Here is a 143,451-nt window from a genome sequence, read left to right on the forward strand (position 1 = left end):
CATCTTTTTTTTTTTTTTAAGATTTATTTATTTTAGAGAGGGCATGAGTGGGGGGGGGGCGGGCGGCAGAGGGAGAGGGACAGGGAGAATCCTCAGGTAGACTGCCCTCTGAGTCCGATGCAGGGCTCCATCCCAGGACCCTGAGATCATCACCTAAGCTTAAATGAGGAGTCCTCTGCTTAACCGACTGAGCCACCCAGGCGCCCCAAGGTTGCCCTTGCGTCCTAAGGAAACATGACTGTACGTACAGTGTGTGGTAATGAGGCTTGTGCTCCTTGAACTCATGACCGTGAGATCAAGGCCTGAGCTGAAATCAAGAGTTGGTCGCTTAAGGGACTGAGCCACCCAGGCACCCCTATTTATTCTTTATTTTTAATTTTTTAAAAGATTTTATTGGGGGGGAGGGGGCCGAGGGAGAAACAGACTCCCCACTGAGCAGGGAGCCCGATTCGGGACTCATCCCAGGACCCTGAGATCATGACTCGGGCAGATGGCAGACGCCCAACACCCTGAGCCACCCAGGCGCCCCGGGGCGGAGATTTCAACATTACAGTGAAGTAGAGGTAACTGTTGGCCACTCCACGGTAGGCTGCTCAGGTGTCAATCTCAGATTGTCTAGGCCCCTGGAGCTCTTGTTCTTGTTTGCCGTAAAAGATAAAGTTCACGTTCCTGTGACGAAAGGGTGGGGTTCAGAGGACATCTTGCTGGTGACACTTTTACAAACCTCGTTGACGCTATGGGGCACAGTTTCAATCCTGCAAAAACAACTCAAGGGTGTGCGTTAGGTCAGTCTTTCCGTTTGAAACAGCGCTGGGAGTTGTACCATTGACTTGTCCCTGTCGCGGTTAGGCCATTTCCTGGCAGGTAGAGACCGTCCACTTTTGCGTTCCTTCTGTTCCCTTAAAACCCTTAACTACTGAAGTTTTTGCATTTCTTTGTATTAACACCTCCTAGGAAGTACGGCCAGAGGTGTGCTAGGGCAAGTAGAGCTGGTAAGGCACAGATCCCAGAAAATAGCTACGGGCCTAAAATAACTTCTCTTCACCTGGAAACTGTGTTCTCGTCTTTTGCTGGGGACCCGTAACTGTCTGCTTACGATGCCGTGTTCTTTTACTTAGAGATTTGAAAATGTTCTTTTCTTTTTTTTTTTTTTTTAAAGATTTTATTTATTTATTTGACAGAGACAGAGACAGCCAGCGAGAGAGGGAACACAGGCAGGGGGAGTGGGAGAGGAAGAAGCAGGCTCATAGCGGAGGAGCCTGACGTGGGGCTCGATCCCACAACGCCGGGATCACGCCATGAGCCGAAGGCAGACGCCCAACCGCTGTGCCACCCAGGCGCCCCTGAAAATGTTCTTTGTATGGTTTACACTTTTGTAATTGCTAGTGTTTAAAGAAATTCTAGGACGTCTGGGTGGCTCAGTTGGTTAAGCGTCTGCCTTCAGCTCAGGGCCTGATTCCAGGGTCCTGGGATCCAGCCCCTCGGCGCTCCTTGCTCGGCGGGAAACCCGCTTCTTCCTGCCTGCCGCTCCCCCTGCTTGTGCCTTCTCTCTCTCTTTCTCTGACAAATAAAATTTAAGAAAAAATAAATTCAATCTTAGAATAGTTTCCAATGTACAAATGTTCTGGGTAAAAAAAAAACTAGTAAATAGTATATCATGGTATATACGTTTCTCTGTTTATTTTAAATAAATCTGTTAGCTAAGGAAACTTGCTGCCCGTACATCCTGGGCCCCTCCCACACGGTTACTCCAGGCCCCTTCAGATACACAGTGTGGATCATTTGTTGAACTTTGTTAGTGGTCTCCTTATATAAAAACAAGCCATTGCAAATGCACATTTTTCTTATCTGTGTTTGTCCTTGTAATGAACAGTTGGACTCACATTTCTTGTTGTTTGCTGACAGCTGAAGCCTGCCCCCGTCTCTGAACTGTGCCCCCAACCTGGAAGCTCCCCCCTCTGGCACTGACTTCAGATTCGAATCACCCAGACCCCTGCCAGGGTGCCGAACTTTTGCTCTGCCCCACCCCCAACCACAGCGAAACCCAGAGCAGGTGGGTACCTTTGCTTGCGTTCCAGCCATTTCAGAGCTGGTTGAGAGGCCCACCCTCCCCAGAGCTCTGTATTATGTAAGTCCCAGGCTTCCCCCATCCTCTCAAGGTGTGTGTGTGTGCCACATGGGTGCATTCTTCAGGTGGGAACCACACGTCTGCAGGTGACTACAATAACTGGCTCCTGGAGCGGTAGGTCCTGACATGACCGCCACCCTGGGTCTGCTTCTCTTGCTCTGACTTGCTCGCCTGCTCTGTGGTCTAAGGGCGGCCTGCACTGTCGTGCGCTGGGGAGTTTGGTGCTGTGACCTGTGCTGCCCGTGTCACAAGGGTGACCTACCCAAGCCTCAGTTCTGAGTTCAGCCTACCAGAGTCAGCCATTAGGAGAATCCCTAGGCCTGTGGGAGCAGGAGTGTGACTGGGAGTAGGACTGGGGCTCTCCTCAGAGTGTTCCTGGGTCGATGTCTTTGCTTGTTGGCCCCACACACCTGAGGGTGGGGTGGCAGAGGGGACTCTATCCTGTGCAAGGGGAGGGGGGCTGGGTGGTCACTCCTGAAATACCCGTCATTGAGTTAGAGAAAGAGAAGAGAGGGTGAACGGCAGCCAGTAGCTGGTGGGCTGAGTCCACACCCCTAACCCCAGGGACCCTTCAGTCCCTCTGCTGCCACCCCTGCCTCTACTGCAGCAAAGATCCGGAGCTTCAAGTTTAGGGGACAACACTCATGGTCCCCCTGTGGCTCAGCAAACCCTATAAAGCCACCAGTTGTCACGCAGGAGGCTCCTAACCCTGCCAGCGCTGCTTTGAGGCCTCTGGAGGAGCAAACGTGTAATCCCAGAGTGGAGAGTATGTCCAGGGATGGAAAAAAAGAAAACTGGAGAGGAAGCAAAAGAAAAAAGTGTTGAAACCAAAGTCCAAAATCTGGCCAATTGGAAATCCAGCCTGCACTGGAAGAATGTACACAATGAGAAGGATAAAAGTACACTGGTGGCCTTTGGGCCTCTACAACACGGGCTCTGGATTAATCTTGCCATCTGCTGTCATATGTTAATTTAGGAATCTTCATGCAAATAATCAATACTGACGTTCAACTTGCAGTTATACCTGGGGACGCTACTAAGTTTTAGCAAGATACCCCGATATATCTCTGAGGAGTTCCTGAATGTAAAACAGGAGACAAAAGGGTATGCCGTGCCTTAATCATCAGAAAACTATTGTCTCAACTGCCCGTGGTCATAACCCCGCGTCCGGAAATACCGTACACCAAGCAAAGAACGTCTGAACCAACGAGCCGTGAATTAAATATAAATGAAGTCTTTGGCACTTCCCGATTTTCTTGAAAATAATGGGACTCTCTGGACTTTATCGCACCCCTACCCCCACCGCCCAGCAAAATTACTTAATAAGATTGAAAACTATTTTATCGCACCTGTAAAGAAGTGGTTGGTGCCTGAGCCGAAGTCGTCATGTTCTTAAACCCAGAAAAAATGGGTGACACCTCAGAGGGGATTGTCGCAATTGTGAGGTTGTGGTCACACAAACGACCCCTGTTCCCAGGCCCCGGGATTGCTGAAATGACCACACCCCATAGCCTGCCCTCACGGATTTGGCGGGGCCTGCTGTGTTCCGTGCCTGTCTCGGCAGCACTGGCCTCACAATGCAGTTGCCTTCACCTCGAGCTGCGCACCTCTGAGCTGCGGCCACCTTTCCCTGGGAGCAGAGGTACGAGTGACATTCCATTAAGGACCTCCTCCCCCGAGGACGTTTGGTTGTCATGCCTACAGGATGTACAAAGATGGGAAAAAAGGAGCTGGCGAAAAGCAGACGGGCCATCAGTGTGCAGTGTAAGAGGCCCTGCCACCGCGGCCAAGTTCCTGCTATGATTTGGTAAACAGGGGGCAGCTGTACCACCGCCTTCGGGGTGCCGTGAAGAAGCAGTACACACGCATCTTTTAGGTTCTTCGGACATTTGGGAGGTAACCTATTCCTTGTTTATAAATTTTACTTGAGGGGCGCCTGGGTGGGTCAGTCGATTAAGTGTCGGCCTTTGGCTCAGGTCATGCTCCCGGGGTCCTGGGAATCGAGCTCTGCGGAGGGCTCGTTGCCCAGCGGGGGGCCTGCTTCTCTCTCTCCCTCTACCTGCCGCACCCCCTGCTTGTGCTCTCTTTCTCTCTCTCTCTGTCAAATAAATTAATAAAATCTTAAATAAATTTTACTTGAGCCTCTTTATGCTGTTATATGCAAATTAGCCCACTTTGAATGAGCCCTCCGCCCCCCCCCCTCGCAACTGCAGAAGGCTCTAGACTGTTTAAACTGCCATACTCCTGTTAGTGCCCTCAGGTTCTCCTTCACCAGAGAGGCTCCAGTGACCTCCCATGGCTCTGGAGTTACGCATGTGGCTTTAAGTTGTCTGTAGGCTTCTGATGCAAGAACCTGCCGTTTTCGGCCCACACTACATGCCATTAGCGCTGCAGTTTCCACCAGGTACCGGGCTTTCCTGACAAGAGAGGTTCTCCCAGGCCCTGAGCATGTGACCCTCCATCCAGTTATCCATTATACATTAGGTCCTGGAAACAGCAACCCATGAGCTCAGCACGGCTACTGAGACCTCCTTGAGACACAGTGGAACCAAACCTGAGCCTTCTGGCATACCCCGCCACGGGAGGGGATGGCCTCCCCTCTCCTCGGTGCCCTGCTAGGTGCCGTTGTGCTGGAAGAGGTCGCCCCTGTCCCAGACCCGTTGGCTCCTCGGGGGAGCTCCTTGGGTTTAACTGAGTGAACTGCAGTGGGGAGTTTATCTTTTTGGATGACATCACCACATCCGTACAGGATGGAGCTCAGTGAGATTTGCTGCTTTTTATCACTTAATTGGGACATCCTTGATAAAGAATGGGGTCCAAACATAACCCAAACGTCCCAAAGTAACAAACATCAGTCGGTGATATTGTTTTAAAACTTCTTTGATAAATTAGAAAAGTGGTAAGAAAAATGATCAGTTAATTAAACTATGACTAACAAAATTTTTTGAAGTTCCCTTCTGAGTTTCTATTCTCTTAATGATAATGGTCATGGAAACAGAATATTGCATTACAAAAATTGCTTCCAGTTCTTCAATTGCCTTACAAATAGTAAAATACTATACTTCTATTCTTGTGACAGCTTCCCCTTTTTTCCCTAACTTTATTATGACATAAGTGACAAATAAAATTTGCATATATTTAAGGTGTACAATGTGATGATACACACATACACTGTGAAATGATTACCACAATCAAGCTAATTAACATATCTATGTTTCCGTTAAAAAAAAAAAAGACAAATAATGGCTGAAGATGTCCCAAATCTTGGCAGAGATGTGGCCACCGTGGTAAATGAAGTCAGATGTCGCCAGACAGGTTCAACCCCAACCAAAGAAGACGCCATGGATGCATTATAATCAAATCATCAAAAATCAAGACAGAATTTCGAAAGTAGCAAGAGGAAAGTGACTCATCACATACAAAGGAATCCCAGTTAGACTATCAGTGTATTACTCAGTAGAAACCCTCCTTACAAGCCAGAACAGAATTGGGTGCTATATTCAAAGTGCTGAAAGAAAGAAACAACCAAGAATGCTTTTCCTAGTAAAGCTGTCCTTCAGAAATGAAGGGAAGATAAAGACTTTCCCAGACAAACAATCGTTGAGGGAGTTTTATCATCAGTAGACCTGCCTTAGGAGAAATGCTATAGGGAATTTTTCAAGTTTAAATGAATGGATGCTAATTAGCAACATGAAAAAAATGTGGAAGTATGAAACTAACTGGACAAACTTTTTGTTTTGTTTAAGGATTTGATTTTTTTTTTAATATTTTATTTATTTATTTATTTGACAGAGATAGACAGCCAGCGAGAGAGGGAACACAAGCAGGGGGAGTGGGAGAGGAAGAAGCAGGCTCATAGTGGAGGAGCCTGATGTGGGGCTCGATCCCATAACGCCAGGATCACGCCCTGAGCCGAAGGCAGACGCTTAACAACTGAGCCACCCAGGCGCCCCAAGGATTTGATTTTTAAAAAGATTTATGTATGGGTGGGGGAGAGAGAGAATGTCCAGGGGAGGGGCAGAGGGAGAGGGAGAGAGCAAGACTCACAGACTCCCTGATGAGCACAGAGCCTGAAGTGGGGCTCCATCTCATGACCCTGAGATCATGACCTGAGCCGAAATCGAGTCAGATGCTCAACTGACTGAGCCACCCAGGTGCCCCTTAAAGATTTGATTTTTAAGTAATCTCTACACCCAACATGGGGTGAGAACTTACAGCCCTGAGATCAAAAGTTGCATGTTCCACTGACTGAGTCAGCCAGGCACCCCTATTTTTTGTTTGTTTGTTTTTTAAGTAGGTTCCATGACCAGGTGGAGCCCAATGTGGGGCTTGAACTCACAACCCTGAGATCAAGATCTGAACCGAGATCAGGAGTTGGACACTTAACTGACTGAGCCACCCAGGCGCCCCCCCTGTTTTTGTTTCTAAGATAAACCAAATTGACAACCTTTGGCTAGACTGAGAAAAAAATATTGAAGATTCAGATGACTGAAATCAGAAATGCAAGAGGAGAAACTAACGGACATCACAGAAATACAAAGGATGATCAGAAACTATAATGCAAACCAATTGAGTAATCTAAAATAATTGGCTAAATTCCTCAAAACATACAACCTATCAAGACTGAATCATGAAGAACCAGAAAATCTTAGCAGACCAATAATGAGTAAGGAAATTGAATCACCAATAAAGTCCCAACAGAGAAAAGCCCAGGACTAAATGGCTTCATTGGTGAATCCTACCAAACATTTAAAGAGGAATTAATACCAATCCTTCCTAAACTCTTGCAAAAACTGAAGTGGAAGGAACAACACTTCTTTTTTTTTTTTTTTTTAAGATTTTCTTTATTTATTAGAGAGAGAGCAGAGCGAGAGTGAGAGAGCACAAGCAGGGGCAGAGGGAGAAGCAGATTCCCCACTGAGCGGGGAGCCCGACGTGGGGCTCAATCCCAGGACTCTGGGATCCTGACCTGGGCCGAAGACAGACGCTTAACCACCGAGCCACCCAGGCGCCCCAGGAACAACACTTCTAAACTCATTTTACCAGGCCAGCACTACCCTGATACCAAAGCTGGACAAATCCATGAGATACACCACATTAACTGAATGGAGGAAGACAGTGATCCTCTTAATAGAGCAGAAGAAGCCTTTGACAAAACTCAACACCCTTTCATGTTAAAATTTCCCCACAAATTTAGTATTGAAGAAACTTCTATAGATTCTGCTTTAAGTGAATTCCTGCAGTATTCTTTCTGTGTCTGACTTATTTCACTCAGCATACCGTCCTCCAGATTCAACAAGGAGATGTCAGGATCTCCTTGCTCTGTAAGGCTGTTCCTTTGTATATGTACACACCCCATTTTCTTTCACCAGTCCTCTGGCAACACGTAGGTTGTCCCCATAGCCTGACTATGATGTGCAGTACTGCAGTGAACACGGGCATACGGCGTCTTTTCAAAAATAGCAAGTGTTGGTGAGATGTGGAGAAAACGGAACCCTCGTGCACGGGTGGTGGGAATGTAAATGGGTGCAGCCATGTCGAAAATTGGAGGTTTCTCAAAAAATTACAAATAGAGCTACCATACAATCCAGGAATTTCATTTCTGGGTATTTACCCAAAGAAAGTGAAAATGCTAGTTTGGAAAGGTATGTGCACCCTACGTTCATTGCATTATTTGCAGTAGTGAAGATATGGAAGTAAACTAAGTATCCACTGATAGATGAATAAAGGAGACGTGACAGATAAAAAATGGAAGTCTCGTTCCCACCAGTCACCATACAAAATTATTACAATATCATTGACTATGTTCCCAATGCTTTGCTTTACATCCCTGTGACTTAATGTATTTTATAACTGGAATTTTGTAAACCTCTTAATCCCCTTTACTGATTCCATCAGTCATCCTACCCTCTTCCCTTGTGGCAACCACCAGTTTGTCCTCTGTATATATATTTCTGTTTTGTTTTCTTTGTTTTGTTTTTTAGGTTCCACATACACATGAAATCATGTGGTATTTGTCTTTGTCTGACTTATTTCACTTAGTATAATACCTTTTAGGTTTACCCATGTTGTCACACGTGGCAAGATTTTATTCTTTTTTTCTGGGTAAGTAATATTCCTTTTTGTCTTTCTGATACTAGCCATTCTGAGATATGTGAGGTGATATCTCATTGTGGTTTTGATTTGTGTTTCCCTGATGATTAGTGATGCTAAGTATCTGTTTGGGCGTCTGTTGGCCATATGTGTGTCTTCTTTGGTCAAATGTCTCTTCAGATTCTTTGCCCATTTTTATATTTTTTATTTTTTAAAATATTTGTTTGTGAGAGAGACAGCACAAGCAGGGGGAGCAGCAGCCAGAGGGAGAAGCAGGCTCCCCGCTGAGCAAGGAGCCCAGTACGGGACTGGATCCCAGGCAGATGCTTTACTGACTGAGCCACCCAGGTGTCCCCCTTTGCCCATTTTTAAATCAGATTTTTTTGGTGTTGAGCTGCATGAGTTTTTCATTTTGTTTAGATTTTATTATTTATTTGAGTGACAGAGGGAGCACGAGAGACAGCACATGAGCAGGGGCAGAGGGAGAGGGAGAAGCAGGCTCTCCTGCTGAGCAGGGAGCTCAACGCAAAGTTCAATCCCAGGACCCTGGGATCATGACCTGAGCTGAAGGCAGATGCTTAACTGACCGAGCCACCCAGGAACCCCAAGTTGTAAAAGTTCTTTATATATTTTAGATATTAACTACTTCTTTGATATATCATTTGCAAATATTTTCTCTCATTCAGTAGTTTGCCTTTTCATGCCTTTGATGGTTCCCTTTGTTGTAAAAATCTTTTTACTTTCATGTAGTCCTACTTGTTGACTTTTGCTTTTGGTGCCCTTGCCTGAGGAGACATCCAAAAAGATACTGCTGAGCCCAATGTCCAAGATTTACAGCTCATGTTTTTTTTAGGAGTTTTAGTTTCAGGTCTTACCATTTAGGTCTTTAATGTATTTTGGGTTTATTATTGTATGTGGTGTAAGAAAGTGGTCTGGTTTCATTCTTTTGCATGTTGCTGTCCAGTTTTCCCACCACCATTTATTGTCTTTTCCTCATTATATATTCTTGCCTCCTTTGTCATAGATTAATTGACTAAGTATGGGTTTATTTCTGGCCTGTATTCTGTTCCATTGATCTCTCTGTCTTCATGCTAGTGCTATACTGTTTTGATTACTCTAGCTCCATGGTAGAATTTGAAATCTGGGAGCATGATACCTCCAGCTTTGTTAATTCTCAAGATTTCCTTGGCTATTCAGAGTCTTTTGTGGTTCCATAAAATTTTAGGATTATTTGTTCTAGTTCTGTGAAAAATGCCAAAAATGCTATTGGTATTTTGATAGAAATTGCACTTATTCTGTAGATTGCATTGGGTAGTATTGACATTTTAATAATATGAATTCTTCCAATTCATGAGCATGGTATAGTATTCCATTTATTTGTGTCAGCTTATGCTTCTTTCATCAGTTTCTTATAGTTTTTAGAGTACAGGTCTTTCACCTTCTTGGTTAAAATTATTCTTAGGTCTTTTTATTTCTTCAGATACAATAGCAAATGGAATTGTTAATTTCTTTTTTTGATAGTTATTGTATAGAAATGCAACAGATTGTATATTAATTTTATATCCTGCAACTTCACTGAATTCATTTATTAGCTCAATAGTTTCTTGGTGGAATCTTTAGGATTTTCTATATATCGTATCATGTCATCAGCAAATAGTGATAGGTTTACTTCTTCCTTACCAATTTGGATGTCATTTTTTAATTTGTTTATTATCTATCTTTTTTCCTATTTATTTATTTTTAGAGATGGGGGAGGGGCTGAAAGAGAGAGAGAGAAAGAAGCTTAAGCAGGCTCCATGTCCAGCATGGAGCCCAATGTGAAGCTTGATCTCTCTTCTGGCCTGCTAAGTTTCTGCTGAAAAATCAGCTTGTGGTCTTATGGGTGTTCCCTTATATGTAACAAGTTGCTTTTCTCTTGCTGCCTTTAAGATTTTCTTTCTCTTTAATTTTTGACATATTATTATGTGTCTTTGGGTGGACTTCATTGGGCTCATGTTGTTTAGTGCTTTCTGTGCTTCATAGACCTGAATGTCTGTTTTCTTCCCCAGGATAGGGAACTTTTCATCCATTATTTTTTTTCAAATATGTTTAATGTCCCTTTCCCTTTCTTCCCCTTCTGGGACCTCCATAATGTGAATGTTAGCATGGTTGATGTTGTCTGAGAGGCCCCTCAAACTATCCTCATTTCTATTATTCTTTTTCCCTTTTGCTGTTCAGTTTGGATGATTTTCACTACCCTGTCTCCCACAATGCTGATCTGTTTTTTTGCATCCTTTAATCTGCTGTCAATTCCCTCTAGTGTATTTTTCCTTTCTTACTTGTATTCTTCAGCTCTGATTGGTTCATTTTTAATATTTTCTCTTTGTTGAAGATCTCACTGTGTTTGCCCATTCTTCTTCTGAGTCTGGTGAGCATATGACCATGACTTTGAACTCTTTATCAGGTAGATTGTCTCCATTTATTTATTTTCCCGAGGTTTTGTCTTGTTCTTTTAGAACTTATTCTTCTGTCTCCTTATTTTCCTGTTTCTCTGTGTTTGTTTCTATATATTGGGTAGATCAGCTATGTCTCATGGTGTTGAAGGAGTAGTCTTATGTAGAAGGCATTTTTGGGGCCCAGAAGTACAGTTCCCTTAGTCACCAGAACCAGGCACTCCAGTGGTGTTACCTGTGTGGGCTGCCTATGCCCTCTCTTGTGCATGGGCCATGACGGCTGCAGGCATGCTTGTGGGAAGGCCCTGCTGTGATTGTTGTGGGCACACTGGTGGGTGGGGCCTCCCGCCCTCACCAGTATAAGAGGTGTTTGGAGGGGGGACCAGTGCTGGCCAGGCTACCTGCTCTGTGTGGTGGTGGGGATGGGGGCAGGAGCTACGAGGGGTGTGCTGATCCTGGCCAAGGCCACCTGCTACATGTGATGGTGCAGTAGCTGCTTTTGGGGGGCTTTGGTCCTAAGATGTGTCAGGGTGGCACCTGCTGGGGTGGACAAGTTCAGCAGGGTGGGTCTGCAGGGGAACACCAGGGTGAGGTGAACAGTGCTAGCAAGGTCCATGTAGAGTGTCAGAACTGGCACCTGCTAGCATTGGTCAGCTAGTCTGGTTCCCAGCAGTGCCTCCCTTCTTGGGGAACTTCCTGCCCCTTTGGCACAGTCTCTAAAAGCTGTCAGTAAATCTCTTTTACATATGGCCCAGGTACTTTTCAAACTGCTGTCTCTGCGCTGAGTCTCTGGGTGACTTTGTGCACTGGTCCTTTAAGAGCAGAGTCTCAGTTTCCTATAGCCCACCAGCTCTCCTGGAGTTAAGCCCCACTGATTTTCAAAGCCCCTGGAGTTAAGTCCTGCTGATTTTCAAAGCCAGACATTATGGAGGCTCCTATTCCTAGTGCCCGTCGCCAGAGCTGAGGGTGCCTGATGTGGGGCTTGAATCCTTTCCTCCTCAAGGTGGATATTTGTGCCTGTGATAATTTTCCCAGTTGTGGGTCCCTCACACCAGGGGGCTGCATCTCAGCCCCTTCTACCTATCCTGATGTGGCTTTTTCTTTATAGCTTTAACTTGGAAGTGCTGTTGTGCTAGTGTGCAGGTTGTTCTCGGAGCATATACACCTGCTCTCTGTGTGGTTGCAGTCTTGGCATGTTTATGGAGGAGGCGAACACGGGATCCTCCTCCACCATCTTGATTGGGATCCAGCCATTATTTCTTTAAGCTTTCTACCCCTCTCTCCCTCCCAGGACTTCCATATTGCATATGATACTTCTCTTGATGGTGACCCATCAGTCTTATAAGCTCTCTTCATTCCTTTTCATTCTTTTTCTTTTTATTCCTCTAACTCGGTAATTTCAAATGGTCTGTCTAGAGTCTCACAGATTCTTTCTTCTGCTTGACCAAGTTAGCTCTCACAGTTATCTATTGCATACTTATATCAGCCACTGTATTCTTCAGCTCCAGAATTTGTTTGGTTCTTTATGATTTTTATCTATCTGTTGAACTTATTTTTCTCTCATATTGTTTTCCCAATTTCATTAAGTTGACTGTGCTGTCATGAAGCTCATTGATCTTCCTTAATTATTATGAGCTCTCTGACAATTTGTCAATCTCCGTTTCTGTGGGATTGGTCACTGAAAAATTATTGTATTCCTTTGTGGTATCATTTTTCCTTGTTGTTTTGTGTTTCTTGAAGTCTTGTGTTGCTGTCTTTGCATTTGAGGAAATGGTCAGCACTCATAGTATTTACTGACTGACTTTGGGAGAGAAAGGCCTTCACCAGTCAGCCCAACTAGATATTCTAAGGCTGTCTCAAACTTTTTCTATGGACACACCCACATCATGCCTCTTTTGCGTCTTTGGGGGAAATTCTTGAGGCTATATGCCTTCTCTTGCTCTTTCAAAGCCAAGTTGGGTGCTGAGAGCTTCTCATTTGTTTTCCCTAAGGTTGTCCCCTGAAATACTCAAGTGTCTGTGCCTTCTCCCAATTCCACCAAGTCAGACTGGTTGAAGGTACATGCTTGGAAGATATCTGCTTGTGCTCATCGTCTTGGTATGCAGGGAGCTGGACCCAGGGTGGGGGCTGAGGCATGTGGCGCAGCAGGCACACCCATACGCCAGCTGGAAATGTCCCCGGCAGCTCGTATGTGAGCCTCCTGATGGTGTTTGTAGCAGACAGTAAGGTCTGCATTCCTTTAAAAAATTTCCAAGTCTTGGATGGTATGAGTCCTACAGATTTGCCGGTATCAGCCTTCCAGCCACTTATCCATCCTGATCCCCTACATATTCTTTTTTTAAAAAATATTTTTATTTATTTGAGAGAGAGAGAACGAGCACACAAGCAGAGGAAGAGGGAGAAACAAACTCCCCACTGAGCAGGGAGCCCGACGCAGGGCTTGATTCCAGGACCCTGGGATCATGACCTGAGCTGAAGGCTGACGCTTAACTGACTGAGCCACCCCAGGCACCCCTTGCCTACATATTCTTCGAGAAGAAAGCAGTGGCTCTCTCGTGCAGTGTCCTATACCACCGAAGCCAGTGCTCACTTTGCTCTCTCTTTCCCTATGGAAGGGATCCCAGGCCAAACTGAGGGGGTCTCGACCATGAGGTGGGCTGCTTTGAGGGAGGGGTGATGCAGGTAAAGTGAAACTGTTCTTCTTACTATCTGCAGTCTGTTTGCTGTCAGTTTATTTGCTCCAGTGGTGTGCTGGAAATTCCCTGGACTTTGCAAAAGGATTTCTCATCCTTGGGTGGCTGTCAAAGCTGGTACACTGTGAGGAGATTTTAGTAGAAAAGTCTTATTCCATCTTCTTTGTGACATCATTCTTTTATTGACCCATATTTAATTTAGAACTGTGTTATTTAACCTCGAAGTATTTGGGGGTTTTCCAACTATCTACTATTGATTTCTAGATTTCTATTGTGCTTGCAAGCATATTTTGTATGATTTCTTTCCTTTAAAATTTTTAAGCTGTGTTTTATATCCCAGAATATGGTCTATTTTGGTGGATGTTTCATGTGAACTTGAGAAGAATCTATATTCTGCTGTGTTTGAATGAAGTGTTGCATGGGTTTCAATTATATCCCCTTGTTTGATGGCACTATTTAATTCAGCTGTGTTCTTCCTGATTTTCTTCTTGCTGGAACTCTTAATTACTGGTGGATTATGTTAAAGTCTGCAGCTATGAGTGGATTCATCTATTTCTCCTTCAGTTCTTTTTTATTTTATTTTTTAAAAGATTTTATTTATTTGACACAGAAAGAGAGAGAGCACAAGCAGGGGGAGCAGCAGGCGGAGGGAGAGGGAGAAGCAGGCTCCCCACTGAGCAGGGAGCCCGATTCAGGGCTTGATGAGGGGCTTGATCCCAGGACCCTGCGATCGTGATCTGAGCCGAAGGCACACACTCAACCAGCTGAGCCACCCAGGTGTCCCTCTCTTTCAATGCTTTATTTCACAAAACTCTCTTCCTGTGTACATAGCTTCTGAAAATAAGTCCAACTTAATTCTTATCTTTGTTTCTGTATAATTAAGGTTTTCTTCCCCCTAGCTTCTTTCAAGATTTTCTCTTTGGTTTTTTCAAGTTTGAGTATGTATTTCAAGGTGCACATTTTTAGGGTTTTTGTTGTTGTTGTTGTTGTTGTTCTTTTTTGTTTTGTTTTGTTTTTTTATCTTCTTTGGTGACCTCTGAGTTTCCTAGATCTGTAGTTTGGTGTCTATTATTAATCTGGGGACAGTCTCATCCATTATTGCTTCACTTGTTTGCTCCTTCTTCATGTATTCTCATTATGTGTAGATCTTCTGTAATTTTCCCAACGTTCTTGGATTTCTGTTCTATATTCTTTTTATTTCAGTGTCAAGGACCCTATTGACATCTTCTTGAGCTCACTGAGTCCTCATACATTTCTGCTGTATTGATGAGCCCCCCCAGGGGAATTCATTTCTAGTCTGTTCTTTTGGGTTTTTTTTATTTCTTGTATTTTCCTTTTGATTCCTAGAGTTTCTGCCTCTTCTTACATTAGTTATCTACTCTTGCATTTTATCCACTATTTCCATAGATCACAAGCATATTAATCACGGTTGCTTTACATTTATGGTCTGATAATTGTAACATATTGCTACATCTGAACCAAGTTCTTTTGCTTGTCCTATTTCCTGAAAATGTATTTCTTAAGTCAGTATGCCTTTTAACTTTTTGTTGAATGCTGGGCATGATGGGATTGTGAAAACGGAACTGGGGTAAATAGGCCTTCAGTGTGTTGGGGCGCCTGGGTAGCGCAGTCGTTAAAGCATCTGCCTTCGGCTCAGGGCGTGATCCCGGCGTACCGGGATCGAGTCCCACATCGGGCTCCTCCGTTATGAGCCTGCTTCTTCCTCTCCCACTCCCCCTGCTGTGTTCCCTCTCTCGCTGGCTGTCTCTCTGTCACATAAATAAATAAAATCTTTAAAAAAAAAAAATAAAAAAAATAGGCCTTTAGTGTGAGGGTTCATGTTTATCTGAGTCGGGTTTAGGCTGTGTTTACTATCTGTTGTGGCTGTCGGAGGCTAAAATATTCTCAGATGTCCTTGCTTTTGTCACCCATGATGTCTTTAGGGTTTATGGAGGCTTCTTAAATAAGTTCTGAAATGTATAGTTCTTTCGGTTTATTCCAAATAGGAGTCTTCCTGATGTAGTGGAATGTTGTGGGTAGAGAGTGAGTGTTCTGTATCATATGATCTGGTTTTAGTATTTTAATGAGCATGTGTCCTTGTGCTGTGACCTTCTTTGGTATAATAGGAAAGATATTTGGCCTTTTCCATGGTTCCCAGCCAAGACTTCCTGAAGCTCTTGGACTTTCTGAGTGATAAGGGTGACAGGAGTTTCTTATGTTCTAATGAGGCAATTGTTTGCTGGCACCTAGATAGCTTCAGGATGGGAGTTTGTCTCCAGGAAGACCAAACTTGGACTGGAGGCTTAGAACTTTTAGCCCAGCTTCCAACCTCCGGGGAGTGGGGAGGAAGGATTTGGAGATGGGGTTATTTGCCAATTGCCAATGATTTAGTCATTCATGCCTGTGTAAAGAAATTCCATAAAATCCCCTAAACCTCAGGATTCAGAGAGATTCTAAGACATCGATGTGCTGGAAGTGTGTTGTGTCTGGAGAAGGCACGGAAGTTCCCTACCTCCTGCACATACTTTGCCCTGTACGCCCCTTCCATTTAGCGGTTTCTGACCTGTGTCTTTTATAATAAATCAATAATAATAAGAGCATTTTATTAGTTCTAATAGTGCTTCTGTCAAACTAACAAACACGATCCAGGGAACCTTTGAATTTGTAGTTGGCCATGCAGAAATGTGTGTAGCCACCCCTCCCCCCATTTGTGGCAGGCATCCGACGTGGGGGCAGTTTTGTGGGATTGGGCCCTTAAACTGTGGAATATGATGGTAACTATTTCATATTGGAATTAAATAGAATCATTGGGACGCCTCAGAGGCTCAGTTGGTTAAGCATCTGCCTTCGGCTTGAATCATGATCCCAGGGTCCTGGGATGGAGCCCCTCATCGGGCTCCTTGCTCAGCAGGGAGCTTCTCCCTCTGCCTGCTGCTCCCCCTTGCTTGTGCTCGTGCACGTGTTCTCTCTGACAAATAAAATCTTAAAAAAAGAAAACAAAAAAAGAATTAAATAGAATTGTAGGCCACTCTCACCCTTAGTGTTGGAGAGCTGGAGAACCGGTGTTGGGAAACACACATGTATTTGCTCTCAGGAGTAAGAAAAAAACAAAAACAAAAAACCTTTCAACCTTGCAAGTATTTCTAAGTCCCGCCCCCTCAACTTAGGTCAGGTAGGAAAGCTAAATGGGTCTTAGGTTGGCTATTTCATCCCCCCACCTCCCCACCCCCACCGTGTCAGGTAGGTTCTGGTGAAATCCCAGTTAGGCTCTTGAAAAGCAGATTATATTAAGGACAGGCCTTGTTAAAGAGAATGATATGGGCACATGTCAAAATGGCTATATTTCTGTCTTTCTTTCCAATTCTGCACACAGCCATTTGTCCAGTGATTAATGCTTTCATAGTTCGGTGGTGTTGATTTTAAGTTTGTTAGCTTTTTTCCTAGTGAGGATAGGAATGTCACCTCTAAGTTCCTTACATGCCAGATGACAAACCAGAGGTCTCTATTTTTTAATGTTTGTTGGGTGACAGCTTTAAAAGCCTCATTCCTCCTCCTTCTCCTTGTGCCCTGCATCTGAACAATGTGACAAGAAAGCCTGGCTGCTCACTGCTTTGGTGCCGGCAAGAGATTCAGTTCCGGGAAGCCCCTGCCCTTGCGCCCAAACTCACTGTAGACAACCCCTGAACTTCAACCTAGGCCGGGCTCCTTTCCTTGCTCTTTCTTTTCTTTTTCTTTCTTTAAAGATTTTATCTATTTATTTATTTTGGGGGGAGGGGCAGAGGGAGAAGGAGAGTCTTTTTTTTTTTTTTAAGATTTTATTTATTCATTTGACAGACAGCCAGCGAGAGAGGGAACACAAGGAGGGGGAGTGGGAGAGGAAGAAGCAGGCTCCTAGCAGAGGAGCCTGATGTGGGGCTCGATCCCAGAATGCCGGAATCACGCCCTGAGCCGAAGGCAGACGCTTAACCACTGAGCCACCCAGGCGCCCCGAGAAGGAGAGTCTTAAGCAAACTCTATGTTGAGCGCAGAACCCCACTCAGGGCTCGATCTTATGACTCTGAGCTGAAACCAAGAGTCAGTTGTTTAACCGACTGTGCCACCCAGGTGCCCCCTTTCCTTCCTCTTTCAAGGTATTTCCCACCTGCTTGGGAGGACTGCCCTCCCCGGAAAACTCCCATTATCAAAGTAATTAACCTTTTTGTTTTTTCCTGGAAGGGATATGTTGTCAACCAAACCTAGAGTGGGGACCCACCTGACTCTGCAGGTGACCATAACAGTTATAGAAGGGGTAACATGGTATATATATTGCAATACACTTTGCTTAATTATTCTATTAATAAATACTCCAGATCTTTACATATCAATACATGCCACCCTTTGTTTAAGAAAAAGAATAGTAGGTATGATGATAAGTATATGCAAGCAATTCTTTCTAAAAAGACAGTTGGATTTTAACCAATTTGGCCACCAAAACCATGAGTGAAAACTCGGATTGCCAAATTACAGAACCTATACAAATTATGTTCTTTTCAAACAGAATTTCTTAAGATTTTTATCATTAAATATATTGAGGAAAGAATTACAAGATGTTTTGGGGTAGGATTTGCTAATAATAATATAAACATCCTTGAAGTCATCATCAAGATTCCTAACTGTGGGCAGTAGTGAGAGTCTCCTCATGTTCCCTTGCGTGGCTCACCTCTGTCCTGCCCCATAGATGACCACTGTCCTGATGCTTTGTTTATCCTTGACACCTTTACCAGCTATTATCTTCCCCTAAGCAGTGTTCTTTCAGTTTTCCTCCTTCAACCTTTGAACAGGTAAGTATGAACGGAATTATACAGAAAGGTTTTCAGGTGGTTTTTCGCCTTAGTGTGTGTCTCATGTGCGAGCACCTGAGGCTTCGGGCCTGGTCTAGGACTGTGGGGTTCAAGGCTCCCACCCAGCTAACTGGCCTAACGCTTTGAGATTCTTCAAATATAAATGAGGGCGGGGGACGTGGTGGGCAGACGACTCCTTGCTGGAAGATGGTCAAGGATCAAAATGGAACCAGACCTATGGTGAGGTCACTTCTGTCCGTGTTTGTGAAGAAGGGTCACGGCTCCGTGAGTGGCCTGGCGGCCTTACGGTTCAAAGCAGTGTCTTCGGAGAGAACAGGTTGCAGCCCACTGCCCAAGCAAGGTCGGCTCAAAGACGTGACCTCCGGCCCGCTGTCACTCAGGCGGGCAGGGGTGGGGCCTTGCGAACGGTCCAATCAGGAGAGTCGCCGGAACCGTACGTGCGGGCGGCGCTGTGGACGGCGGGGACTGTGTGCCGTCGCTGCTGTCCGTCCGAGGCTCGCATCACCTCTCGCTGTCCTGAAAGGCTTCGGGAGCTTCCGCCACATCCTCTGTGGCCGTGACCTCCGCTGGCCGCGGCAATCGTATGGTGGTCGACCCCGTACCCCAGAAAGCCAGCAATGGTGAGTGTGCGGGGTCGGGAGTCGGGCAAGGGGGCCGGTGGGACCGACTGGAACCGGCCGTGGCGGGACCTGGCCTCCCCGCGGTGAACTCCGGAGTCTGGGGATCCGAGGCCGCCGGTGGCGCGGCACGCGGCGCGGGGCCGGGCTGGCTGCCGGGACCCCCGCGTCCTTTCCCGTCACTGCGCGGCCGCGTCTCCCTTAGACTGGGCGATGACCACGGGGAGGGTCATCAAAGGACAGTCATGCCTCGGTCTCCCGGGTTCGTGTGCGGGAGGTGCTGTGGTCTGTGGGGTCCCCAACCTTCTCTCCCGGGGGGACCCGGTTTCCCCTCACTTTTCCAGACGTTTGGGGAGTAGGATCTCAAAGCCACGACCTTGTGCTCCCAGCCTAGCTCTTTATAGGACTGGCAATAAATGCCTAAATTTCCAGATCTTCCCCTGCATTTGGAAACGCCATCTTTCCTCTCCAGTTCATAGCATCATTATTAACTATTTGTTCTCCATGATGCGTTTCAAATACGCAGTATTTTATCATTTATCCACAGAGCCATGAAGGGCTCTTTTTAAAGACTTTTTTTCGCGGGTATTTTACCTGAGAAGAAAGCAGAGAATAACCACCTGGAACTGTTTTATAAAATCCTTGTGCTACTCGCCCCAGGATCTTTCCTGGACACTGACGTCCTATGGGAAGTCCTTTGAGTGGAGGTTCTTTAAAACTTTCCTGGGTTATCTGTCCTCTCAGCACTGTCCCTCCTTGCATTTGTCACTCTGAAAAGATTTATTCACTTGAGACTTAGCTGGGGAGACAGTATAAAGTATTTCTAAAAAAGTGAATTTCAGAAAAAAAAATTACTTTCCATTTGTTAAAATTTGTTCCCTTTTTTCTTCTAAGTGGGTATAGTAATGTTCTGAGGTATTTTCTTCCTTTCAGGTGATTTTAAAGGGCCTATCAGGGCCTAGACATGTAACATTAAGTATTGCAACACAGTTGTTTACAAATCAGTTTCTTTTCTTGGGAATAATTGACATCTTCATTTTTTGACAGTAGAAAGTTGGTTTTCTTGTTGAACTAGTAAAATTCCTTAAAAATTTCTTTCCTCCTTTACACATAAACATTGGGTGTCTGTGATTTTGCGGGATTCTTGAACCACTGGGTTTATGTCATTTAAATGATCAGTGGTGGTCCAGAGCACTGTGACTGGGGAGCAGAAGCCTGAGGCCAATGACTCCACGCTAAGGGCAGCTTTGAGCTGGCAAAGGCAAAGGGAGTTTTCTTAGGCCTCAATGTTTTTGCATGTTTGGGTTTTGCGTCTATGATAATGGTGCACTCACGGTGTAATTTGGGTATTGAGAAACTCTGTGAAAGTCTGGAGTTCTGTCTCCTGGACAAAATGTTTATGAATTTAGGAGTTCATTTGGGTCACAACCTTAAACTGAATCTGCCTGAGAGTTTCCTCATTTGTAATATTGGAAACCCTGGGGGAGGGAGTTCTGTAAGCTGCCAGGAGAGTGTCCCTGCCCTCCCCCCTTCACCGGGGGCTGACCCACTGTGGAGACGCTGTCTCGACTGGGAATGTCTAGAGCCCAGCTTGGAAGTGTGTTTAATTTCTGAATGTGGGTTTTCCTTCTCAACTCAGAGTAAGCAGGCTGCTTCTCTGAGCTGATTTGAATGTTTGCATTTCTTTGCTTGGCATTCTTTTTTATCTATTGAATAATATTCCAGTCCTTTCAGTCTAGTTTCCCTTAGTAGTTTGCAGTTTTATTTCCTGTCTGAATGGGTAAGGTTTTTTATTTCTTGGGCTTTGAAAATGTAGGTTGATTGAGAAAAATGTGTGAGGCAAGAAAATCTTGAAACCAAACAATTTTTATTCCTTTTAGGCAACAATCTCAACCTGTGAGATGGGCATACTGACGTTCTCAGGCACATTTTTCACTTTTATTTTTATTATTTTTTAATATAAAGATTTTATTTTTAAGAAATCTCTACACCCAGGGCGCCTGGGTGGCACAGCGGTTAAGCGTCTGCCTTCCGCTCAGGGCGTGATCCCGGTGTTATGGGATCGAGCCCCACATCAGGCTCTTCCGCTAGGAGCCTGCTTCTTCCTCTCCCACTCCCCCTGCTTGTGTTCCCTCTCTCGCTGGCTGTCTCTGTCTCTGTCTCTGTCGAATAAATAAATAAAATCTTTAAAAAAAAAAAAAAAACTCTACACCCAACGTGGCACTCGAACTTACAACCCCAAGATCAAGAGTCACATGTTCTACTGACTGAGCCCACTGGGCACCCCTCATTTTTCATATATGTGCATGTCTCCAGGGAACTTTGACATTTAAAAGGCTATATACTATTTTTTAAGGCAAATGAATTTCTGTTTGTTTTAATTGATGTCAGAAAACTGCCCAAGCTTATGTAAATCTTTAAAAATCCTAGTAGGTTTCAGGGTTTAAGTGCAACTCCCTAATGCAGCGCAACATGCTAGTCATTCCTGACAATATCCTTAGTGTGAAATATAGTGGAGGGACACACTATGATATCCCTTGTCCTTTTAGAGAATTGAAATTTTTCATTTTTTATGGGTTGCAGTTTCATACCCGTTAGTGCTTAAAGAAATAAATCTTAGAATGATTTCCTATGTAGAAAAGTTTAAATTAATTTAAAATTACATTTAAAGTAGCAAAAGTTGAAAGCACTATTAAGTAGTAAAATATACTATATATAAGTTTGTTTCTTTTATATTAATTGCATGCTAAGGATTATAGTTCATAAGAAACTAGTGGGCTTCAGAAAAAAATTTTAAAATATGAAATGAGAGTTCAGGTTTTTGTTAGAGCATTTCATGTTTACAGAAAAATTAATCACAAAGTACAGAGTTCCCACTTGACCCCTCTGTATCCACAGTTTGCAATATTTTTTATATCTCCTGTTACTGTGGTATATTTGTTACAATTGATGGACCAGTAGTCATGCATTAAAGTCTACTGTTTATATGAACATAGACGTTTTGTGTTATGTACAATCAGTGGGTTTTGGCAAAACTATAATGCCACGTGTCCATCATTTCTTTCTTTCTTTCTTTCTTTCTTTCTTTCTTTCTTTCTTTCTTTCTTTCTTTCTTTCTTTCTTTCTTTCTTTTTAAGATTTATTTGTTTATTTTGGAGAGACAGAGAGTGTGCCTGTGCGAGGGGAGGAGGGGTAAGGGGGAGGGAGAGAGAATCTCAAGCTGACTCCGTGCTGAGCGTGGAGCACGATGCGGGGCTCCATCCCAGGACCTTAAGATCACGACCTGCACCGAAACTAAGAGTTGGATGCTTAACCAACTGCTCCACCCAGGCACCCCTGTGTCCGTCATTTCTATATCCTATAGAATAGTCTCTCCTTTTCCTAAAAATATCTTGTGCTCCACCGGTTTATTTATTTAATCAGCCTTCCCTCCAACACCCCGATCTTTCACCAAAAGATCTTTTTACTGGCTCATAGTTTTGTCTCTTCCAGAATGTCATATACCTGAAAACAGTGTATTTAGCCTTGTCAGAGTGTCTTCTTTCACGTAACATAAAGTTTCCTCCTTGTCTTCTGTTGGCTTTATCCTTTTTTTTTTTTTATCACTAAGCAAGATTTATCATATGCATATACCACAGGTGGTTTATTCGTTCTGCTATTGAAGGATATCTTGCTAAACTCCTGGCAGTTATGAGTAAAACATCCATAAACAGTCATTTGCATGTTTCTGTGTGAGTACAAAGTTTCAGTTCATTTGGGTAAATAAATACCGAGGAGTATGATCACCAGATCCTCTGGTAAGAGTATGTTTAGTTTGATAAGAAACTGCCTGTCGGGGCGCCTGGGTGGCACAGCGGTTAAAGCGTCTGCCTTCCGCTCAGGGCGTGATCCCGGCGTTCCGGGATCGAGCCCCACATCAGGCTCCTCCGCTATGAGCCTGCTTCTTCCTCTCCCACTCCCCCTGCTTGTGTTCCCTCTCTCGCTGGCTGTCTCTATCTCTGTCAAATAAATAAATAAAATCTTAAAAAAAAAAAGAAAAAAAGAAACTGCCTGTCTTCCAAAGTAGCATAGCATTTTCCATTCCTACCAGCAGTGAGTGAGGATTCCTGTCGGTTTACATCTTCACCGGTATCTGGTGTTCTGAGTGTTCTGAATTGTATACATTGTAATAAGTGGCTAGTGATATCCATTTATGTTCTGTTGATCATTCCCTAATGATATTTGAAGTTAAACTTCTTTTCATATGCTTATGTGCAATCTGTATTATCTTTGGTGATGTGTATTCAGATCATTTGCCCATTTTTAATTGGATAGTTTGTCTTAGTTTTAAGAATTCTTTGGCCATTTTGGGTGTCCTTTATCAGATAACTGTTCTACAAAGATTTTCTCCCTATGACTCATTTTCTTTTCTTTTAAGATTTATTTATTTGAGATAGAGCAAGAGTGAGAGTGCACAAGCAGGGGGAGCAGCAGAGGAAGAGGGAGAAGCAGGCTCCCCACTGAGCAGGGAGCCCAACACAGAGCTCGATCCCAGGACCCTGGATCATGACCTGAGCCGAAGGCAGATGCTTAACTGACTGAGCCACCCAGGCGCCCTGTGACTATTCATTTTCTTACCACTCTCTTTTGCAGAACAGGGTTTTTATTTTATAAAATGAAGCTTCTCATTTTTTTCCATGGATCTTGCTTTTGGTGTTGTTATCTTAAAATTCATCAATTAACCCAGGATCATCTCCTGTGTTATCTTTTAGGAGTTTTTAAACTTTAGATTTACGATATATTTTTGGTTGTTTTGGGAAAGGTGTAAGGTTAGTGTCTAAATTCATTTTTTGTTTTTTTGGTTTATCTTTTGCATGTGGATATCCACTCTTCCTAGCACTGTTTGTTTAAAAGACTTTTTCTCAGGGCGCCTGGGTGGCTCAGTCAGTTAAGTGTCTGACTCAGGTCAAGTGTTCTGCTCAGGTCATGGTCTCGGGGTCATGGGATTGATCCCCATGTCGGGCTCCACACTCAGTACAGAGTCTGCTTCAGATTCTCTCTCTCCTTCTGCCCCTACCCGTGCTCATGCATGAGGTCTTCTCTCAAATAAAATCTTTTAAAAAAGACTTTTTCTCTCTGAATTGCCTTTTTGTCCTTTGTCAAAGATCAGCTGACTACATTTGTGTGGGTCTGTAGGAAAGCAGTTGACTTCTGCATCCTTCAAACTTGCTATGCTCTGTTATTTTCAGAGTGATCGCTGAAATTGTTGGGGACTCTATCAGATATTCTACATGGAAAACCATGTGCTGTGTGACTCACAGGTCTATTCTTTGCTTCCCAGTCTCTATAACTTCTATTTCCTTTTGTTGCCTTACTGCATTAGCTAGGTCTTCCAGGACAATGAGGAATAGGAGTGATGAGAGGAGACTTCTTACCGTGTTCTTTATCTTACCGGAAAAGCAACTAGTCTCTCACCATTAGTATGATGTTAACTACAAGTTTCATGTAGATGTTCTTTTTCAAGAACGGAACTCCTCCCCTCTGTTCCTAGTGTGTTATCATAAGTGTGTGTTGGCTTTTAGCAAATGTTTTTTCATTTTCACCTCCTTTATTCCTGAGATTAGTAATCTCTGTCTTCCTTCTTTTCTCACTTAGATTGACTAGACATTTAACAATTCCATTAATCATTTCAAAGAACTAGCTTTTGGTTTTCTCGATATTGTCTCTTAATTTCCTGTAATTTTTAATGTCTTTTATAAGTTTTACCATTTTATTTTCTCTATTTTTATTGAGATATAATTGACATGTAACATTAGTTTCACGTGTACAACATAATGGCTTGGTATTTGTATATATTGTGAAATATTTCCACAATAATTCTAGTTAACATCCTTCGTTGCACATAGTTATAGTTTCTTAGCATAGAAATTTTAAGATCTACTCTCTTAGCAACTTTCAGATATTCAGTACTACAGTACTATGAGCTGTTGTCACCATGTTGTTTGCTACATCCCCATGACTTACTCATTTTATAACTGAAAGTTTGTACCTTTTGACCTCCCTTCACCCATTTTCCCCACCATTCACCTCTGGCAACCACCAGTTTGCTTTCTCTATGAGTTTGTATTTTCGTTTTAATTTTGGGGGGATTTACTTAGCATGTGCGCACGCATGGTGAGGAGGGTCCGGGGGGGAGAGTGTCTCAAGCAGACTCTGCTTAAGCGCGGAGCCTGAGGTGGGTCTTGATCTCACGACCCCGAGATCATGACCGGAGCCGAAACCGAGAGTGGGATGCTTAACCGACTGTGCCACTGGGCACCCCTGTGTTTTTGTTTTTAGATTCCACATATAAGTGAGATTATACAGTATTTGTCTTCCTCTCTGACTTATTACACTTAGCGTAATGTTCTCAAAGTCTGTGTGTGGATGGTAAGATTTTGGGGTGCCTCGGTGGCTCAGTCAGTTGAGCCTCTGACTCTGGATTTTGGCTTGGGTCGTGAGATCGAGCCCCATGTAGGCCTCCACACCTGCGGACCCTGCTGAAGATTCTTTGTCTCCCTCTGCCCCTTCCTACCCTCTTACTCAAAAAAAAAAAAAATTATTCTTTTTTATAGCTGAATAATATTCTATTAATATTAATCAGTTTGTCCATTGGTGAACACTTGTTTCCATATCTTGGCCGTTGTAAATAATCAGTGAATTAGGTGCATGTATTTTTTTTGAGTTGGTTTTTTTCCAGTAAATACCCAGAAGTGGTATTGTTGGATCACATGGTCATGGTATTAATTTTTTGAGGACTCTCCATACTGTGTCCGTAGTGGCTGCACCAGTTTACATTCCCAGTAACAGTGCACAAAGGTTCCCTACATCCTCATCAACACTTGTGATCTGTCTTTTTGATACCGGCCATTTTGACGGGTGTGAGGTGATATCTCGTTGTGGTTTTGATTTGCGTTTCCCTGATGACGAATGATGTTGAGCACCTTTTCATATACCTGTTGGGCATCCGTATGTGTTCTGTGGATAAATGTCTATTTAGATCCTCTTCCCCATTTTTTAATTGGATTCTTTTTTTGGTGTTGAGTTTTATAAGTTCTTTATGTATTTTGGATATAACCCCTAGGATATAACCAGAGATATGATTTGTAAATATTTTCTGCCATTGAATAGGTTGCCTTTTTATTGATGATTTCTTTTGCTGTACAGAAGCTTTTTAGTTTGATATAGACCCACTTGTTGATTTTTGCTTTTGTTGCCAGATCTAAAAAGTCATCTTTAAGATTGATGTCAAGGAGCTTACCACCTGTTTTCTTCTAGGAATTTTATGGAGTCATGTCTTACACTCAAGTCTTGAATACATTTTGAATTGATTTTTGTATATGGTGTGAGAAATGGTCCAGTTTTCCCAGCGCTATTTATTGAAGAGACTGTCCTTTCTCCCATCGTATATGTTTGTTTCCTTTGTTGTATATTAATTGACCATGAGGTGTGAGTTTATTTCTGTATTCTCTGCTCTATTCCATTGATCTGTATGTCTGTTTTTAGGCCAGTGCCTTACTGTTTTGATTACTGTGACTTGGTAACATAGTTTGAAATAAGAGAGTGTTATGCCTCCAGATTTGTTCTTAAGATTGCTTTGGCTATTCAGGGTCTTTGTGGTTCCATGCAAATTATACGATTGTTCTATTTCTGTGGAAACGCCATTGAAATTTAATAGGGATTGCATTGAATCTGTAAATTGCTTTAGATAGTATGGATATTTTAACAGTAGTACTTCTTTCAATCCATTGAGCATGGACTATCTTTGCGTTTATTTTGTGTCACCTATTTCTTTAATCAATGTCTTACCGTTTTCAGTATTTGGCCTTTCACCTTTTTAAGTTTATTCCTGTTTTGTTCTTTTTGATGCAATTGTAAGTGGACTATTTTTACTATTATTTATTTATTTAAAAATTTTTATTTATTTATTTGTTAGAGTGAGCAAGCACAAGCAGGGGGAATGACAGGCAGAGCGAGAAGCAGGCTCCCTGCTGAGCAAGGAGCCCAATATGGGACTCGATCCCAGGACCCTGAGATCATGACCTGAGCTGAAGGCAGATGCTTAACCTACTGAGTCACCCAGGTGTCCCCTGGACTATTGTTAAATTTTATTAAGTTTTTTATCTTAATTCCAGTATAGTTAACATACCTTTAATTTTTTTATTAAGGTAAGGTGGACTGTTTTCTTAATTTCTCTTTCTGATGGTTCCTTATTAGTGTAGAGAAATGTAACCAAACGGTTTTTTGGTGGAGTCTTCAGAGTTTTCTATATACAAACAGTTCCCAACTTAATGATGGTTCGACTCAAGATTTTTTGACTTTTTGATGGTGCGAAAGCAATACACATTCAATAGAAACCATGCTCTGAATTTTGATTTTTCCATTCTCAGTGTGCAGTACAGGACTGTCTTGTGGTGCTAGGCGGCAGTAGCAGCCAACGGTAGCGGCCAATCAGTACACAGATATGAGGGTAAATGATTGTTAGTTAAAACCCTTCTGTACCTATACAACTGTTTTTTTTTTTTTTTACTTTCAGTATGCTATTCAGTAAACTACATGAGATATTCAGTACTTTGTTAAAAATAGGCCTTGTGGGGTGCCTGGGTGGCTCAGTCAGTTAAGTGTCCGATTCTTTATTTCAGCTCAGGTCATGATCTCCAGGTCATGGTATTGAGCCCTGTGTAGGGCTCCTCGCTCAGCAGGGAATCTGCTGGAGATTCTCTCCCTCCCTCCCCCTCTGTCCTTTCCCCCAAATAAATAAATAGATTTTTAAAAATAGGCTTTGTGTTAGATGATTATACCCAACTGTAGGCTAATGTGAGTGTTCTGAGTACAATTAGGGTAGGATAGGCTAAGCTTAGATGTTCAGGAAGTTAGGTATAAAAAAGACTTTATTTATTCATTTGGGAGAAAGAGCATGAGCTGGGGAGGGCGGGCAGGCAGAGGGAGCACACTCCCCACTGATCTGGGAGCCCAATGCGGGGCTTGATCACAGGACTCTGAGCTCATGACCTGAGCTGAGCCACCTGGGTAGCCCTACATTTTCAATTTAGAGATAGTCCCAATTTACGATACATCAGTACACAACACAGTCAGAAGTTGAGGAAGATGTCGAATATCATGTCATCTACAAACAGACCATTTTACCTCATTTTTTCTAATCTGGGTGCCATTTTTCTTTTTCTTGCCTAATTGCCCTGGCTAGAACTTCCAATTTTATGTAGTGGGCATCCTTCTCTTGCTCCTGATCTTAGCAGAAAAACTTATAGCTTTTCAGCATTGAGTATGAGGTTATCTGTGGGCCATATGTGGCCTTTATTATGTTGAGGTACTTTCTCTGTATACCCACTTTGTTGAGAGTTTTTATCACAAATGGATGTTGAATTTTGCCGTATGTCTTCTGCATCAGTTGAGATAATCATGATTTTTAATCTTCATTTTGTGAATATGGTTTATCACATTGATTTGTAGATGCTGAGCCATCTACAGTGCATCATGGAATAAGTCCCACTTGGTCATGGTATATGGCCTTTTTAGTGTGTTGTTGGACTCACTTCGCTAGTATTTTGTTGAGGACTTTTCTAGCTTATGTTTATATTGGACTGTAATGTCCTGTGGCATCTTTGTCTGGTTTTGGTATCAAGGTAACACTGGCCTCATAAAATTAGTTTGGAAATGTTCCCTCCTGTTTTTTAGTAAGAGTTTGAGAAGGATTTAGTATTACTTTTTCTTTGAATGTTTGGTAGAGCTTACCAGTGAAGCCATCTGGTCCTGGACTTTCGTTTGTTGGGATGTTTTTGATTACTGGTTGACTCTTTTTACTAGTAATCAGTCTGTTCAGATTTTCAGCTTATTCATAATTCAGTCTTTATATGTATTTTGTTTCTGAGAGTTTGTGTCTTCTAGGTTGTCCAATTTTTTTTGGTGTATACTTGTTCGTAGCAGTCTCTTATGACCCTTTGTATTTCTTGTGTATATTGTAATGTCTCCTCCTTCATTTCTGATTTTATATATTTGAGTCTCTTTTTTTCTTGGTGACTCTAACTAAAGGTCTATTCATTTTATTTGTCTTATCAAAAAACCAACTCCTAGTTTCACTGATTTTTTTCTGTTATCTTTATAATTGGTATTTTGTTTATTTCCACTGTAATCTTTGTTATTTCTTTCCTTCTTCTAACTTTGGTCTTCATTTTTTCTTTTTTTCCTAATTCCTTGAGGTATAAAGTTGGGTTTGAGATCTTTCTTGATGTTAGCATTTATTGCTATGAACTTCCTTCTTGGAACTGCTTTTGCTGTATCTCATAAGTTTTGGTATGAAGTATTACCATTTTCATTTGTGTCAGGATATTTTTTTACTTCTCAGTTGATTTTTTTCACCTGTTGGTTGTTTAGTAGCATGTTATTTAATCTGCATATATTTGTGAGTTGTACAGTTTTGTCCTTGCAGTTGATTTCTAGGCCTACCATTGTGGTTGGAAAAGATGCTTGATACGACTTAAATCTTCTTAAGTTTATTAAGACTTGTTTTGTGGCCTAAGATATGATCTGTTGTGGAGAATGTTCTAGGTGCACTTAAGAATGTGTATGCTGTGTATTCTGTTGCTTTTAGATGGAATGTCTGTTAAGTCCATCTGGTTTAATGTGTCATTTTAATTCAGTGTTTCCTTATTGATTTTTTTTGTCTGGATCATACATCTATTGGTGAAAATAGGATATTAAAGTCCCCCACTGTTACCGTATTGCTATTTCTCCCTTTAAGTCTGTTAATATTTGCTTTATATATTTCGGTGTTCCTATTTTGAGTGTATAAACATTGACAAATATTATATCCTCTTAATGGGATTCACCCCTTTATCTTTATATAATGACCTCCTTTGTCTTTTATTACAGTCTTTGTTTTAAAGCCTATTTTGTGTCATACAAAATAGCTAGTTTTATTTTGGTTTTCATTTGCATGGAATATCTTTTTCCATCCTGTCATTTTCAGTCTGTATGTTACTTTCAATCTGTATGTCTTTGCACCTGAGGTCTTTTGTAAGCAGTATAGGTTTTTATTTTATTTTAAAGATTTTATTTGAGAGAGTGTGCACACCCACGTGCACACACACAAGCAGGGGAGGAGGAGAAGCAGGTGCCCCACTGAGTCAGGAGCCAGATGTGGGGCTCAATCCCAGGACTCTGGGATCATGACCCGAGCCAAAGGCAGCTGTTCAACTGACTGAGCCACCCAGGCGCCCCAGCAGTATAGATTTTTAAAAGTCCATTCAGCCACTCTGTGTCTTTTGATTGGAGAATTTAGTCCATTAATATTTTAAAGTAATTATTAGGTATGTACTAATTGCCATTTTGTTCACTGTTTTTTGGCTGTTTTGTAATTTGTTCTTTCCTGGGTCTCTTGTGATTTGAGGATTTTCTGTAGGACTAGGTTTATTTTTTTAAAGATTTTATTTATTTGACAGACAGCAAGAGAGGGAACACAAGCAGGGGGAGTGGGAGAGGGAGAAGCAGGCTTCCCGCTGAGCAGGGAGCCCAATGTAGGGCTCGATCCTAGGACCCTGGGATGATGGCCTGAGCCGAAGGCAGATGCTTAATGACTGAGCCTCCCAGGCGCCCCTGTAGGACTATGTTTAGATTCTTCTCTCTTCTATGTGTCTACTATAGGTCTTTGCGATTGCCATGAGGTTAATAGAATAGCTTATATTTATAACAATCTATTTTAAGTTGAGAACAATTTAAGTTTGAGTGCATTCTGAAACTACATTTTTATTCCATTTTGTTTTTGATATCACAATTTACATCTTTGTGTATCAGTTAACAAGTTAGTGTATTTTCATACTTTTGTCTTTTAACCTCAACTTTTTTTTTTTTTTTTAAGATTTTATTTATTTATTTGACAGAGATAGAGACAGCCAGCGACAGAGGGAACACAAGCAGGGGGAGTGGGAGAGGAAGAAGCAGGCTCACAGCGGAAGAGCCCGACGTGGGGCTCGATCCCACAACGCCGGGATCATGCCCTGAGCCGAAGGCAGACGCTTAACCGCTGTGCCACCCAGGCGTCCCTTAACCTCAACTTTCATGATTAACCCACCATCTTTACATTGGTCTGAATTTTACTATATATTTACCTTTAACAGTGTAATTTGTACTTTCATATTTTCCTGTTACTAATTAGCATCCTTTCATTTCAATTTAAATAAGTATGGCTTACAAGGCCAGTCTTCTGGTGATGAACTCCTTTAGCTTTTGCTTCGTTGGAAAACTCTTTTTCTCCAATTCTGAAAGACAGCTTTACTGAGTTGAGTTTTCTTGGTTAGCAGTTTTTCTCATTTTAAAAAGATTTTATTATTTGTCAGAGAGAGGGAGAAGCAGGCTCCCTACTGAGCAAGGAACCCAATATGGGGCTCGATCCCAGAACCCTGGGATCATGACCTGAGCCAAAGGCAGATGCTTAACCAACTGAGCCACCCAGGCGTCCCTAGCAGTCCCCTCCTCAAGCATTTTGAATATATCACACCACTCCTTTCTAGCCTGCAAAGCTTTTACTGAAAAATCTGATGGTCTTACGGGAGTTCCCTTGTACATAACAAGTGTTTGTTGTTGTTTTCCTCTCTTGCTGGTTTTAAGAGCCTCTCCTTGTCTTTAGCTTTGACACTAATTATAATGCTTCTTGGTGTGAGTCTCATTGTGTTCATTTTTTTGGGAACTCTCTGGGATTCCTGGACCTTGGTGTCTGTTTCCTTCTCCAGGCTAGGGAAGTTTTCAGCCATTATTAATGTTCAGTTTTTTTGCTCCTTTCCTCCGTGGGAGTCCGATAATGCAGATGTTGGTCGGCTTGATGGAATCCCATAAGTCCCTTAAGCTGTCTTCACTATTTTTCATTCTTTTTTCTTTCTGCTGTTTTGATTGGGTAAGTTCTGCCCTGTCTTCATTTTTCAGTTCAGTTATTCTTCAGCTCTAGGGCTTCTGTTTGGTACTTTGTTTTCTGTTTGTTGAAATTCTCACTTTTTTCATCCATTCTTCTTTCCTGAGGGAGGTGAGCATTTTTATCACTGTTGTTTTGAACTCTTTATCAGATAAATCACCTTTTTTTTTCATTAAGGTCTCTTTCTAAGGTTTTTATCTTTTGCTGCTTTGGTTTCCGTGACACTTTGTTAGGTTTTATGTGTTAGATAAAGCAGCTGCCTCTCCCGGGCTTGAAGGAATGACCTCATGGAAGAGAGACGTTTGTTGTCTCTCAAACCTTGGTGATTGTCCAAGAAGGCTATTTTTAGTTGCCCCCAGTAGTTGAGGGGGTGCCAAGACCTATCAGTGCCCCAAGAGGAGGATCCCAGTCAGCACCTAGATTCAGGCTGGTTAGAAGGCAGACCCTCAGGCAGCAGCTTTTAAAGTTTGCAGCATGACCTCTCAGGTGAAGACCGGGTGACGGCCGTGTCTGCCTCCTCCTCTGCCCTGAGCCCTGGGAAGTAACCAGTTCCGAATGGTTTCTGTCTTTGGTGCCGTCCCATTGAATACAAGCCCTGCCGGCCGCCAAAGGCAGGATATTAAGGGACTCCAGGGCACTGTATACAAGCTCTTATGTTGGAGATTCGTACAGCATGGGGGGCTTGAGGCAGGCCCGAGGGAGCATGTGAAGATGGTGCCCACTTGTTAGGAGATGGAGGGGACACGGTGGAGTATCCCTCAAACTGAGAAGGCACTTCGAGACCAAAAACAAAACAGGCCACTTCAGACCATTCACAGTTTTATTCGGGGAACCTTACCGAGGGGAGAGTGGGCAGAAGGTGGTCCACGGTAGCCACATAGTTATTCTCCAGAAGTCCAGGCCTCAGTCCACAGATTTTATAGAGGAAGGGGACACAGAAGGACACTGTCGTAAGATCAGAGGGTTGCACGTACCTCAGCGTGCATGCACCTGATTGACAGCTAACGTCTAATTGGATCTTGTGGCACCACCTGTGTGCCGGAAGGGGAAAGACTGTGTTATCTCTGACAGACCGATGGAAGGCTGGAATAAGCCTCCCCTCTTGCCAGCCTTGGTGGGCATTCCTAACGTGGGTATATTAATCTCCAAGGGGCCAGGAACACAGAGCCCCAAGAGAAGTCATTGAGCAAACATGAGCAAGATTGGAGGGCCAGAGTGGCTGTCAGTGTTGTCAGCACTCCTATACCCCTGTCTTCGCCAGTCTCTGGAGAGGATGTAGTTCGGGTGCTAGGTATGTATATGTAATTAGCAGCTTACCCCCCAGGGGTGCCTGGGTGGCTCAGTCTTTAAGTGTCTGCCTTGGGCTCAGGGCGTGATCCCAGCATTCTGGGATCGAGCCTGGCATCAGGCTCCTCTGCTGGGAGCCTGCTTCTTCCTCTCCCACTCCCCCTGCTTGTGTTCCCTCTCTCGCTGGCTGTCTCTCTCTGTCAAATAAACAAATAAAATCTTAAAAAAAAAAAAAAAAAGCAGCAGCAGCTTACCCCTCAGAACACAGCTATGCAGATAAACTAATAGGCCTCCTTCACAGAGACCGGGTGCCTCGGTCTGTTGCCTTTGCTGTGCCCTGGGAATGGTGGTAGCCAGTTAAGAACTCTTTTTCCATTTGTTAGTCTTGTGGGACCCATGGGCGTAAGCCCCACTGACCACCGGAGCCAAGCAATCTAGAGGGCTTTCCTGGGCAGCAGAAATGTTCTGCAAAAGTCAGAGTGTCAGGCAAGGCGTATGCTTCTGGGAAATACTGGAGAGCTGGAGGCACAGGGAGAGCACAAAAATTGCCTGTTTGTGGATAGCATTGCAGTAAGCACTTAGAGGACCGTTAAATTAGATGCCTGCCTTTCAAGCTGACACTTTGATTAGCAAGCAAGCTTTTTTTTTTTTTTTTTTTGGAGCGGGAGGTGCAGAAAGAATCATAAGCAGGCTCCAGGCCCACCACGGTGCCCAGTGCAGGACTCAGTCTCACGACTTGAGCCGCCGTCAGGAGTCAGACGCTTAACCAGATGAGCCACCCCGGCGCCCGTCAAGCGAGCCTCTTCAGCAGAAAGTCTGGGTGCTTCTCAGTCAGCTGCCTCTGTGCTGGGTCCTGGGCCGGCTCGGTCTGCACGTGTGAGCCTTTTAATCACTGTTTCAGTCTGCTGTAGCTGCCTGGTCCCATGGATGCAGGCTCCCCTGGCTTTCAAAGGTAGGTGTTTGCAGGCTCATCTTCAAGTTCAGGTCTTAAAAGTTGGGGGTACCCGATGTGGGGTTCAGAACCTTCACTCCTCAGGGAGAAGCTTGGGATTTTGAGTTCCCTCCTGATTGTGGGGTTGCTGCACCAGCGGTAGGTTTATGGCAAGACTGCGTCTCCGCCTTTCCAACCTGCCTTCACGTGGGTTGTCCTCGTTCATCGGTGTGCAGGAGTTGCTTAGCTAGTGTTTGGGGTTTGGGTTTTTCCCAGGAAATTATTCCATATGTAGATTCAGTGTGTCTGTGGGAGAAAGTAAGTTCAGGATCGTTCTATGTCACCATCTTGAACTGGATTATTTTATTCTGCTTAAGGTTTAATTGGTGGTTCTTTATTGTTTCCTCGAGTAGTTGCTTACATTATTGTCGACCTTTTCTTTCCCCCCCCTTTGGTTGGTTTGTTCAATGGTATAAATTTCCTCCTAGGCTCTTAAATTGCTACACCAGACAACTTTTAATAAATTCTATTTCGTATTGTTCAAAATAATAATAATGATTTCCTTAGACTTTTTTGATTCCAATATTTACAAGTTTTTTATCTCCGTGTCTTTGGGGTTTTCCAACTACTTTCCTGTTCCTGATTTCTAGATTAATGCTGCTGTTTCCTGAGAACATATTTTGTAGGATTTCTTTTGTTCTAAATTTAAGGTGTTGTATATCCCAGAAGGTGGTTTGTCTTGGTGAATGTTGCTTATGAATTTGAGAAGAATGTGTCTTTGCTGTTGATGATATAGTCCATGGATTTCAGTTAAACCTGTTGCTCATTGGTGCTCTTCAGTGTAACTAATCCTTCCCGATTTTCTTCCCGCTGGAATTCAGGTTACTGATGTGGGGGTGTGGATGCGTCCAGCTTTATGAGTTTTGCCCAACGTATTTTGCTCTTCTGTCGTTAATGCACATACACAGAAAGGATTGTTATATTTTCTTAGAAATTTGACCCCTTTATCATTACATGATTCCCTCTTTATCTGAAATTTCCTGCTTGAAGTAGGCTTTGTCTGAAATTAATATGCTCTGCCTGCTTTCTTTTGATTACTGTTGGCATGCCATACTTTCTCCATCCTTTTAAGTTTGTGTATTTATATTTAGTTCTTTTTAATGTGCTGTTGTAGGGTTTAGACCATTGGTGTTTAAAGTGGTTATTGATAATGTCGATTAATATCTACCATGCTTTTTACTCTTTCTTTGTTGTCCTTGTTTGTCTTCCGCCATTTTTTGGCCTTCTTTGGCTTTAATTGAGCATTTTATCTCTTCTCAGCCTATCAATTATGTTTCTTGACTTTGTTTTCTTGAGTTTACCTCATGTCAGAGTATTCCTAATTTCTCCCTGTCCCTTGTAACAGTGTCATTCATTTCACTTAACCAAAAGCTATTACTGATACAAAAGTGACATCTGTCAGATTTGTTAGTAAAAGAAGAGGTATTTTACCTTCATTAGTTTCTTTCCTAATGCTCTTTCTTATTTCCCTCCCGATGAATTTCTTTTCATGTTCTTGAAAAACAGGTGTATTCATGTCAAATTCCTCAGTTTTTGCCCCAGAAAGTCTTTATTTCTTCCTCATTTTTGAAGAATAATTTTAACACAGAATTGTAGGCTGGTGGTTTTTTTACTTTCAGCACTTTAAGTGTTTCACTCCAGTCTTTTCTTGCTGAAATGGTTTTGGAAAGAAGTCCAATTTAATTCTTACCTTTGTTTCAGTGTAACTGAGGTTTGTTTTCCCTCCGTCTGGGTTCTTTCACTATATTCTCTTTGTTTTTTATTTTTCTCCAGTTTGAATAGGATGTGCTTGAATTTGCATTTTTGGTTGTCTGGGGTTTTTTTTTTTTTTTTTCCTTTCCTGTTTTGTGTTCTCTTAGCTTCTTGGATCTGCAGTTTGCGAATTCGAATGGTAAGAAGATGCAGTGATGATTGCTTCATTTACTTTTTCTGTTCCTTTCTGCCTTTCTTTTCCATCAATTATTTCCATTGTGTGTATTTTACCCTTGTCATTATCCGAGAGTTCTTGGATACTGTGTTCTTTTTTTCTGTTTGCTTAGGTTCCAGTGAAACAGATTCTTCTGAGGACAGGCCTTGTTAAGAATAGAATATTCTGGGCATATTTCAAAATAGCTTCTTTTCTGTCTCCCAATTTTGAAGACAGTGGTTTGCCCTGTGTCCTCAATTCTCTGATGGATCTAAGAAGCGTTGTTTCATTTTTTTGCTTTTTCCTTGTGAGGGAGAGACTGCTTCTAAGTTCATTATATGACCAAAACGCCAAAAACCCAAAAAAAACCAAAGACCCACGTCTCTGACTCTGATTTTTGATGTTTGACTGCTCACAGCTTTTTTTTTTTTTAATGATTTTTTATTATGTTAGTCACCATACAGTACATCCCCGGTTTCCAATGTAAGGCTCGATGATTCATTAGTTGCGTATAACACCCAGTGCACCATGCAATACGTGCCCTCCTTACTACCCATCACCAGCCTATCCCATTCCCCCACCCCCCTCCCCTCTGAGGCCCTCAGTTTGTTTCTCATAGTCCATAGTCTCTCATGTTTCATTCCCCCTTCTGATTACCCCCCCTTTCTTTATCCCTTTCTTCCCCTACTGATCATCCTAGTTATGTTCCATAGATGAGAGAAATCATATGATAGTTGTCTTTCTCTGCTTGACTTATTTCACTTAGCATTATCTCCTCCAGTGCCGTCCATGTTGCAGCAAATGTTGAGAATTCGTTCTTTCTGATAGCTGAGTAATATTCCATTGTATATATGGACCACAACTTCTTAATCCAGTCATCTGTTGAAGGGCATCTCGGCTCCTTCCACAATTTAGCTATTGTGGACATTGCTGCTATGAACATTGGGTGCATATGGCCCTTCTCTTCACTACGTCTGTATCTTTGGGGTAAACACCCAGTAGTGCAATGGCTGGATCATAGGGTAGCTCAATTTTTAACTTTTTAAGGGACCTCCACACTGTTTTCCAGAGTGGCTGTACCAACTTGCATTCCCACCAACAATGTAGGAGGGATCCACTTTCTCCACATCCTCTCCAACAATTGTTGTTTCTTGCCTTGTCTTATTTTTGCCATTCTAACTGGCGTAAGGTGGTATCTCAGTGTGGTTTTGATTTGAATTTCCTTGATGGCTAATGATTTTGAACATTTTTTCATGTGTCTGTTAGCCATTTGTATGTCTTCATTGGAAAAGTGTCTGTTCATATCTTCTGCCCATTTTTTTGATTTGTTTGTTTCTCGTGTACTGAGTTTGTGAAGTTCTTTGTAGATCTTGGATACCAGTCCTTTATCTGTAGTGTCATTTGCAAATATATTCTCCCATTCCGTTGGCTGCCTCTTAGTTTTTCTGACTGTTTCCTGGGCTGTGACTGCTCACAGCTTTGAAGCTCATCCCTCCTTCCTCCTCCTTGGTCCACTTCTAGCCAAGGCAGCAAGAAAGCCCAGTGCTTCCTGCGTTGGCCGTGGCAAGAGGTTCAGTTCATACAATACAAGCATCTGCCCTTGTGTGTGAACCTTTAGTCCACTCACAACGTCAGAAAAAAGAAAAGTCTGCATGCTTTTCCCTGCTCTCTCAAGCCATTTCACGCCTGCTTGAGAGGCCTGCCTTCCTCCCAGAGACCTCAGTTACGGAATGAACTCTTTTACACCCTCTTGGCAGTACGTGGTGTCATCCGGTACTCGGGTGTTGGCCGTTGTGCTTCTGTGCACCAGATCGCCGCTCATAAATGAGAGAAAATGAGACGGCTCCCTCTAGAGTGGCTGGTCAGGAAACTTCCTCCTGAAATTGGAGAATGGAGATTTTATGTTCTTTTGGAGGAAAGCACTGCTGAATCCTTTACGTATTTAATAATCATGAACAGACTCACCATCAGACCATTGCGGATGTCCGTGAACTCCCTCGCAATCTGCAGTTCTTAACCTATTCGTCAAGCATGGGCCAGAGTGCACTGGTACAGTTTGACCAAAGAGAGTTCTTCTAGCACCTTTTCACCTCTGTATGTGTCCTGAAAAATGAGAAGCAGCCCTGAGGCTCACGTGTATAGGGTTTTTGTGGAGATGTCTGAGCCCTCACTTCTGAGTAACTTCCTGGCTCGGGACACAGAGAATGGAAAAACTGAGTGCATTAAGTATTACCCAAGTGAAAAATACTACCTCACAAGAATATTTTCATTTATCCAGCTACATCTGGCTACTTCTAATGGCCTGGAGTACCTCAGGCCGATAAGGCAAGCTGATCCTTGTTACAAGTTGCATTTCCACAGGCCTCCTGGACTCTCATGTTTGGTGATGGGACTAGAAGAACAAGCTTCCAGTTCTTCATGTGTTTTATTCATTAAAACCTCATGCAGATTTGACCCCGTACATCATGGAGTGCTGAGTTAAATGGTAGGTAAGAAGGAAGGAGATGAGAGCCTTTTTCTCAAAAGGAATTAGTGTGCTTAAAATAATACTTGTTTCATGTGTATAGCATTTCTCTCATTTCTCCAAGGTGCTCTAGAGCCTGCCACTAGAGAACAGTAACATTTAAAGTGATCACAGTAAAGATGAATAAATAATTTGCATGTGTTGTTCATGATGCTGTTAAATTTATGAGGAAGTGTGAACAGAAAGTTTCTCATGACCAAGACATAAAATAAACGTTTGGAGACCAGAGAATCATACATAATCTTCCTATAAATTGAGTATAAACCCCCAGTGCTGTCAGAATCATGTACGCTGCTGTAAATGTATTTGGGATGTTTTAGGACTCAGTGACATTTGAGGATGTGGCTGTGAACTTCAGCCTGGAAGAGTGGGCTTTACTGGATTCTTCACAGAAGAAACTTTACAGAGATGTGATGCGGGAAACCTTCAGAAACCTGGCCTCGATAGGTAAAGACATTCTTACTGAACTTTGGCCATTAGAGAACAGGTATTTCTTGCCCATCGGTCTTGTTCCGACATGTGGGAAACGACTACATTAGAGTAAGCTACACCTATCATAGACCTAAAATCTAGTGATTTTTCTGTAATTTCTGATAATGTGGAGTTATTTTTCTCCATCTGCATTTTAGAGAAAAAATGGAAAGATCATGACACCGAAGATAGGTACTACACCCAGGGGAGAAAACTAAGGTGAGTCACACAATATAGCAGTGTCCCACATGAGAATCCAACTATATCATGAATTTTTAAAAACCAAATTATTCAGGGGCTCCTGGATGGCTCAGTCAGTTAAACATCTACTTTTGGCCTGGGTCATGATCCCAGGGTCCTGGGATCGAGTCCCACTTTGGGCTCCTTGCTCAGCAGGGGCCTGCTTCTCCCTCTCCCTCTGCTTTCCACTCCCCCTACTTGTTCTCTCCCCCCCCCCACCCAATGGGTAAATAAAATCTTGAAATAAACCCAAATTATTCAAATTTATCCTTAAATTTTTTTCATTTAAAATATTTACTTAAACGTGACATGGGTGTTCAGTGTTTACAAAACTGTCCACTTGGAAATAGCATAAGGAAACCCCATGTGTTAATAATCTTTGTTTACATAATAGCTGTGGTCAAGTCCTATGTACGGAACATTCTTTTCAAGCAATTCAGAAAGGGCGGGAAATCATTTTGCTCTAAATTATAAAAATGTAATTCCAATACACTAATATTATGAATTACTAAGAAATCACTAATAATATACTTCTCATTTTTTACAGAATTCATATGGTAGAAAAACCTTGTGAAAGCAAAGAGGTTCATCAGTGTGGAGAAACCAGCAGCCAGACTCCAGATCTTAATCTAAACAAGAAAACGCCTTCTGGAGTAAAGCCACCTGAAGGTCATCAGTGTGGAGAAGCCATCACCCCAACTCCAGATCTTGATCTGAACAAGAAAAGTCCTTCTGGAGTAAAACCACCTGAAGGTCATCAGTGTGGAGAAGCCATCACCCCGACTCCAGATCTTAATCTGAATCAGAAAACGCCCTCTGGAGTAAAACCATGTGAGTGTAGTGTGTGTGGAAAAGTCTTTGTGCGTCATTCATCCCTTAATAGGCACATCAGATCTCACACCGGACATAAGCCATATGAGTATCACGAATATGAAGAGAAGCCATATAAGTGTAAGGAATGTGGGAAAGCCTTCAGTTACCGCAAATCTGTTCACAGACATGAAAGGACTCACACTGGAGAAAAACCCTATGAATGTCAGGAATGTGGGAAAGCTTTCACATGGCTCACAACTTTTCGAAGACACATGATAACTCACACAGGAGACGGACCTTACAAATGTCAGGAGTGTGGGAAAGCTTTCAGTTGTTCTACTTCATTGCGAACCCACGAACGAACTCACACTGGAGAGAAACCCTATCAGTGTAAACAGTGTGGTAAATCCCTCAGGTCCCCACTGGGTTTGCGAATACATGAAAGAAATCACACTGGAGAGAAACCCTATGAATGTAAGCAATGTGGTAAAGCCCTCAGTTGTCCCAGTTCCTTTCGAAGACATGAAAGGACTCACACTGCAGAGAAACAGTATGAATGTAAACAATGTGAGAAAACCTTCAGTTCTCCTCTAGGTTTGCGAATACATGAAAGAATCCACACAGGAGAGAAACCTTATGAATGTAAGGAATGTGGGAAAGCCTTCATTTCTCTGTCAAGCATTCGAACACACATGATAACACACACTGGAGATGGACCTTATAAATGTAAGCAATGTGGGAAAGCCTTCATTTGTCCCAGTTCCTTTCGCTCTCATGAAAGGACTCACACTGGAGAGAAACCCTATGAATGTAAACAGTGTGGTAAAACCTTCAGTTGGCCCAGTTCCTTTCGAATACATGAAAGAACTCACACTGGAGAGAAACCTTACGAATGTAAGGAATGTGGCAAGACCTTCATTTATCGCACAACCTTTCAGGGACACATGAAGCACACTGGAGAGAAACCCTATAAATGTAAAGAATGTGGGAAAGCCTTCATTTCTCCCTCAAGCGTCCGAACACACATGATAATGCACACTGGAGACGGACCTTACAAATGTAAGGAATGTGGGAAAGCCTTCAATTTTCCCAGTTCATTTCGAATACACGAAAGAACTCACACAGGAGAGAAGCCTTATGAATGTAAACAGTGTGGTAGAGCCTTTAGCTGTTACACGTCCTTTCGAACACATGAAAAAACGCACACTGGAGAAAAACCCTATGAGTGTAAGGAATGTGGAAAAGCCTTCATTTATCGCACTACCTTTCGAGGACACGTGAGAATGCACACTGGAGAGAAACCGTACAAATGTAAAGAATGTGGGAAAGCCTTCAGTCGTCCCAACTCATTTCGAAGGCATGAAAGGTCTCATACTGAATAGAAACCTCTTGAATGTAAGCAGTGTGGGAAAAACATCAACTGACCTTCATCCTTACATGTGAAAACCCCCACTGGAAAGTAATCCAACAAATATAAGAAAGTCTAATATAAGTTAATCCGTGTAAAATGTTCCAGAAAACTGTAACATGAAAGAATTGCTATGAAAGTTATAAATATATCATCAGTGCCTCATTCTTAAAGTGGGTCTCTGGACTGTGGATATTTACTACTTTCAAAAATGAACATTGAGATGAGAGAATTCTGTACGTACTCTTATTACTGTTGTTTAAAAATTAATAGATATTTGTTTTCTCCTTAAATCAGTTAACATTTTTCTCTTTCCATTTTGTAGTTTGATCCATGGGTGAAGTGGTTTCTGAATGTGCAAATAGGTTTAATTTTTATGTAACGTCTTAATCGAATTATTGATAAATGACATTTTGGTATTTGTTGGGATTTTCCTACTGGCCTCCTGCGTGTCAGCTACTGGATATCCATTACCCATCATATATACCATTTTTCTTAGGAGAAAAGCAGTCCTTGCTTCAGCCAAAAGAGCCTTAATTCCGTTTTCCTTGCTAATAAAAAAGATGGCATAAATTTGTAAACATGCAGTTTATTATGAAGTATAGTCTGATCAATTATTTCCATCCTTTGGCCTTTGCCACTCCTTCTGGCTGAGATTTGAATCATCAACTTTGCATTAAGACAGAACCATGATTGGATAATAAAATGTAGAATTGGAGATGGCGCTCCTAAATTGTGTTTTGTCACCTGGGTAATGTTGTGGCATTTTCGAGATTCTGTTTCCTTTGTGATTCTATCCCTGTAGCCTCCCTTGCGTGAGACTTGGGAGGCAGGAGTACAGCAGGCATTAGGTTTCAGAGCCACTGTACAGACAGACAGAAGCCATATAGGAGCTTTGAGGATACCTGCTTGCAGCCTGTTTTCCTGATCCCTTGCCCTGCCAGTCAGGAGTGTCCTAAAACCACAATTAACTGCTCGACTTCCATTTCTCAGAGGTGCAGGTTTCCACATACACCTTCACAAGTTCCACATCAAAGATCCATCACAGTTTGGATTTTCCTGCCAGCCCCCACGTGCCCACCAGCCAATTAACTTGAACTTTCATGGTTGGGAGTGTTCTCTGTTGCTCACTTTGCTCTCCTCTATACTATTCACTTAAGATCTAATTTTAGTAAACACCTTGTCTTGGTAACACTGCCAGTGACCGTGTATTCCTGATTCCACTGTGATAGCTACAGTGACGCAGTCCACAAGAGCCACCCTGGACTTTGTTCCTCTGCTGCGCTGTGTAGCAACTGCTCTGACCCTGTCCTTTCCTGTGAGAACTGGCACCTTCCTCATACCAGGCAGATGATGGCTGTTTCCCTTTGCTCACAGCTGTGCATAATTCCTCAGTATGTTTTCAAGTATGTTTGTATGTGATTAAAAGCAATGCATCTGTCAAACAAGATCTTCTGTAGTCATTTCTTCAAACATCTTATTAACTGGGGCACCTGGGTGGCTAATTTGATTAAGCGTCTGCCTTTGGCTTAGGTCATGATCCCAGGTCCTGGGATCAAGCCTGTGTTGGGCTCTCTGCTCAGTGGGGAGTCTGCTTCCCTCCTCCCTCTGCCCCTCTCCCCCATTTGTGCTCGCTCTCAAAATCTGAAAACATTTTATTAACAGTTTTAATACAATTTGTATGCTAACAGATACTGAGTCTGTCATTTCCTGAGAGCAGATACTAAAATAGCCCATTGTAATTATGAATTTTCAGATCAACTTTGTAACTTTGTCAAGTTAAGCCTACGTTCTCAGTATTGCCTTGTGTATACACGTTGAGGTACTGCTCATTCTTTTGTAGGTGCAGTCTTTGTCCTCTGTGTAGGGCTACTTGCTATGATCAGACCGTGTTAGATATGCAGCGACATTACTCACTCAGGTGTGCCACTGATGAAACCAAAATGCAAGGACTAAGACATTCTAGACGTTGATGTGATCAACTAACTCATTTCTCAAAAAAAGAAAGAAAAAACACACTGGGCTCTTGAAAAAGGCATTCATTGGGGCTTGCCTCTTGTAAGCCCAGGCTGCAGCCCTCATGGAAGCCAGAACGGTGTACTCAGACAAACCTGCTGTCTTCTGAATGGGTCTCCTGCTGTTCAAGGCATTAGACTCAACCCTCAGTTTTTAGGGCCCATAACTTTGTTGTCATCACATTTGCTGGCAGGTTATGAGAAGAGGCCTTTCCACATCTGACATTTATGTCAAAATGGTCGTTTTCACAGGCCCTTATTTATTGTAATCGTGCCCAACAGCCAACACTCTTTTATCCCACCCCTGGACCTTCCTCCCAACATCACCTGCACTCTGTACCCTGCATGTCAGTACTTCATTTGGGGCTCCCTCTTTCAGAACCACCTCAGGGCCAACTCAACACAAATGGGATATTTCCTACCAACTACATGCATGCACTCATTGTCATGGGAGTCACTGGCACTGTCCTGGGCACATATGATGTCATTCAACAAACTCACATCACTGAGCCCAATCAAAAAATGTCCCAAACTCTCTAAGCACAGGTAGCAGACAGCTAATGTTTGAGAGGTTTTCTAAGGAGGAAAACTGGCAACTGTGGTCGCTGATGACTACCTGGCTTTAGACTGTTTATGGCCAGGCAGGGAGAGTTCCGTTCCCTTAAAGGGACTGCTTGCTGCATGTAGACAACACTGGCAAAGTGTCATCAATAACTCAACAAATGAGACAATGGATGAAAAGAACCAATAACATTACTAAAGTCATTGAACAGAGCTCTGGAAGCCTACTGACCTGATACTCCTGGATCTCTCCCAAAACCTTGGGATGACTAGATTCCGATGCTTTTTTCAAGTTTTCCTCATCTTGATTCTAACATGTTGCTTGTGCTTTTCATGTGACTTTAAAAATTCATATTCAGGGGCACCTGGGTGGCTCAGTCGGTTAAACATCTGCCTTCGGCTCGGGTCATGATCCTGGTGTCCTGGGATCAAGCCCCGTGTTGGACTCCCTGTTTAGTGGGGAGTCTGCTTCTCTCCCTCTGATCCTCCTCCTCACTCGTGCTCTCTCTCTCTGGCATGCTCTCTCTCTCTCTCTCTAATAAAATCTTTAAAATTCAATTCATATTCAAATTCAAATTTGTGTAAATACAATGTGGCATAATTCAGTCAACAATCATCAAAGAACGAACTTTAGTAAAGACACTGACTCCTTTTTTTGATGTTTGACTACTGGCTTTAGATACCCACTCACCCTGCCTGGCCCACAATGGACAATAAACTAAGAGGGTTCACACATGCCCCTTTTCTTTTTGTGCTTATGTTAGGAGGGTCAAACTTTGAAAACCCACAGCCTCAACTCCTTGATACGTTAAAGGCTCTACCTGCTTTCTCCCTCTTGATCCAGCCACCTGAACCCACTTGCACTTGCCCTACTTCTTAAAGTCCCTCTGAGTAATGAACTGGGAATGGAAGCCACTCGATCCAGTGACCTATAGGAACACAAACTATAAGAGATGAGTTGCTCGAGAATGGACTACCTTGAGAATTAAGTAGTTTGGGGAACACAGTCTTGAGGTACTCCCCGCAATTCACAAATTCTCCCTGCAGAAGCCAAACCAGGTTCTCACTTTGAGATCAGAAAAAATAGCCTCACGCAGAAAACAGAAGGAAATGTTTTGATATGTACACAATGCAATCTGTTCTCTGTAACTTGGGCCATCCTCCAAAGAAAACCAATTTGCCAAAGCTTTATCTGATTGGGGAAAGAGCAATTGCACAACTCCAGCCTTCTTCACCTTTCCTCTTTGACAAAAGGGGCAGAATAAAGGCCAAGAGCCTTTTCTGATTTTCATAGTCAAGGGATTCTATGCCATCAAAACATCACAGGTTTAATCATAACATAATAGAACGTGTTCCCTCCCAAAAACCAACGCATCATATCGGCAGGGTACCAATGTAAGAACTGGTTACAAAAGCTGCAGGACACAGACTCTACCTAAGATTGAGTTGCTCGGGAGCCAAACACACTGAGGAGAAAAATACAAGGACACTGAAGCATACTGAAGTCCCTGATACCTACAGCCACAATAAACATTAAACTCCAATTCAAGAACACATAAAACCTCCCAACTAAAGGCCTATTTTCCTCAAATCCTATTAACTGATACACCGTGTCTGGCTTTCAACCAAAAACTGGAAGGCATACTGAAAGGGAAGAGAAAACTTTAAGAGACAAAGCAATTATCAAAAGAAGACTCAGGTACAGGAGAGACTTTAAACAACTGGGCTATGAATTGTAAATAACTGTTAGTTTCACACAAAGCCAGCTTCAGAACAAGGAAGATTATCTGGGAGAAAGAGGGGCATTACATACTAGTAAATGTGCCAATTCCCCAGGAAAACATAATAAACCTTAATATTATGTGCCAAGCAACAGATTGTCAAAATAACTGATCCAAAATGTACAGAACTGCAAGGTAAGATAGACAAGTCCACGATTATAATTGAAGACTTCGACATCCCTCATCAGATCTAGCAGGTAGAAAATTGGCAAATGAATTGTTGAAGGCAGCAGTACCATCAATCAACTGGTCTTAGATGATATTTATAGATGACTTCATCCAACAACAGGATAGACATTCATCTCAAGACATTCATCTCAAGATAACATGGAACAAGTATCAAATACACTACATTCTAGGCCATAAAACACACCTGTAAAAAAGTAAAGACTAGAAACCCTACAAAGTATGCTCTCAGACCACAGTGGATTTATTTTTTTTTTTTTTTTTTTTAAATGATTTTTTATTATATTATGTTAGTCACCATACAGTACATCCCCAGTTTCCGATGTAAGGCTCGATGATTCATTAGTTGTGTATAACACCCAGTGCACCATGCAATACGTGCCCTCCTTACTACCCATCACCGGTCTATCCCATTCCCCCACCCCCCTCCCCTCTGAAGTCCTCAGTTTGTTTCTCATAGTCCATAGTCTCTCATGTTTCATTCCCCCTTCTGATTACCCCCCCTTTCTTTATCCCTTTCTTCCCCTACCGATCATCCTAGTTCTTATGTTCCATAGATGAGAGAAATCATATGATAGTTGTCTTTCTCTGCTTGACTTATTTCACTTAGCATTATCTCCTCCAGTGCTGTCCATGTTGTAGCAAATGTTGAGAACTCGTTCTTTCTGATAGCTGAGTAATATTCCATTGTATATATGGACCACAACTTCTTAATCCAGTCATCTGTTGAAGGGCATCTCGGCTCCTTCCACAATTTAGCTATTGTGGACATTGCTGCTATGAACATTGGGGTGCATATGGCCCTTCTCTTCACTACGTCTGTATCTTTGGGGTAAATACCCAGTAGTGCAATGGCTGGATCATAGGGTAGCTCAATTTTTAACTTTTTAAGGGACCTCCACACGGTTTTCCAGAGTGGCTGTACCAACTTGCATTCCCACCAACAATGTAGGAGGGATCCCCTTTCTCCACATCCTCTCCAACAATTGTTGTTTCTTGCCTTGTCTATTTTTGCCATTCTAACTGGCGTAAGAGACCACAGTGGATTTAAACTAGAAGTCAGTAGCAGAATGATAGTTGGAAAACCACCAAATATGGAAGACTGAACCCCACACTTCTTTTTTTTTTTTTTAAAGATTTTATTTATTTATTCGACAGAGATAGAGACAGCCAGAGAGAGAGGGAACACAAGCAGGGGGGGTGGGAGAGGAAGAAGCAGGCTCATAGCGGAAGAGCCTGATGTGGGACTCGATCCCGGAATGCCAGGATCACGCCCTGAGCCAAAGGCAGATGCTTAACTGCTGTGCCACCCAGGCGCCCCTGAACCCCACACTTCTAAATAACACATGCATCAAAGGAATGTCGAGAGAAATTTTAAAATATTTCAGCTGGGGCACCTCGCTGGCTCAGTCAGAACAGCATGTGACTCCTGATCTTGGGGTCGTGAGTTCAAGCCCCATGTTGGGTGTAGAGATTACTTGAAAACAAAAACAAAACAAAACAACGTTAAAAAATATTTCAGCTAGGGACACCTGGGTGGCTCAGTTAAGTGTCTGCCTTTGGCTCAGGTCATGATCCTAGGGCCCTGGGATTGAGTCCCACATCAGGCTCTCTGCTCAGCAGGGGGTCTGCTTCTCCCTCTCCATCTGCCCCTCCCCCCTGCTTGTGCGCACGCACAGGCTCTCTCCAATAAAAATATTTTCAGGAGTGCAGATGGCAGAGGAGTAGGAGTCCCCTTTTTCAGCCGGTCCCCTGAGTCGAGTTGGATAGGTACCAGACCATCCTGAACACCCACATAATCAGCCTGAGACGCAGGAAGATGCATCTGGATCTCTACAACTGAACATCTCCAGCGCTGAGTATTGAGGTACGAAGCGGGGAGCCGTGAAACCTCGCATAGATATCAGAAGATAAACGGAAGGGGGAGGGAGCCGCCGCGTTTGGGCACCGGGAAGTGGTAGCCACCTGCACGGGGGAGTGGGCAGACTCGCGGACCGGCACCCGCTAGAGAGCAGATTGAGACCATGAGCCAGGGAACGTGTGCCTCCAGACTGAAACGGAGCTCCGGTGCGCTCACTGGAACCAGACTGAGACCGGGAGCTCCGGGAGTGCGCGGGGGCGGCTGGCAGTGTTAGAAAGACAAAGGACAGAGACGCGCCAGCCCTGGAAGTGAGGGCTGGGACGCCGGCTGTGGGGCGCACATCCTGGACGCTGCAGGGTTGAGCAGCACCAACAGAAACAGAGTTAAAGTGCCAGAACATCAGTGGAGAGCAGTCCGTGATCCCTCTGTTCTGAGACAGAGGCTGAGATTTGGCCACTGCTGCTCTGACTCTCAGAAGAGGCACAGCAAACCGCCAGGGAAAGCCGCCAGAGAACAAAAGCCTGAAAAGACCGGCTCACAGTGTGCCCATCCCCATTCCCCCTCGCAGGGGACACGGAGACTCTACCCAAACTGGGTTGCCTGAGTATCGGCGCAGCAGGCCCCTCCCCCAGAAGGCAGGCTGAAAAATCAAGAAGCCCACATCCCTAAGGACCCTATAAAACAAGCGCACACTGCCTCAGTCCCAGTCAATAATTTGGGCTCTGCACAACCCTGCAACCTCTCCTCATCAGAATGAGGAGAAGGAGAAATCCCCCCCAGCAAAGAAAAGACAATGAGTCTGTGGCCTCTGCCACAGAACTGATAGATATGGATATAACCAAATTATCAGAAATGGAGTTCAGAGTAACAATGGTCAAGATGATGTGTAGACTTGAAAAAAATATTAACAAAAATATTAACGAGACTATAGAATCTCTAAGGGCGGAAATGAGAGCGAATCTGGCAGAAACTAAAAATGCTATGAATCAAATGCAGTCAAAACTAGATGCTCTGACGGCCAGGGTGAATGAGGCAGAAGAACGAATCAGCGAATTGGAGGATGGGTTAGTAGAAGAGAAAGTAAAAACGGAAACTTGGCTCAAAAAAATCCAATCTCAAGAATGTAGGTTACGGGAGATTACTGACTCAATGAAACGTTCCAATGTCAGAATCATCAGCATCCCCGAGGTGGGGTGGAGAAAGAGAGAGGTCTAGAAGAGATATTTGAACAAATTGTAGCTGAAAACTTTCCTAATCTAGCAAAGGAAACAAGTATTCGTGTCCAAGAGGCAGAGAGGACCCCTCCCAACTTCAACCACGACAAACCTACGCCACGTCACGTCATAGTGCAATTCTCAAATATTAGATCCAAGGATACAGTATTGAAAGCGGCCAGGGCAAAGAAATTTCTCACGTACCAAGGCAAAAGTATCAGGATTACGTCAGACCTGTCTACACAGACCTGGAATGAGAGAAAGGGTTGGGGGGGGGGGGCATTTTTAAAGCTCTTTCAGAGAAAAACATGCAGCCAGGGATCCTTTATCCAGCAAGGCTGTCATTCAGAATTGATGGAGAGATAAGGACCTTCCAGAATCGCCAGTCACTGACCAATTTCGTAACCACGAAACCAGCCCTACAGGGAGATATTAAGGGGGGTTCTAGAAAAGTAAAAAGGCCCCAATAGTGATACAAAACAGAAAGTTACAATCTATAGAAACAAAGACTTTACAGGCAACATGACATCATTAAAATCATCTCTCTCAATAATCACTCTAAATGTGAAAGGCCTAAATGCTCCCATAAAACACCACAGGGTTGCAGACTGGATAAAAAGACATGACCCATCCATTTGCTGTCTACGAGAGACTCATTTTGAACCTGAAGATACATCCAGACTGAAAGTAAAGGGATGGAAAACCATTTTTCATGCCAATGGACCTCAAAGGAAAGCTGGGGTAGCAATTCTCATATCAGACAGATTGGATTTTAAACTAAAGACTGTAGTTAGAGATACAGAAGGACACTATATTATTCTTAAAGGATGTATCCAACAAGTGGATATGACAATTATAAATATCTATGCCCCCAACAGGGGAGCAGCAAGATACATAAGCCAACTCTTAACCAGAAAAAAGAGACATATAGATAAAAATATGTTAATAGTGGGGACTTCAACACTCCACTATCAGCAATAGACAGATCACCTAAGCAGAAAATCGACAAAGAAACAAGAGCTTTGATTGCCATACTAGACCATATGGACCTCATAGATATATATAGAACACTACACCCCAGAACAAAAGAATACTCATTCTATTCGAATGCCCATGGAACATTCTCAAGAATAGACCATGTTCTGGGTCACAAAACAGGTCTCAACCGATACCAAAAGACTGAAATTATTCCCTGCATATTCTCAGACCACAATGCTTTGAAATTGGAACTCAATCACAAGGAAAAATTTGGAAGAAACTCAGACACTTGGAAACTAAGAACCATCCTGCTCAAGAATGATTCGATAAACCAGGAAATCAAAAATCAATTTAAACAATTTATGGAGACCAACGAGAATGAAAACACAACAGTCCAAAACCTATGGGATACTGCAAAGGCAGTCCTAAGGGGGAAATACATAGCCATCCAAGCCTCACTCAAAAGAATAGAAAAATCTAAAATGCAGTTTTTATATTCTCAACTCAAGAAGCTGGAACAGCAACAGAGGGACAGGCCTAATCCACTCACGAGGAAGCAGTTGACCAAGATGAGAGCAGAAATCAATGAATTAGAAACCAGAAACACAGTAGAGCAAATCAACAGGACTAGAAGCTGGTTCTTTGAGAGAATCAATAAAATTGACAGACCACTGGCAAGACTTATCCAAGAGAAAAGAGAAAGGACCCAGATTATTAAAATTATGAATGAAAAAGGAGAGGTCATGACCAACACCAATGAAATTGGAAGGATTATTAGAAACTATTATCAACAGCTATATGCCAAAAAATTAAGCAATCTGGAAGAGATGGAGGCCTTCCTGGAAACCTATAAACTACCAAGACTGAAACAGGAAGAAATTGATTTCTTAAACAGGCCAATTAATTATGAAGAGATTGAGTCAGTGATAAACAACCTTCCAAATAACGAAACTCCAGGCCCGGATGGTTTTCCTGGGGAATTCTACCAAACATTCAAAAGAAGAAATAATTCCTATTCTCCTAAAGCTATTTCAAAAAATAGAAACAGAAGGAAAGCTACCAAACTCATTCTATGAGGCCAATATTACCTTGATCCCCAAACCAGGCAAAGACCCCATCAAAAAGGAGAATTACAGACCGATTTCCCTAATGAATATGGACGCCAAAATTCTCAACAAGATCCTTGCTAATAGAATCCAACAGTACATTAAAAGGATTATCCATCATGACCAAGTGGGATTCATACCTGGGATGCAAGCGTGGTTCAACATTCGCAAATCGATCAGCGTGATACATCATATCAACAAGAAAAGACTCAGGAACCATATGATCCTCTCAATTGATGCAGAAAAAGCATTTGACAAAATACAGCATCCTTTCCTGATTAAAACCCTTCAGAGTATAGGAATAGAGGGTACATTTCTCAATCTCATAAAAGTCACCTATGAAAAGCCTACAGCAAATATTATTCTCAATGGGGAAAAGCTGGAAGCCTTTCCCTTAAGATCAGGAACTCGACAAGGATGCCCACTCTCGCCACTATTATTCAACATAGTACTAGAAGTCCTTGCAACAGCAATCAGACAACAAAAAGGGATCAAAGGTATCCAAATCGGCAGAGAAGAAGTCAAAATGTCTCTCTTCGCAGATGACATGATACTCTATATGGAAAACCCAAAAGAATCCACTCCCAAACTATTAGAAGTTATAGAGCAATTCAGTAATGTGGCGGGATACAAAATCAATACTCAGAAATCAGTTGCATTTCTATACACGAATAACGAGGCTGAAGAAAGAGAAATTAGGGAATCCATCCCATTTACAATAGCACCAAAAACCATACGTTACCTTGGAATTAACTTAACCAGAGACGTAAAGGACCTATATTCTAGAAACTATAAATCACTCTTGAAAGACATTGAGGAAGACATAAAAAGATGGAAAAATATTCCATGCTCATGGATCGGAAGAATTAACATAGTTAAAATGTCCATGCTACCCAGAGCAATCTACACTTTCAATGCTATCCCGATCAAAATACCAATGACATTTTTCAAAGAACTGGAACAAAGAGTCCTTAAATTTGTATGGAAACAGAAAAGGCCCCGAATCTCCAAGGAACTTCTGAAAAGGAAAAACAAAGCTGGGGGCATCACAATGCCACATTTCGAGCTGTACTACAAAGCTGTGATCACAAAGACAGCATGGTACTGGCACAAAAACAGACACAAAGACCAATGGAACAGAATAGAAAACCCAGAAATGGACCCTTGGCTCTTTGGGCAACTAATATTTGATAAAGCAGGAAAAAACATCCAGTGGAAAAAAGACAGTCTCTTCAATAAATGGTGCTGGGAAAATTGGACAGCTACATGCAAAAGAATGAAACTTGACCACTCTCTCACACCATACACAAAAATAAACTCCAAATGGATGAAAGACCTCGATGTGAGACAGGAATCCATCAAAATTCTAGAGGAGAACATAGGCAGCAACCTCTATGACATCGGCCAAAGCAAACTTTTTCATGACATATCTCCAAAGGCAAGAGAAACAAAAGATAAAATGAACTTATGGGACTTCATCAAGATAAAAAGCTTCTGCACAGCCAAGGAAACAGTCAAAAAAACTAAGAGGAAGCCCACGGAATGGGAGAATATATTTGCAAATGACACTACAGATAAAGGACTGGTATCCAAGATCTACAGAGAACTTCTCAAAATCAATACATGAGAAACAAATAAATCAAAAAATGGGCAGAAGATATGAACACACACTTTTCCAATGAAGACATACAAATGGCTAACAGACACATGAAAAAATGTTCAAAATCATTATCCATCAGGGAAATTAAAATCAAAACCACACTGAGATACCACCTTACGCCAGTTAGAATGGCAAAAATAGACAAGGCAAGAAACAACAATTGTTGGAGAGGATGTGGAGAAAGGGGATCCCTCCTACATTGTTGGTGGGAATGCAAGTTGGTACAGCCACTCTGGAAAACAGTGTGGAGGTCCCTTAAAAAGTTAAAAATTGAGCTACCCTATGATCCAGCCATTGCACTACTGGGTGTTTACCCCAAAGATACAGATGTAGTGAAGAGAAGGGCCATATGCACCCCAATGTTCATAGCAGCAATGTCCACAATAGCTAAATCGTAGAAGGAACCGAGATGCCCTTCAACAGATGACTGGATTAAGAAGTTGTGGTCCATATATACAATGGAATATTACTCAGCTATCAGAAAGAGCGAATTCTCAACATTTGCTGCAACATGGATGGCACTGGAGGAGATAATGCTAAGTGAAATAAGTCAAGCAGAGAAAGACAACTATCATATGATTTCTCTCATCTATGGAACATAAGAACTAGGAAGATCGGTAGGGGAAGAAAGGGATAAAGAAAGGGGGGGGTAATCAGAAGGGGGAATGAAACATGAGAGACTATGGACTATGAGAAACAAACTGAGGGCCTCAGAGGGGAGGGGGGTAGGGGAATGGGATAGACCGGTGATGGGTAGTAAGGAGGGCACGTATTGCATGGTGCACTGGGTGTTATACGCAACTAATGAATCATCGAGCTTTACATCAGAAACCGGGGATGTACTGTATGGTGACTAACATAATAAAATAAAAAATCATTAATTAAAAAAAAAGAATAGAAAAATCTAAAATGCAGTTTTTATAGTCTCACCTCAAGAAGCTGGAACAGCAACAGAAGAACAGGCCTAATCCATGCACGAGAAAGCAGGTGATCAAGATTAGAGCAGAGATCAATGAATCAGAAAGCAGGAGCACAGTAGAGCACATCAACAGAACTAGAAGCTGGTTCTTTGAAAGAATAAATAAAATAGATAAGCCACTCGTAAGACTTATCCAAAAGAATAGAGAAAGGACCCAAATTAATAAAATTATGAATGAAAAGGGAGAGGTCACAACACCAATGAAATAGGAAGGATCATTAGAAACTTTTATCAACACCTTTATGCCAATAAATTAAGCAACCTGGAAGAGATGGATGCCTTCCTGGAAACCTATAAACTACCAAGATTGAAACAGGAAGAAATTGATTTTTTAAACAGACCAATTAATTATGAAGAGATTGAAGCAGTGATTAAAAACCTTCTGAAAAACAAAACTCCAGGGCCTGATGGATTCCCCCGGGAATTCTACCAAACATTCAAAGAAGAAATAATACCTATTCTCCTGAAGCTGTTCCAAAAAATAGAAACAGAAGGAAAGCTACCAAACTCCTTCTATGAGGCCAATATTACCTTGATCCCCAAACCAGGCAAAGACCCCATCAAAAAGGAGAATTACAGACCAATTTCCCTGATGAATATGGACACCAAAATTCTCAACAAGATCCTAGCTAATAGGATCCAACAGTACATTAAAAGGATTATCCATCAAGACTAAGTGGGATTCATCCCTGGGATGCAAGGGTGGTTCAACATTCGCAAATCTATCAATGTCTTAGATTTTATCCAGAAGGATAAAGCCAAAAATCATATGATTCTCTCAATAGATGCAGAAAACGCATTTGACAAAATTACAGCATCCTTTCCTGATTAAAACCCTTCAGAGTGTAGGGATAGAGGGTACATTCCTCAATCTCATAAAAGCCATCTATGAAAAGCCTACAGCAAATATCATTCTCAATGGGGAAAGGCTGGAAGCCTTTCCCTTAAGATCAGGAACTCGACAAGGATGCCCACTCTCACCATTATTATTCAACATACTACTAGAAGTCCTTGCAACAGCAATCAGACAACAAAAAGGGATAAGAGGTATTGAAATCGGCAAAGAAGAAGTCAAACTGTCTCTCTTCGCAGATGACATGATACTCTACATGGAAAACCCAAAAAAGTCCACCCCCAAACTACTAGAAGTTATAGAGCAATTTAGTAATGTGGCGGGATACAAAATCAATACTCAGAAATCAGTTACATTTCTACACACAACCAATGAGACTGAAGAAAGAGAAATTAGGGAATCCATTCCATTTACAATAGCACCAAAAATCATACGTTATCTCGGAATTAACTTAACCATAGACGTAAAGGACCCATATTCTAGAAACTACAAATCACTCTTGAAAGACATTGAAGAAGACACACAAAGATGTAAAAACATTCCATGCTCATGGATCGGAAGAATTAACATAGTTAAAATGTCCATGCTACCCAGAGTAATCTACACTTTCAGTGCTATCCCGATCAAAATACCAATGACATTTTTCAAAGAACTGGAACAAACAGCCCTTAAATTTCTGTGGAACCAGAAAAGGCCTCGAATCACCAAGGAATTGTTGAAAAGGAAAAACAGCTGGGGGCATCACACTGCCAGATTTCAAGCTGTACTACAAAGCTGTGATCACAAAGACAGCATGGTACTGGCACAAAAACAGACACATAGACCAATGGAACAGAATAGAGAACCCAGAAATGGGCCCTCAGCTCTTTGGGCAACTAATCTTTGACAAAGCAGGAAAAAACATCCAGTGGAAAAAAGACAGTCTCTTCAATAAATGGTGCTGGGGAAATTGGACAGCTACATGCAAAAGAATGAAACTTGACCACTCTCTCACACCATACACAAAAATAAACTCCAAATGGATGAAAGACCTCAATGTGAGACAGGAATCCATCAAAATCCTAGAGGAGAACACAGGCTGTAACCTGTTTGACATAGGCCACAGCAACTTTTTTCATGACATATCTCCAAAGGCAAGAGAAACCAAAGAAAAAATGAACTTGTGGGACTTCATCCAGATAAAAAGCTTCTGCACAGCCAAGGAAACAGTCAAACTACGAGGCATCCTATGGAATGGGAGAAGATATTTGCAAATGACACTACAAAGACTGGTATCCAAGATCTACAAAGAACTTCTCAAAACCAATACATGAGAAACAAATAAACAAATCATAAAATGGGAAGATATGAACAGACACTTTTCCAATGAAGGCATACAAATGGCTAACAGACAGATGAAAAAATGTTCAAAATCATTATCCATCAGGGAAATTAAAATCAAAACCACACTGAGATACCACCTTACGCCAGTTAGCATGGCAAAAATTGACGAGGCAGGAAACAACAATTGTTGGAGAGGATGTGGAGAAAGGGGATCCCTCTTACAATGTTGGTGGGAATGCAAGTTGGTACAGCCACTCTGGAAAACAGTGTGGAGATCCCTTAAAAAGTTAAAAATTGAGCTACTCTATGATCCAGCCATTGCACTACTGGGTATTTACCCCAAAGATACAGACGTAGTGAAGAGAAGGGCCATATGCACCCCAATGTTCATAGCAGCATTGTTCACAATAGCTAAATCGTGAAGGAGCGGAGATGCCCTTCGACAGATGACTGGATTAAGAAGATGTGGTCCATATATACAATGGAATATTACTCAGCCATCAAAAAGAACGATTTCTCAACATTTGCTGCAACATAGACAGGACTGGAGGAGATAATGATAAGCAAAATAAGTCAAGCAGAGAAAAACAATTATCATATGGTTTCACTCATTTATGGAACATAAGAAGTAGGAAGATCAGTAGGGGAAGAAAGGGATAAAGAAAGGGGGTAATCAGAAGGGGGAATGAAGCATGAGAGACTATGGACTCTGGGAAACAAACTGAGGGCTTCAGAGGGGAGGGAGGTGGGGGAATGGGATAGGCTGGTGATGGGTAGTAAGGAGGGCACGTATTGCATGGTGCACTGGGTGTTATACGCAACTAATGAATCATGGAACTTTACATCAAAAACCAGGGATGTACTGTATGGTGTCTAACATAAAAAAATATTAAAAATTTTTTCAAAAATTAGGGGCACCTGGGTGGCAGAGCGGTTGAGCGTCTGCCTTCGGCTCAGGGCGTGATCCCAGCAATCTGGGATCGAGCCCCACATCAGGCTCTTCCGCTATGAGCCTGCTTCTTCCTCTCCCACTCCCCCTGCTTGTGTTCCCTCTCTTGCTGGTTGTCTCTGTCTCTGTTGAATAAATAAATAAAATTTAAAAAAAATGCATCATGTTGCTAAGTTTAAAAAAAATTTTTTTTCAAAAATTAAATATTTCAGCTAATGGAAAACAAATATATCTTATCAAAATGTGTGGGATGCAATAATTTAAGCACTGCTTACGGAGAAATTGATATTCAAATGCATACATTAGAAACAGAAAATATAATCTTCCACTTTTGGAAACTAGAGAAAAAGGAGTCAGAAGAAATGAATGATTAAAACACAAACCAGTGAACGTGAAAACAGGAAATTAATAGACAAAAAAAAAATCAATAAAAACAAAGATGTTTATTTTTAAAAAATCAATGAAATTATCAAGCTCTCACCAGGGTAACCAAGAAAAAGGTGACAAATTGTTAATATCATAAATGAAAGAGGCCATCACAACTGATTTCATGGGAATTAAAGGGATAACAGAGGAATACTAACAACACCATGCCCACATATTTGATAACCTAGATCAACTGGACCAATTTCTTGAAAGACACAATCTACCAAAAACCACACACACACACACACACACACACACACACACACACACACACAGGTCTAAATAGACCTGTAGCTATTAAAGTAATTGAATCAATAATTAATTACTCCCCCCCCCAAAAAAAGCACCAGGCGCAGATGAATTCACTGGTGAATTCTAAACATTTAAGGAAGAAACATACCAATTCTTTTCATTCTTTTCCACAAACTAGAAATGGAGCACTCCCTAAGTCATCCTATACGACCACGATTACTTTAATACCAAAACCAAAGACATTCTAAGAAAGGAGAAATTCAGATTAACATTCTCATGAACATAAATGCAAAAATAATAATTTATTAGCAAATTGAATCTAACAATGTATAAGTACCATATACCCTGACCAAATGCAGCTTATTCCAGGTAGGCACTAGTATCAACATTTGAAAATCAACTAAAGTAATTCATCACAGCAAAAGGCTAAAGGAGAAAAGAATCATAGGATTATATCAATAGAGACAGAAAAAGCATTTGACAAATCCAGCATCCACTGCTGATTAAAAAAATATATTGATATTCTAGAAATAGAGTGGAAATTCCTCAACTTGACAATGAACATATCATACTATATCATAGACAATAAAAGGAAATATACCCCTTCTCCCTTTCCCTTGTGTATTTTCCTCCATTTCTAACATCTTGCTTTAGTGTGGTGCATTTGTTCTAATTGATGAACCAATATCAGTATATTATTATTAACTAAAGTCTACAGTTTACATTACAGCTAATTTTTTTGTGTTGCATATGTCTTTGAGTTTTCACAAATGCATGATGCCATATATATATATATATATATATATATATATATATATATATATATATATATATACAATCACCACATTTTCTAGATACCATTCACTATCCCCCAAATTTCTGCTTCACCTACTCACCTACCAATCCCCCATCCCTGTTTTTCAAATCCTTGGTATCCACTGCTTCCATAGTTTTGCCTTTTCCAGAATATCATATAATTGGAATTAAACAGAATATGGCCTTTGGGGATGGGATTTTTTTCCCCACTTAATGTGTATTTAATGCTCCCCATGTCTTTTCTTGATAGCTCATTTCATTTTACCACTGAAGAAAATTCCATTATTTGTATGTACCACAATTTGTTTCTCCATTCACCATTTGAGGGGCCTCCCAGATGCTTCTAGTTTTCGGTATATGTGAATAAAGCTTCTGTGCACGTGTGTGTGTGCACGTTTTTGGGTCAACATAAGTTTTCAACTCATTTGGGCACAACTTCTGGATCATATGGTAAGACAAGAAACTGTCAGACTGCCCTCCAAAGTGGGCCTCTCAGACCCAAAATGTATGGTTAAAAATAGATATAATTAGGGGCACCTGGGTGGCTCAATCGGTTGAGAGTCTGACTCCTGGTTTGGCTTGGGTCATGATCTCAGGGTCCTGGAACTGGGCCCTGTTCTCAGCATGGAGTCTGCTTGAGATTCTTTCCCTCTCCCTCCCCCACAGTGCCCTCCCCTGCTCACTCATATGTTCTCTCTCTCTAAAAAATAAATAACTAAAATCTTTCTTAAAAAACAGATGTAATTATTAACTGGCAAAATACCTATGTTGGTTTCCTAACACGTTTGTTGAGGCACGTTCTGGTGAGAAAGGCTAAATGCATGCTTCTTGATCTGTTCCCCAGCCAAGATAGTAACCCAGAAGTAACCTCATCCAGGAATTTTAGAGGTAAATTCTATAAAACAACTCCCTGAAAGATATAGGGGTGGTTTTTTTTTACCACCTTCTTTTTTTAATTCACATGTTTGCTTGTTAACAAAACTATGGAAAGAGTTTAGAATATCACACACTTAAATAGTTTGAGACATTAATAATATGGTATCATTACTGGGGCAATCAAAGAAGGCCCATGGCATCTGGTATGCAGCTTCTGCTCTTAGCTCATCTCTGCCAGTAGAATTCATCAGAATCCATTTGCCTTTACTTGGCAGTCACAACAATATACATTTACTGTCTTGCCTTAGGGCTAGGTCATGAGTCTTTATGTCAGAGTACAGACACATGCATATCAGATGTTGGGGTATAAATGCTATGAAAGTGTATGGGTCATTCACATTTGTGCATTTTCTACAGTTTCATTGAGAACAGGATGAAATATCACCTGCAGTATGGGAGACATGTTGCTGCTCTTTGTACTGCCCTCCAACAGGCTGGTATCAAGGTCAATGGGAATGTTGAAATTATGGAGACCACAGATACATCTGAGCCTGCCACTCAGAATTATTTACTGGGAGACAAATAAGAATGCCAGTTTTAAGAACGAAAATCTAACCAAGTTGAAATCAAAAAGGCTATTAATGATATGCAATAAAAAATGGAGGCTCTAAGTGCTAGGGTAAATGAGGCAGGAGAGAATTTGTGATATAGTAGACCAAATGACGGAGAATAAAGAAGCTGAGAAAGAGAGAGATAAACAACTACTGGATCACGAGGGGAGAATTCAAGGGATAAGGTATACCATAAAGCAGAACAATATTCGAATAATTGGGATGCCAGAAGAAGAGGAAAGAGAGAGGGGCAGAAGGTATATTGGAGCAAATTATAGTGGAGAACTTCCCTAATCTGGGGAAGGAAACAGGCATCCAAATCCAGGAGGCATATAGAACCCCCCTCAAAATCAATAAAAATGTGTCAACGCCCAGACATGTAATAATGAAACTTACAAATCTCAGAGACAAAGAGAAAATCCCAAAAGAAGCTCGGGACAAGAGGTCTGTAACCTACAGGATAGAAACATTAGATTGGCAGCAGACCTATCCACAGAGACCTGGCAGTCCAGAAAGGCCTGGCATGATATATTCAGGGTGCTAAACAAGAAGAATATGCAGTCGAGAATCCTTTATCCAGCTAGGATGTCATTCAAAATGGGAGTGATAAAAAGCTTCCAGGACAAACAGAAACTAGAAGAATTTGTGATCACCAAACCAGCCCTAGAAGAAATATTAAAAGGGGTCCTCTAAGCAAAGAAAGAGCCCAAAAGTAACACAGACCAGAAAGGAACAGAGACAATATACAGTAACAGTCACTTTAAAGGCAATACAATGGCACTAAATTCATATCTTTCAATAGTTACTCAATGTAAATGAGCTAAATGCCCCAATCAAAAGATACAGGGTAGCAGACTGGATAAAAAAGCAAGACCCATAGACACACTGCAAGAGACTCATTTTAGACCCAATGACACGTCCAGATTGAAAGTGAAGGGGTGGCATTTATCATGCTAATGAACATCAAAAGAAAGCTGGGGTGGCAATCCTTATATCAGATAAATTAGATTTTAAGCCAGGGGCGCCTGGGTGGCACAGCGGTTAAGCGCCTGCCTTCGGCTCAGGGCGTGATCCCGGCGTTCTGGGATCGAGCCCCACATCAGGCTCCTCTGCTGGGAGCCTGCTTCTTCCTCTCCCACTCCCCCCGCTTGTGTTCCCTCTCTCGCTGGCTGTCTCTCTCTCTGTCAAATAAATAAATAAAATCTTTAAAAAAAAAAAGATTTTAAGCCAAAGACTGTAATAAGAGATGAGGAAGGACACTATATCATAATTAAAGGGTCTATCCAACAAGAAGATCTAACAATTGTAAATATTTATGCCTCTAATATGGGAGCAGCTAATTAATAACAAAAATCAAAGAAACACAATAATAATAATACAATAATAGTAGGGAACTTTAACACCCCCCCTCACTGCAATGGACAGATCACCTAAGCTGAAGATCAACAAGGAAAGAAGTCCTTTGAATGACACACTGAACCAGATGTACTTCACAGATATACCCAGAACATTCCATCCCAAAGCAACAGAATACACATTCTTCTCGAGTGCACATGGGACATTCTCCAGAATAGGTCACATCCTGGGTCACAAATCATGTCTCAACTGGTACCAAAATATTGGGATCATTCCCTGCATATTTTCAGACCACAATGCTTTGAAACTGGAACTCAATCACAAGAGGAAAGTTGGAACGCACTCACATACCTGGAGGCTAAAGAGCATCCTACTAAAGAATGAATGGGTCAATCAGGAAATTAAAGAAGAATTTTAAAAATTCATAGAAACAAATGAAAGTGAAAACACAACTGTTCAAAATCTTTGGGATGCAGCAAAGGCGGTCCTAAGAGGGAAGTATATAGCACTACAAGCCTTTCTCAAGAAAGAAGAAAGTTCTCAAATACACAACCAAACCCTACACCTAAAAGAGCTGGAGAAAGAACAGCAAATAAAGCCTAAACCCCAGCAGGAGAAGAGAAATAATAAAGGTTAGAGCAGAAGTCAATGAAATAGAAACCAAAAGAACAGAACAGATCGATGAAACTAGGAGCTGGTTCTTTGAAAGAATTAATAAGACTGATAAACCCCTGGCCAGTCTTATCAAAAAGAAAAGAGAAAGGACCCAAATAAATAAAATCATGAGTGAAAGAGATATCACAACCAACACCAAAGAAATACAAACATTTTAAGAACATATTATGAGCAACCATATGCTAACAAATTAAGCAATCTGGAAGAAATGGATGCATTCCCAGAGACATAAACTACCAAACCGAACCAAGAAGAAATAGAAAACCTGAACAGACCAATAACCAGCAAGGAAATTGAAGCAGTCATCAAAAATCTCCCAACAAACAAGAGCCCAGGGCCAGATGGCTTCCCAGGAGAATTCTACCAAAGATTTAAAGAAGAATTAATACCTATTCTTCTGAAGCTGTTTCAAAAATTTTTTTTTCAAAAAATTTAAATGGAAGGAAAACTTCCAAACTTTTCTATGAGGCCAGCATTACCTTGATCCCAAAACCAGACAGAGACCCCACCAGAAAGGAGAATTACAGACCAATATCCCTGATGAACAAGGATACAAAAATTCTCAACAAAATACTAGCCAGGAGGATCCAACAGTACATTAAAAGGATTATTCACCATGACCAAGTGGAATTTATTCCTGGGCTGCAAGGTTGGTTAAACATCCACAAATCAATCAATGTGATACACTACATTAATAAAAGACAGGAGCCATATGATCCTTTCAATAGATGCAGAAAAAGCATTTGACAAAGTACAGCATCCTTCTTGATTAAAACTCTTCACAGTGTAAGGATAGAGAGTACATATCTTAATATCATAAAATCCACCGTGAAAAACCCACAGCAAATATCATTCTCAATGGGGAAAAACTGAAAGCTTTTCCCCTAAGGTCAGGAACACAGCAGGGATGTCCACTATCACCACTGCTATTCAACATAGTACTAGAAGTCCTAACCTCAGCAATCAGACAACAAAAAGAAATAAAAGGCATCCGAATTGGCAAAGAAGTCAAGCTCTCACTCTTTGCAGATGACATGATACTCTATGTGGTAAACCCAAAAGACTTCACCCCAAAATTGCTAGAACTCATACAGGAATTCAGCAAAATGGCAGGATATAAAATCAATGCACATAAATCAGTTGCATTCCTATGCACTAACAATGAGACAGAAAAAAGAGAAATTAAGGAGTTGATCCCATTTACAATCACACCCAAAACTATAAGATACCTAGGAATAAACCTAACCAAAGAAGTAAAGAATCTATACTCAGAAAGCTACAAAACACTCACGAAACAAATTGAGGAAAACACAAAGAAATGCAAAAACTTTCCATGTTCATGGATTAGAAGAACAAATATTGTTAAAATGTCTATGCTACCTACAGCAATCTACACATTCAATGCAATCCCTAGCAAAATACCATCAACTGTTTTTCACGGAACTGGAACAAATAATCCTAAAATTTGTATGGAACTAGAAAAGACCCTGAATAGCTAAAGGAATGCTGAAAAAGAAAACCAAAGCTGGTGGCATCACAATTCCAGACTTCAGGCTCTACTACAAAGCTGTAATCATCAAGACAGTATGATATTGGCACAAAAACAGACACATAGATGAACGGAACAGAATAGAAAACCCAAGAATGGACCCTCAACTCTATGGTCAACAAATCTTCGACAAAGCAGGAAAGAATATCCAATGGAAAAAAGTCTCTTCCACAAATGGTGTTGGGAAAATCAGACAGCCACATGCAGAAGAATGAAACTGGACCATTTCCTTACACCATACACAAAAATAGACTCAAAATAGGTGAAAGACCTAAATGTGAGACAGGAATCCATCAAAATCCTGGAGGAGAACACAGGCAGCAACCTCTGTGACCTCGGCCACAGCAACTTCTTGCTAGCCACGTCTCCAAAGGCAAGGAAAACAAAGGCAAAAATGAACTATTAGGACTTCATTAAGATAAAAGCTTTTGCACCACAAAGGAAACAGTCGACAAAACCAAAAGACATCCGACAGCATGGGAGAAGATATTTGCAAATGATATATCAGATAAAGGGCTAGTAGATAAAGAACTTATCTAACTCAACACCCAAAGAACAAATAATCAAGTCAAGAAATGGGCAGAAGACATGAACAGACATTTCTCCAAAGAAGACATAGAAATGGCCAAAAGACACATGAAAAAATGCTCAATATCACTGGGCATCAGGGAAAAACAAATCAAAACCATAATGAGATACCACCTCACACCAGTCAACATGGCTAAAATTAACAAGTCAGGAAACAACAAATGTTGGCAAGGATGCAGAGAAAGGGGAACCCTCTTACATGGTTGGGGGGAATGCAAACTGGTGCAGCCACTCTGGAAAACAGTGTGGAGGTTCCTCAAGATGCTAAAAATAGAGCTACCCCTATGACCCAGCAATTGCACTAGTAGGTATTTATCCAAATGATACAAACATAGTGACCTGAAGGGACACATACACCCCAATGTTTAGAGCAGTAAAGTCAACAATAGCCAAAATATGGAAAGAGCCCTAATGTCCATCATCTGATGAATGAGCAAAGATGTGGGGTGTGTGTGTGTGTGTATACACACACATATATAACAGAATATTACTCAGCCATCAGAAAGAATGAAATCTTGCCATTTGCAATGACATGGACGGAACTAGAGTATATTATGCTAAGTGAAATAAGTCAGACAAGGCAAATACCATATGATTTCACTCATATGTGGAATTTAAGAAACAAAGCAATGAACCCAGGGGAAGAGAAGGGAAAATAAGATAAAAACAGAGACAGGGCAAACATAAGAGATTCTTAATTATAGAGAACACACTGAGGGTTGCTGGAGAGGAAGAGGGTGGGGGGATTGTGTAATTGGGTAATGGGCATTAAGAGACGGCACTTGCTGTAATGAGCACTGGGTTTTATATGCAAGGGATGAATCACTAAATTCTACCCCTGAAATTAATAGTACACTATATGTTAACTAATTTGAATTTAAATAAAAAATAATAAACCAATAAATAAAATAAGAAGGAAGAAGGAAGAAGAAAGAAAGAATGAAAGAAAGAAAAGAAGGAAAAGAAGAAAGAAGCAGAATTATTTACCACAATCAAGTGGGATTTATTCCTGGGTTGCAAGGGTGGTTCAATATTTGCAAATCAATCAATGTGATACACCACATTAATAAAAGAACCATATGATCATTTCAATAGATGCAGAAAAAGCATTTGACAAAGTATAACATCCATTCATGATAAAATCCTCAACAAAATAGGTTTAGAGGGAACATACCTCAACATAATAAAAGCCATATACAAAAAAAACCCACAGCTAATATTATCCTCAGTGAGGAACAACTGAGAGCTTTTCCTCTACAATCAGGAACAAGACGGGGATGTCCACTCTACCACTGTCATTTAGGGTAGTACTGGAAGTCCTAGCCACAGCAATCAGACAACAAAAGGAAATAAAAGGCATCCAAATTGGCAAGGAAGAAGTAAAACGTTCACTATTTGAGATGACATGATATGCTATATATAAAACTTGAAAGACTTCACCAAAAAAACCCTGCTAGAACTGATGAACAAATTCAGTAAAGTTGCAAAACACAAAATCAACATACAGAAATCTGTTCTATACACCAATAATGAAGCAGTAGAAAGAGAAATCAAGGAATCAATCCCATTTAGTTGCACCAAAAACAGTAAGATACCTAGAATAAACCTAACCAAAGAGGTAAAAGATCTGTACTCTGAAAACTATAAAACACTGATGAAAGAAATTGAAGAGGACACCAAAAAAAAAATGGAAAGACATTCCATGTTTATGAATTGGAAGAACAAATATTGTTAAAATGTCTATACTACCCAAAGCAATCTACACATTCAATGCAATCCCTATCAAAATATCACCAGCATTTTTCACAAAACTGGAACAATCCTAAAATTTGTATGGAACCAGAAAAGACCCAGAATAGCCAAAGCAACCTTGAAAAAAGCAAAGCTGGAGGCATCACAAGTCCAGACTTCAAGTTATGTTACAAAGCTGTAGTGATCAAAACAGTATGGTACTGGCACAAAAATAGACACATCGATCAGCAAAACAGAAGAGAGAAAACCCAGAAATGGATCCACAACTATAGGGTCAATTAATCTTTGACAAAACAGGAAAGATTATCCAATGGGAAAAAGACAGTCTCTTCAACAAATGATGTTGGGACAACTGAAGAGGAACACGCAAAAGAATGAAACTGGACCACTTTCTTACACCATACACAAAAATAAATTCATATGGATGAAAAACCTAAATGTGAGACCTGAAACCATAAAAATCCTAGAAAACACAGGCAGTAACCTCTTTGACATCAGCCATAGCAACTTCTTTATAGATGTTTCCTGAGGCAAGGGAAACAAAAGCAAAAATAAACTATTGGGACTTCATCAAAATAAAAAGTCTTCTGCACAAGGAAGGAAACAAGTCAGATTTCCTTTTAGAAATCATGCAAGCGAGAAGAGAGTGAGGGGAAATCTTTAAGTGTGAAAATAAAAGGCAGCTACCTACAGTTCTGTGTCAGAATTATCCTTCAAAAGTGAGGGAGACTTCGGAGATAAAAATTAAGAGAATGTGTCACCTCACCATAACACCTGCTTTGCAAGAAGTGTTCATAAAAGAAATTCATCACAAAGAAGGAAAATGGTCAGGAAAGTAGAGCATTAGAGAATGAATAAATGAAGGGAAAAGAAAATCATTTGTTTTCCTATTAATTGATCCCGCAAATAACAGTATGTTGAAAATAACAATAGCAACAAGGTATTCAGTAATTATGCCTTATGGATAAATGCAATGAATGAAAGATACAAGGTACCAGGAGGAAGGAATTGGGAGCTCTGTCCTGAGGAACTTATAGGGCCAGTGAAGTACTATAGTACTACTGGAAAGACTGCAGAGGTTAATTATGACTACATACCACAAATTCAATAGTAACCATTTAAAAAGTTTTTTAAGTGTAACTGATATGTGAAAAGAGGAGAAAAAATGGAATCACATAAAATGCTCAATTAAAGACAGAAGGCGGAGGGGTCTCTGGGTGGCTCAGTCAGTTAAGCTTCTGCCTTCGGCTCAGGTCATGATCCTGGGGATCTGGGATTGAGCCCCGTGTTGGGCTCCCTGCTCAGCAGGGGGACAGCTTCTCCCTCTCCTCCCTGATTGTGCTGTCTCTCGTTATCTCTGTCACTATCTCTCTCTCAAATAAATAAATAATCTCCAACAACAACAAAAAAGGCCAGAAGGCAGAGAAAAGATGTAAGACAAAAGAGAAACAAAGGGGCGCCTGGGTGGCTCAGTTGGTTAAGCGTCTGCCTTCAGCCTGGAGCCCCAGGATTGAGTCCAGCACCGGGCTCCCTGCTCAGTGGGAGCAGTTTTGTTGTTTGCATGTAAACCTCCCTCTGCCCTTTACCCTGTTTGTGCTCTCTCTCACACGCGCGCGCTCTCTCTCAATAAATAAAATCTTTAAAATAAATAAATAAACTTAAAAAATATGTTTTTAAAAAGACAATGAACAAACTCAAATAAAAAATGGTAATAATGGTGGTAAATATTAATCCAACTATATCGATAATCATTTTAAACATCAATGGTCTAAATATAAGAACTGAAAAACAGTTACTGTCCTATCAGATAAAAAAATAACACCTAATTATTTGTCTGTAAGAAAGTCACTTTAACAACAAGATAGATTAAAAATAACAGGATGGGGGCACCTGGGTGGCACAGCGGTTAAGCGTCTGCCTTCGTCTCAGGGCGTGATCCCGGTGTTATGGGATCGAGCCCCACGTCAGGCTCCTCCGCTATGAGCCTGCTTCTTCCTCTCCCACTCCCCCTGCTTGTGTTCCCTCTCTCGCTGGCTATCTCTATCTCTGTTGAATAAATAAATAAAATCTTTAAAAAATATAACAGGATGAAGATAAACATACCATATTAACATTAATCAAAAGAAAGCAGACGTAGGTAAGTTTCAGACAAAGGAGACTTCAGAGGAAGGAAAACTCACAGGGACAAAAATGGGTGTTACATAATGGTAAAGGGGTCAAGTCTCAAAAAAGACACAGCAATCTTTTGTATATATAACAACAAAGTGACAAAATATATTAGGCAAAAATTGACAGAACTGCAAAGAAAAGTAAATGAATCCACTGGAGAGTTGAACAGCCTTCTAATAGGAAGTAGGCAGAAAATCAGGACAGGCAGAGTTGAACTGAACAGCACCATCAGTCAACTGGATTTAACTAAAATTTATTTAATTCCATCCAACAACAGCAAAATAAACATTCTTCTAAGCTCACTTGGAACACTCACCAAGATCACATTCTGAGACATAAAACACACCTTAAAAATTTGAAAGACTAGAAATCAGATAAAGTATGCCCTCAGACCACAATTAATCTAGAAATCAATAACAGATAGTTGGAAACCAGCACCCCATACTTGTAGAACAATATACTACTAAATTACACATGGATAAAAGAAATCTCAAAACAAATATTGTATTAAACTAAAAGAAAATGAAAATAAAACATCAAAATCTGAGGGATGCAGCAAAATAGTATCTACAGGGAGATGTTTTGCATTGAATGCGGACACTAAAAAAGAAGAGCTATAAGCAAAAAACCTAAGCACTTGCTTTAGGAAACTAGAAAAACAAACCCAAAGTAGCAGAAGAGAAATAACAAAAATTAAAGATGAAATTGTGGACAATAAAGTATAATCAAGAAAATGAAAGGCTGGTTCTTTCAAAAAAAAACAATAGAAGGGGCACCTGGGTGGCTTAATTTGTTAAACATCCGCCTTCCGCTCAGGTCATGATCCCAGGGTCCTGGGATCGAGTCCCTGCATCAGGCTCACTGCTCAGTGGGGAGTCTGCTTCTCCCTCTCTCTCTCCCTCTCAAATAAATAAATAAAATCCTCTTTTTAAAAAGCAATAGAAGGGACGCCTGGGTGGCTCAGTCAGTTGAGCATCTGTCTTTAGCTCAGGTCATGATCCCAGGGTTCTGGGATCAAGTCCTGATTCAGGCTCCTTGCTTGGCAGGGAGGCTGGTTCCTCCTCTGCCTGCTGCTCCCCCTTCTTGTGCTCTTTCTCTCTCTGTCAAATAAATAAAATCTGAAAGAAAAAAAAAGAAAAGAAAACCCGACAGCCATTTATGACAACAAACTAGGAATAGAGGGAAACTTCTCTTCTTGAAAATGAACATCTATAACAAACCTACAGCTAACATCATATTTAATGGTAAGAAACCTCACTCCCACCCCACAAGAAGGTCAGGAACAAAACAAAAATATCCTTTCACCACTTCTATTCAACACTGTACTGGAAATCCTAGCTAATGCAATAAGACAAGAAAAGGTATACAGATTGGGAAGGAAGGATATAAAACTGTTTTTGTTGCATATACCATGTATGCAGAAAATCTCAAACCACAATAACAAAGAAAATTTCTGGAACAAATACGAAGATACGGAGCAAGTTTGAAGGATAAAAGGTTAATAATGTCAATTGCTTTCCTACAGATCCATACAAATGGAGTCAACTGATCTTGACACAGGAACAATGGCAATTCAATGGAGAAAACATGGTCTTTTCAGCAAATAGTACAGGAACACTGGACATGCATACAAAAACAAAATCTCTGGGGCACCTGGGTGGCTCAGTCGTTAGGTGTCTGCCTTTGGCCCAGGGCGTGATCCCAGGGTCCTGGGATCAAGCCCCACATCAGGCTCCCTGCTCTGCTGGGAGCCTGCTTCTTCCTCTCCTCTGCCCCTGCTTGTGTTCCCTCTCTTGCTGGCTTTGTCTATGTCAAATAAATAAATAAAATCTTTTTAAAAAAATCTAGACATAGGCCTTACATGTTTCAAAAAATTAATTCAGAATGGATAATAGATCTAAATGTGAAATACAAACCTACAAAATGTCAAAAAGCTAAAATAGGAGAAAATCTAAATGACCTTGGGTTTGGTGATGAATTTTTATTTACGACATCAAAAGCAAGATCCATAAAAGAGAAAAATAGTAAGTCTAACTTCACTGAAATTAAAAACTCCTGCTCTGTGGGGAGCCTGAGTGGCACAGTCAGTTAAGCATTGAACTGTTGGGTTTCAGCTCAGGTCGTGATCTCCAGGTGGTGAGATCGAGCCCCACTCGGAGTCTGCTTAAGACTCCCTCCCTCATGGGGCACCTGGGTGGCACAGCGGTTAAGCGTCTGCCTTCGGCTCAGGGTGTGCTCCTGCCGTTGTGGGATCGAGCCCTGCGTCAGGCTCCTCCGCTATGAGCCTGCTTCTTCCTCTCCCACTCCCCCTGCTTGTGTTCCCTCTCTCGAATGAATAAATGGAAAATCTTTAGGAAAAAAAAAAAGACTCCCTCCCTCAAGGCACTTGGGTGACTCAGTCGATTAAGCATCTGACTCTTGATTTTGGCTCAGGTCACGATCTCAGGATGGTGAGATCAAGCCCTGCATCGGGCTTCTCCCTCAGCAGAGAGTCTGCTTGGGATTCTCTCTCCATCTCCTTCTGTCCCTAGCCCCCACCCCAAAATAAATCTTTAAAAAAATAAGCAAATGGATAAACAATTAGTGGAGAAAATATCTATATAAGGAACTATTATTCAGTTATAAAAATAAATGAGGCATCAAGCTATGAAGACAAAAAGGACCTTAAAACCATACTGCTCAGTGAAAGAAGCCAATTTGACAAGGCTACATACGTAGGATTCCAAGTATATGACATTTTGGAAAAGACAAAACTATAGGATCATGAAAAGATCTTTGGTTACCAGGGATTTGACGGCGGGAGGGATGGGTGAAATAGGTGAAGGGGATTAAGAGGTACGGACTTCCAGTTGTAAAAATAAATAAGTCACAGGAATGTAATGTGCAGCATAGGGAATATTACCAATAATATTGTAATAACTTTGTATGGTGACAGTAACTTGACTTACTGTGGTGACCATTTCATAATGTATACAAGTATCGAATTACTATGACGTACACCTGAAACTAATACTGTTGTATGTCAACTACACTTCAATTTTGAAAAAGAAGAAAAGAAAGTGACAGAAGGCTCAAGGAATGATCAGCTCGGGGTGGGTGATACTGGGGGTGCAGGGGCAAAAGCACTAGAGGGGACAAGGATATGCCAGCAAGGAGTCTTAAGTTTGACTTTCTTATCTTACAGGGTTTTTTAACATTCACATGCATTATTTGAAATTAAGAGTGATTCAGGGGCGCCTGGGTGGCGCAGTCGTTAAGCGTCTGCCTTCGGCTCAGGGCGTGATCCCAGCGTTCTGGAATCGAGCCCCACATCAGGCTCCTCCGCTAGGAGCCTGCTTCTTCCTCTCCCACGCCCCCTGCTTGTGCTCCCTCTCTCGCTGGCTGTCTCTCTGTCAAATTAATAAATAAAATCTTTAAAAAAAAAAAAAGAGTGATTCATTACATATTTTACTGTTTAATAGCCTGCATGTTTAGTTCTTTTACTTTTGCTATAAAATTCATTTAACTTCGGGGCACCGGGGTGGCTCAGTTGGTTGAGCATCTGACTATCGGTTTGGGCTCAGGTCATGATCTCAGGGTTATGAGATCAAGCCCCGTGTTGTGCTCCGTGCTAGGCGTGAGGCCTGGTGAAGATTCTCTCTCTCCCACTCTCTGCCCCTCCTCCTTCCTCCCCTCCACCCCCGACCCCACCCCCTGCCACTCAAGCTCTCTAAAACTAAATAAAATTCATTTAACTTCATAGGAAACCATTCTAAGATTTAATCTTTTAAACATTAATGGTTATAAAAGCCATAAAAGCCGTAAGAAAAATTTCAAAGCTCTTCCTAATTCAAATAACGAGAATCAGCATAGTTTGTACTTACATATCCAACTTACATATCAGCTGGGAATTTTAGTGAGTATCAGCATATTACAATGCAGTAGGGGCTTGGGCCTAATCCCATATGTGTAGTAGGATTTTCAAAGATTTACATAGGTTTTGAGTTTTCCTTACATCAATTAAAATAGGAATTAATTTGCCTTAAGAATAGTATAGCCTTGGGAATGCCTGGGTGGCTCAGTATGTTAAGCATCTGCCTTCAGCTCAGGTCATGGTCCCGGGGTCAAGCCCCGCACGGGGCTCCCTGCTCAGCGAGGAGCCTGCTTCTCCCTCTGCTGCCGCTCCCCCTGCTTGTGTGTCTGTGTGTGTGTGTGTGTGTGTGTGTACCCGTGCTCGCTCTGACAAATAAAATCTAAAAAATAAAAATAAAAAAAGAATAGTATAGCCTTTTAAATGTCAAAATTCTCAGGGACATGCACATGGAAAAACTGATTTAAAAACTGAAAACGCCATGAGCATGGAGTGATATGTGGAGATGTGAATCACTGTCTTGCACACCTGAAGCTAACATAACACTGTATGTTAACTGGGATTAAAATACAAACTTAAAAATAAATACCTCCATAATGAAAAAATGTTTTTAATTTTTTTAAAATTGAAAATGCATCTGAGAACTTAAATTCACCCATCTCACCTCTTGAGGTTCTCTCTCCTAAAAGGTACAAATACACTGGCTCCATAATGTTCTTGCTTAACTCACACCGTATTTCTCAATCAACTCACATCTTCAAATCCCAAGAATTCAAACATCTTACATACACAGGAAATAAAATTACAAAATGCCAAGGGAAAATCAGTATTAGGGCCACAACGTTCAGCAGATATAGGATTGCAAAGGAAAGAAATGCAAAAATTTGAAACAGCTGAGACAAGCGGCCTGCTTCCCTGTAATTGAAAAGGGAAAGCCACGTTCTGAAGGCTAAACACCGTCCCAAGCTTTGGCTCCAGACTCTCTGGGTGGAGGGGAAGCCCTGGAGTGGGACAGTCCCTGGTGAGGGAGGGCAAGGACGCCTGAGCAGCCGCAGGAACGAACCCGCCCCAAAAGCAGAATGGAAGCGCTCCCTCCCTCGGGCTTACATTCTTGAAAGTGAGGACGCTCTCAGGAGGATTCAATTTAAGATTCTGACTCAGAAAACTCCCACAGTCATAGACCCTTTGTCAGAAGGCAGAACTCCCGATCTTCACAGACTTTCTCAATGCACACAAATGACGCTGAGCGCACCCACACTCTCCATGGACGCAAAACTCCACCCTACGTCTGCGAGCCGGCAGGGTACCAGCTACAACCACAGAAAACCATCACCGTCTCATCACCCCACCCCAAAGCACGTGCATCCCCAGTTTTCCAGGGGTTTGTAGCTTCTCTCAGTAGACAGGGCTCCTCAAATCGGTGTGAGTAGATAGGACATCTGCAGGGTGAGGCTTTCCAGAAAGAACCAAGCGGTACTTCCCTTTGCAGTCTCATGCAGAGGGGGTGCTTAGCTTAGAGACGCTGACCTCAGGCCTCTGCCCCGGGTCAGGCTGCTTTGCACCACTGCTATTTTTATTATTATTTTTAGTATGTTCTCTTAGTCCACCACTGATACTTTAAAAGTGATGAACCCACTGTTCAAAGAATTCAGTAACATCGCTCAAACCCAGTGTTTGAATGTGAAAGAAAGAAAATCCTAAGGCACTTTTGAGAGTTCAACCAGAAAACTCACAAATCTCTATTCCTTTCAGAAAATAAAGATGTCAATTAATTATTTCCATGGCAAGCAATTGCTTGGAAAACGAGCCATTTCTAGGTGTTGCAAGTCTAAGCCCCAATATTCCATTTAAAATCACCTAAACGACAAGAACCTCAGAATATTACTAAATGCTCCCAGGGGAATAAAAAAAAAAGGGGGGGACAAGAATTTTTTAACAAATGGAATGTAATAATATGGAATCCGTTATTTCATTGTTTATTTCTGAAATGCACCACGGAGACTCATAGTTGATGATGTTGTGAATCAGAAGTTGGCGTTTGGGGAGGCCGAGAGCGATATGGAAATTCAGGGATTTATTGCTACCCCTAGGAAGAGCTAGGCTGAGGGGAAAGGATCCTGGATTTGAGACTCTGCTTCCCAAACATCGGGAACACTCAGGAGAAAACGGGTGCCCCTCGCGAGAAAGGACGGACTGGGGACACCACAGACCACAGCACCTCCCGCGCACGAACCCACGAACGGACACCAAGTCACGACTGTTCCCTGACGACCCTCCTCGTGGCCACTGCACGATCAGGGAGACGCGGCCGCGGGCAGGGACGCGACAGGACGCCAGGGTCCCGGCTGCCCGTTCAGCCTGCACGCCGCGCGCGGGAGGGAGTGAGGTCCGAGCGGCGCCACCGGGACTCGGCTCCGCAGACTCTGGGGCTCCCGCGGGAGGTCGGGTCTCGTCGCGGCCCGTTGCTAACCCTCCGCCCCGTCCTGGCACACCCTACCCCGCACACTCACCATGTCCCGTGCCTCTCGGTCCGCCGGCGTTGTCTCTGCGGCTCCCGCAGCCCGCGAAGGTCACTGCGCGATTGACACGGCATCAGAGCCACCTGCGACCGTTAAGCGCAGGTGAGACTTGACCGTGAGCAAGACCATCAGCGTCCACGCGGCTGCGGAGCGTCGCCACACCCACCTGCCCCTGCTGCGCCCCTGATTGGACAGAGGAACTGCCGCTGGCGGTCACGTGGCTAAGCCGACCCTGCTTCCACTCTTGGGCCAGTACTTGGCGGTTCGGCGGGTATTTGCCTTTAACCGCTCGGGAATGGGAGGCAGGTGTGCCCAGGGAATTCAAGACTCAGCTTTTGGGGACGCCTGGGTGGCTCAGTTGGTTAATCGGCTGCCTTAGGCTCAAGTCATGATCCCAGAGTCCTGGGATTGCGTCCTACTTGGGGCTCCTTGCTCAGCGGGGAGCCTGCTTCTCCCTCTGCTTCCCGCACGCCCTGGTTGTGCTCTGACAAATAAACAAATAAAATCTTTAAAAAAAAAAAAAAAAGAAGACTCAGTTTCTAGGTGGACTGACCCTTGGGGGAAGAAGAGGGGTGACCATGCCATAAGTGCATGGTCTGAGAGCACTCATGGAAATGTGTCCCTCGTTTACAAGCACAGACACTTAAAAGTCACCTCACCATATATAACAAAGAGTCTGCCTCCATTTTGATTTTTTAAAAAGATTTTATTTATTTGAGAGAGAGAGAGAGAGCAGCAGCAGGGGGAGGGGCAGAGAGAGCTAGAGGGAGAAGCCGACTCCCCACTGAGTGGGAAGCCCAAGGGGAGGCTCCATCCCAGGACCCTGAAATCATGCCCTGAGCTGGTCAGACCCTTAACCGACTGAGCCACCCAGGCGTCCTTCCATTTTGATTTTTGACCATTGATTGCAGTCTTCCACCCTTCCCCTCGCCACCCCCACATATTTGGTAATTTAAAGAACCCCTTAACCTCTTCGCCCCTTGGCCCTGATGCAAAGTTAGAATCCACAGCCCTATCTTAAGCGCAGGGACTCTTCTGGGAACCACCACAAACTATGAGCTGGGTTCGGTAAGTTCTCAGGTGTACGGTTTACACTGGAAGGAAATTTACATCAATTTTTGAGTGTGTGCCTAGAGGACTTTGACGTGTGAAAGGCTATCATATCCCTAAGGCAATTGAATTCTTATTTTCACTCATATAAGAAAAACAAGCCATCCTATAAATTTGGGATGCACCTGGAAACTATTAATACACTTAACAGATTAGATGGCAAAACTCTTGCATTGTAAAGCTTACTGCATTTACCCATTAATTTGAACAGTTTATTGAGCTATAACAATACTATACAATGGACCCCTTTACTGTGTACAATGCAATGGTTTTCAGTACAGTATATTAAAAAATACATGCAATAATCATAATTTTAGAACATTTTCTTCATCTCTAAAAGCTCTGTTTTCCTCCTCCTGCACCCAGCACTGGGCAACCACTAATCTACTTTCTGTCTCTATAGATTTATTTTTAAAGATTTATTTATTTATGAGAGAGCACGAACAGGAGGGGCAGAGGGAGAGAGAGACTCTCAAGCAGGCTCCGCGCTAAGGGTGAGCCCCACATGGGGCTCGATCTCATAACCAAGAGGTCAGACCTAAGCTGAAACCTGGAGTTGGCTGTTTAACCCACTGCGCCACCCACGCACCCCTCTATCTCTACAGATTTTAATATTCATTGACTTTCTTATGAATGAAATTATATAAGTAGTCTTTGTGATTAACTTCATTTACTCTGTTGAATTCGTTTACATTAGCATAGTTTTTTCAAAATTATATCCATGTTGTAGCACGTATCAATACTTCGTTTGTTTTTGCAGCCGAATAATAGCTCATTGTGCGGATTATTAACCTCAAAAATAGGGCATCTGGTGGCTCAGTAAGTAAAGCCTCTGCCTTTGGCTCAGGTCATGCCTGATCTAGGGTCCTGGGATCAAGTTCTGCATCTGGCTCCCTGCTTGGCAGGGAGAACCCTGCTTGTGCTCTCTCTCTCTCTCTCTCTCTCAAATAAATTGTTTTTAAAAATCTTCAAAAAAAAACCAAAAAACAAAAAAAACCAAACAAACAAAAAACCTTAAAAATAAAACCGGTAAGGGGCGCCTGGGTAGCGCAGTCGTTAGGCGTCTGCCTTCGGCTCAGGGCGTGATCCCAGCGTTTCAGGATCGAGTCCCACATCGGGCTCCTCCGCTGGGAGCCTGCTTCTTCCTCTCCCACTCCCCTGCTGTGTTCCCTCTCTCGCTGGCTGTCTCTCTGTCACATAAATAAATAAAATCTTAAAAAAAAAAAAACGGTAGTTATTTTACCAGCAAAAAAAAAAAAAAAGGATTATTCGAGAATGGCAGAGAATTGCAATTTGGAACAAACAAGGTAGGGCAAAACCACAGGCAAGACAGGAGGAAAGGGAGAGAAAAGCTCTTTTTCTTCCATAGGAAAGAGGGGAGTGGGAGGGCTTTTGCGAACAAAAATCTATTGGAATAAACTGGGAGTTCAAAGTATAGGGGCTTTTCATTGGCGGGGTTGTGGCGGTCTCTCATTGGCTATTGCCAAGGGAGGAGAAAAAAACTTTCTTCTGGCTGCTGGGGTAGTAAAGTAGCTCCAGTAGTATGAGCTTGCAACATGCACCTGTTTTCTGCGGAGTTTGCAATTGATACAGGTCGTAGGGCCTGAGAGCTCCCCCTGCTGGCCTCCTGACACCATTGTAAACGAGGTTTCCTTTTATTAATCTTCACGGGATAGGGTGTTTTCTTCATCCATTTCATCCCTTAATGGATGTTTGGTTTGTTCCTACCTTTTGACTGTTATGAATGCTATTGCTGTAAGCATTCATGTATGTTTTTGTTTGGACATGTGTTTTTATTTCATTTGGGCATATGCCTGGGAGTGGAATCAATGGCTCATACGGAAATTCGACATTTAATCTTTGAGGAAATGCCAGACTGTTTTCCAAAGTGGCTGTAACACTTAGAGTTCCACAAACAGTGTAGGAGGGTTCCAATTTATCTATATCCCCGAATACACTTATTATCCTCTCATTTGTTGAGTCTAGCCATTGTAGTGGGTAAGAAGTTGTATCTCATTGTGATTTTGACTTGCATTTCCTTTGATATGTGATCATGTCCAGCAAATTTTCATATACTCTTGGCCATTGGTATATCTTCCTTGGAAAAATATCTGTTCGGATGCCTTGCTATTTTTAAATTGGATTATCTCACTTTTTATTTTTGATTTGTAGTTCTTTATATGGTATGTACTTCATACAAGTACCTTATCAAATGTATTATCGCCAAAATTTTCTTCCATTCTGTGGGTTGTGTTCTCACTCTCTTGCTTTAAAACACTTTATTTGTAATTGTGGCAATATACACATGCCATAAATTTAACATCTTAAGCATTTTAAGTGTCTGTAAGTAGTATGTTAAGTAGCATGTAGTACACTGACGTTAGGAAACCAATTTCCGGAACTGTTTTCATCATGCAAAAATGAAACTCTACACCCATTAAACAACAACTCCCCGTTCACACCTCTGTCCAGCCCCTGGCAACCACAATTCTATTTTCCTTCTCTACAAATTTGACTACTATAGGAACCTCATATAAATGGAATCAGGCAGTATTTGTACTTTTTCGACTGGTTTATTTCACTTAGCATATAGTCCTCAACGTTCATGCATGTAGTAGCTTAGGTCAGGATTTCTCTTCTTGTTAAAGCTGAATAATAGCCCATTGTATGTATAAGCTGCATTCTGTTGCTCCATTCATCCCCGCATGGACACTTGGGTTGTTTCCATTTTGGCTATTGTGCTCCTATTTCTCTTTGGCTCAAATAAACCTTTTGCCTTTTACTAAAAAAAAAGTTTATAAATATCTGAGTTCATGTTTTGAATTCTTTGGGGTATATACACAGGGGAGGAAATGCTGGTTCATACAGTAACTCTAATTTCTGAGGAACCACTATATTGTTTTCCATATTAATGGTACAATTTTACATTCCCACCAATAGTACACAAAGATTCCAATGGGTGTGTTCGTTTTCTTTATTTTTTAAAAGATTTTAGGGGCACCTGGTGGCTCAGTTGGTTAAGCGTCTGCCTTCAGCCCGGATCATGATCTCAGGGTCCTGGGATCAAGCCCCACATCCAGCTCTCTGCTCAGCAGCAAATCTGCTTCTTCCTCTCCCTCTGTGATCTCTCTCACTCTCTCCCAAATAAATAAATAAAAATTTAAATTTAAAAAAAGATTTTATTTATCTATTTATTTATTTAGAGCATGAGCAGGGGGAGGGGCAGAGAGAGAGGGAGAGATTCTTAAGCAGACCCTACATTGAGCATAGAGCCTGATTTGGGGCTCAATCTCAGGACCCTGAGATCATGACCTGAGCCAAAATCAAGAACCACCCAGGCACCCTGGATGTGTTCATTTTCTTGACAGTGTCCTTTGAAGCACAAGTTATTAATTTTGATGAAGTCCAATATACCTTTTTCTTTTCTTTTCTTTTCTTTTCTTTTCTTTTCTTTTCTTTTCTTTTCTTTTCTTCCTTCCTTCCTTCCTTCCTTCCTTCCTTCCTTCCTTCCTTCCTTCCTTCCTATTTTTGCCTTAGGTGTTGTTGGGGGGAAATTTTTTTTCTCTAGCCCTTAAGATTCTTCTAGGTGGTCTAAGAATTAAATTGGCATGAGACAAATTAACAGGAGAAAAAAACAAAGTTTAATTACATGCCCATGGAGGCCCTATAATAAAATTGAGACCCAAAGAAAAGACAAAGGCATGCAGCTTTTATATGTTTTAGACAAAGAAACATAAATCTTTGAGGAATTAACAGTACAATGAAAACTTATTTTGGGGAGCTTCAATTAATAAGGAATTCTAAGCAGAATTTGGACTGGGGTAGTAAATTAAAGGTAACAAGGTTTGTTTATATAGGCTTTTTTGGCCCTAAATCCTCTGTCTCTCACAATAAGGATGTCTTTCTACCTCCTGCTGCAGGGAGAATACTTTTCACTTGGGAGATGTATCTCCTGCTTTCTGAAGATGAAGGAGGATCAGAGTGTTCTTCCTGCACTGACTATTTCTTAAGTAAATAATTCAAAATAATCAATTTGGGGGTGGCCTGTCCTGGGCCCCTACGGCATCATATATAAGAATTATTTGCCAAATCCAAGGTCATGAATATATCCTGTTTTTTTAAAGAGTGTTATGGTTTTGGGGCACGTGGGTGGCTCAGTCAGTTAAGCATCCAACTCTTGATCTCAGCTCAGGTCTTGATCTCAGGGTCATGAGTTCAAACCCCACATTGGGCTCCACACTGGGCACAGAGCTTACTCAAAAAAAAAAAAAAAAAAGAATGCTGTATTTTAACCTCTTATGTTTGGGTCTTTGTTTCATGTTTGGTAGATTATTGTATGTGCTGTAAGTATGAGTCAACTCCTTTCTTTTGCATGTGGCTATCTAGTTGCCTGAGTACTGGGATTTTTCACAAACCTCATCACAGGCCCACATCCACTTGATCTTCGCAGGGTAAATTGGTTTCACTCTGATCCCATGTGGCAGAGGGGGGTCTCCTAGCCCTCAAGCCAATGCCCAAAGGTGGATTTACACAACGAGTTGGAAAATTCAGGTCTACGTAAAAACCTGCACACGGATGTGTATCACGGCTTTATTTATAATTGCCGGAAGTTGGGAGCAATTGAGATGTCCTTCAGTAGATGAATGGGTAAACAAACTACCCCCGCCAGACAATGGACTATTACATAATGCTAAAAGAAGTAAGCTATCAAGCCATTAAAAGACATGGAGGAAACGTAAATGCATATCACTAAGCGAAAGAAACCAATCTGAATATCATATACTGTATGATTACAACTGTATGACATTCTGAAAAAGGCAAAGCTATGAGACAGTAAAAGGTCAGTGGTTAACAGTTGTAGGGGGGAAAGAGGATGAATAGGCAGGGCACAGAGGATTTTTAGGGATGGCATTGATCTATGTGACACCTTAATGGTAGATACATGTCATTAATACATTTGTCAAAACCCACAACATGTACAACACCAAGAGTGAATTCTAAAGTAATCCATAGACTTTGGGTGATAATAATGTGTCAGTGTAGGTTCATTGATGGTAACAAATGTACCACTCTGGTTAGGATGTTGATATTGGGGGAGACTGCATACATATAGAGACAGGAGCATGTGAGAACTTTGTACTTTCTGTTCAATTTTGGTGTGAAACTGAAACACTCAAAAAATAAAGCTTGTTGAGATGCCTGGGTGGCTCAGTTGGTTAAGCATCTGCCTTTGGCTCAGGTAGTGATCCCAGGGTCCTGAGGTCAAGTCCCACATTGGGCTCCTTGCTCAGCAGGGAGCCTGCTTCTCCCTCTGCCTGCTGCTCCCCCTGCTTGTGCTCTCTTTCTCTCTCTCTAACAAATAGATAAATAAAATCTTCTAAAAATAAATAAAAAATAAAGCTTGTTAATAGCAAAACAAAAACTCAGGCCCAGACAGCTTCACTGCTGAATTCTACCAAACACTTAAAGAATTAATACCAATCCTTCACAAACTCTTCCAAAAGATAGAAGAGTAGGGACGCCTGGGTGGCTGTCAGATAAGTGGCTGCCTTTGGCTCAGGTCATGATCCCAATGTCCTGGGATTGAGTCCCCCATTGGGCTCCCCGCTCAGCAGGGAGCCTGCTTCCCCCTCTGCCTGCTCTGCCTGCCACTCCCCCTACTTGTGCTCTCTCTGACAAATAAAAAAAAAAAAGATAGAAGAGTGAACACTTCCCAACTTAGTCTACAAGGTCAGTAATACACCAAATCAGAATAAGACATTACACACACACCAATTTCTTATAAATATGGGTGTAGAAGTCCTCAACAAAGTACTAGCAAACCGAATTCAGAGACATATAAAAGAACTATACAATATGACCAGGTAGATTTTATTCCAGGTACACAAGTTTGGTTTAACACCTCCAAATCAATTATTGTAATGCATCATATCAATAGAATAACAAACAAAAATCACGTGATCATCTCCATAGACAGAAAAGCATGTGACAAAATCCAACACTGTTTCATGATAAAAACACTTAGGAAACTATTAACAGAAGGGAACTTCTGCAGGCTAACAAGGGACAGCCAAGATCATGATTAACGGTGATAGACAGGATGCTCTTACCCATAAAATCAGAACCAGGACAAGAATGTCTGCTCTCGCTACTTTTTTTTTTTTTTAGATTTTATTTATTTATTTGTTAGAGAGAAAGAGCACAAGCAGGGGGAGCAGCAGGCAGAGGGAAAAGCAGACTCCCCGCTGAGCAGGGAGCCTGCCGTGGGACTCAATCCCAGGACCCTGGAATCATGACCCAAACTGAAGGCAGACACTTAACTGACTGAGCCACTGAGGCATCCCCCACTGTTGTTACTTTTATTCAACATGGTATCAGACATTCTAGGTCAATTAGGCCAGAAAAAAAAAAATTAAAGGCAACCAGATTGGAAAGGAAGGAGTAAAACTCTGTTCACAGATGACATAGAACATCCTTAGGAATCTTCTAAAAAAACTATTAGAACAAATAAATGAGTTCAGCAAGATTGGAGGTACAAAATTAATATACAAAAATCAATTTTATTCTTATATACTTGCCAGAAAATATATTGAAAATGAAATTAAGAAAACAAGTCTATTGTAAGAGTGCTGACAACACTGACTTAATCTTTGGCCCTTCCTCTTGTTCATACCCATGCAGTGACCTCCCTTGGCCTATGGGTTCTGGACGCCTTGGAGGTTAACGTATGCCCTGACCAGAATGTGGGAAGACTTGGGGCGCCTGGGTGGCACAGGCGTTAAGCGTCTGCCTTCGGCTCAGTGCGTGATCCCGGCGTTCTGGGATCGAGCCCCACGTCAGGCTCCTCCGCTATGAGCCTGCTTCTTCCTCTCCCCCTCCCCCTGCTTGTGTTCCTTCTCTTGCTGGCTGTCTCTATCTCTGTCGAATAAATAAATAAATAAAATCTTAAAAAAAAAAAAAAAGAATGTGGGAAGACTTGTTCTGATCTTCCCTAAAATGGCTCACAGAAGGCCCCACTTTAGATAACCGGTGGATATAACTGGTGCATGGAGGGTGCCACTTTTTTTCTTAAATATTTATTTATTTATTTATTTTAGGGAGAGAGAGCAGGGGGTGGAGCAGAGGGAGAGAGAGAATCATAAGCAGATGCCCTGTTGAGCATGAAGCCCAATGTGGGGTTCGATCTCATGATCCCGAGATCATGACCTGAACTGAAATCCAGAGTTAGATGCTTAACCAACTGAGCCACCCAAGTGCCCCTGGATGGTGCAACTTTAGATAATGACCGTGTGGCCTCACCACCACATCCCTTGCTCTATAAAAGCTGGGGATTAAAGTCCAGACTTGGGGGGGGCGCCTGGGTGGCTCAGTCATTAAGCGTCTGCCTTCGGCTCAGGACATGATCCCAGGGTCCTGGGATGGAGCCCCGCATCGGGCTCCCTGCTCCACTGGGAGCCTGCTTCTTCTCTCCCACTCCCCCTGCTTGTGTTCCCTCTCTCGCTGGCTGTCTCTCTCTCTCTCTCTGTCAAATAAATAAAATCTTAAAAAAATAATAAAGTCCAGACTTGGCAGAGAATAGCTGCACAGCACCGGGATCATTTGTCCACCCAATTCCTCCCTGTCAGTAAATTACCCAAAGTAAAACTCTGTGTCAACAGTATGGAGTGGTTTCCTTCATGTTTTGGTCTTTAAATGCCTTCTCAGTCTGGAGGATACATTACTGACTCTCCTTCACCTTCTAACATCACTTATAATAGCACCTATAAAATACATAGGAATAAATTTAACCAAAAAAATGCAAAACTTAGACTCTGAAAACTACAAAACCTTGTTGAAAGAAACTGAAGAAGATACAAATAAATGGGAAAACATTCCATGTTCAGGGATCAGAAGACTTAATATTGTTAAGATGGCAGTTCTTCCCAACTTGAACTATAGTTTCAACATAATCCCAATCAAAATCCTAGCAAGTTATTTTGGATAACAACAACTGATTCTAAAGTTTATATAGAAAGGCAAAAGACTCTGAGGTGCCTGGGTGGCTCAGTCACTTAGTGTCCGACTCTTGATCTCAGCTCAGGTGTTGATCTCAGAGCTGTAAATTCAAGCTCCACACTGGGCTCCATGATGGATGTAGAGCCCATTTAAAGAAAAAGAAAGAAAGAAAGGCAAAAGACTCAGCATAGACAACACAATACTGACAAAGAGGAAAGTCACAGGTCTGGCACTACCTGAATTCAGGACTTACTATAAAGCTAAAGTGATCATGACAGTGTGGTTTTGCAAAAAAAAAAAAAAAAAAAAAGAGAGAGAGAGAGAGAGAAATAGATAAATGGAACAGAACAGAGAACCCAAAAATAAACACACATATATAGTCAACTGATTTTTGACAAAGAAACAATGGCAATTCAATGGAGAAAATCCTTTCAACAAATTGTCTTTTCAGCAAATGGTGATGGAATGCCTGGACAACTGTGTGCAAAGAAATTAATTAGACACAGACTTTACAGTATTCACAAAAATTCACTAAAAATGGAACTCATAAACCTAGATGTAAAACGAAAATTTTTTAACTTTTGAAAGATGACATAAGAGAATATCCAGATGACATGGGTTTGGCGATGAGGTTTTCAGATACAACACTAAAACCATGATCCATGAATGAAAAAATTGATAAATTGAACTTCATCAAAGTTAAAATTTTCTGCTTTCAAAAGACATTGTTAAGAGAACGAAAGGACAATCCAAAGACCAGGACAAAACATTTGCAAAGTACACATAAAAAGTACACATCAGACCTACCAGTCTGATAAAGGACTGGTATCCAAACTATACGAAGAATTCTTAAAACTCAGTAAGAAAACAAACTATCTAATTTAAAGATAGACAAAAAATCTGGAAAGACAGCTCACCCAAGAAGATAAATCGCGAATAAACACATGACAAGATGCTCAACACCATATGTCACTGAGGAATTGCAAAGTAAAACAAAAATGAGATGCCGCTATACACCTAGTAGAATAAAATCCAAAACACTGACAACAAAAAATGCTGGCAAAAATGTGGAGCAACAGGAACTCTCGTTCATTGCTAGGATAAAGAGAAAACAGTATAGTTGCTTTGGAAGATAGTCTGGCACGCTCTTACAAAGCTAAACATAGCCTCACCATATAACTCAGCAGTCTCACTCCTAGGTATTTACCCAAATGAGCTGAAAAGTTATATCCACACAAAAGTCTTCATGTGAATGTTTATAGCAGCTTTATTCACAACTGCCCAAAATTGGAAGCATCCAAGATGCACCTTTCGATAGATGAATGAATAAACAAACAGTGGTACATCTCTACAATGAATGCCCTTCAGCGCTAAAAAGAAATGAGCTATCAGGCCACAGAAAGACATGGTGAGACCTCGAATGCATTTCAGTAAGTAAAAGAAGCCAGTATGAAATGGCTAGACCCTGTATGATTCCACCATATAACATTCTGGAAAAGGAAAAACTATTGAGATAGTAGAAAGATCAGTGGTAGCCAGGGATTTGGGGGGGCACAGCAAAGAAGGGGAGGAGAGATGAATAAATGAAACACAAGGGATTTTTAGGGCTGCAAAAATTCTGTAGGGTACTCTGATGGTGGATACATGACATCATGCCTTTGTCAAAACCCATAGAACTATAAAACACTGAGTGAGCCCTATTGTGAACTACGAATTTAGTTAATAATAATGTATTCGTTTATCAACTCTAATCATCATCAAATGTAATACACTGGTTCATCAGTTGTAACAAATGCACTACACTAATGCAAAATGTTAAAACTCGGGGAAACTGTGAGCTGAGGGCGGGGAGGAAGGGGGAATGGGAACTCTGTAATAGCTGCTCATTTTTTTTTTTTTGGTAAACCTAAAACTGCTCTGAAAAATAGTCTATTAACTAAAAAAAAAAATGAATGAATTACCATTCCGTGGAAGATTCATAACTGTGTAAAAATGAAACCTGACATACAATAGTACATACATTATGATGCTATTTGCATAAAAACACAAAAATAAAATATATTGACATGGGGATGCATACACAAGTTACAAAACTATGAAGAAAAGCAAGGAAATTGCCTTATAATTCATGACGCTAACTCCATCTGGAAAGAGATGGGAGTGATTCTTCCCTTAAGTATCATCTTGAGTGGGATGGGTGGTATGGAGTCTTCTTCCAAGTCTTGGCCTGATTGACATTATACAGATTCCCTTTATAATGTTTCAGTTGACTGTGCAATTGTTTCATATATCTTCCACGTACGTAATATTATAGTTTTCAAATATTTCCAATATTACGTACGTAATATTTAAGTTTCCAAAATGTAAAACTCAATATAAAAATAAATCTCAGGACACCTGGGTGGCTCAGTCAGTTAAGCATCTGACTTGATTTTGGTGCAGGTGCTGATCTCAGGGTCCTGGGATCAAGCCCTGGGTCAGGCTCCGTGCTCAGCAGGGATTCTGCTTGAGGATTCTCTCTCCCTCTGCCTCTGCCTCTCCCCCTGCTTGCATTCTCTCTCTCATATAAATAAATAAATCTTTAAAAAAAATAAAATAAATTTCAGTGCAGTTTGAATTCCTAGCAAGAAGACACTGGAAGTAAATTTTTAGAAGATATCATAGCCATAGTTTTAACTAATTTTTATTAAAGGTAATTTTCTTAAAATCCTAAAATATGTCTAATGAAGGCTAGTGAATGGTTGTAATAGGGAAAGTATACATTGAATGACATCAAAGTATCATGAAATAAATGTTAAAATGATGTATGCCCTTAGAAAGGAGACTGAATATCACAATGATGTAATCACTCCCCATGTAGATCTAGTGTTTTAGTAAATTCCATTAAATTCACAATCGGGTTTTTGTTTTGTTTTGATTTTGCTTTTTTTTTTTTTAAGATTTTTATCTTTAAGTGATCTTTACACCCAACGTGGGGTTTGAACTTACAACCCCGACATCAAGAGTCACATGCTTTGCCAACTGACCCAGCCAGGCGCTGCTTTGTTTTTGAGCTTAATTAAATCTCCTTTTAAAAACCAAAACAGAAGACAAATGTCTAAAAATATCTGGGATTTTGTACAGAACACTGTTAGAGAGTGTCATGGGACTGACTGTTTGTGTCCTTCAAAACTCACATGTTGAATTCCTGCCCTGCACTGTGATGGTATTAGGAGGTGGAAACTTTGGGAAGTGATTAGGTCATACGGGTAGAAACCTCATGAATGGGGTTATAAGAGGAGACACAAGAGAGTTAGTTTCTTCCCTCTGCACTCTACCATGTGAGGATACAATGAGATCACAGCCATCTGCAAGCCAGGAGGCAGGGCTTTACCAGACACCAGATCTTCCAGCATCTTAAACTTGGACTTCCCAGCCTCCAGAACTGTAAGAAACAAATGTTTGTTGTTTAAGTGACCCAGTCTATGGTAATTTGTGATAGCAGTCCTGTGATAGCAGGACTAAGATAGGGAGGCACTTTCCCTAGCATACATCAAGGCTTTTAAATCTATACTAACCAGGACAATATGGTATCAGCAGAGATATGTATAAATAGACCAATGGAAAATAGGAATTTCTGGAAAAGGGGCATCTACTTAAAGTAGATGAACCTGGGAAGCCTGGATGGTTCAGTTGGTTAAGTGTCTGTATTCAGCTCAGGTCATGATCTCAGGGTCCTGGGATCAAGTCCCGAATTGGGCTCCTTGCTCAGCAGGGAGCCTGCTTCTCCCTCTGCTTGCCACTCCCCCTGCTTGTGCTCTCTCTCTAACAAATAAATAAATAAAATAAAATCTAAAGTACATGAACCTATGACAGAGTCGGTAATGATAGAAATGATGGACACTGTAACACACAGAAATGACAAGTGGTTACCTACAGAATAATGAATCAGCTGCCCATCACATCCATATACAATAATTATTGTAGAGCTACCTATGAAAGACAAAAATAGAACACTTTCAAGGGTACATGCAAATGTTTTTTATAGCTTCATAGTAGGGAGAGCTTTCTTACATAATAAAATAAATTAGGCCCTTTCTCTACCTTTGTGGTGTGTCTGGTTGACTCACCATGTCTTCTCACAAGACTTTTAGAATCAAGTGATTCCTGGCCAAGAAACAAAAGCAGAATAGTCCCGTTCCCCAATGGATTCAGATGAAAACTGGTAATAAAATCAGGTACAACTCCAAGAAGAGAGATTGGAGAAGAACCAAGCTGGGTCCATAAGGAATCACACTAGAGATGGCCCACGTATTTATGCTGCACAATGGTCACTAACATCTTACCACAATCTCTGAATAGTTGGGCGTGTTTTATCGGGGAAATCATTTTTCTCTTGGTTTCTATGCTTCTGCATTAGTAGGTGGGTTCAGAAATAAGTATGTGAGAACTTTAGTTTGGGGGAAAAAAGGAAGAAAAGAAAGTAGGCCCAAAGAGATGGACAAATTCAACTCTATTAAAATTAAGAACAGTCCATCAAAATGTGGAACTGAGTGAAAATTTGGGAGAAAGTGAATTTGGGAGAAAATATTTTAATACCTACAGTTGATAAAGCGTTAGTGTGCAGAATAGTAAAAAAAAATGTAGGAAATCAATAAATGTACAAATGAGTTAAATATGAAAAATGAAACTTTCATCAGGAGATGAAAGACCATATAGGAAAAATGCTCAACACCAATGGTAATTAACCAAAACAATATATAATCACATGGAGATTCTGTTTAACACCATATAGGTAAAAATAAAAGGTGTTGGCAAATTGCAAAGAATAAATAAATGCATGTGCATGAATGGTCAGATAGTTAATTCATACCCTCTATCAGCATTTCCTAGTAAATTTGAATTTTTCCATAATCTATAGCCCAGCAATTTTTTCCCGATGTGTAAAAAATTAAATAATGTACTAGCACTTAAAGACAAAAAGAAGGGGGCGCCTGGGTGGCACAGCGGTTAAGCGTCTGCCTTCAGCTCAGGGCGTGATCCCAGCATTCTGGGATCGAGCCCCACATCAGGCTCCTCCGCTATGAGTCTGCTTCTTCCTCTCCCACTCCCCCTGCTTGTGTTTCTTCTCTCACTGGCTGTCTCTCTCTCTGTCAAATAAATAAATAAAATCTTTTAAAAAAAAGACAAAAAGAAGAATGATATTATCACAAGATAGAAAAAAAACCTTCAATCAACTCTGTCCCATAAGCAGTGAGGTGAGTAAGTATATTGGGCGACCCACACCTTTTCAGTATAATATGAACGATATATTATATAATACTAACTTATCAAAATTCAAAAGAGACAGAACTCTGCTTCATGATAAATAGACGAAGATCATCATAAAAAGTTTAAAAAGTCAATTGAACAGGATGATATAACAATTTTAAATACATATGCACCCACCACATAAATACACCTAAATACATAAAGCAAATATTTACATGTGAAGGGAGAAATTGGCAGCAATATCATGATAGTATGAGACTTCAATAACCCGCTTTCATTAATGGACAGAACATCCAAACAGAGTATCAATAAAGAAACAGCTACCTTGAACAATAGTATATAGCTAATGGAACTAACAGATTATACACACAGAGAAAGAAAGAGAGAGAGAGAGAGAGAACTTTCCATCCAAAGCAGAAGAATACACATTCTTCTCAAATGCTCATAGAACATTCTCCAGGATAGATCACAGGATCACAAGTTAGGTCACAAAACAAGACTTAGTACATTTAAGAAGGTAAAAATCATCCCAAGTATCCTTTCACACAGTATGAGATGTGATGAAATTAGAAATGAATTAACAGCAATAAAATTCACAAATACGTGGAAACTAGTCACCACACTCTTGAACAACCATTGGTTCAAAGAGGAAATAAAAAAGGGATTTTCTAAATATCTCAAGACAAATGAAAATAAAAACACAACCTAACAAAACTCATGGGATGCAGCAGAAGCAGCGCTAAGAGGGAATTTTAGAGCAATAAACAGTAACACTAAAAAAGAAGAAAGGTCTCAAATAAATGATCTAACTTTACACCTCAGGAAACTACAAAAAGAACAAACTAAGCCCAAAGTTATCAAAAGAAAGGAAATAATACTAAAGATTAGAGCAGAAATAAATGAACTACAGAGTAGAGAAATAGTAAAAAAAAATAAATAAAGTAAAATAAAAATCAACAAACCTAAGAGCTGGATTTTTCAAAAAGTAAAATCAACAAACGCTTGGCTAGATTAAAAAAAAAAAAGAAAAGACTCAAACAAAGCCAGAAAGAATAAACATTGTAATGAGGCTTTAAAAATAAAAAGGATCATGAGAGACTTTTACGTACAATTATATGCCAACAAATCAGATAATCTAGAAGGGGGCAAAGTCATTCTTTAAAGAAATTGAAAAACATTCCTAAAATTCAGATGGAACCACAAAAGACCCAGAATAACCAAAGCAATCTTGAATAAGAAGAAAAAAGCTGAAGGAATAATACTGCCTGATTTCAAAATGTACTACAAAGCTATAATAATCAAAACAATACTGCACTGGAATAAAAACAGTCATATAGATCAATGGAATAGAACAGAGAGCCCAGAAACAGATCTAAACATTTATAGTCAACTGATCTTCTACAGGGATGCCAAGAACAGACATGGGAATAGTCTCTTCAATAAACAGTGTCAGGAAAACTGGATGTCCATGTACAGAAGAATGAAATTGAACCCTTATCTCACACCATATACAAAAATCAACTTAAGGGATGCCTGGGTGGCTCGGTCAGGTAACCATCTGCCTTCAGCTCAGGTCATGATCCCAGGGTCCTGGGATTGAGTCCTGCATTAAGCTCCATGCTCAGCGGGGAACCTGCTTCTCCCTCTGCCTGCTGCTGCCCCTGCTTGTGCTCTTTCTCTGTGTCAAATAAATAAATGAAATCTTTTTAAAAATCAACTTAAAATCAATGGAAGACTTAAATGTAACACTGAAAATGTAAAACTACTAGAAGAAAACAGAGGGGGACAGCTTCTTGACATTGGTCTAGGAAATTGCTTTTTTGGGATATGACCCCAAAAGCACAGGAAACAAAACCAAAAATAGACAAGTGGGATTGCATTAAATTGAAAATCTTCTGTGCAACAAAACAATCAGCATAGTGAAGAGACAAACTAAAGGATAGGAGAAAATATTTGCAAACCAGTGAGGAGTTAACATCTAAAAAATATAAGGAACTCAACTCAATAGCAAAACAAACAAAAAACAGTAGGCAAAGGATCTGAATAGACATTTCTCAAAAAAAAAAAAAACATACAAATGGCCAACAAGTATATGGAAAGATGTTCAACATCACTAATCAACAGAGAAATGTAAATCAAAACCATAATGAGATATCATCTCACGTGGCTAATCGTGACAAAAGATCAAGAGTTGGCAAGGATGTGGAGAAAAAAGAACCTCTGTACACTGTTGGGAATGTAAACTGGTAGAGCCATAATGGAAAATGGCATAGCGGGGTGCCTCAAAAAATTAAAAATAAAACTACCATTTGATGCAGCAACCCCACCTTAGTATCTCAAAGACCTAGCTGCCCTGCCATGTTTAGTGCAACATTATTTTCAATAGGCAACATATTGAAACAACTTAAGTGTCTCTCAACAGATGAATGAAGAGACTATTACAGACACACACTAAAATATAATTCTGCCTTTAAAAAGAAGGAAATCCCGCCATTTGCAACAATATGGATGAACCTAGAGGACATTAACTAAGTGAAATAAGCCAGACATAGAAATACAAATACTGCATGATCTCATTTTTTTAAAGATTTTTATTTATTTATTTGACATAGAGACAGCCAGCGAGAGAGGGAACACAAGCAGGGGGAGTAGGAGAGGAAGAAGCAGGCTCCCAGCGGAGGAGCCTGATGCGGGGCTCCATCCCAGAACGCTGGGATCACGCCCTGAGCCAAAGGCAGAGGCTTAACGACTGTGCAACCCAGGCGCCCCTCATTTTTTTTTTTTTTGAGAGAAAGTGTGGGGGGAGGGGTAGAGGAAGAGGGAGAGAAAGAATTCCAAGCAGGCTCCACCCTGTTGTGGAGCTCAGTCTCACATCTCTGAGATCATGATCTGAGCCAAAATCAGGAGTCAGACGCGCTCAACCGACGGAGCCACCCAGGCATCGCCGCATGATCTTACTTGTATGTGGAATCTAACAATGTCAAACTCGCAGAAGCCGAGAGTAAGAAGATAGTTACCAAAGATTGAGGGATGGGGATATGGCGAGATGCTGGTCAAAGGGTGGTAACAAGTTTCCCTTACGCAGGATGAATAAGTTCCGGAGATACAGTCAATAATACTGAATTGTATACTTAAAATGTGCTAAGAGAGTAAATCTTGAATGTTCTCATCACACACACGAAAAGGTAACTATGAGAGGTGATGCGTATGTTTATTAGCTTGATTCTGGTCATCATTTTACAATATACACGTGTCAAAACATCATAAACGTATTTTTGCATATGGTAGCGAAGAAAAATTCTAAGATATACTGTTTATAGATAAAAATACTGGCAAATAATTGTTTCTTTGAGACTACAAAGATGTCCATAAACTACCATTTTCACATTAACAAATTGCTATATAAAACAACTAATTGAATCTGACCTTTTTCCTCTGCTTCAGAGCTCTCCGACCTTTGTCAGTTCATGGTTGTCGCCAGGGGCTCCGTGCCTGAGGATACACATGTTCAATTTACCAATTTGAAATTCTAATTCCCACTCTCACCCCCACAGATCCATCCAATCATTTCCGTAGCTAAGTCCTAACCATCACATAAATAGCTTTCTCTTTCAAGCAATCTGACTGGCTCCAGGTTGAATCCATCTACACCTCCCTAGTTTCCCTTAATTTCATTCATTCATTCATTCATTCATTCATTCATTCATTCATTTTAAGCTCTATGATCAACGTGGGTCTTAAACTCATGATCTCCAGATCAAGAGTCACATCCTTGTGACTGAGCCAGCCAAATGCCCCTTCCTCAGTTTAAACTATTAATTTGAAATGGTCTTCCAAGATAGACTGTGATATCTTGGGTAAGTGCCTCATCCATTTTATTTGCTTCTGTTCTCCCCAACCGTAACACCACCTGTTCATTGAGGACACACAGAGAATATTTTAAACTATCATCTGCTATAATAGTGTGTGGATATTAATGTTGCCCTCACTACAAGAGGGAGCACCACTGCCTTTCCATTTCTGGAAAATGGTTTAAGCAGTTTCCTGGAGGACTTTTTATATAGGAGAATACAGTTAAAAGAAGTAAAAGTAACACTGTTCAACTTAATTTCATCTACACGATTTAATTTTTTGTAAGTAATTTTTAAAAAATTTTAACTATTTATTTGAGAGAGAGAGAGCATGAGTGGGGTGGGGGCAGACGGAGAAGCAGACTCAGCAGGAAGGAGCCTGATGCGGGGCTTGAACCAGGACTCCGGGATCATGACCTGAGCCAAAGGCAGACGCTTCATGGACTGAGCCACCCAGGTGCCCCTGTAAGTTCTTAAGAAAGCAATAAACCCTGTGAACCTTGATTTTCCTTATTGTGAAAAGTGTGATGAAAAAAATCCACACTTGGAAAGTAGTAGGAGTAATTGAGGTGGGAGGTAGGATACTCTTGGAGGAGTTCACATTGAGGAGAGACCTGATGTAATTGATTAGGACAAGAAAAGCAGAGGAGGCTGGGAAGATGGCAGAATAGGATGCACCAGGAATGTCTCCCTACTTAGACAGCAATTACACTGGTAAAATCTGTCTGATATAAGCATTTGAACTCCGTAGTCTATTGAAGGCTTGCAAATTCCAGAGGATGGCTTGAAAGGTAAGCTGAGGTAAACTACAGTCAATCTCAGCTCTTAGCACAGTAGCAGGGGCACATTCCTCACCCCTAGCCTGGTAGCAGTAATCTGTGCACATGTTCCTGGAGCAGCTTGCACACAGCTTGTGGGAGAAAGGGTGGGCAAAAAGGACCTTGTTCCCCAAATATCAGGGATCTGTACTCTGATGGTTGATTACTGCTTCTGATCACAGAGGTGCAGACAAAGAGGCTGTGGCCACTGTTGTTGCAATTCCCCGCATTGTTGTAAGCCCTTCCCTCTATAAGAGAAATCATTTCCAAGGTATTTGAAGGGTTAGTGCCCTTTTGTCCTCCTTCATTTGTTTCCCCGTCTTTTGGGAGCCAGACTAGAATATTAAAAATCAACTATATATACAGGGAAAATTAGAAAGTCACCTGTGCATGCCCAAGGAAAGACACACACTCAGCAAAGACCTAAATTTACATGTCATGCTGATCCTTGGCACAGAGACAGTGTACAACAATAAAATAACAAAAAAATAATTTTTTTTAAATTAAGTAAGTGCTATACCCAATATGGGGCTTGAACTTACAACCCTGAGATCAAGAGTCACACACTCTACTGAGTGAGCCAGCCAAGCACCCCTAAAATAACAACAAAAAAATTTTATAAAGCGAACCCTGGAGAAGGGGAAGAATCTGATTTTCAGAGTTACAACATTTTTAGATTCAGTCGTCCAGATTTCAACAAAGACATCACAAGGCATACAAATGAGAAAACACACCCATTTCAAAGGAAAAAATAAACCAACAAAAACTGCCCCTGAAAAAAAAAAAACCTGATGGCAGATCTCTAGACAAAAACCTTAAAACAATCATTTTAAGGTTGCTCAAAGAACTAAAGGAACAAGTGGAAAAAGAAAACAATGTGCTAACTAAATGGATATGTCAATAAGAAATAGAAAACAAAATTGGGGCACCTGGGAAGCACAGTCAGTTAAGCATCTAACTCTTGGTATCGGCTCAGCTCATGATCTCAGGATCATGAGATCGAGCCCTATGTTGGGCTCTGTGCTCAATGTGGAGTCTGCTTGAGACTCTTTCCCCTTCTCCCACTGTCCCTCTCTTCTGCTTTCTCCCACTCTCTCTCTAAAAATAAATTAATTAAATAAATTTTAAAAGTTAAAAAAAGAAATACAAAACATAAAAGAGGTCTGGTAACAATTTTTATTTATCAATTATATGTCAATAAAGATGGAAAAAATTTAAAAAATAAACCTATTCGAGGGGAATATTCTGGAGTTGAAAAGTACAATAACTGAAATGAAAATTTCACTAGAGGAATTCAAAGGCACATTTGAGCAGACAGAAGAAAGAATCAGCAAAGTTGGAGATAGGAAAATGGAAATTATTGAGTCTGAGAGACAGAAAGAAGATTGAAAAAAGTGAAGAGAGCCTAAGGGACACAATTGAATGGACCAACATACACATTATGGGAGGCCTGGAAGAAGAGAGAGAAAAGGGGAAGAAAGAGTATTTGAAGAAATAATGGCTGATAACTTCCCAAATTTGATGAGACACAAATATAAAAAACATACAAGAAGCTGAATGGACTCCAAGTAAGATGAACTCAAAGAGACTCACACCATGACACATTATAATCAAACTGTCAAAGCCAAGGGCATAAAGAATTTTGCAAGCAGCAAGAGAAAAGTGAATCTTGGGATCCTCAAAAAAAATTATTAGCAGATTTCTCATCAGAAACTTTGGAGGCCAGAAGACAGTGGGATGATATATTCAAAAGGATAAAACAAAACAAAACTATGAATCAAGAATCCTATACTCAGCAAAACTATCCTTCAAAAGCGAGTGAGAAAAAATTTGCAAGGCATATACAAAACAGATAGCAAAATGACAGAAGTCCCTCCTTATCAGTACTTATTTTATGTGTAAATGGGTTAAATGCTCTAACCAAAAGACAGAGACTGGACTTTGAATTTTTTTAAGTAGGCTCCATGCTCAGCATGAAGTCCATGCAGGGCTTGAACTCTTGACTCTCATAATAACACCTGAGCTGCGATCAAGAGTCAGATGCTTAATGAACTGAGCCGCCCAGGCACCCCTGGACTTTGAATTTTTACACATTAGGTTTCCCCCTCTTTTTATGAATTATAACATGAATTGGATACTGAAAACCATGGGGAAAATAAGGAGACAAAACATCCAATGGTCATTAATTAAAACAATATCTTTAATCCACTTATGATAGTTATAGCATTTTCTACCAGGTCAGATGGACATGTTTGGAAGATAAGAGAATGAGATGACTAAATATAATGAATGAATAAATGATCCCCTTTCCTTAGAAAATTACATACACACACGCACACACAGAGTCTAATATCAGAGGACACCGTACTATCCCCAAAGGATAAAACACCATGCTGTAAGATGTTCTTCTCACTCCTCACATTAACTGCTCCATAAACTGTCATGTTTACTTTTTCCCAGAGATATGTTTAGAGAAAGGGCAGTGTAATCAGCTAAGTGGAAGGGGTATTTATTTATGGCTTTTGTACATTTTTCAAGATTACAGCTATTAAATAGTTGATTATTGTATTGATTTAAATATTTATGAAAGCTTTCAGAAAAATAAGCTACCATATTACCATAATATGGAAAAAAGTCACGAATAATTATTCTTGTGAAAAATTATAAAATAAATCCAGAAAACCTATCGGTAGAGAACCTTAGGAAAGCTCTGAGAGACCACATTTTGGTGAATAATTTGGGGACTGAAACACACACATCATCATGTGCTCTTGCATTAGGATATTTCCTTTTGATCTTCCTTTAAAACAAACAAACAAACAACTGTCTTTCCTACCACTCGGTCAAAAAATATTATCCTGCATCTGATAACTTTATATTTTTATATTTTTACTTTTCACCATTTCAATGTGAGTTAATTTTACTGTACGATGTGAGGTAGGGGGGTCTCAGTTCATCTATCTCCAGGTTGATATGTAACTGTCCCAGCACCATGTTGAGTAGACATTCCCCACTGAATTGTCTTAGGCAATTAAAAAAATAGATTAACCAGGGCACCTGGGTGGCTCAGTCAGTTAAGCATCTGACTCTTGACTTTGGCTCAGGTCATGATCTCACAGTTGTGAGATCGAGCCCCATGTCAGGTTATGCACTGGGCATGGAGCCTGCTAAAGATTCTCTCCTTCTACCCCCCTTTCCTCCCAAAAAATAAAAATAAACAAAAATAAAATAAAGTAAATGAATAAATAAACAAACTAGCCAAAAATGTAGGGAATTTTTCCTGGATGCTCAATTCTTTCCCACTGATCCATATCGAATCTTATGCCAGTTCCACACTGTCTTGGCTACTGTAGGCTTGTAGTATGTTTTGAAATGTCCTACAGTTAACTTCTTCCCGTTCTAGACCCTGTTTATCTCTGAAACCCAGTGACTCTCCTCACCCAAACTACTCCACCCAACTGGAATCCTGCACTTCCATCCTACGTAGTTCCTCCCACTCTTGTCTCCTACTCCCCTATACCTCAGGATTTTGCCATTTCTCCTCTGGCTCTCTATTCTTCCTCTCGCTGGAAACCAACTCTCTGCTTCAACATTATATCTCCTCACTCTCATTCCCATGACCCCCTTTCCTGCTCAGGCTATCTGGTCTCCTCTTTCTGAGCTCGTTCCCCTTCCTTGGGGAGAACTCTGCCCTGGTTTTGGCTCTGTCTAGATCCGTGGGGGTGCATTTCATGTCTTCAGAATGTCCACCTGGGATGGGCATGGCAAGCACTAGCCTCAGGTGCACAGGACTCACCAACATTTCTGGGCCCTTTGCCTCAACTCCTACTTCCTTCTCTTGTCTCTCACAGCGTATCCCGGAGCCAACATGGGGGTAGCCCTGAGGGTTTACGAGAGGGGACCTTTTACCAGGGAAAATGAAAGGGGCTAGAAACATCAGATGAGTGTTCTTCTTAGAAAGACAGCACACATGTGAATTTTTACTCAATTGAACAATTCATTTGTAACACAAACTTTCACCAGCACTTAATTCGTGCATTGCCACCAACTCAGGAGATTGTATCCTTCAGGGAGAGTGTGAGACCATGTTGCCTATGAAACGACTACTTCTCAGCTTTGACCCCATCCTTTATGCTTTCTCATACATTGCTGGAACGGGACCTCAGCAAACCATGTTTCTGCTTTGCAGAGGTTCCCGGTTAGGCACCACCAGCAGAAGGTGGTAGAGACAGACAGAAAGGCTGTAGGCAGGAGAAAGGACTCACTTCTTCCTGTTTCCTGTCACACCAACTACCTCGCTCTGCAGAGGCAGCTCCTCCTGGCATCAGCTGCTGACCCCACTTTGCCCCCTTCCCATCACCTGCAGAAGCAGCCTCATGGACACTCCGTGGGGAAGCTAGCACAAGTCAAGCTTCTCTGCTTTCTCAGGATTCTGGGTTTGAGCCCCCCAGGACCCATCTTCCAAGTTTATAATACTTAACCTCTCATCTTCTTCCATTTGATTCCCCCGGTCCCAGAGAGAAGCAAAGTCTCTCTATAGTTACTAGCTCCTCTCTACCTTTGAGTTTTCTTTCTGTTTTTCAGTTCCTCAATAACGGATGAGTAATTTTTATATTTAATTCTCCTTATTAATCTAACTTCTGAGTGGACCATGGATGATATAAAGACCATCCTCCAACTCCCTAAAGTTTATGCCTGTCTTACCAGCCCCAGGTGCCAAGGGAGTTTGAGCTCAGAGACAGACCCCACCTCTACCAAGGCGATCTCATGACAGGGGACTTTGATCTCTTGTGTTGGCCAAGCCTGCCTCTTGGAAACTTCTTCCCTCTCTACTGTGGCCTCTGCCTGTCCTGGATCTGCTACTATGCCTCTCTTCCCTTTGGACTGCATCAGTAGCTCGTGTTCCGATTTGGGGAGCCTGGCCCTTGAACTGGAGGAACAGAGCAGACCTATTTACTAATGCGTGTGTAAGACTGTCCTAACTTCTTTGGCAGATACCTGAAGGACTGGTGCAAGGTGCTCCTGTCTCATTAACCTCGCTCAGATATCAAGTGGGATAGGCAACAGGCACTGCTCATAAAAGCTGCATGGCATTTTAAAGACCCACAAATGCAAGAGATTAGGGGGTTAAGACATATAGTAGACCGCCTAAATTCTGGAGGAGAAGCTGCAGAGTTTCTTTGAGATTTTAGGTCATCTAAAAGCAGTTATGCCGCAAGTGATATCAGGGACGATGGTGGATTAGGAAGCACTGGGAATCATTTTTTTTCCCACCTAGACAATTATACTGCCACAAATTGTCTGAAGTTAACTATTTTGAAACTGCAGAGTCTATTTGAACTTGCACTTCCAGTTCCAGTTTTTTTTTTTTAACTTTCTGGGCTTTGAACTTGTGGCTGGTAAATTGCAGCTTATTTCAGCCTTTAGCGCAGGAGTGGAGTGACTACCTATTACCCACCACCCACTCCATGGCAGACAGCTTTGGAGAAAGTGGCCTGTATTCCGGGTGTGTCCTGCTCGAACCGAGGTAGGACGAAAAGACTTTGTCTTCCAGTTATCTGGGTTCTATGTTCTGATTGCTGCTTACGGCTTTTGATCATTGAGGTTTCAGACACCAAGGCTGGCTGCCATTGTTTCAACCCCACCAGCTAAAGTGGCTCCCAGGAGATTGTTTTAAAGACTTTACTTAATTACTTGAGAGAGAGAGAGTGCACGTGAGCACGTGCCCACATGCACACACAAGAAAGCACGAGCAGCAGAGGGAAAGGGAGAAGCAGACGCCCCCCCTAAGCAGGGAGCCAGATTCAGGGCTCAATCCCAGAACCCTGGGATCATGACCACAGCCAAAGGCAGATGCTTAACCTACTGAGCCACCCAGGCACCCAGCTTCCAGGAAATTTTAAGGAATATTATCTGTTTGGGATCATCCCCCGCCCCTTTCTCCTTCTGGGAGCCAGACATTAAGGATGATGACACCCATAAGCAACCAGATATATGGGTGAATTTAGAAAGCCACTGCACATGCCCAAGGAAAAAACAGGTTCAGAAAAGACCTCTGAAGCCCGTAAGCCTCCACTCCAGGCTGAACTACAGAACAGAGACCCTACAGCAATTAAAAAAAGAAAAAGAAAAACCCTGGAGAAAAGGTGAGAATTAAACTTTCAGAGTTATCACATTATAAGGTTCAATGATCCGTTTCAACAAGACACAACAAGGCAGACAAAGAAACAGGAAGGTAGGGGCGCCTGGGTGGCACAGCGGTTAAGCGTCTGCCTTCGGCTCAGGGCGTGATCCCGGCATTCTGGGATCGAGCCCCACATCAGGCTCCTCTGCTATGAGCCTGCTTCTCCCTCTCCCACTCCCCCTGCTTGTGTTCCCTCTCTCGCTGGCTGTCTCTATCTCTGTCAAATAAATAAATAAAATCTTAAAAAGAAAAACAGAAAAAGAAAAGAAACAGTAAGGTATGATCCATTCATAGAAATCAGATGAACAAAAAGCAGCCCTGGGGAAACTCAAATGCTGTACGTACTAGGAAAAAAAAAGCAAACCAACAACTATTAAACAACTGTCTTAAATATGCCCACAGAGTGAAAGGAAAACATGGGCAAAGATGGGAAAATGATGTATAAACAAAATGAGAACATCAATAAAGATAGAAATCATAAAAAGGAATCAAAGGGAGGGACGTCTGGTGGCTCAGTTGGTTAAGCATCTGCCTTCAGCTCGGGTCATGATCCCAGGGTCCTGGATTGAGCTCCGCATGGGGCTCCTTAGTGGGGAGCCTGCTGCTCCCTCTGCCTGCCACTCCCCCGGCTTGTGCTTGCTCTCTCTCTCTAACAAATAAATAAATAAAATCTTTTAAAAAAAAAAAGGAACCAAAGGAAAATTATGGAGCTAAAAATTACAATAACTGAAATAAAAAAAATCTACTTCATGGGTTTATAGATTTAAGCAGGAAGAAGAAAGAATTGGCAAACTTGAAAAATGGACAATTGAAGTAGGTGAGTATGAGAAGCATACTTCCTTAGCAGCAGATTTTTCATCAGAAATCTTGGAAGCCATAAGGTAGTGGTTGATATATTAAAACTACTGGGTATTTACCCCAAAGATACAGATGTAGTGAAGAGAAGGGCCATATGCACCCCAATGTTCATAGCAGCATTGTCCACAATAGCTAAATCATGGAAGGAGCCGAGATGCCCTTCAACAGATGACTGGATTAAGAAGCTGTGGTCCATATATACAATGGAATATTACTCAGCTATCAGAAAGAACGAGTTCTCAACATTTGCTGCAACATGGACGGCACTGGAGGAGATAATGCTAAGTGAAATAAGTCAAGCAGAGAAAGACAACTATCATATGATTTCTCTCATCTATGGAACATAAGAACTAGGAAGATCGGGAGGAGAAGCAAGGGATAAAGAAAGGGGGGTAATCAGAAGGGAGAATGAAGCATGAGAGACTATGGACTATGAGAAACAAACTGAGGGCTTCGGTGGCGGGGGGGAATGGGATAGACCAGTGATGGGTAGTAAGGAGGGCACGTATTGCATGGTGCACTGGGTGTTATACGCAACTAATGAATCATCGAACTTTACATCAGAAACCAGGGATGTACTGTATGGTGACTAACATAATATGATAAAAAAAAAAAAAAACATTAAAATAAAAAAAAGTGCCGGGGAAAATCTTTTTTAAACAGACTGTCAACTGAGAATCCTATATCCAGTAAAACTGTCCTTAAAAAAAAAATGAGGTAAAAATTAAGATATTCTCAGATAAACAAAAGCTGATGAGATTCATTACCACTAGACGTGCCCCACAGGGAATGCTGAAGAAGTCCTCTGGGTGGAAATGAAAGGACATCAGACAGTACCTTGAGCTGTACGAAGAAATAAAGGTCCGGCAAAGGAGCCTCCATGGGCAAATACAGAAGCCAGCTTTATTGTAGTTATGGTTTAACTCTACTCGATTTTTAAAAACAAAATTAATTTTAAAACAATTATAGATCTATGATATTGGACACAATTTATAAAGATGTAATTTGTGACATCAACAATTCACAGGGTTGGGGCATCTGGCTGGCTCAGTAGGTGGAGCGTGTGACTCTTGGTCTCAGGGTTGTGAGTTCAAGCCCCATGCTGGGCGTAGAGATTACATACATACATACATACATACAGCCTAAGGTTATGGACCTGTATAGAAGTAGAGTATTTGGGGGCGCCTGGGTGGCACAGTCGTTAAGCGTCTGCCTTTGGCTCAGGGTGTGATCCTGGTGTTATGGGATCGAGCCCCACATCAGGCTCCTCCGCTGGGAGCCTGCTTCTTCCTCTCCCACTCCCCCTGCTTGTGTTCCCTCTCTCGCTGGCTGTCTATCTCTGTCAAACAAATAAAATCTTTAAAAAAAAATATTTGTATGTTATTGAATTCAAGCTGGTATTAATTCAAGTCAGATTTTTATAAGTTAGAATGTCAAATGTAACCCTAAAGAAAATATCTACAGGAAAATACATAAAAGGAAATGAGAAAGGATGTCTCACTACAAAAAAATCGACTAAACACAAAAGAAAGCAGTAACGGAAGAAAGGAAGAACAAAAAAGCTCTAAAACACAGAACACAAATGGTACAATGGTAGAAATAAGTCCTTCCTTATCAGCAATTACTTGATAAGAAGATGGATTAAGCTCTCTAATCAGAAGGCAGAGATAGTGAGAATGGTCTTTTAAAAATCCTGGGCTGGCAGGTGGGTTTTTATGGGCGCAAGAGTGCTGGCTCCCAGCCAAGGCCCTCCCATTCCCTGCTCAACCCCGCCCTCCCCACCTGAGCCTCGCTTCACCAGGCTCAGTCCCACCCCCCGCCGCAGTTCTGGGACCCGCGGTGCCACGTGCACTGGGACCTGGAAACGCTGCTGCCGCACTTGGAGCACCAGTGCGCCATAGGGGAGGAGTCAGGAGGCATCCTGAGTTCTCTAGTGACATTGGACTTGAGAATGGGAAGGGCAGAAGTGGGAAGGAGACAAGGCAGAGGCAAAGAGAGAAGGGAGAGGGGAAACCTCTCTTTGTTCCCACTCAGCCCAGGCCATCCACTGCCCGCAGGACTTGCTCTCCTTCACCATCACCTACCTGCAGGAGACCACACCGGCGGCCAACCAGCTCCAGGCGGCGTCTCCAGGCTCCAGGGGAGGAGGAGCACAGGCGGAGGTCCCGATGTGGAGGAGGGTGAAGTTCGGGAGATGGTGACCATGAATTGGTGGAGGAACTTGAGCCGCTGGAGGTGTAGCTCTGAACCTAAAAAGCAGAGTTTGAGGGATATCAGGTGTGTCTAAGTTGCAAAAGTGGTTCTTGTATCTCTTGAGGAGAGTTCCAGACAAGGAAAAAGGTCTTGAAGGTCTGGGGTGGTATTTAGTGCCTCCTTGGTGGAGATTGGAGGGTCTGACTTCATCAAAATTATAAAAATATTTGCTCTCCAAAAGACCCAGGAAGACATGAAAAGAATCTGAAGACTGGGAAAAAAATATTTGCAAAACATGTATCTGACAAAGGACTTTTATCTAGAACATACAAAGAACTCTCGAAACTCAACAGTTAAAAAAATCTAGTTAGGGGACGCCTGGGTGGCCCAGTTGGTTAAGCATCTCCCTTCAGCCCAGGTCATGATCCCAGGATTCTGGGATGGAGCCCCACATCGGGTTCCTTGCTCAGCAGGGAGTCTACTTCTCCTTCTGACACTCCCCCCTCTTGTGCTCTCATTCTCTCTCTCAAATAAGTAAATAAAAATCTTTTAAAAAAAAAATCCTGTTAGAATATGGGCAAAATAGGGGCACCTGGGTGGCTCAGTGAGTTAAGTGTCTGCCTTTGGCTCAGGTCATGATCCCGGAGTCCCAGAATCAAGTCCCACATTGGGCTCCCTCCTGAATGGGGAGCCTCCTTCTCCCTCTGACCCTCCCCTCTCTTGTGCTCTCATTCTCTCTCTCTCAAATAAGTAAATAAAAATCTTTTAAAAAATCCAGTTAGAATATGGGCAAAATAGGGGCACCTGTGTGGCTCAGTCTGTTGAGCACCTGACTCTTGATCTCAGCTCAGGTCTTGAACTCGGAGTCATGAGTTCAGCCCACATTGGGCTCCACATTGAGCCTGGAGCCTATGTAAACAAAACAAACAAACAAACAAAAAAGGGCAAGATACATGAACAGATACTTCACTGAAAAGGATATAAAGATGGTAAATCAGCACATGAAAAAATGTTCAATATCATTAGCCATTAAGGAAATGCAGGTTCAAAGAAGATATTAGTGGGGCGCCTGGGTAGCGCAGTCGTTAAGGCGTCTGCCTTAGGCTCAGGGCGTGATACCGGCGTGCCGGGATCGAGTCCCACATCGGGCTCCTCCGCTGGGAGCCTGCTTCTTCCTCTCTCACTCGCCTGCTGTGTTCCCTCTCTCGCTGGCTGTCTCTATGTCACATAAATAAATAAAATCTTTAAAAAAAACAAAAAAAAACAAAAAAGAAGATATTAGTATGCACCTATCAAAACAGCTAAAATAATAAATAGCAATAACACCAAATGCTGGTGAGGATGCACAGAAACTTAATCCCTCATACTTTGGTGGTGGAAATGTAAAACGATACAGCCCCTTTGGAAAACAGTACGGTTTCTTACAAAACTAAACATGTTCTTACCATAAGACCCAATAATTACACTCTTAGGCGTTTATGTTTAAAAATAGGGGTGCCTGGCTAGCTCAGTGGGAGAGGCACGTGACTCTTGATCTCAGAGTTGTGAGTTCAAGCCCCACATGGGGTGTAGAGATTACTTAATTTTTTTAATTAAAAAAATAAAAAATTAAGTTCACATACATATCTATACATAAATGTTCATAGCAGCTTTATTCATAATATCCAAAAACTAGGAGCAACTCATATATTCTTTGGTGTGTGAGTAGTTACACAAACTGTGGTACATTGAAACCATGAAATACTAGTCAGCAATAAAAAGGAACTAGCTATTGATCCATGGCACAACTTGGATGAATCTCAAAGGAATTGTTTTGAGTGGGGGAGGGGAGCTCCAATCTCAAAGATTACATATTTATCATTCCAGGTATATAACATTCCTCTTCGTAGCAGCTTTACTGAGAAGCAAATTCATATACCATACAACTCACTCATCGAAAGTGGACAACTCAGTGGCTTTTGGTACAGTCAGAGAATTGTGCACCCATTACCCCAGCTTTAGTACGTGTTCATTACCCCTACAAAAAACCAGACCAAACCAAACCAAACCAAACCAAAACCACACCCCTTAGCTATCCAACAGCTCCAGGCACCACTAATACACTTTCTGTCTCAGTAAATTTGCCTCCCGGACATTACATGCAAATGGAATCTTACAGTATGTGGTCCTTGGTGACTGGCCTTTTCACTTCGCATAGCATCTTCAAGGTTTATCCATGTTGTAGCATTTATCAGTACTTACTTCTTTACACGGCTGAACCATATTTCATTGTATGGCTATGCTGGAACATCCCTGAAATGGCAAAATGATAGGCAGGGAGAACTGATGAATGGTTTACAAGTTGAAGGTGACCGCAGCCATAAAAGGGTAGCACAAGGGATCCTTGTGATGGAATTATTATATTCGTCTGTGGTATAGTCACACAAATGTAGTCCTGTAAAACTGTAAGGAATCACACGTGCGCGCGCACACACACACACACACACACACACACACAGTCGAGTGCACGTAAATCTGGAGAAATCTGAATAAGGTCAGAGTTCGTATCCGTTTCCTGGGTAGGATATTGTACCCGAGTTATGCTACATGTTACTACTAGGGGGAAATGGGTGAAGAATAGACTGGCTCTCTCTGTGTGATTTCCTACAACCACATGAGAACCTGCAATAATAGGAAAATCAAAAGTGGTTGGTTTTTTTAATGGAGTCACTTAAGTCTGACCACGCTCAAGCAGAGGGGAATTAGGCTCCATTATTCGAAGCAAGGATGTTATGGACTGAGTGCTTGTGTCCCTCCAAATGCATATGTTGAAGCCCTAATGCCCAGTGTGACGGTATTTGGGGGTGGGACCTTTGGGAGGCGATTAGGTTTGATTGAGGTCATGAGGGTGGGGCCCTCTTGATGAGATGTTGCCCTTCTAAGAAGAGACACTAGGGAGCCCCCCTCTCTGTTTCCCTCCCCTTTTCCATCTCTGTGTCTCCTCTGCCATGTGAGGACACAGCAAGATGGTGAGCGTTTGCAAGCCAGGAAGAGAGCCTCATCCGGAACTGAATTGGCTGGCACCTTGACCTTGGACTTCCTAGCCTTCAGAACTGTGAGAAATAAATGTCTGCTGTTTAGGCTGCCCAGCTTCTGGTGTTCAGGCTGAGTGACTAAGACAGAGCAACAGCAAAGAGGTGAAACCACCACACCAGAGACGTGTCACAGAGGGGACAGAGTGTTGGGGTTAAGCCTGAGCTTTGGAGTTGGAAAGAATGGCGTTCATACCCAGGCTGGTGACCTTGGACAAGTCCCTTGAGTTCTCTGAACCTCAGCATGCCCTTTTGTAAAACGGAGATGATAAAGCCACCATGAAGCCACCTTTAAACCACGTGACATAAGACTTGGCATCGTGTAAATACAGGTAGCTGCTGTTATTATTACTGTTATTATTGCTCGTGTAGTTGTTCATGCTAAAGATGTGATGCAGCAGGCAGGGCTGGGTCTCCTGCTACATCTTATCCCAAGATGAAGGGTGTGGACTTGCTCTCCAGAGCACTGGGGAGCCAGGGCAGGGAGTGGGGGGCTGAGCAGGGGAGAGACAGGAAAAGGTCCCTTGGGACTGCAGTAGATGACTAGGAATTAAAGGCTGGAACAGCCCCCCAAGGGATGGGTGCCTGGCCGTGGGTGGTGTCCATGGGGTTGGCAGGAGTGAGAGCACTATGTGTGAGTCTCAAAGGTTACCCCATGACCCAGGCTGAGAGGAGCAGTTAAGTGGGGGGGGGGGGATGTATCAGGAATTCAGCTTTGACCTTGCTTTGCTCAGGCCCTTCCTTCTGCCTAGGATGCCTTTTCTTATTGTGCTTTCCTGATGCTCCCCCCCTTCCCTGAAGATGCTGCCATTGACCCCTCCTCTGAGTATCTCTCTGGCACAGATGCAGTGTGCAATTTCCCAAGAAACCGACTGCTCATCAGGTTATCCTGAAAGCATCTGAATCCCCAAGTCTCTCATACGGAGTTTCTCTGGCGCAATCCTTGGACCGATGCCTAGCAGGACTCTCCATGCCCCGCACACGGGGTCTGGAAGAAGCCTTTGCTCACCAAAACGGAAACGCTGCCTGCGGGATGCTGCTGCAGTTCGAGCTGTGGCCACGCGGGGGCAGCAGTGCACAGATCAAGGGTCTAAGAAAGGCACCTAGATGATCTGGTCCCTGCTGGGCGCCCCCTGAGCTTCTCAGCCAAAACCTCCGCCTTTTTTTTTTTTTTTTTTAAATGGGTAGAGGGGGAAACCCCTACGACCCAGTTTTTTTCCCACCTGCTCCACCCACCCAATGCCCGAGCCCCAAGTCCAACAGTTAGTGGAAATTATGCAAAACCTAAGTTAAATCAGTCTCTTTGCTCAGAATACTCCATGGTGCCCACCTCACTATGGACAAAGCCCCCCTCCCAGCAGCCCCCAAAGCCTCTGACTGTCCCACACACCCGTTCTTCACCTCCTGGCCCTCATCTCCTCCCACTTAACCCCTCACTCCCTCTGTTCCAGCCACACAGGCCTATTGGTTCCTCAAAGCAAATTCAGGACAGTGCCTGTTTGGGACAGCTTTAGTGCCTAGAAAAATGCATCATTGTGGTTAAATCAAGTAAAATTATATTTTTAGAAACAGTTTCCCTTAAGCCTTTGGTTCCAACCCCAGCTATTATGTTACTTATATACATACCTGGGTAAGTGGACCATCGCTTGGCAAAGAGGCCACCGGGTACCCATGTGGATCCACTGAGAAATGTGGGATGAAATCACTTAACGTTGTACGTGGCATTTATAAAAGTGATATAGCGGATTCTTTGATCTTGTTAAATGCCTCCACCAAGCAAAGACTTCTGAAATCCTTAGCAGTTATTACAAATCTAAAAATTAAATATAAATAAGGAGAAATATGTTCTTTTAAACATCCTGGTACTACTTCTAAACCCAGCCAAATTATCACGTAGTTTCCAACTTAAATTACCAGCCTGAAATCAGTTAATCGTCTCTGGAAGGAGAAAAATCTGGTAAGTCTTGCTCCTTCCAAAGGGTGGGGGGGTGGGAGGAGGTAGTTGAGGGGACCGGAGAGGGAGGGAGGCTTCTCATTATAAACTATTAGGGACTTTCTGAATTGAAATTATGGGTGTGGGGGGAGGTTCAGCTTCAACCCTGTTTTCTTTTTTCTTTATGAAAGGAAAATGTGTATCTGAAGCGATTACCACCGGGTGTTAACTTTTGCTTCTTCACGTGCAGATGCAGGGGTGTTTGGGGGATTATCTTCTGTGGTTTTCTGTTTGTTTGTCAACTTTTACTTTCGGTAAAATACAAGTAACATAAAATTTACCATCTTTACCATTTTTAACTGTGCAGTTCAATGGTATTAAGTACATTTCACATGGTTGTGTAACCATCACCACCATCCACCCCCAGGACATTTTTCATTGTGCAAAACTGAAACTCTGTCCCCATTAAACCTTAACTCTGCCTCCCCTCCCCCACCCCAGGCACCCACCCCTCTACTTTTAATCTCTGTGGATTTGATGGCCCTAGGAACTTCCTATGAGTGGAACCATACAGACCTTTTGGCTTATTTCACTCAGCATAATGTCCTCAAGTTTCAGCCGCGTTGTAGCAGGTGTCAGAATCTTGGCTGTGTTTTTCAAATTAAATTTAAATTAAAAATACAAAACCACGTGGACATAATTAAAATCAATTCGATTTTTCGCGTCGCAGCGCCTGTAATGAATGGTGAACACCTGTGGATCCTAGCTTTCTCTCTCTGGTCATTTCCACCGTCCTGGATGTGCTGGCTCCCTCTAGCCACCCAGAGGGGAATGGGGCCCTCACCTGCTGGTTTTCTGGGGGGTGGATCAGGATTTAGCTCACAGCTTCCCTTTCTCTCCCCCTGCCCCCCTCCACACTGGCTTAGATCCCCTGGAGTTCCTCTGTCGGCCATCTTTGACATTTTTCAGGAACCTTCTTACCCCATTATTTCTTCTTCCACAAACTAGAATTCCTCTGACTGCTCTGACTGGGTAATGTTAAAACTGAGCGTTTTTAAGGCACTTGCTAGGGGCCAGGCACTCCTCGGTATTTCTACATAGATTAAGTAGTTTAATATCCACAATAACCATGTCTGATCCCAGAAAAGTACCCTTACTAATCCCTTTTAGAGATGAGGAGCTGAGGCCCAGAAAGAGTAAGTCATTTGCTCCGGGTCACGGAGCTTACAGAGTGGCAAGGCTTGAGCTCCCTCTGGTTATTTTGACTTTTGTTTGTTTGTTTTGAATCTCACAGGGGGTGAACAAGTTATTTCTTGAATGCCTCTCGCTGAGGTTTATGAGAACTCAGGCAGTGTGCACTTAAGATCTGTCCACGTCATTGCATGCAAATTTTACAACAAAGAAAAAAGCTGTAAACAAATATTGAACTCTAGTTAATAGTATAGGCACTGAAGGATTGGGAGGGAAGCGTGCAGGTGTCTGTGACAGATTAAAATGAGTAAAGAGCGGGGCGCCTGGGTGGCTCAGTTGGTTAACTACCAAGCTCTTGATTTCCGCTCAGGTCATGATCTCGGGGTTGTGAGACTAAGCCCTGCACTGGGGCTCTATGCTGAGCGGGGAGTCTGCTTGGGATTCTCTCCCTCTGCCTCTGCTCCCCCCACCCCCACCACATGCACTCTCTCTCTCTTTCCATAAAAAAAAAAAAGTAAAAGGTAAGGTGGATGAGTGGATAGGTATTAGACCAAATACATTCAAATGTTAATCACAGTATCTAGGAGTGTGTGGGTATTCACTGTACAATCGTACAATTCTTTTAACTTCGCTGTATCTTTGAAATATTTCAGAACAAAATGTGGGGACCCCTGTCCTGAGCTTCCGCCGGAGAACTTGTCTTCTCGCACCCAGACAGGCAAGAAGTCCCTCAGACTCAACACAGCCACGCTTGGATTTGCCCGCTTCCCCCAAAATGGTTCCTCCCCTGGCTCTCTTCCTCTGGGTGCTTCTCACTCACCAGGCCCCAGAACTGGGAGTTGCCAGAGATTTCTCCTTCTCGCCATTGGGTCCCAAGATTTCTCTTAGGGTGACCAGCTGTCCTCCTGTTTTACCCAAGACTGAAGGTCCCTGGGCTGTGGGACATTCTGTGCTAAAACCAGGGAAGTCCCAAGCAAACTGAGATGAGTGGGTCTCCCAACCTATCATTTCTGCCTCTGAAACACATTCAGTCGATCCAAATTGGCACTGCCCTAGTCTATACTAATAACACACATCACAGTGATGACAATGAACTGTGGTAACTGCTTATTTCAAGGGCTTGTTATGTGCAAGGTGCACTTCTGCGTATTCATCCGGGGCAGGTCGTTTGATCCACACCCTGTAGTGAACAACTGTAATATCCTCTAGGCTGGAGACAAAGGAATAAGGCACAGAGAGGTAAAGTCACCAGCCCCCAGTCACACAGCTAAGTAACAGCAGAGGAGCAGGCTTCTGAAGCCAGGCAGATGGGCACGGAGCCCCCAGGCTCAACTACCCTTGAATATCCATCCTATAGCGCTGACTCGATCATACCAGCCCCCTGGGGGTTCCCCTCACTGTAGGTTCACCCTCAGTCAACCCAATCATCCGTCTTTTCATCAGAATGATTATTTAGGTAAATATTGTTTCCCCGATCACACACGTATCACCAGCATATAATCTTTAAAGACAAATTCAGTAAAGAAATAAAGTAGAAAGTAGGGGCGCCTGGGTGGCACAGCGGTTAAGCGTCTGCCTTCAGCTCAGGACGTGATCCCAGCGTTATGGGATCGAGCCCCACATCAGGCTCCTCCGCTATGAGCCTGCTTCTTCCTCTCCCACTCCCCCTGCTTATGTTCCCTCTCTCACTGGCTGTCTCTATCTCTGTCAAATAAATAAATAAAATCTTTAAAAATAATAATAATAATATAAAAAAAAAGAAATAAAGTAGAAAGTAATCATTTCCCATAGCAATCCTCCTCAGGGATGCCACTTTGTTTTTAAAGATTTATTTACTTATTTATTTATTTATTTGAGAGCTAGAGAGCACAAGTGCATGCATGCAAAAGAGAGCAGGGGAGGGGCAGAGGGAGGAGGAGAGAAGCAGACTCTCCACTCTGCATGGAGCCCGATGTGGGGCTCTATCTCCTGACCCTGAGATCAAGACCTGAGCTGAAATGAAGAGTCAGACACTTCAGCGACGGAGCCACCCAGGTGCTCTGAGGATACCACTTTTACTTGGGTTCCTCTTGGGGACTAGAATTTCTTCTTGGTGTATAGCAACCAGCACTTGCAGTTCCAGATCATGATGTAGTGTGACAGACGGATGGATAGATAGATAGACAGATAGATATAGAGATGGATAAATGGATGGATAGACAGCTAGCCAGATAGATAAAAATTGATATAGATAAATAGAGGATATACATACAGATCTGTCTTTGTCTTGCTTTTTTCCAAACTGATCTTGTAAAAACACAGCTCGGAACCCATCCTCCAAACCTGTCACCTCCAGATCAGGTCACACTCCAGGGCTCCAGGTCCTTGTTCCTGTGTCCCCATTAGCCCCTTTTCCCTATCTCCTGAGACCATCTACCTGCCTCCCACCTGGAGCTATCCTCACCACGCATGGCAGTCTGGTGCACAGCACCCTTCACTGACCTACACTTGTCAGAAGTCATGTTAACACTGTGCCCCCATCTGCCCCCGTTGACTGTATATTGCTTGTCCATGCCGACCTGCTTTCATGGGAACTCCCAGTGGGGAGGTGGGGAGGGGTGCTTGACAACATGGGTGATGGGGGTGCTGCTAATTGAGTCACAAGGTCAGGATAGTCTGAGGAGGTGGCATTTAAGCCAAGTACTCATTCACAAGAAGATGAGGGAGAGTGGCCCAGTGGTGGGGATAGCAAGTGCAAAGGCCCCGAGGTAGAAATTAGTTGCCCTTAGTGTGACTTGAGCACTGTGACACAGACATGAGAGAGATGCAGAATCTAATCAGGGGTCATTAATATATCTCCAAGAGTTTTGTCCTGGGTGGATTATCAACCACCACCACCACCACCACCACCACCACCACCACCAGGTTAGAACTGAAGCAAGCTGTAAGGGAGTTGGTGGAACTCACTCAAGGGATGAAGCCAGGAGAGATGGGGGAGGGTGGACACTCAGACTGGAGGGAAGAGTGTGTGTGTCCTGAGGGCGTTCCTTCATTCCATCATTCCCCCCAAATTCCTCAGCAATGACCCTTCTGTGCTCCAGATTCCAGATGCCAAAGAAAACAGCAGTGAACCAGACCAAGAGAGTTCGTGTCACCTAAGAGCTCATTCTGCTGGGGAGACAGACAGAAAGCGAGATAAGCACGTGTGTGGTTTGTCAGGCAGTGATAAGGGCTACAGAGGGTGAGGAGGGTGAGAGGCACACAGGTGGGGGTGGGGTGCATTTTTGGAGTCTCTAGGGAAGGAAGGGCCTTTTAGGCAAGTGGAATGGCAAGAGCCAAGGCCCTGAGGTCAGAGTGAGGCTCTATTCCAGGAAGGGTGAGAGGCTGCAGGAGTGTGACTGCAAGGGGAGAGGTGAAGTGGGGAGGGCAGGGCCTCCAGAAGCCAAAGGAGGAACTCAACCATAGGATTGACGTTGGTGTTGGGAAGCAAGGCAAGAGTGAGCCAAATCCTGATCCACCTCCACAGAAAATGGGTAGAACAGGGCTCCACTGGGCAAATGGAAGGATAAGAGCTTATTCAGAACCCAGGCGGTGACCAAGAGAGAGAAAACCAGGAATCCATATGCTCAGCACAAAGTCTGGTTTCTTTTAATCATGTGCCCATGCTTTTGCACATTCTCATTTATTTTTTTTAAAGATTTGTTTATTTATTTGGGGGTGGCAGAGGGAGAAGGAGAGAGAAATATCAAGCAGACTCCCCACTCAATGTAGAGCCTGACATGGGGATCGATCTCACGACCCTGAGATCATGACCTGCCTGAAACCAAGAGTTGGACACTTAACCAACTGAGCTACCCATGCATTCCTGCACTTTTTCATTTAAGAAAAAACACAGAAAATGTTAACACTTGAAAAAGCTATAAAATGGTATGTTTCACTGGTATCTACTTTCCTGAAGACAAATGTAGGCATAGAATAATTGACAGGAAAAAAATTAATGGATAGTGACTCTCCGGGCAGGGCTATGACAGGCAAGTGTAATGGTTTGCTTTCTGTTTTTCAGTATTTTCTAACTTTTTTATGAAGGCCATGTACTACAAAAAGATAATAAATATAATCTTGTGAGATCTCAAAAAAAATAAAAAATAAAAAAACACAGGGGTGCCTGGGTGGCGCAGTCATTAAGCGTCTGCCTTCGGCTCAGAGCGTGATCCCAGCGTTCTGGGATCGAGCCCCACATCAGGCTTCTCCGCTAGGAGCATGCTTCTATCTCTCCCACTCCCCCTGCTTGTGTTCCCTCTCTCGCTGGCTGGCTGTCTCTCTCTGTCAAATAAATAAATAATATCTTTAAAATAAATAAATAAATATAAATAAAAATTAAAAAAACACAGAAAGTGGAGAAGATAATCCCTAAAACACCCTGGCACCCTCCACATAAAAAAGCAAATGTTAACACTTAGTACTAAATGCTTCAGATATTTCTTCAGATAAGGAGAAAATAGAAGCCCCCTTCCCATCCCCCCTTGTCCCCAGCTCCCGTCTCCCCAGAAAACACCTGTTGCCCTGAATCTAAAATGGGGTCTTTTTTTCCTGGGTTTACATTTTAACATATAGATATGTTAAGAGGAAGTCTGGCAAAATAACTAACAAGACTTTCCAAGCCAAAATCCAAACAGTACATAAAATATAAAATGGAGAGAGAAAGCCCCACCCCATCCCCAAAGAAAGGAAAGTAATTAACAGCCAGAGTATAAATTTCCCTGCCCCAACAAAGCAGCTTTTCCTGTCTGTCTTGTTCACTGCTGGGTCAGCCAGTACTGGGCATACAGTGGGTGCTCAATACGTGTTGAATAAAATTTTAGGTTTCTTGGATCATTCCCCTTTTGCAAAGTAAACTTTTTTTTTTTTAATTTTAGGATAATTTTAGACTTCCAGAAAAGTGGCAAAAGATGCTGCAGGGACCGCCACGATCATTCAGGCTTTATTTGGATGTCACCAGTTTTTCCACAATTGCCCCTTTTCTGGCCCAGGATCCCACATTTCATTTTGTCCTCAAGTCTCCTGGGTCTCCTGCAATCTGTGGCAACTCCTCAAACTTTTCTTCTTCATGACTGGGACATTTTTGCAGAGTATGGGTCAGATATTGTGTAGATTATTACTCAATTTGAGTGTTTCCTGAGTGTTATTTTTCTCACCCTCAGCTTGTGGTTATGGGTTCCTGGAAAGAAACCCACAGAGGCAAGGTGCCCTTCTCATGACATGATGTCAGTGAGACATCCCCAGGGATGTTAGCCTGGACCATTTGGTTAAGGCAATGTCTGCCAGGTGTCTCCCCTGGAAGGTTCCTGTCTTTTGCTTTCCTATACTTTATTCTTTAGATGAAAGTCACTAACTCCTTCAAGTCCAGTCCAGACTCAAAAGGAGGCGGGAAGGGTTGAGTTTCAGCTCCAGGAGGGGCATTTCCACTTACACTTACTTGGAATTCTTTGTAGGGAAGATTTGACTTCTCTGCCCTCACACCCATTTTACAGACCAGGAAGCTGAGGTTGAAGACGACATACTTCCTCACTAGAGGCCCGGCCCAGGGTGAGGCCCTACCCAGCCATTGCGGGCTGTGGGCGCCCCAGGTGTGAAGGAAGGGGGAGACTCAGCCTGCGTGGGGGCAGAGGGAGGAACTCCGGTCTCTGAGCCTCGTCGCTGGCCTGAGCTGCAGCCCAATCGGCGGGCCTGGGCCGCCCCCCTGGGGTGCTGAACCCCATTTTACAGATGTGCCGCCTGCGTCCGGAGGAGGCGTGGCGGCCCAGCCGGATTCAGGGGCGCGGCGGCCCCGGAGCCCGGGAGGCCGAGGCGCCCGCCCTCCCCGCCGGGGATCACCTGGTCCGGCCCCGGGCCGCGGACCGGGCGGGAAGGCCGTGGCCTCCTGCAAGCCGAGCCGCCCGCCACCGCAAGCGCCCCGCACTCCTGCCACCGGGCCCCCCACGACGCCGCCGGCCCCGCCGACGGTAGGTGAGACCCGCCCGGCGGGTGTGAACGCCGCCGCGGCCCCTGGGGGGGAGGGGGCTCTGCCTGCCCGGGTGACCCACTTCCTGTTTGTCCGGGCTGCGGGGGGCGGGAGGCACAAACAGCCGGCCTCTGCTGGTTGACCCGGGGCAGGTCACCTCACCTCGCTGAGCCGGTGACCTCCGCGTTGAAAGAGGGCCCCCCCCATCGGCCCGTCGTGAGTGTGCAGGGGAGAGTCACGGGAGGAGGAAAGCAGGGAGGTGAGGGTTAGGTCAGACAGGGCACCGGTGAGGGGCCCCACTGCCCGAGCGCCCACCTGCCTACTCTCAGGGGCAGCGGGCACTGGGAAGCCTGCAGGCAGCGGCTGACGATGTGAGGGTCAAAAATCAGTAGTCACGTGGTGTGTCACCAGCTGCCCCCGCCTGGGTTCCTCCTGTGGGAGTGGGGGTGGTGAGGAGGGGAAGGTGTGGGCAGGACTTCCTGGAAAAGGGAGACCCTGGTGTTTGGGGGAGGGAGGTGACCCTGGGACTCAAACCCGGATGTTGTCAAACACACAACTCACGTGAGACACAACACAGATCCACAACTCACGTGAGACACAACACAGACCCACAACACGACTCAGGCCACAACGCAGGGACACAAATCAATATTCCACACAGTCCCACTTTAGAACCCAGGCAAATGTCACCGACATGCCAGGCTCCGTGTGCACAGCTACAGGGACAAAGGACTCCCAGGCACACAGCAGACATGTGACCCAGGCTGGCACGCTTGGCTACACACAGGAAACAGCACAGACACACCCAGACACAGGCAGACAAACACGTCCCGGGAGCTCATGGACACACAAGATGTGTCTGGCTGGGGCACACAGATACAGCCTCGGACACCACACACAGATAACGGGGTGCCTCAGACCCACGACACAAACAAGCTCATGTGGGCACACACGGAGGCTGCACTCACTTGGGGGCCAGACCCCCCAGCCAAATCTCGTGTCCAGCACTGGGGAACTCCAAAGCTCACATGACCCAAGGGGAGGGCTTCTGGAACAGTCTGCGGAGAAACTGCATCATCCTCACTAATGATCCATTTCCGCCCCAGGGAATAAAGGCTCGGTGAACGCCAGTTCTGCCCAGGAGCTCACCTGCCTCTCTGAGCCCCCGGTTGACTGGCTTGTGCCTCCCCCAAGGGTGAGTGCGGGGTGTGGGATGAGGGTGGCCAGAATGGGCCTGCACAGCCACCCTTCCCTGCCCCTGAACCCCACCTACCCTCTGACCCTCCCAGCCGGCAGCAGCTCTTGCCCTGAAGTCCTGAGAACCAGGGCCCCACCCAGGGCTTCCCCTGGGCCAGCCCTGCAGGGAGCTGTCTCCCCCTCTCTCAGAACAGGGGTCTCAGGGGCCCGCTGCCCATGCCTCAGCCCCGGGCTTGTCTCTCCCCTCCCAGATGGACACACAGACTGTGCTGCTCATCGTGCAAGCTTTGCTGGTGCTCCCCCTGGCCGACGGAGCCAACCCTGTCCTGCGCTTCGTGGCTGTGGGTGACTGGGGAGGAGTCCCCAATGCCCCGTTCTACACCGCCCGGGAAATGGCCAATGCCAAGGAGATCGCCAGGACCGTGCAGATCCTCGGCGCAGACTTCATCCTGTCCCTGGGGGACAATTTCTACTTCACTGGCGTGCAGGATGCCAACGACAAGAGGTTTCGGGTGTGTGCCACTGGAGTGGGGTGGGGGACATATGTGGAAAAGCCCCTCGACCTTTGGACTCTGGAGAGGGCAGAGGGCAGCTGACAGTTGTGGGTACCTAGAGCACTCTGTGTCTCCCTTGGCCCCAGCCTGACTTGGTGGGAGCGTCAGGGTAGCTACTTGACCCTGGGATTTTTTGGGGGGTGTCCCTTCTGTGTCCCGCAGGAGACCTTCGAGGATGTGTTCTCTGCCTCCTCCCTCCGCAACGTGCCCTGGTACGTGCTAGCTGGCAACCACGACCACTTGGGGAACGTCTCGGCACAGATAGCCTACTCCAGGATCTCTCAGCGTTGGTGAGCCTGCCCCACCACCTCCGCCACGCCTCACCCACGTGGACAGAGAGGCCCCCTGGCCTGAGCCGAACCTGGGGCTCATCGACTCCAGACGTGCCCCCACTGCCTTTCTCTCCCCCGCAGGAACTTCCCCAGCCCTTACTACCGTCTGCGCTTCAAAGTCCCGCGGTCCAACGTGTCTGTGGCCATCTTCATGCTGGACACGGTGACGCTGTGTGGCAACTCCGATGACTTCCTCAGCCAGCAGCCCGAGAGGCCCCGTGACCCGGCGCTGGCCCGCACGCAGCTGGCCTGGCTCAAGAAGCAGCTGGCGGCGGCCAAGGAGGACTATGTGCTGGTGGCCGGCCACTACCCCGTGTGGTCCATCGCCGAGCACGGGCCCACCCGCTGCCTGGTCAAGCAGCTGATGCCACTGCTGGCCACGTACAAGGTCACCGCCTACCTGTGTGGCCACGACCACAACCTGCAGGTGAGGGGTGTGCGGGTGAGGTAGGGAAGGGGGTCCCCAGCCCAGCGGCACACTGGGATCCTTCTGCTGCTTGGGGGAGTGGGGTTGTCTCCCAGATGTCCCTCAAGCTGTATGCCGTCTAACCAGGAAAACAGCCCAGTTTCCTAAAAGTCAGCATACTAGCCACCAGTGGCCAACTGCTTACTCAGTTCTCGGGCTGTGAAGTAGGATCGGTGCATTACTACAGGGAAGGAAACTCAGGCCCAGAGGGCTTCTGGTCCTTGCCCAAGGTGACTGGGGTCAGGGATAGACCTGACCCTGGACTCCAGACAGGTGGGCACAAAGCCGGGGGCCAACCTCACGGAGGGGCAGAGCCCCCCACTGACCCGGCGCCCTCCACGCACAGTACCTTCAGGATGAGAATGGCGTGGGCTACGTGCTGAGTGGGGCCGGAAACTTCATGGACCCTTCGAAAAAGCATCAGCGCAAGGTCCCCAACGGCTACCTGCGCTTCCACTACGGGGCCGAGGACTCGCTGGGTGGCTTTGCCTACGTGGAGATCAGCCCCAAAGAGATGAGCGTTACTTACATTGAAGCCTCGGGCAAGTCCCTCTTCAAGACCAGACTGCCAAGGCGAGCCAGGCCCGAGCGCCCACGGGTGCACCACTCTAAGGCCTGAGGCAGAGGGGCTGCCCTGCCAGGGGGTGGCTGGGCCCTGCTGGGACCCGTGCCCATGGGCAGGCTTTCTCACGGGTCTGCCGGGCCGCAGCAGAGCAGAGGGAGAACCACAGATGAAGAGCTGTGGTCCCAGGTGGCCCTTGTGACGAGGATGCCCATGTTTGTGAAAGACACATGGACACGTGTACCAGCCGGAGTGCTGTGCCCCGTAGCCAGGCTTGTCCAACCCGAGTTCCGGGCACTGGGGGAAGGGAGGGAAAGCCTTCTCCTTAATCAAGCATCTTTCTGTCACTGCCGAATATTCAATAAAAGAATAGTTGCAGAGGCTGAACGTGTGAGCGAAGCATCTCTTTCCTCCCCTCGATGGCATGTCCCATCACCTGGGTCCCAGGGGGTCGGGGCTCTCCCACTCCCCGCTCTGGTCCTCCATCTCTCAGCTGGCCTCAGGCATGGATGAGATTTTAAGGAAAGACCAAACAGAAAGAAGGGTTACCACGCCAAGCACACCTTCCTCTTGCACACCCAGCTCCCCAGGGGCACCTGCCACAATTTCTCATTTTCCTTCCTGCCACGATCCAGCAGGGCCCTCCATCGTAATAAAAATACCGCCCACCTTTTCTTACACAAAACAACGGGATACACACCACACAGTCCAGCACATCCTCTTTCTGCTAACCACAACGCGACTGTCCACAACAGAACATTCCTTTTTGTTCAACTCCGTATATGGAATTGGTAATGCAGTCATATGGATCGAAAATCTAAGGTTTATAGAAAAGTGAAATACCTCCTTCCCTCCCTGTTCTTCTGTCCCCCTCTCCTGGAAGGAAGGAACTTTTTATAAATGCCTTGTTTCCTTCCAAGGTTTCTCTATTCAAATAAGAGCATACATGAACTTGTTTTCTCCCCTCTCCCATGGACCTGCACCTTGCTTATTTGTTGTCATTGACACATTTAAAGGGTGCCGTTCATTGAGTTTTGACACAGGCACATACAGCCACAAACCCACCACCACAATCAAGATACAAGCATTTCCCACAGCCCCAAAGCTTCACTTTGCACTTGGCTGTTGCTGCCTGTTATACCTGGAGATCCGCCCATCAGCTCTCAGGGGAGCTTCTGGGCCTTTCTACAGCTACAGAGGCCCCGCCTGATCCCACTGTCTATCTAACTAACCAGCCATCTACCCAGGGCTGTCTGAATTGCTTCCAATAATTTTGCTATCCTCAAACTTCACTGCAGGGAGTGCCTCTATGCATTCATTTCCTACGTGTACAGATACATTTGCAGGATAAATGGGATACGTTCCCACAAGTAGGACTGCTCTTCTTTATGGCCCTGGATCCTGGCTGGGGCCTGTTGAAATCTTTTCCAATCCTTCCCTCTTTCCAATACAGCTTCAGGGAGCCTGGGTGGCTCAGTTGGTTGAGCGTCTGCCTTCAGCTCAGATCATGATCCCAGGGTCGTGGGTTTGAGTTCCCACGTCTGCTTCTTCCTCTGCCCCTCCTCCCACTTGTTCTCTCAATCTCTCTCTCTCAAGTAAATAAATAAAATGTTAAAAAAAAAAAAACAGCTGGAGCCATGTGCTTTTATACATCTGTGCAAGTAGATACATCGGAAGACTTCCAGAAGCAGAATTATGTCAGGGCCCATTTCTTACAATAAACGCTGAAAGCAGAGTATTCATCCTGAGTCGAAAGCTGCAGAGAAGCCCAGTTCCCCTCAGCGGGCGAGTTGAGTAACACCCACCCACACACTGCCTGAGCCTTCCAGGGAGAGGCAGGTCACAGAAACTGCTCTGTTAGCCCGCCCTCAACTGTCACTTCAGCTGCCACAGGGCAGGGACCCACTTGTGTGGCTCCAACTGTCAGCCCCACTGAGTGAAATGAAATAACAACTTGGAGGGGCGCCTGGGTGGCTCAGTCATTAAGCGTCTGCCTTAGACTCAGGGCGTGATCCCAGAGTCCTGGGATCGAGCCCCACATCAGGCTCCTCCGCTGAGAGCCTGCTTTTTCCTCTCCCACTCCCCCTGCTTGTGTTCCCTCTCTCGCTGGCTGTCTCTGTCAAATTAAATAAATAAATAAATAAATAAATAACAACTTGGACAAAATGCAACTGAGTTACTTCCAGGGAGAAGAACAGGGTGGAAGGGGCACCTTCCATTTGCTACTTCACAGAAGCTGATATTGCTGCACTTGTTACAGACGCCCAGGTTCCTGTGAACATCCAGCAAAGCTCTCTCACCAAAATGCCAGCCTTGAATTCCTTCCAGCTGTTGTTTACCTGCCTGGCATTACTACCAGCCAAGCTCTATGCTAAAAAACACCATCACTTCTACTCCTGACCCTTGAGGTAAGGGTCAAAATCATCCTTGCTTCTCTGAGGACATTCGAGAAGCTCGACAGACTAAGTGATGTACCCAAGGTCATGTCCAGGAAGTGGCAGACCCTTAATCTTAACCACAACAGTTAAGGCGGTTCACAGCTACCCGGCCTCTTCCCACTGACTCAGAGGCTCCGGGCAGGCAGGGATCTGAATCAGAAGTCAGCCCAATGTCCCTGTTCACAGGGCCCAGAGCGTGGAATTAGCCCAATGTCCCTGTTCACAGGGCCCAGCACGTGGAAAGGAGAAGTGACACACCCGAGCTGACACAGGGAATGAGGGGCAGGGAGCGGCATTGTCACCCAGGCCCTCTTCTCCACAACGACGGAGTACTGCTGCCAACCATCGAGCCTTGTGCCAGGCAGCTGCAGACCCAAGGAGACCCAAAAAGAATAAGGCAGGGCGGACACTCTCCCTGGAAAGGTTTCCATCCAGTTCAGGGGACGACACCAGCTAGCACGCAGCCACTGTTAGAAAGACGCCTTCTAAACATCCAAGAACAAGATGGCAGAGCTCCTCAAGGCCACTCACAGGCTGTCATCTCCTCTCTACTCTCCCCAAGCAACCTCTAGTGATCCAGCCATCATGGATATTATCATCCCTCCCACCTTCTCACACCAGGTGCTGGGACAGGCAGTAACACTCTCTTGCGGCCAGTAGGTTGTCGGGGAGGTCAGGCCACACCTGCAACAACCTCGCAGGCCAAGAATCACATATAAGAAGGTGAGAGACCTGCCTTACAAAAGGCACTGTCATCAAAACAACATGACACGAGCTCAGAGAAAACATCCAGAGGCAATCCAGAAACAAATTGAAGAGCACATGAGAACGTGATACAGGTGGAAGGCGGCGCTGTAACTTCACGGAAAGGTGTTATTTGCCTTGTCAATTTTCCCAGAAGACAGAACCTGAGCCCTGCTTCAGACCACAGACAAAAATTAAAACCCAGAGGGCTCACATATTTTAGTACAGAAATAAAATACAATAGGAGGTGAAAATGAACACCCACACAAAGATCTGAATGAGACGGTTCAGAGTAGCTCTATTTGTAACTGCCCCAAACTGGAAACAACCTACATGTCCATCAACAGGTGCAAGAAGGATAAACAAACTGGTCCGTCTACACAAGGGAATACGTGATACATGAAGTAAACTACTGATAGACACAACATGGACAAGTCTCAAACCGAGCAGGCTGAACAAAAGAAGCTAAACTCAAGACTATACATGATGTATGATTCTGTTCATCGGACTCTCTGAAAAATACGAAGCTATAGGAACTGAAAACAGATCGGTTAGTGCCAGGGGCTGGGGGCTGGGGGGTGGGGCAGGGGCTGACTACAATGAAACATGAAGAAACTTTTCTGGGGGCTGGGACTCCTGAGTGGCTCAGTCAGTTAAGCGTCTGCCTTCGGCTTAGGTCATGATCTCAGGCTTCAGGTCATGATCTCAGGCTCCTGGGATGGAGCCCCACATTGGGCTGCCTGCTCAGTGGGAAGTCTTCTCCCTCTTGCTCTCTCTCTCTCTGCCCCTCCCCCCTGCTCATGCTCTATCTGTCTCTCTCTCAAATAAATAAATAAAATCTTTATTTTTAAAAAAGATTTTATCTATTTATTTGACAGAGAGAGAGGCAGCGAGAGAGGGAACACAAGCAGGGGGAGTGGGAGAGGGAGAAGCAGGCTCCCCACGGAGCAAGGAGCCCGATGCCAGGGCTTGATCCCAGAACACTGGGATCGTGACCTGAGCCAAAGGCAGACACCCAACGACTGAGCCACCCAGGCACCCCAAAATAAATAAGATCTTAAAAAAAAAAAAAAGAAACTTTTTGGGAGTGATGGATGCTTTCACAATCTTAATTGTGGTGATGGTTTCATGGGTGTACACATATGTCAAAACATGAAATTTCATACTTTACATGCCATTTATTGTCTGTCACTTATATCTCAACAAAGCTGGGTATGAAGGAAGGTAGGAGAAAGTGAGAAAGAGAGAAATAGAAAGAAAATAGAATGAGAAAGAAAAGTAACCAAGAAACCCAGCAATCATGAGTAAATATGGGATTGTCCATATATACTACGGCCGAGTTGCAGTATGAATTGTGTAGCTACTAAAAACAAAAGCTACTTGTATGTGTTTTGACTATTCAGTGTAAATACCAAGTTGCAAGGTAACATATAGTATGATCCCATCCTGTGCGTGTACAAGTTTGTATCAGCACTGAAAGAGTCCGCTAGTCAGTTCCAAGGGTAACACTGCCCCCTAGGGGATACCTTGAAGATAGCTTAACTGAAAATAATCGCAATCCAAATTATTTTCCTGAACACCCTAATGAAACAGCTCTTACCAAGGTCACCCCTGACCAAACACTTGCAAAGTCAACAGAGTCAATCCTCTTTCCTCATCTTAGTCAAACTTTCAACCACATGTGGCATAGCTGACCTCTTTTCCTGTCTTGAAATATCTTCTTCTGGAGGCTTCTGGGAAAGGACACCCACCTCTTTCTCCTCCCTACCTCACCAGTCGGCCCAGTCTCTTGCTGACTCCTCCTCTTAACATCTAACGATGGGGTGCCCTGGTCTCCTTCTTAGCCCTCTTCTTCTGCTATACTTTGCCCCTCACCCTGAAACCAAGTGACTTCCTCTGGCTCCAAGGCTTCAGATAACCTCCCTAGGTGAATGACTCTCAAAATCACATCCAGAACTTTCACCTGAGCTCCAGACTCCACCTTCGATGACCTGTCCCATACCTCTCTTTGCTTGTCTCAAAAATCTTGGCTAGAACACAACCCTTGATTTCTCCTCCAAATCGTCTCCCTGAGAGGCAGCACCCAGGGGTTCCAGACAGTGGGAGTCACCTTTGATCCCTTTCTCTCCTTCACTCCATCAGTTCTGCAGGGACTATTTCTGTGTAACTCCTGCTCAGCCTTCGATTTCAACCTGAGCGTCAGCCTCCCAGAGAAGCTTTCCCCAACCTCCCAGACTAGTTTGGCAGCCCCCTCCACCATCCTTTGCTCTGAGATCCACACGTTCTCCTCTGCTGCACTGAGGAGTGCAGTAATTGATCCTTTATGTCCAGCCTCTTCCCTAAATTGCGGGATTCGTAAAGCCTTATTCCTATCTCCCCCAGCTCCAAAACTGTCCCTAACTTGGCCCACAAGACTCCACGTGATCTGGTCCGTGTATGCCTAGTCAACGTTTTCTGTTGCAACTTCAGCACTCAGTGTGGTCCGCGGACCAGCAGCATGGACGTCATCGGGGAGCTAGTTGGAAATGCAGACTTTTAGACCGCACACCTGACGTAATGAATCAGACCTGAATTTTAAGAAGATCCGCAGGCTTTTATTAAAGTTTGAGAAGAGAGTCCGACAAGCTCCCCCAGCACCAATTCAGCCATACTGGTATTTGCAATTCCTTAGCACTGAGATGCTTGAATGTGTCCGCAGTTGGGGAGATCCAGGTGGGCTGCGAGGGGCTGGGGCTTGAACTGGGAGAAAAGGCAAGTGAAGATACTGAGGCCAAGGGCAAGTCTGACTTTCCAAAGCTGGTACGGCCCAGCCGCCACCGCTCCCGAACCGCAGTTAGCGCCACCCGCGTGAGCTCGTCAGAAGCGAAGGCGCGCACTACCACAGACCAAAGTGCGCGAGCCCTCGCGCAGGCGCACTGCGATCCCGCCGCCAGGCCCGGTGCGCGAGTACGCGTGTGCACTGGAGGAGGCGGGGCCGGCTCGCTGGGCGGTCCTGGCCGCGGGTGAGAAGAGGAGAGGGGTTTCCGCTTCCGGCGGGAGACGGAAGCTACTGTCTCCCGGGTGAACGAGGCCGTCGCAACGAGGGGAAAAGAGTGTAGGTGACCGTTCGCACCTGCGGGCGTTGGGGTTTGGCGTAACTGGGCGATCTTCTACTTAGGGACGCTCACGGGGTCCAGGAGGAGGCGTCGAGGACCCCGGGTTTGGGAGGTGGCCTGCTGGGGAGCTTGACTCCGCCGGACCCCAGCCGGCTAAGCGCGGCTGCTCGGTGGCCTGGCTCCCACGGGCGGCCGGCGGGAGGCGTCGCCGAAACCTCGGTGAGCTTGGAAGGACCGTTCACCCGCCGCCTCGTGAGTCACGGCAGGGTTGGGGACCCATCCCCTTGGCGCGCTTGGACTTAGGTCGCCACAGGGCAGGCTGAAGCCCCCGAAGCTTTGTGTACAGGCCAGACCCCTTTTCCGCCGTGGAGTTGGGGTGCTGCAGACGCCGGGTAAAATGAGATTCTGGGGCCCATGCGTACTTTCTGATTCAAGAGATTTATTCATTCAACAAGTAGTTATTGAGCGTTTAATGCATACCAGGCACTACCAGCGCTGGGGATTCAGCAGTGGGCAAATCGTGCCTCCCACCCCGTTCCACTGGGGGCAGATCTGAGATGAGGTTCAGAAATCTGCATTTTTTTTGAGCATCCCCTCCCCCCAGGGGATTCTGTTACAGGTGGTACCCGGGGCCAGGCTTTGGGAAAACAAAACACTGCCCCGAGCAGGTGAAAGCATGGACTGTAGAACTGGCCACACCTTTGGGGTCTGGCTGCTTTCCTCTGCTGCCCCATCTTGTACCCTTTCTCCCCATTGCTCACTGAGCTTCAGCTGTACCAGTCTTTCTCTTTCTGGGGGAAAAAAAAGCTGCTTCTGCCTCAGAGCCTTCGCAGTTGCTGTTCGGTCAGCTTGGACTATTTTGCGTCGTTGCTTTCTCTCATCATTCAGGCCTCCACTTAAATGACTTTTACCCAGAGGGCCCTTCCCACCCCACTCTTAGCTGAAGTAGCGCTATTCCGAAAGTATTCACTTAGCCCTGACCGATTAGTCTCCTAGCACTTACTGATAATTGAAATTATCTCTCATTACGTTGTTGAGGATTTCTCTTCTTCTAGTAGAATAGAGGTTCCACGAGGGCAGACACTTGGCTGGCCTTGATTGCAGCATTGCTGTGGTTAGTGAAAGGCCTGGCATTGGTTCATTCATTCATTAAGTACACATTTGTTGAATGCCAGCTCTGGGCCACCAGCATTCTAGGCTCTGGGGATACAAAGAAAAGACAAAAATCCCTGCCACCATAGAATTTATATTTGGAGGGAAGTGGCCAGGGAAGAAGATGCAGGGAGACCAATGAGGAGGCTGTGTGAGCATGACTAGGACTCCGGACTCAGACCATGGTCTTGGCAAGAAGTGGACAGATTCTGGATATCTGTTAGAGGTAGGGCAGCAGGAACAGGATCAGATAAGGGGTGTGAGAGGGAGAGAAAGGAATGGAGGGTGAGTCCCAAGGTTTTTGGATAGATGGATTTCCTATCTGCTGAGATGGGGAAGACCGGAAGAGCCTGTTGAGGTGTCGGCAGCTTGGTTTTGGATGGGTTATGTTTAAACGTGTGGTAGCATCCAGTGAAGGTGTAGCCGAGGCAGTTAGAGGAACCAGTCTGCAGTTGAGAGGAGACACTGAGGATGGTGAATCGAGAGGCATCACTATAGAGGAAGCCCTGAGGCTGGGCTAGATCTCCATGGGGGTGAGTGCAAACGAAGTGGGGCCCAAAGATTGAGCTTGCGGGCTCATGTACCATTAGAGACGTCAGGGCTGGGGCTGGGGGGAGCAGCAGAAACTGAAAGGAGCCACCAGTGAGGCTGGGGCAGAGTGCAGGGTCCTGAGAGCCGCATGGGTGGGAGGAGGGACGGGTGTGTCCAGTGCCCTGAGAGGGGGGTGAGCAGAATGGTGGGGAGGTAGAGGGAGAATGGGAGGAAATGAATGAAGACAGTGAGTGCAGACAGCTCTACTAGAAAAGCCCACAGAATGAAGAGGTGGTTGTGTTTTTGTTTAGAAAGAGAGCTCCAGCTTGCGACTGGTGTAAGTGGCAGACGGAGAGAGAAAGAATCCCAAGCAGACTCGGTGCTGAGCTCAGAGTCCTACGCAGGACTCGATCCCATGACCCTGAGATCATAACCTGAGCTGAAATCAAGAGTTAGACGCTTAACCCACTGAGCCACTCAGTCGCCCCACGAGGTGGTTGTTTTTAAGGATGTATTTAATAACTGTTTGTTAATGATCTAGTGGCAAGAGAAAATCTGATGTTGGGATCCAGGGCACAAGGTAACAAATTGTTTTTAAGGGGAGCATGGACATTCTTTCATAGCAAAGGAGGGAAGGCAGAAGGGGGGGTCCTGGGGGCTCGTGGACATTCTCCATGAACTAATTCTGTTTACTCAGAACTGGGAACACCCTAAGCTAAGACTGAGGATGGTATGTAGAGAGCTATTCTAAATACGAGTGAAATTCTGGTGTGCATTGTGGTTCAGGGTGGAACGGTGCTAAAGCCACACAGGTGGGGGAGAGGGGGAGCGGCGAGAGGGGAGAGCGCCGTGGGAAGGCACTCCCAGGTCTGGAGCCCTGGCGTGGGAGATGTGCTCAGTGGTCACCCCTGCTTCCAAGATACCTGTCCCTCTGATACTTGACCCCATCGTTTCCCCCACATCGTGTTCTTCCTGTGCACTAGACATCAGAGAATGATGCCACCATCTCCCCCACCCACCGTCTCCATCCCCCACCGCCTTAGGAGTCATCCTGGACCCCTCCTCTCGCCACACTCACTCCACTGATTTGTCTTAGTCTCTCAGCCACTGCCGTCCCTGCATGTCCTGGTTCTGACTTCATCTGCATCCAGACCTCTGACCTGTTCTCCTCGATGCCTTAGAAAGGCAGTGATTTTATCCTTTCTCTCCCCACTGCCCCCAGTATCCATGCAAACACCTCCCACCTGCCTCTGCTCCCTCCTTAGCCTTCCCCTCACCCCTGCCTGTGTGGTCCCCAAAGGCTGGCGGGGGCCCTCAGACACTGTCCTCAGTCTTGGTGTGTGGAGTGTCTCTACTCGAGATGCTTGTCCCCTCTTCTCTGCCCAACAGCTCTTTATCCAGAGGTTCGTCCGGAGGATCTGTCAGCTGCCTCGAGTGTCATTCCTCCTGGGTGCCACTTGCATGTCCCTTTGAGAAGAGGAGCTGTTGCTCCTGAAATCACAGGCTTCTGAGCACTTAGGCCCCGCCCAGCCCTGTGCAGCTGGTCTGTTGGAGTCTCTTGTGTCATCCTCACCAGGAACAGTGGTGTCCTTTGTGGGTGCCGATGATGGACGGGCCAGGTCTTGTGCCCGGCGCTTTACTTACCGCGTGTCGTGGGTGCCCCACGAGCCCCCTCTGAAATAGCAGCTTCATCTCTATTTTACCGACAGGAAACTGAGGTGCAGACAGTTTAAGTCACCAGCCTGGGGTCACTCAGTAAGTGGGGGGCCATGATTAGAACTCAGGCCACCTGATACCAGAGCCTGCTCCCATCCACGCTGCCCAGAGTGTGCCTGGATTGTCCGCCTGCCTGGGGACTGGGAGCCTCAACCCTCAGAGGCGGAGCCTCACGTGCCAGCCAGGCCTTCTTCCCAGTCTGCTTCCTAGAGCATCAAGTTGGAGGGCTCTGTGGGTCCCCTGAGTTGCTGACTTTTGCCCCCCCCCAGGTTTGCCCTCCTACAGACATGGGGCGCAGAAAGTCAAAACGGAAGCCACCCCCCAAAAAGAAGATGACCGGCACCCTAGAGACCCAGTTCACCTGCCCCTTCTGCAACCACGAGAAGTCTTGTGACGTAAAAATGTGAGTGGGGGATGGGGCCTCCTCTTTCTTCCCAAAGTCAGGAGGCAGTTTTCCTGCTCCCACCATCCTCCTTTCTGCCCCAGGCCTTCGCAGTTAGGGGGATCGTCACCCAGAGACACAGGCTCCTTTACTCACCAGCCCCTCCACCTCCTGCTGTTCCAGGGATCGTGCCCGCAACACCGGAGTCATCTCTTGTACCGTGTGTCTAGAGGAGTTCCAGACGCCCATCACATGTATCCTTGGGGAAACAGGCCTTTTCTGGAAGGTGGGGTGGGTGGGGAGGGTTGGGGGCAGTCAGGGTTCCCCGGCACCAGGTGCACTGCCCTAGGGCACCTGGCCAGGAGCAGGGGGACGGGACTCCAGTCTCTGCTCCTCTGGCCCTGCTGTTTGCCCCGGTGAAGGGCTATGACTCCCCAGGGGAAGAGGTGCCACCTGCCAGCTTACGTAGGGTGCAGGGCAGGGACCCGGCTGACACCAGTGAGTGGTGTGCACAGGGAAGGGGTCCAATGCCACCAGTTGCCCTTGACCTCAGCGGCCCAGATCTGTCAGAACCAGTGGACGTGTACAGCGATTGGATAGATGCCTGCGAGGCGGCCAATCAGTAGCAATGCAGAGGACCCACTCCCTTGGCAGTGCCGTCTGCCGTGGACCTGCCCCACTAGCTGCCAGTCCAGAGACATTCCAGGGTCCAGGGTGTGGGTCCAGGGCCTTCACAGCCCTCTGTGTGTATGGAGTGGGTGTGAGTGTGAGTGTGTGCGGCTGCGAGCGTGGCCGTGGCAGTGTGCTTGTGGACACGGACTGGAGGTGAGGCGGGGTCGTTGCCCCCCCCCCCAGGGGGCCTGAAGTGCTTCACTTGTCTCTGAAAGCCTTTAACTTGCTCACTCCTCCTCGGAGCCTGTGTCCTGACATTCTGGGCAAGGACAAGGCCAGCAGAGGCTGCCGCGGGACCCTCCAGCCTCCTCACCCACCTCACCAGCACCTTGCCCTTTTGAACTGGACTGCCCTCCCTCCTTCCCTGCCTTCCAAGGCCTGCAGCCTGAGATTCAGAGCCACAGTGTCATAGCCTCCTTGGCCAGGCCCTGGTGGGATAGCCCCTTTTCATGTTTAGTTGCTTTTGTAGAGAAGGAGGGGCTGGGTCAGGGATAGCTGTCAGCCACAAGCCCTTAAATAAAGCAGCCAATGCAAACTCCTGCCTCTCTGTGATTTCCTGGGTTCCAGGTCAGGCCCAGGGGCTCAGTGAGGGTGAGGAGGAGATGGAGGCATGGGGAGGTGGCCTAGCAGGCCATTGGAAATGGGGTTTAGTTAGTCCAAACTGTCCATTTTGTCCACGCAGCAGGCATTCAGGGTAAAACCAGGGTCGTGCTGGGCCCAAGGAACATGGGCGAACCCACAGATGTCTGGCCAGGCATTTACGGGCACAACAAAATGGGGCCAGTGAAGCCTGGGCTGGGATGGGTTGGGGTGACCAGAGAAGGCTTCCTGGGGGGCAGCCCAACGGAAGTAACACTCCAGGCCCACCCTGTGCCAGAAGCTGCTCTCAGGCTTGCCGGCCTTACCCCGCTGGGAGGCGGGTGCCCCAGGCTCACAGGTGACAAATTGGGCCAGAGATGGGAAGTCACTGGCCCAGGGTCCCACATCCAGAGGGCTGCAGAGCGGGGCCTTGAACCCAGGAGGCCTGGCTTCATAGACCAGGGTCTGTCTTCCTAGGAGTCCAGGGTCCAGGCTGAGGGAACAGCTCATGGCTTCCTTGGGGAGGAAGTGAGAGCACTGTAGAAGAGGAAGGGTCCGTGAAAGGGACCTTTTCCCAGGGGTGATGAGGGGTCACTGAAGGCTGGAGGTGGGGCCAGACGCACATGTGTGATACCATAAATAGTGGCCTTTGTCCCTAGTTCCGGGCACAGAGTTTCTCAAACCCTTGCAGTTTCCTGAATGATAGTGTCTTTTGTCACTCGAAGGCGCCCCTTCTGATCATACCTGAGTTGATGCTGGTCACCAAAAAGACGGAGTGATCACTGAGTGGGACACCTAGTAACACCCACAACCTCTGAGGAAGAGAAGTGGGGGGCTACAGGTTAAGCTGTATAAAAACTTCAACAAGATTTGATGAGCTCAGGATTGGTGAGCCTGTGGAGCTGCTGGGAGAGTGGGGCACTTGGAGAGGGCTTGGGAGCCCCGCACCCCATCCCCACATTTTGGCCTGGGGCACCTCTTCCATCTGGCTGTTCCTGATTTATATTCTTTTCTAATAAACCAGTAATTTAATAAAATACGATGTTTTTCTGAGTTCTGTGAGCCGCTCTAATAAATTAATCAAATCTGAGGAGGTGATCTCGGGAATCCCCGATCTATTCCTGATCGATCAGAAGCACAGGTGACAACCTGGACTTGGCAATGAGCCTGAAAGTGGAGGGACAGTCTCATGAGACTGAGCCCTTATCCTGTGGGATCTGATGCTGTCTCTAGGTCGTGTCGGCATTGAGTGAATTGCTTGGTGGTTTTGGAAAAACTGCCCCTGAGCCTGGCTGATGATGAACACCTGTGCATTGCACAGTGCCCTCCAATGGACACTCTGGCAGCCTGGGGCCGAGCAGCACCTGCACCTGGTCTCGAGCCTGGCACCAAGTGACCTGTGCTTTGCATTCCTCCTTCATATAGCAAGAAGGATGATGGAACCTTCTGGGGCCATGCTGAGGCTGGCGGGGCCTAGCATGGTGCCTGGGTTTGAGTGATTGGGACCCACCCAGGGCAGTAAGGGGTGTGAACAGCCGAGGGAGGGAGATGCTGAGCTGGCTGGAAGCCTGGGCCACTAGGACCAGCCGCTGGGTCTGGCATGTGCCCCCGCCCCAGGCCTACCCTGCCCCTGGCCTGCCCTTCCGTGTTCCCACCTCCCCCTCCAAAGTCCCAGGTAAGGTCCCTAGGCCCAGGCAGAAGCCAGTGGGCATGGGCAGAGCCTCGGACAGGCGCCTGGGTGGGGGGGGTGCCCTCAGGGGTCCAGCAGAAAGGGGGCTCATTCCTCTGGCTTCCAGGGCCCGCCCATCCCAGTCACACGGGCCAAGTGCTAATATGGTGCTGTTTTCCCGAGGAGGCAGGGCCCTGGGCCAGGCATGGATCCTCAGCATAGCTTCCCCATGCCGGCCCTGGGGGAGCAGGACCTACACTAGCCAGGCCAAGAGCGCCTGGAATCCCTTTTACGAGGCCCCAGGGGCTGTGTGCGTCTGTGCACGCGGGTCTCCTGGTGTCTGTCTCTGCAAGTCCCCACGTTCCAGCTTCATCCCCTGCTCTGGGGAAGGAAGGAGAGAACACTGTTCTCTAACCCCTGCCGCTGCCACCGCCCCCTCTCCCCACCCTGGCCTGGCTGCATCCCCTCCTTGGAACTCTGACTGGTGGTCTCCAGGCAGGATGGCTGGGGCTCACATCACTGGGACGACAGGGTCCCCTCTGAAGTGTGGGGAGGTTGAGGCTGGCCACACATTCCTAGGGCCGTGGGCTGGCAGGCCAGATTCAGGAATCAGCCCCTAAGAAGAGGGCAGAGCATGAGCTGAGCGTACAGGGCAGCCACGCCGGGCAGTCAGCTACTCGTGGGCTCCGCGCCAGTCTTTAAAGGGCCATTGGTCTGGGTCCCCAACGTGCCCATCCTCCTCCACTGCCTTGTTGCCTCCCACCCGCCCACAGTCCACTCCAGGGCGGAAGGGGCCCAGCTGCCCACGGGGGCTCCAGGACTCGGCTTGTCCATTCTCATCGGTCAGCACCCGGTGTCATCCCCTGTCCGGAGGCCCGGTTTCATGTCCTCTTCCCCACGTCCCCAGGAGGCTCTCTGTCCTCCTCTTCCTGATGGTAAGACAGGCCTAGGGAGAGCAGGTGAGCTGCCCCAGGACACCCAGCTAGTGGGAAGTGGAACTGTGGTTCACACCCCATCTAGCCTGTTCCAGGGCTCGGGCTCTTTTCCACCAGCACCCCAGGCTTCCCAGAGAGGCAGGCGAGCGCTGAGCACATGGGTGGGAATTGTGTATGTGGGCGAGGCTGTGTGTTGATGTGTCTTGAGTGGGAGCGCGAACCGCATGTGTGTATCTGTCAAAGGGGAGTGTGTGTGTGTGGATTTTATGTGTGAGTGCCTGCCTGTCCTGGGTCCAGCCGAGTGGCTGCGGGCTCCATATGTGTATCTCACGGTGCGTGTGTGTGTGTGCCTGCGCCGACGTGTACATGGGAGACGGAGCGTCTCCAAGCACGGCTGTTGGCACGTGTGCCAGAGCCACACAGGCTCCGGGGCAGAGCAGCCCTGAGACGATGATTTTACAGCCGTTTATTGTGCTCCAGTGAAATAGAAAAAGAAAGTGCTCGCGTTAACAAACGCCGCTGTCACATCCACGTATGCCAGTCGCTGCAAACCAAACCGCGTGTGTCCGCTGGGTCTCTGGGCATGCAGTTTGCTCCCACTGCGGGAATGGGGTGGGGGCAGGCCGAGCCTGGGCTCTGGGGGCTTTGCTTGGGGGGACTTCTTGTCCTGCGGGGACCCACCTGTGAGGGAGTGGGGGGACAGCTCGATGTTGGATCCTGCGGCGCTCCAGGGAGCAGGGCCCCCTTCCCCCCCCACACGCCCCCCAGTCTGCCCCCCCCCAAACGCTAACCCTGTAGGCAGGTGCCAGGGGGCTGGAGGACGCCATGCAGGGGGAGGGGGTCGGCGGGGCCAGCTCAGCCCTGCCAAGAGCAGCAGCCAGCCTCCCTGGGGGGGAAGGCGGGGTGGGAGGCCCAGGGCCCTAGGCAGAGTTGTAGTAGTTGTGTGCATGGTGGTTGTGGGCGGGCTCGCCCAGCTCCGGGTAGTCGGGCGTCAGGCAGTACTTGGGGTCGTAGACTTGGCGCGGCAGCCCGTACACCGTCATGCCCCGCTGCGAGGCCCCCTTGTTGCTGCCCATCTGCAGGCTGACGTTGAGTGTGTCACAGTGCTCCATGCCCAGCCCTGGCTCGAAGATCTGTCGCTTGGTCCCGGGTGCAGTCATGCCGGCCTGCAGAGGCCAGAGCAGTCAGACCCTGGGGACGACGGAGGGAGGGGCCCCACCAGCCCACCCCACGAATCCCCACACACCTGGCTGGCTCCCTTGTTGGTGCCCATTTGCAGGCTGATGGTGGCCTGGTCCAACGGCTGGTCCGTGCCCAGCTTGGGGTCGTAGAGGTGACGCCGGGTGCCATAGGCCGTCATGCCCTGCTGGCTGGCAAACTTGTTGGTGCCCATCTAGGAAGCCAGAAGGAGAATCATCCCAAGGGTCGCAGAGCCTCACCCCGGGCCACGAGACGTAACATGTCAGTGGACGCTTGTGCGGCCCTCTAACGAGCCACTGCTCCGCTCTCGAGCTCTGGACCGGAAACTGAGGCCCAGAGAAGGCATGCTCCATGACCTGTCAGTGGCTCAGAGCACCAGGGCCTGACTTCCAGGGTTCGAGCCCCAGCCCGGCCGCTTATCTAAACCTGGGCAGTCCTGGCAAGTGAGCTAGCTTCTCCAGGCCCCCCGTTTCCTCATCTGCATAAAGGGTGTCATGACCACAGCACCCACTCCGTAGGGCTGCTGGAGGAGTGAGTTAGGGTGCCGAAAATGGTAAGCACAGTGCCCGCCATACATGTGAGCTAAAGCCAGATATCCTGTGCCCCAAAGCCCGCAGGGACCTGGGTGCCCTCCTGGCCTCCGCGACCTCCCCGCTCAGCTCGGCAGCAAGACCCAGGTGAGGAAGGGCCAGTACCTGCAGCCCGATGATGTTCCGCCCTTCTCTTAGCTTCTCTGGCTCAAATTTCCGTTCCTGCTTCTCTGCATACTTCACGCCAACATTCACCTTATTCCCTTTCGTCTTGGCCTGAGGAGGGCCAAGGGAGCAGCCGCTGACAAGGGAGCCTCCGGGCCACATTGTCCCCTCCTGGCACCTGCTCTCGCCCTCCCACTCACACCGGGCTTGGGGGCACAAGCGGCCCCACCCTGCAAAGCCACCTCCCAGTGCCCCGGCCCCTTACCCACCCTTCGGCCGCACTCACCATGCTGGCCAGGGCCAGGAGGGTGGACTGCACCTGGGTGTGGTTGGTGTTCTCAAACAGGTCGTTGGCCTCAAAAATGTCGTGGGGCTTCACCCCATACTTGGTGATGGCCTTGATGAAGTTGCCGATGTTTTCCAGCTGGAGGGGAGCGGGCGGCGGTCAGTGGAGGGGGAGCGGGGTGGGGGTGTGAGGGGCTGTGCGCCAGGGGTTGAAAGAGTTAAAACAGAGCCTGGGCTCACCTGGTGCCAATTTTGGGTCGACTCATTGACCTTCTTCACGGAGCCTGGCTGGAGCTTGTTGATGAACCTACAAGGGGTCGGGGGCGGGCAGTGAGAAGGGTGAGCCCGCCCCCCCACACACACACACCCATGCCCAACCCGGTGGGAAAAGGGGTCCGGATGACAGCCAGTGGGCGGTTTTGCTGGTTCCTGCTACAGCCAGCTCAGCCGCAGCCCCGCCGATCCGCTCCGCACACCCAGGCAGAGTTGGCAAACTAACCTCCCGGGCGCTGGGCTCGGGTCTGGGCTCTGGTCTCTAGCAGAAGCCCCCTCACCCCCCGCTATGCGGGAGTCTCCTGCTGCGCCCCCGCCTCCCTGACCACCACATTTCCTTCTCCTTGGCCTTTAGGGGGCGCCTGCACTGTGGAGAGCCCGCAGCTCAGGCCTCCCACTTCCCTTCTCTGGCCACCCTCACCCCCTTGATCTCCTCCAGTCTCTCGCCTTTACATGCCACCGATACACCAACAACTCTCCACTATTTCCCTGCAGCCAGGCCTCTCACTCCCCAATCCAGCGCCCTACCTGGCATCTCGAAGCAAGTGCACCCACCCCAGACTCCTGACACCCACTTCCCCCAACTCAACTCCCTCCATCCTTCCAGGCTCAGGAAACATGCCCTTCCAGGTGCTCAGGCAAGGCCCTCCGATTTGATCGTGTCTCTCCTACCCCTTTCTCCCACTCCCATACCCAACCCCTCAGCATGTCCATTGGCTCTACCTTCGGAAGGCATTCAGAAGCCCATGGCTCCTTGACACCCCCACCCTGCTCTGAGCTGCCCGCGTCTCTCTCCTGGGCTCTTGCGGGGGTCTCCTGTGGCGCCCAGCTTCCACCTTGTGCCCTGCAGACCCTAGGTAGCTAGAATGGCCTTTTCAAAGTAGTTCAAGCTACTACCCCCCTCAAAACTGTGCCATGGCCTCCCTTCGGAATAAAGATCCTAATACCTAGCATGACTAAAAGGCCCTGTATCATCTGGCCCCCAGCTAACTCCCTCCACTTCCCCTCTCCTGGCTGTTCCTTGAACTCACTAGGCTTGCTCCCACCTCAGGGCCTTTGCACCGCTGTCCCTCTCCTCCCCGCCACCCCCACCCCCGCTTGGCCCACTCTTTCCTCAGATGCCCTCCCAGCTCCCTCCCTCACTTCATCCAAGAATCTGCTCAAATGCTACCTCTTCTAAAAGACCTCCCAGACCATTCTGTACAAAGCAGCAACCCTTCCCCCCCTCACACCATCCTTCCCTGCTTCTCTTCGCCATGGCACTTCCCACCACTGGCAAGTACGGGATTATTTCATGGATTATTTGATCAATCTCCCCCACTAGGACTCAAGCTCTGTGTGAGCTCGGAGTAAGTCGGTTGTTCACTATCCCCAGTGCCTAGACCCGGAACACAGCAGGTGCTCCATAAATTCCTGGCACATGAATGATTGCACGGGTGGGTGGCTCTGCGCTCTTCAATGCCCGGGCAACTCTGTCTGAGCTGGGACACCAAGATGTCCCCCTATTCCTTATTCCCACTGGGTATGTAGAACAAGATCCCCCCACCCCCACCCCACCACCTTTCCAGCACCTAGACCTTGGTAAGCCTGCACCTTTGGGAAGATTCCCAAGGTCACTCTTTGGCCATCACGGTCACCCTGCCCTGGGTGAGACTCAGAGATACAGATAGGACCCCACTGGGCTCAGGGTCCTATCCCACGTTAGTATCACTGTAGAATCTAGAACCAGGGCTTGGGAGCTGCGTGGATTTTCATTCCTCTGGGTGATTTAAATTCTGAGAAGAGTAGAAAAGCAGGGCCTACTTAAATTACCATGGCATAACTCTCATGTCACCAAGCCAGTGACGAACGGCCATTGTTGCCTGTTGCCTTTTAGCTGTTCCTTGAACACAATATGCTTGGAACTCTTTCTTGGAACCTCTCTTTCTTGGAACTCTGGAGGCCAGAAATGGGCCCGCCCCGTCTGCGTGGTGGTTAAGCCTAGATTCTGGTCCTTTCTGTTGGAACAGCATGGGACTCTGGGCAATGTGTTTTACTTAACTGAGCCTCAGTTTTCTTTCCTGTTAAATGGGCACAATGATTCTTTACCACCACTCTTTCAAGGTCTCAGCTGTAAAGTGCCTAACCCAGCTCTGAGCTCATAGTTGTTTGAGGGGTTGAGGGGGAGGGATGGATGCCCAGGTCAGGGGCAGCCCAAGGCAGAGTCTGCTCCACTCACTCGCAAAGAATGATGCCATCTTTGAGGCCATCCATGAAGTTGTTCCCAATGCGGCGCCCTGTCACCCCTTCGATCCACTCTCGAAGCTCCTGCTCCCGCTGGTGGTCATACTTCTGGGCTAGCTGGGGGAGGGGGACATGGAGAAGGTGGTAAGGACGCAGTGGGGAGCAGAATTAGCTCCCCGGACCCAATCCGAGGTTCCCTAGGCCTGATCTTCCCCATCCCTTCCCAACTAAGGCAATTCTGCCCCAGCATCCATGGGGGGGCTGAAGTGGGCCGAGGGCCAGGGCTGAGGTGGCACCTGCCCAGGGGGCCATTCCGGACATTCTGAGGTTTGGCACCAGAGAATGCAGACAAGGGGGGTGGAGAGTGGGGTACTCAGAGCTGGGGGGGCGGTGCCTGGTCTCTTGGTTCCCCCTCCAGGCCAAACTTGGGGCTTAGTTTCCCCTGGCCCTGCCCCCCAACCCCCTGCTGGAAGCCTGGGCGCCCCAGGCAGCGGAGGAGGGGCCCTAAGAAGGTGGCTCTGCGTGCTGCCTTGCAGGGGCTGTTCTGCCTTGCGTGTCTGTCTGCCTCAGTGTCTCTCCAGGTGCTCATCCCCTGGGCTCGTGGGGGAGGCTTGTCTTTGTCTTACTCCTGGCCCCATGCATGCGTGGCTGTATTTCTCTCTCTCTTTCCAACCCCGTGCCCTCTGTCTCTCCGCAGCTCTGTCTTTCCTTGGCCCTGTCTTCCTGTCCCCGACTCTCTGTGTCTGGCTGGGGGTGGGGCTCCTGGCGCGCCCATCTCTGCCTAGCCAGTGGCTTTGGTCTCCGACTCCAGGTTCCCTGCCTCTGGTGGGGGTGGGGCTCGTCTGTCTCCTCTCTCGGCCGCTCCATCCCTGTCTCGGTCTTATCTGGCTCCTGGCTCACCCTCCCCATCCGTCCCTCTCAAGTCTCAGGCTCCCAGAATCTCTGTCTGCGTCTCTCTCGCCCTCTTCCCCCCTCCCCACCCTGCCCCCTCCGTTTCTCCAGAACCCTCCGTCCCAGCCCAGACAGGCTTCCAAGACTCTGGGGGACAGAGCTGCCCCTTCTCCTGGGGGAGGAGGAGGTGGGAGGGGGCGGCCCCTCACCTGGCCCCGGCCCTGCCGCCCCCCTCCCCACCAGCCCGGCTTTATAAAGCAAACCGGCCCTTATATAGCGCGGCCCCGCGGGCCGGGCTCCCCGAGGCCGCCTTATATGGCGCGGCGGCTTCGATCGGCTCTGGGGCCGGCGCCGGGGGGAGGGGGGAGGCGCTGGGATCCCGCCCGGCCCGAGCACCCGCCCCCCGCCAGCCCCCTCCTCCAGCGCGAGGATCCCCCGACCCAAGATCCAATCCCAGCTCCCCACTTACTCCCTGTACGTTAGGAAAAGCCACCCCGGGCCTCAATGTTCCCCTCTGTCAAATGGGGCGCTGGGACTCCGCTCCTGGCAACGCTCACGGGAGCATTCCAGTGAGTTGGAAGTTCACTGCTCTGGGGAAGCTGAACCCCATTGGGGGGGTGTTTCTGGGGGTGAGGACAGGATCCTAGCTCTGCAACTGCTTTAGGTAGAACCCAAGCTACTCGCTTCTCCTCTCTGAACCTCAGTTTACCCATCCATAGCATGAAGGCGGTATCTGGATGTTTTCTCTGCTCAAAATTAGGAGACCCCTGCCATGTCCCTAATGTTCAATCTCTGACCTCCTCAGCTGTCTCCCTCTCCCTTCAGGATCTCCCACACTATCTGGGCCTTACTTCCCCAGAATCCCAGCTCTCAAGCACTCCCCAGTTTCTTTTTGAGATGGGGGGGGTGAGGAAAATCAAGTCCTTTCCCAGACTCCCAGGAACACAAAAGACACGGGACAGGTTAATAGGAGACTCTGATCAAGTGGGGGTCTTTACAAGGGACCGACCACCTCAGTTTACCTGTGGTTGTCTGCATGCCCTCCATTTTACCTGCCCCCCAACAGCAGCTGAGGGCTCTGGGGTGCTCCGGATGGGGAGTAAGGCGGTCCCTACCCCATATCTGTCCTTTTTCCCTCTCTGGTTCCAAGTCACATGGGATAGGCAAGAGGGGGTCCAGGGAACCCCAAGAGCGGGGCCTCTGGCCTGCCAGGGTGTGTGGGCCAGGCAGGGGCCATACCTCGTTCTTGATCTCAGCTGACAACCGATAGGTGGGGGCCTTACCTTGTTCTTGACCTCAGCAGACAAGCCGTAGGCTGGGCCCCGGTTGAAGTGAGCAGAGGACATGCTGGCTGGTGGCGGGCAGCGGTGGCAGTAGGGCACAGGACCCTCTGAGGACCGAGGCAGCTGCTAAGGCTCCGTCTGCAACCTCTTCCCTCCTCACACGTTTTTGAAGCTCTGGAGGCGGCCCGGGCCTCTTCCAAGGCCGTCCCATTGGCCGCAGGGGCCTGCCAAGGGGCGGGGCACCCCCCACCTCGGCCATCCTCCCCCCTCCCCCTCCCCCCCGTGATGTCAGGGCCTTGGTATTGGGAGCTGATTGTGTCATTGTTTCCACCTAGGGGGGCGGCCTGGGCTATAATTTGGGGGAGGGGGCTTCGTCATAAGAGATGAAGCTTTCCCCATCCTTCCCGACCCTCCAATGTTCATTGGACCTCTGGCTGGGCCTCCTGGTTTCTTTGTGTCTGTCACTGAGGCCATCTCGTCTCTGAGGTCATTTCTCTTCGTCTCTCTGCAGCCCATGGTAGCTCAGTGAGCACCACCCTGGGTTTCACTCCAGACACCAACAGTCTATAAGTGGGCCTCTGTTGCCACATCTGTAAAATGGGCTAATGGATAGTGCATGCCCAGTGTGCAGTGCCTAGCACAGGGAAGGACTCAGGATAATAGCAGTGTTTCCAATGAGCATCTGGCACCCCACATCTGTCCCCTCAAGTCCCTCATAAGGATCTGGGGGAGCAGAGATCCTGGATGTTACCTTCTCCACCTACCTGTGGGTTGCCATGGAGTGACTGTGTTGGCAGGTTTCAGGCATGGACATACCTGTGTTTCCCTGTCCCAGCCAGGGCAGCCTGGAGGGAACACCTGCAAACAGTCCCCCCTGGCCAGATCTCAGCTCTGGATCACAGAGGCGGATGACATGACCACATCACACCACATATGTCAAGGCCATGTTAGTGACACTTGGATGACATGTCAGCAACCTGCCATAGACTGATGACACCTCAAGGACATGCAATTTGCTAGCCACGTGCTAAGGGCACAGCTGTGGTTATTGCTAATATGACAGCAGCCCCTCATGTCAGGCCCTGTTAAAAGAGCTGTACGTGCATCAACTCATGCTTCACAACGCCCTCAGACATGGATGCTGTTATTATGCACACTTTACAGACGGGGAAACTGAGGCACAGGATGTGGAATCCCCTTCCGATTGTCACAGGACGTTAGTGGCAGAGCAGAATTTGAAGCCAGGCCCCTGTGCCTAATGCTACAAGGTGTCAGGGCTCCTCACCCTCAGCACTGTCGACATCAAGGCTGGATAATTCTTCCTGGCTGGAGTCTCTCCTGGGCCTCCTAGGACTTTAAGCAGCATCTCCTGCCTCTATCTAGATGCCTAGAGCACTCCCTTAGTCTTGACAAACAGAAATGTCCCCAAACATTGCCAAATTTCCTTGGGGGGGCGCATATCTTTCCTGTTTGTGAACCACTGGGTTAAACCAATATGCTAAGGACAAGGAGACTAAAATGCGTAGAATGAGCTAACAATGAGCTCCTGCTATATTCTAAGTGCATTGGGTCTGTTAACTCGTTCCTCCCAACAGCCTTCTGAGGTGGGGGTCTGTATGGGCACAGAGAGGTGAAGCCGACTGCCTGGCGTTACACAGCGCGAGAGTGACGCAGCCAGGACTCGAACGCGCCGATTCCGGGATCCTGCCCACGCGGAGCGGCCCCCTGGCGGGGCCACAGGGCGCTACTGCGCAAGTGAGAACCCGCGCCTTGGCGGAGCGGGCGGCTGGCGCCCCCTGGCGGCGCAGAGAGGTCGGGGCGGGCCCTGGCGGGGTCCGGGCGGCGGTGACGCGAAGCGCTGACTCACTCGGCTCCGCCCCCGGCCCGCGGCCGCTTGGCCATTTATAGAATCCGCGCGGACTCTGAAGTCACCGCCCAGGCACGACGGGGGCGGGGTGGGGGCGCTCTTGGCGCGTCCCCCGACGGGGCAGCCCGGGGTCTCCCTAGGGGGTGGCCCTTTCTGGGTCTGTCGTGTCCCTCGGATTCTAAGTCTGTGTCTACATCTCTTGCTCTGTCTCTAGGTTGCAGTATGTCCGTCTCTACCTTGCCTAGTCTTTTTCTGCCTGTGTACATGACCCTGCCTGTCACTCTCTCTCTCTGTTCCCCTCTCTCCATTATCTCTCCATCTCTGGGTCTCTGTTTCATCTAAGTCACAGTTTTTCTCACTCGATGTCTCTGCCGTTCTTGTCTTTCTATGTGTCTGTCTGGTTGATAGGGGTGGAAGCAGAATGAGAGGGCTGATCCCATCCAGAGGCCCCCAACCCCTGGGGACTCCGCCATTACTGGCCCCCTACGCAGTCCCCTACTTAGCTCCTATCTGGTGTTTCCCAAGCCCCAGCCCCTCTGTGCCTCAGTTTCCCATCTAAATGAAAGGTGGGATCTTGTAAGAAATGGAGTTTCCTTGAAGGGTCCAGGACGGTCATGAAAGAAAAACTCTGCCTCTCCTTACTCTTTGGAGACCCCTAAAACCTCATTCCTCTCAGGGCCATCTAAAACACACACACACACACACACACACACACACACACATACACACACCTCTGTACTTGTGCATCTCCAGGGGAGAGTTGCAGCCCCCTTCCCCCTGCACCTGCCCATCTGGGCAGCCCCACTCTGCCAGCCCCCTCTCACCTAGCTTCCCCCTCCTGAAAACAAGCAGATGCTGTTGTTCATAATGGCTTCTGTTTCTGGAGGGCTCACTCCATGCCAGGCACTGCACCAAGCACAACCATTTAATCTTCACTGCCACCCTCTTGGGGTAGAAACTTTCTCCCAGGATTATGCTGCTCCTGCTGCTCCCAGATCCTTCCACATGTATTTCTTGAGCACCTGAACACGCTCCCACCTCAGGACCTTTGCACTAGCAGTGCCTTCCAGCGGACACATCTCCAAACGATGCCTGCATGGCCTCTCCCTCACTTCCTCTGCTCAAATGTCACCACTTTGGAGAGGCCCTCCCTGGCCCAGACCTGCTCTAAGATCATAGCATCTCCCACCCCCAGACTGATTGGGAGAGGATAGGCATGAGGGAACTATACACTTCATGTTTGCACCTGACATGGCTATGTCTGCCTCCATTAAAACTTTCACTTTAAAAAGTCATTTTTAGAGGGGGGCCCCTGGGCGGCTCAGTTGGTTAAGCATCTGCTCAGCAGGGAGCCCACTTCTCCCTCGGGCTGCTCCCCCTGCCTGGGCTCTCTCATGCGCTCTCTCTGTCAAATAAATAAATAAAACCTTTTTAAAAAATCATTTTTAAAGCCCCCATTTACAGCTGAAACTAATATAACATTGTATGTTAAGTGTATTTTAATGACAAAATAAAATAAATAACCCCCCACCACCACTCTCTATCTCCTTTCCAGGCTTTCTTTTTCTTATTATCTCCTATTTGCTTCCATCTATCTCATCCTATAAGAATAAAAGCTCCACAGAGGCAGGGCTTTGCTTGTTTTGCTCACTACTCTGGTTCCCGTGGCCAGTACAGTGCCTGCACCCAACAGGTGCTCAAAAAAAGACTCCCCGGATAAATGGAATTAAAGTTGGCGAGCCAGGCCTCGAACCACATTTGTCGGAAATGTTGGTGTTTAAGCATGCACAAAGGGAAGGGCATACTTTGCAGGTACTTCCTGGACTAAGGACAGGTGAGCTGGGTGTCTCCCTTGTGTTTCCATTCCCATCTTCCCCAGAAGACCAGTTGGAGGATGGATAGGGGGTTGGGCCATAGGCTGCGGCTGGGGTTATGTAGGTCATTCTGCACCTGCCCACTCCCCGGTCCAGCTGTGAGCTTTGCAAGAAGTCTTGTAGGAAAAACATCTGGTTGAACAAAAAGAGCCTGTTTACAAAAGCAGACCGGTGACTCCCGGAAGGGCAAAATTCAGAACACCTGACAACATGCGGTGCAGGGGAAGCTGTGAGAACGGGGTTGACGGGCGTAGGCAATTTGGTGATAGCTTTCAAAATGACAAGTGTCCTTACCTTTTCTGGTTGTTAATTTTTTAAAAAGATTTTATTTATTTATTTGACAGATAGAGACACAGTCAGCAAGAGAGGGAACACAAGCAGGGGGAGTGGGAGAGGAAGAAGCAGGCTCCCAGAGGAGGAGCCTGATGTGGGGCTCGATCCAGACCGCTGGGATCACGCCCTGAGCCGAAGGCAGACGCTTAATGACTGAGCCACCCAGGCGCCCCTTTCTGGTTGTTAATTTTATAATATCAAGTTGATTGGGCCATAGGCTACCCAGATAGTTGGTCAAATATTATTCTGAGTGTGTCTGTGAGGGTATTGGGGGGATGAGATTCATATTTGAATTTCTAGACAGTAAAATAGATTGTCCATGGGCCTCACTCAATCAGATTGAGGCCTGAACAGAACAAAAAGGCTGATCTTTGCTGTCCAGTAAGCAGAAACTCCTCATGGGACACCCTGTGGGCTCAGTCAGTACAGCACGTGACTCTTGATCTTGGGGTTGTGAGGTGGAGTCCCACACTGGGTGTAGAGATTACTTGAAAATAAAATCTTTAGGGCACCTGGGTGGCTCAGTCGGTGAGGCATCTGCCTTCGGCTCAGGTCATGATCCCAGGGTCCTGGGACTGAGTCCCGCGTGGGGCTCCTTGCTCAGCGGGGAGCCTGCTTCTCCCTCTGCCCCCCCCCACTTGTGATCTCTCTCGCTCTCAAAAAAAAATCTTTTAAAATAAATAAAATCTTTAAAAGAGAGAGAGAGAAAAGAAACTCCTTATATGTGACTGCTTTGAGCTGGGACATTGGTCTTTTCCTGTCTTAGGACTGGAATTGAAA

The 143,451-nt window shown here is 45.0% G+C and overlaps 4 protein-coding genes, 1 long non-coding RNA gene and 1 pseudogene across 10 annotated transcripts; 4 read left to right on the plus strand and 2 right to left on the minus strand.

The window, feature by feature from the left end:
- Positions 1–37,048: 37,048 nt before the first annotated feature.
- Positions 37,049–115,838, minus strand: LOC123777747 (uncharacterized). Of its 3 annotated transcripts, XR_015726712.1 has the most exons (8): positions 114,886–115,838; positions 107,246–107,432; positions 104,705–104,840; positions 103,353–103,790; positions 102,440–102,604; positions 92,071–92,136; positions 37,894–38,031; positions 37,049–37,805 (listed from the first exon to the last, which is right to left on the minus strand). It is a non-coding gene; the product is annotated as an uncharacterized LOC123777747 (long non-coding RNA). The 3 variants fall into 3 exon arrangements; XR_006775716.2 differs by having other exon boundaries at positions 102,440–103,790; XR_006775715.2 differs by having other exon boundaries at positions 102,440–103,457; positions 103,668–104,840.
- On the plus strand, positions 38,764–42,832 carry LOC123777728 (uncharacterized). The gene is given in 3 exon segments (XM_045774565.2): positions 38,764–38,899; positions 39,082–39,142; positions 39,711–42,832. Coding segments are annotated over 3 exon segments (1,845 nt in total). The 3' UTR covers positions 41,359–42,832.
- On the plus strand, positions 87,505–88,320 carry LOC148108986 (large ribosomal subunit protein eL39-like; annotated as a pseudogene).
- ACP5 (acid phosphatase 5, tartrate resistant) lies at positions 114,419–118,221 on the plus strand. Of its 2 annotated transcripts, none has more exons than XM_045774598.2 (6): positions 114,419–114,724; positions 115,830–115,918; positions 116,172–116,432; positions 116,637–116,764; positions 116,888–117,233; positions 117,619–118,221. In XM_045774598.2, the coding sequence occupies exons 3-6, from the start codon at positions 116,172–116,174 to the stop codon at positions 117,889–117,891; spliced, it is 1,008 nt and encodes a 335-aa protein (XP_045630554.1). In that variant the 5' UTR covers positions 114,419–114,724; positions 115,830–115,918; the 3' UTR covers positions 117,892–118,221. The 2 variants fall into 2 exon arrangements, with proteins under 2 accessions (XP_045630554.1, XP_045630555.1); XM_045774599.2 differs by having other exon boundaries at positions 114,428–114,728.
- Positions 118,222–123,988: 5,767 nt separating this feature from the next.
- On the plus strand, positions 123,989–128,953 carry ELOF1 (elongation factor 1). Of its 3 annotated transcripts, none has more exons than XM_045774588.2 (4): positions 123,989–124,110; positions 127,780–127,913; positions 128,076–128,146; positions 128,454–128,953. In XM_045774588.2, exons 2-4 carry the CDS (start codon positions 127,798–127,800, stop codon positions 128,516–128,518), a joined length of 252 nt encoding a protein of 83 aa, XP_045630544.1. In that variant the 5' UTR covers positions 123,989–124,110; positions 127,780–127,797; the 3' UTR covers positions 128,519–128,953. The 3 variants fall into 3 exon arrangements, with proteins under 3 accessions (XP_045630544.1, XP_045630545.1, XP_045630546.1); XM_045774589.2 differs by having other exon boundaries at positions 124,053–124,363; positions 128,454–128,665; XM_045774590.2 differs by having other exon boundaries at positions 124,089–124,330; positions 128,454–128,665.
- Positions 128,954–132,516: 3,563 nt separating this feature from the next.
- CNN1 (calponin 1) lies at positions 132,517–138,760 on the minus strand. Its single transcript, XM_045774539.2, has 7 exons — positions 138,598–138,760; positions 136,419–136,540; positions 134,168–134,234; positions 133,929–134,066; positions 133,643–133,753; positions 132,994–133,140; positions 132,517–132,913 (listed from the first exon to the last, which is right to left on the minus strand). Exons 1-7 carry the CDS (start codon positions 138,658–138,660, stop codon positions 132,668–132,670), a joined length of 894 nt encoding a protein of 297 aa, XP_045630495.1. The 5' UTR covers positions 138,661–138,760; the 3' UTR covers positions 132,517–132,667.
- Between the last annotated feature and the right edge of the window lie 4,691 nt (positions 138,761–143,451).

This window comes from Ursus americanus, chromosome 14 (assembly GCF_024610735.1).
Source record: "Ursus americanus isolate L20-20 chromosome 14, mUrsAme1.1.p, whole genome shotgun sequence".
In the NCBI taxonomy this organism is placed as follows: Eukaryota; Metazoa; Chordata; class Mammalia; order Carnivora; family Ursidae; genus Ursus; species Ursus americanus.

What these genes read in the sequence shown, in the direction of transcription:
- ACP5 (XM_045774598.2), top strand. Translation starts at nt 116,172, where the DNA reads ATGGACACACAGACTGTGCTGCTCATCGTGCAAGCTTTGCTGGTGCTC. An exon ending in TCCAGGATCTCTCAGCGTTG is followed by an intron (nt 116,765 to 116,887) that starts GTGAGCCTGCCC and finishes TCTCCCCCGCAG; the next exon opens with GAACTTCCCCAGCCCTTACT. An exon ending in GCCACGACCACAACCTGCAG is followed by an intron (nt 117,234 to 117,618) that starts GTGAGGGGTGTG and finishes CTCCACGCACAG; the next exon opens with TACCTTCAGGATGAGAATGG.
- ELOF1 (XM_045774588.2), top strand. Translation starts at nt 127,798, where the DNA reads ATGGGGCGCAGAAAGTCAAAACGGAAGCCACCCCCCAAAAAGAAGATG. An exon ending in AAGTCTTGTGACGTAAAAAT is followed by an intron (nt 127,914 to 128,075) that starts GTGAGTGGGGGA and finishes CTGCTGTTCCAG; the next exon opens with GGATCGTGCCCGCAACACCG. An exon ending in GTTCCAGACGCCCATCACAT is followed by an intron (nt 128,147 to 128,453) that starts GTATCCTTGGGG and finishes TCAGCGGCCCAG; the next exon opens with ATCTGTCAGAACCAGTGGAC.
- CNN1 (XM_045774539.2), bottom strand. Translation starts at nt 138,660, where the DNA reads ATGTCCTCTGCTCACTTCAACCGGGGCCCAGCCTACGGCTTGTCTGCT. An exon ending in GGAACATCATCGGGCTGCAG is followed by an intron (nt 133,141 to 133,642) that starts GTACTGGCCCTT and finishes CTGGCTTCCTAG; the next exon opens with ATGGGCACCAACAAGTTTGC. An exon ending in CCAACAAGGGAGCCAGCCAG is followed by an intron (nt 132,914 to 132,993) that starts GTGTGTGGGGAT and finishes TGGCCTCTGCAG; the next exon opens with GCCGGCATGACTGCACCCGG.